Here is a 144,179-nt window from a genome sequence, read left to right on the forward strand (position 1 = left end):
CAAATACAAAAGTAATTTTTTCTGGATTACTACCTAGGGCAATATGGGACAATAGTTCAGTTTTTCGTCCTCAGCAAAACATTGCGAGGCGGGTCATGAACCGAGGCATGTGTGCCTTCATGCTTAGAGCTGGTATGTTCTTCTGTAACAATGAGAATATTGATGCCAGTAATGCTGTTAATTTTAAAGAAGATGGCATTTCTTTATCTTTTACGGGAAATGCCTTTCTATTTTTTTATTGTAAGGGTTGCTTTGGAGAAGGTTATGTGAAGATTTTAGGAGTAAAGTAAGAAAAAAAACCAAGAAAAAAAAATACAAAATAACAGGTGTCTGTCAAGCATCTGTAAAAAAAAAAAAAAAACGCTCTTTTCAGAGCCAACTTCAAAGGGGATATGGGGCACACTATTTAAATTTACATTCACCACGCTCAGATTTTCGATTTGTCCGCGGACATGGCGGTAGTCCGCGGACATGAAAATCACTACGAGGGGGTTAGTATGTTCTATGTTACATATATATGAAGTCAGGGATATTATGGTTAAGTTGTGCTACTAAAAACCTATGAAATGCAGTAAAAAAAACTTTGTTAAAGGGACGTTATGGTTAATTTGCGCTACTAAAAACCTATGAAATTCAGTGAAAAAACTTTGTTAAAGGGAAGTTATGGCTCAAAGTAAAACCGAAAAACCCCTGAAATTCGGCAGTTATGGTAACATAAGCAACCATAACTCGCGCCACCGTGCACTGCTAACACTAACACCCCGGACATCAAAGATGACATCACAAATGTCATTGATGACATCACTGATGACATCACATGGCTGGCTCTCCCTTTTTATCCTTTACTGACATATCAAAGCCACATAGTTTTCTTCTGTAACAGTCAGGAAGTAAAACTTGAAAAGGTACTATATTTGTAGACTTAGGGTCCAGTCACATCATATGAAACATATACATAGCGGAAGATACAGGCTTGAAAGAGAGCAATCCTTTCTGTGCATGAAGATAATCATTATGGTTATGAGCACTTTCCCATAGTTTTATTTTTATTACTCTACCTTCCCTCTATATGCTCATATTTGTATACATTATACTCACTCTCCATAGAGTGAATGGGAAAAAAAATGTGCTCGCGCCTACAGCCCAAACCGCTGGACGGATTTCCACCAAATTTTGACCAGGAGCAGCGGCTTGGTCCAGAAAGCGTGCTTTTGCAAATTTGGTGAAAATACGTCCAGTAGTTTTTTTTTAAATGACCAAAAAGTAGGTACAAAAGAATTAGTGATATCTGTGTTCGGTTCGCGGACACACTTCCCTGTTCGCTCCGCGGACAGTGTCCTGATTGGCCAATCGTCTTGCGTGATGTTCGCGGACATGCAACATGTTCGCTGATTGGACGGCGTGGAGCGTGAAGCGCATCAGATTTTTCGGTAGCGCCCGCCAGCTTGGATTCGCGGACGTCCCTGGACAGCGCGGTGAAACTTTGTTCAAAATGTGTATTTTGTAGAGTGTGTTGGTGTGTAGGAGTGTTTGGGGAGGGTGGGAGTGTATGAGATAGGATGAAAGTTGTGTTTTTTATGTGTTAGACGTTCTTTTTGTGTTCGATTTGTTTGCGGACATCACAGGTGTTCTGAAATGTTCTAAATAAACTGACTAGGGGGTGTTCTAAGAAGTCAATATGTGTCCGTTTTGTTCGCAAGCAAAGTGAAACTGTGTCCGGGGAGTGTTCGTAGGGCGTGTCCTGAGGACGCTGTCCGTATTGTTCTCTGTCAAGTTGAATGTGTTCTAAGAACACCCGTGGTGTCCTGAAATGTTCGCAAATAAACAAAATGGGGGTGTTCTGAAGATGCTTCTAAGAACACTCGCGGTGTCCGGGGAGTGTTCGTGGGGGGTGTCCTGAGGACGCTGTCCGTATTGTACTCTGTCAAGTTGAATGTGTCCTAAGAACACTCACAGTGTACTGAAATGTTCGCAAATAAACAAGATGGTGGTGTTCTGAAGACGATTCTAAGAACACTCCCGGTGTCCTGGAATGTTCGTTGGGGGTGTCCTGAGGACGCTATCCGTATTGTTCTCTGTCAAGTTGAATGTGTCCTAAGAACACTTGCGGTGTCCTGAAATGTTCGCAAATAAACAAGATGGGGGTGTTCTGAAGACGTTTTTGAGAACACTCCCGGTGTCCTGGAATGTTCGTAAGGGGTGTCCTTAGGAAGCTATCTGTATTGTTCGTTGTTAAGTTGAAAGTGTTCTAAGAACTATCGCGTTGTTCTGAAATGTTCGTAGGGGGTGTCCTGAAAACGGTGTCCGTATTGTTCACTGGCAAGTTCAAAGTGTTCTAAGAACACTCACATTGTTCGCGGACATCAAGTTTCCCATAGATCATAGTTGAAATGTTTGACTCTCTGGATGTGATATGCTGCGGTGGTTGTTGCCAGGGCATAGAGTCTTGGGTGCATGGCCTTTTGGCCATGCACTCAAAACTCTATGCCCTGGCAACAACCACCGCAGCATATCACATTCATATTTGCTTATAACTTTGGGTGAAAAACAAATGTATAAGGAACAAAGGTATTAGATACTATGGATGTGATATGCTGCTATGGTTGTCCTTATTATTGTATACTTACTGTTTGGTCTAGTAATGGGAGTCCATGTTTTTCTTCTTCATTTCTGTGATAAAAGAAAATAGCATGTTAGTATTAGTATTTTGTAATGACTTATTACATTGTATAAGCAATATACTTTTATTTTTTTTCGACCCTCATATTTAGTAGAGTACAAATCAGAGTATTGTGCAATTTGCTCAGTTTCTGTATTTGTTGCTAAAATCATTGGGTCTGTGGGAGAAAAATAAATCCATGTTGGATTAAAAAAAAAAACTTTTTCTGTTATGCTACAGTTTATTTGTTTGTTTGTTTTCAATGTTCACTTGTTGTTTCTGGCTAATGCTTTATACTTTGATTTGTTGTATTTTTTTGGAGCAGTAACAGATTCTTCATTTGTTTTGATATTATTAAATTTTGGAGCAGTTAGATACCAATTGGCGTATTCTAACTGTGTATTTTTTGGCCTAATTTAGTGGTATTCATTTATCTGATGCTGTAGAATCTTTGAGCTGTTAGATAGCTTTTGGAGTATTCTAACAGTTTATATTATTTTAACACAGATTTATAATTTTGGGACAGTTAGATACCAATTGGCCGTATTCTAACTGTGTATTTTTTGGTCTAATTTAGTGGTATTCATTTATCTGATTAGTTGTTGTAGAATCTTTGAGCAGTTAGATAGCTTTTGGAGTATTCTAACAGTTTATACTTTTGTAACACAAATTTACTTAAAGGTTTAAATACAGTTTATTTATCAAATTTTGGTTTTAAGAATATCAAATAAGCGTTTGTAAGATTTGCTGGTAATCTCTGCTTTGGAGTAATGGTACTATCATTACATTCAAACCATCCACATTTCTTTTTTATATATGCAGTGTAGTGCCCTGAATTGGTTGTGGCTCCTGTGTGGTAGATTATACCTATTGTTGTGAAGGTTTTCTTACCAAGTGATATTTGACCATGTGTGAATCCAGTCAGCTTGCAGTTGTTTTTGGTACCATCTGCATTGTAACGTAGAAGCATTAGTATTACGTATTTACTATGTGTTTGTATTACTAACGTGGAGCGATTATCTGAATTGCAGGTAGAGCATAATCTACCATGGTTTGCATTTTGTACAAGTTGCTGAAATGGAATGGATTCACAATTTGGTATTGATATATATATGAAGCGTTCATTGGGGATTTCTTCTTGTGTCACATTGTTGCAGAGAGTGCATGTATGTTTACACATGTATGAAATCTGAAAGATTTCATTTATAGGTATGTTTTTGTTTTCCAGTACTTGTAGTAAGTACATTAGAAATTCTTGTGGATCTTCCTGTGAGTTTATAGTGAATTTCACCATTCCAGCACAGTAGTCCAATTGTCGTCTTATTCCAAAAACACTATATGTGTTGTCAGGATTGTTTGCTGCATTTCTGTGAAGTACTAACATTTGCAAACACAATGGGTCTGTACTTTGTAAGTAAATGTTGTCAACAATTGGTGGTAATTGAAATAGAATATTCATTGCTACATTTGCATAGCAACTTACACCAACTATATTTGAGAATTTAAATGGTCCAGGTAGTTCTGTATCTAACTGCTTTTTTGGAGTTTGTCTTCCTTCTTTAAAGAAGTACCTGGTTTACTTTCTCTAATTGATTCTTTTTTGTTTGTGGTACTTGATGAAGTATTAGTTTCTTTTACTCTCTTTGGAGGATTTGCAGTGACGTCCTGTTGCATTTCTGTTTGATTTAGTTTTCTTTTACAACGTTTTAGTTTTGTGTTACAGAATATGTGTTTAGATGGGGAGTGTATAGTGAGCAAAGTCAATTATATTCTAAAATGCAAGGAATATCAGCATTTACTTTACTTGCATCAAAGTTGATTAGAAATAGACCGTCACGTGTACGTAAGCGTGATAGTGCTACGTAGCTCATGCCTTCTTTAAAGACTGTGTTACCAATATCTATCATTGCTTTGTCTAGGGTAAGACCTTGTGATTTATGAATCGTGACTGCGTATGCAAGAGTTAGAGAGAATTGTTCTCTGCGTACATACATATCTTTGAAGAGAAGGAATCTAGCTGTTGAGCGTCCTATCCGTTTTACTTCTGAAAGTTTGTCAAAGAGTATATTGACAAAATGAATTTTGTTGTCACGTGGGTATGTTTGAAAGCCAACAACTGTACCCAGTGCTCCATTAACTAGTCCTTGGTCCACGTCAAGGTTACGTTTAAGCATTACTCTGCAATTTAAGGATAATTTTAACATCTTTTCTAAGCCTGCTGTGTTTGAGATTGATTTTTCTAAATTATTTAGGCTTGTTGTGGCTTGGTCACACATGGGTAGTGTCATAAGTTTTTATTTAACTGAATTTCATAGGTTTCTAGTAGCGCAAATTATCTATAACATCTCTTTAACAAAGTTTGTTTACTGAATATACATTTTCATATTGTAAATTTGATAGATGTGTACTAGGGTTCCCTTACTTTATATAAAATTAGATTAGAACGTATCAAACACCCTGCTAATGATTTTGATGTCCGCGGACGGTCACGGACGACATCAACACTACCCCAACATGCAGGGGGTATCTGAAATTGTTCTATCATACCACATAAACACTACACAAGTTGAAAAAGCAGCACATATACACATTATATATATTAATAAATAAGCAGTGGAACCTACATATTTAACACATCAACCAGCCATTGAAGTATGATATATAATAAAATGGATTATACCATAACAAAAAAGATATACCTCCAACATAATTACCTCACAGAAACTGCAGATCTAGAAGCAATAGTAGACTTACACAACACAATGAATACAACTTACCAGAAACTAGTAAGTAAACTTCATTTTTTGTATATATTGCTCTACTTTTTGTGTGAGGTACAGTATAATTAATATATTTATGTTTTTCACACATAAATGTGCAGTACTTTGGAGTGGCTGGAAGAAAAGTTTCCACATGAGGAAATATCTGAAGACAGTGATAATAATGGTAGACACTTGTTTATACAAGGAAATTAAAAATCATTACCTAATGTGTACTTAACATATATATGTTTATTTTTTACAGACCATACAAAGATTGAAAATGTGTCTCCAAAAGACACAATGGAAAAGACTGTCAAACGCATCGAACAGAAAATAGATATTCTTAAGGAAAATTTCAATAGTTTGAAACAGTTAGTGAAGGACCACATCAAAGAAAAAATTAAGTACCATTGTCCCACCTGTACCTGTGCCCCCTCTCCATGTCCCAGTGAACTATCCCCAAACCGTGAGCAACAAAATAAACGTTTTGATGAGATTTCCATCCCTTCATCCCCTCCCATCCATCCTCTCCAAACCCCTAATTCCCCAATTTTTGTATCAGTTTCTGCTTCCCCCTCTCTTTCATAATTTGTGTATATGTATATAAATAAGAAACTGTTATGTTTCTTGTACTGAAATTCTTTGCATCTTATATATATTTTTTTAAAAGCATATAAAATGTCGGCCGACAGCGCGGCTGTTCGGCCTGTCCGTAATTAACAAAATGTGGATGTCGTAAGGACACTACACCTCTCCGTACCCTTCGCAACCAAGATGGAACTCTTCTTAGAACACACCAGCTCTCCGGGATATCCATAAATCAACACAATGGAAGTGTCCTAAGGACACTATACCTGTCCGTACAGTTTGCAACCAAGGTGGAACTGTCCGTAGAACAGGCGCGGTGTCGGGGATGTCCGTAGTCAAATAAATTGGAGGTGTCCTAAGGAGACTATACCTGGCCATACAGTCTGCAAAACATCTACGCACATTCACACCAGACCCCAAAGTCCTGCGAACATCGCGCCTGTCCCTAACTGTCCGTCTCACTTGTGTCACACTTTTAATTACTTTCAGGACCCGAACACTGTCCGTAGAACACCCGCATGCATGCGCACAACCGCTCCTGCGAATTTGCTGTCCTGCGGAACAAACGTACCAAAAGCATGTGCGGACAAGGTCACCTGTAACCAGTGCAAATTAGTGCTGAGTCGTTGGAGATGTGGTGCATACAGCTTTGGTAAAACATCCATGAAGCAACACCTAACTTCGTTCCACGGTGCGGACATTTGCAAGGTTGTACCTTGTGATGAACGTAGTAGGTTGAGTTCCTCCACAGCATCCTCCGTTTCCACTCCTCTCACCACAAGAGACACTCCTGTGGGAGAGCACATCCCTCCAGCTGACTCACAGGCCATTTGTGATGCTGTTGACCTTTACCTTTTGAAGGTCACAATATTGTGTATGCTCTGTGACGCAGTACTCTGCAGGGGGGAGAGTCTTCAAAGTGCTTTTGATACTACGGTCACAGACCACCAGAAGATCTGCTCCCTACCTAAATAAGGCCCACCCTACATCTTCCTCACTCGCCCTTTCTTATCTCCGTGGTTGGTGTCCCTTCCTTACCTCCATTCCCCTCCTCTCCAAGTATGTTGTGTGTAAAAAAGCCAAAAAAATATAAAACAACAAAAATCCCAACAAAAAAAAAGGCTCTTTTCAGAGCTGCCTTTCTCAGTTTAAAAATAGAACTATCACATAAACAGTGCAGGTCCTTGCGCATGTTTTAAAATTCCGCGGACAGTCTTAGGACAGATAAAATTGTGGGGTTCTGCCCTAGAAAAACCAATGCAATTTCTCTGGGAGTAAGTGGTGACTCTGAAAAGAGCCTTTTGGTGGTGTTTTGTGTGTTTGAAAAACCTTGAATCGTCACCATCTATTGCAAAATAGATAACTATAATTCCAAAAAAGGTCACAATGCATTTTGTACATATCTGAGAAAAATCTGATCGCCAGCATATGTAAGATGGACTCCATCTCTGCAAAAAATCAATGTGCTACGAAACATAATATTTTCATTGTGGAAAGAGGACATGCCAACATCTCTTAGAAAGGCACAAAACAGCCTTATTGACATTGCGCCTCGCTTTCTCCATTTGTGGAACAGATGAAGAAGAACGCAGCCACATTTGTCTTTGCGCAATACGAGAAAGAATTTAGTAACATGTTCATGACCTTCTCATGTCCTTCTTTCATTACAAATTGCAAAGAAATTCCAGACACATGTCCTAAACGGTTCCCTCCACAATGAATTATAATTATGTCAGGATGATGCTCTGTCTGTAAAGTAGCACAGAGCGGTACCAAGTCAGCCACTTCATTCCACGCACTCCATGCCAGTACACTTCCACATGAGGGAATCCAAGATCTGCAGATACACCACAACGTTCTGCATGCATCTCCAACCAATGTATCCATGAGTCTCCCAAAATCCAGATAATCTGTTTTCGAAAACACACAGCCATAGCTATCTGTTCTTCTCTCAGGAAAAAAGACGTTCTCACTAAATCTTTCCTTACACAACACACCCACTAAACTTTACTGACCAATACCTAGCTCTTCTCATTCTCATTTGCATGCCTCTCCACCCCAGAATGCCCGTATGTAATATGTATGTAATACGCACTGTCCGCAGACTACTGTCATTTAAGGTGGGCTCTGAAAAGAGCCGTTTCTTTAATTTTTTTTGTTGCAGATGTCTGACAGACACCCATTAATTTGTTTTTTTTGTTTTTTTTTCTTATTATTTTACAACTAAAATCACATAACCTCTTCCAAAGAAACCCTTACATTCCAAAAAAACATGGCATTTCCCAAAAAAGATAAAGAAACACCATCTGCTTCAAAATAAGCTCGAAACAGTATTCTCGTTGTTACAGAAAAACATATCAGCTCTTAGCATTAAAGCACGCATGATTGATTGCTCACCTAGCAATGTTTTGCTGAGGAAGGAAAAAAAAACAGAACTGTTGTCCCACATTGGTCTAGGTAGTAATCCAGAAAAAATTACTTTCGCATTTGGAAGGATGTTGATTACTGCTTGAACCAACTGTTCCAAATCTGCCAACAAAGTAGTGGAACTCGCGAAGCCCAAATGGAAAGCACCATAGTGCAAAATTACCACATGGGGACTGTTCATCCTATGCATATCTCGACAAACTTGGAGAATGTCTTCTACATTGCAGTCAGTCACAGTGCTCCACACCACCTCCACTCCTCTAACATCGAAATTGTTTGTTACATGACTGCATTGAGAATACTGCTGTAACCATGGACAAACATATCTCCGAGCACCAACACCCTGACTTTCTCCACCTCTGCCATCTTCACTACACACACTCTCTTTCTACACAAATCAACAACGTCAACATCTGATTTGCTCATCCCTACAGTCCCCTTTCCATGCTCGATTTGCTGAAAACCCTGTATGTGGCATGCCCTACCCGCAGACAGCCACGGTGTCTGCACAGCACGTAACTCTTACCCAGCCCTTCTACCCTTTCCACATCACTCTCGGTTCCATTCCCTCATTGGATACAGCGAAGCAGTCACACAACCATCCACCAATCACATCCAAGACCGCTACATCTAACTCCATCATCAGAGTTCCACACTTCAAATGTACTGTTGATCACTCTGAATACAAGTCTCATATCATTGGAAAGCACCTACTATAAAAAAACTACTGTTCAAGTCTTGAAGATTTCTACTTACAGCTCCATGCATATCTACATGCATGATTACAAAGTACAGGTATGCATATGTCATTCAGAGTACATGTACAACTCTTATGATCCCATATAAACAGAGTAATGCCACTGAATCTGCATAGCCAATACATAAATGCCAAAGCTCCCGATTTAAGTGCAAGACTCACGATTTTTCTTTGAAAAATCAGACTATTTTTTACTGTCTCCCGCATAACCTATACATACATGCCAACCCTCCCGATTTACGCGCGAGACTCGATTTTTCATTGAAAAATGTCACCATTTTTTACTGTCTCCGACCTAAATTAATTCTAATCCCAATGCAATCATATGAGAAAAACAATGTTCCCGATTGCTGTGGTGAAATCTCCCTCTCAGGTGCTCCCGATTGTTCGCATGTCTAGTTATAATATGAAATTATTCAAATTTTTTCCATCTACTATAATGAACTATCACTTCCAAACATCTCTGCTATCTACAACACAGCTGTAAAAAAACTAGTGAATTTCATGAACTTAAAATTCTATTCATTTGCGAAGCATGTTGAACTAACATACTGTAAATAAAATATAAATGCTGCACATAGAGAAATGCATGCATGCACTATGTTCAGATATCAAACAAGAATACTACCACAAAAACATACAAATCAAGGTGTACACTAACATCAGTGCTGTAAGCACACAAAATTACTGACTTTGTCCTTTACAATTGCAGTGAAGACCACTCTCCTAAAAATCAGCAGCATCTAAACTACAAACAACACATCCGAAGAAACCTGCTCATTCCACAAAAAAAGTAAGTACAATACTACCTTTATATTCTTGCTGTTCCTCAAAGAAACTGTGTGGTTCATTCATGTAATTTGCACACCAAAAAAAAATCAATTTCTGAACCATTCTGACCACAAATCCCCATTTATTAAACAGAGATTAGCAGGCAGAATGGCACACAAATCCACGTTTTTTTTTGGAACACAAATAACATACTCAATCTTTAGAATGTTAGCACTACAAAACAAAGAACTGTTTTAATTTTATAGCATTACATTTACTATTAATGCTTCTCCTCACCACCAGCTCACTTTCTACTCTCATCTGAACAGCAGTGTAGTAACATACAAACAGAAGAATAGCCTTCCCAACTCATTGTAACTGCCCAATGCACATTCACACACCACCACATACATCTTTCCCATCAAACTCATACACGCATGCACAAAGCACAAATACATTGCAAAACAGACCAACCCATAACTTCTTTTTTTTCAACAGACCCCAAAGAATGCCTACCAAAAAGCAGGTCCGTAGAAAGCAATGCAGAAATACAGAAAATGAAAATAAAAGTGTTTTAAATAAGCATCCATCTCTACCAGAGTTTGTACAAAACTTTCAAACAAAACAGCTACTGCAGTCATTTAGCGAAACAAAAGAAGCTTTTAGTACAGAAACTTTGCCTCCTCCATCAAAATGTAAAACAAAACAGAAAGTGATAAACAAGAATTCAGCGACCACTACTGCTAACACTGCACCTATAAATCTTGATGTAGTGGCAAGTAACCATACCAAACAAAGTATTTTAGCAAAAATGTTCCGCCACAGAGTCCTTCAGAATCTTATAAAAACAGGAGTGAAATCATGCACAACCCTTAAAACCTACCGTAGAAAATGAATCCTAGAAGCTCTCGTAGACAGTGCAATCCTTCTCAAAAGGAAGTTATTTATTTTAGTTTTAAACAGGATGAAACCACTTACAAAACTAAGTACTAAACTACAAAAATACTTCTCAATAAACGCAATGTCAACAAAAATAACTTCTTAAATATCTGTGGAGGTGAATGGAATCACACCACAACCACAGAACCATATATTAATGAAGAAGCATACCAACACAACCAAACAAACACAATTGCCACCCATAGCAGTGGACGAGGTTATGAAAAAAATAATACCATCATGGAACAAGAAACACTGCTTACAAAAATATCCCCAAAAAACTCAGAATTACCTCTCCTGTCGACTGAACCAGAACATCCAGTATACAAATGGCTGTGCATGTCAATGTGTAACATTCCCAACACATCTTTAAAATCTTTACGCCAGTTCCTCAATCAGTACGTGAAAGGTAAAGACAAAATCAAAATGAAAGTGTTGCAAAATATGGATACCTGTCCAGTGCGCAAATACACAGAACTACAAGGACATTCATTAGCCTGCATTCCAGGACCTATTTGCAAATCAACTTCCATGATAGCAAAATGATATCCACACATCATTCAACTGTAAGAAATCTAGTCTATAAACTGTTGTTTAAATTGGCAAGTTCTAAAGTAGGACTTTTAGCATAGTACACTCTTCTAAATGGTACACCCAAAAACCTACAAGAAGAAATCAACTGTATCCAGAGAAAATATTTTGGATGTGAAAGCCACTTACAAAATGCAATAGCTTTAGAACAGACTAGCACCGATTCTGCACATGGCAACCTTCTACTACAGACATACAAAAAAGAAATACTAAAATTTAAAAGTACATCCGCTGACGTACCAGACCATGTGTTTGTGTGTTGCTGCAGAACATTTTACAAAAGTAACACAAAATCTATAGATGTAACATACAAAATAGAAGACAATGATGATTCCAAATGGTTTGAATTATATCTCTACCGTTTAGCAGAAAACAAATACGAAATAAGTGACCCCTTAATACTTTGCAGTTACTGCACTAAAAAACTTGACAACAACCAAACTCCTTCACGTGCTATCACAAATAACCTGAAATTATTCCCACTACCAAAACCCCTGCAACAACTCAATTAATATGAGAGAATCATAATTCAAACAGTACACCCATTTCAAGCAAAAATATGCCTTGAACCAAACACAGCAAAATTACCTCCTTCTGAATTGGTAAAAGGCATTCATGGCAAAGTAGTTTATTTACCATTAGATTTGACAGAAAATGTGCACACTCTAGGAGTGCAACGTCCAATAGAGCAATCTTTAATTTCCTTAGTAAATGGTGTACCAACAAAAGACAAAAACATTTGGCAACAACTCGTGGACTTACATAAAGTTAGACAAACCTTGCAATATCTAAAAGACAATAATGAATACTACAAAGAAATACATATTGAAGAAAACTTAAGGGAAACAACTGAAATAATTTAAGAGTCACTAGAAACTGGTCAATTTGAGCTTCTGGATCTTGCTGCAATATCCAATATTTTAGACCATTATACAATTCATCCATTGCACTCTAATGACAGCATAGATGATGCACTAGAAACGTACCAAATGCGATAAACCAAAGGATCACCAATGAGCATATGGGAAAAAAGTATAGAAGAACGTGTTTTTCCTCTACTATTTCCTACTGGCAAAGGAGGAAGGTACAATGATAGACCCACTCAGATAACAGCATCAGAATGCCGCTCATTATGAATGTATTCTGAAGATCCCAGATTTAGAAAAAATGTGGAATACATATTCCACTTACTCTTTGAAAGTGAACTAGCAAATCTATGTTACAGAGTTGCACACATATTGAAATCGGGAATCCACTTCCAAATATGTCACCTACGCAATTAATACAAAAAGTGCATGAAAAAGATGAGGTTTTACAATCAAGCATTACAAATCTGTTTGCAAACATGCGTGGTACAAAAGAATACTGGTTCCCACATCATGGAGATGTAGGTTGTATGATCAGAAACCTTGTACCACCCACTTGGTTTCTTACATTAAGTTGTGCAGAATATGCATGGGAAGATTTACATGATTTCTTACGCATATCAAACAAAAACAAAACAAACATAGATATACTAACACCTGCAAAACTTTGCTCTCAAGATCCTTGTTTCAAGATATTTTCACCATCGTTTCATTGCTATGCTACGCTTTATTTGTAATAAAACTGTTCCTCCCCTTGGAGAAGTGCAATACTTCTTTTTGATAAAAGAATACCAAGCCAGAGGAGCACCACATATCCACATGCCTTTATGGATTAAAGATGCTCCTAAATTTGGTCAGGACAGTGATGCCACTGTTTTGCAGTTCATCCAAAAATATGTCACTCGTGAAATCCCTTCACAAACAAGACATAGTGACCTTCATGCACACATTTTACAATTTCAAAGACACAAATGTGGCAAATATTGTTGTCGCAAATACAAAAACAAAGGGAAATACTACACCAAATGCCGCTTTGGTTTCCCTAGACCAGTTACAGAAACAGGTGAAGTGAGCAACTTCATGTCTTCCGTTAGACATAGTGTTAAAGGTAAATCACCTAAGAACACGTATTGCATAAAAAAAACAGAAGAATTAAAATATATCAATGATTACAGTGCAATCATTGCCCTCTCATGGAATGCAAACATAGATGTGCAGTACATTGTAGAAAATTCCACTGCATTTGCACAATATGTTACAGCCTACTTAACAAAAGCAAAACAAACAGAGCTTCAAGACCTCTGGAATGACTTATCATCAGACAAAACACTATCTCAGAAAATGTACAGTTTAGGAATAAAAATGCTCTCTCATAGAGAATGTGGCACCTAGGAAACTGCAGATCGTTTAACCGTACTGCTTTGTATGGAAAATCTGAAAATTTAGTATGGCTAAGTCTTGGTCCTGCTAAATATAGAAAAAGAGTTCTCAAATCATATGAGGACATAGAAACAATAGCCACAAATGATCCCAACAGCCAAGATATTTTGAAAAACAATTTACTAGACACATACTACCCGAACAGGAGTACCACTTTGGAAACCATGTGTCTATACCACATAGACCAAAGCGTTGCATACAAAAATAATATAAAACCCGATGAAAACAAAGGTAGATATACAGTGACAGATAGTGAAGGCAGCTTAGTGAAACTTACCAAACAAAGCTTAATTAATCATATCAAATTGTAAATAAAAACTTCTCAACAAAAGAACTATATTACATGTCCCTGCTACAACTTTTTAAACCATGGAGAAAAGAAGAAGAAATACTAGATAACTATGACTGCTATGAAGATGCTTTCAAAGCATATGAAAGCACTATCACTGATTTGAACTATACGCAGTACAAAACAATGTTGCACAATGAACAGCACCACAAAGAAGAACTCCAGGCACAACTAGATAAGGACACTTCCAACAGTAGTCAACCTTCTGTAACAGGAAGTCAAGAACCACTGGGACAGCCACTAATAGCAAATGAGGCAGAATTAGCTATGACAGAAGTAGAAAACACCATGTGTCAGTATGAAGATAAAGAAGACTTAACTGTACTACAATCAAAACTTAACAAAGACCAGCACACCATTTTTGAAGAAGTAACAAAAGAAATTGCACATGGTGTACAACACGAAAATAAAGAATGTACCTTCCAAAATTACAAACCTATACTGCTATACATCAGTTGTGAAGCTGGTTCAGGCAAAACATTCTTAACTAAAATCATCAGCAACTTCCTTCAATAATTGACAAACAACAAACTGTCAGCTGTTGTAACTGCCCCCACAGGTTTAGCTGGCTACAACATAGGCGGTGTCACCTTACACCGATTACTAGTCCTTCCAGTAGAACACCAAAACAAATTAGACTATTACAAACTTTCTACAGAAGCTGCAATGGAACTATGCAGAGTATTAAAACAAATGAAAATGCTACTTATAGATGAAGTGAGCATGGTCTCCAACCTAATGTTGGCTTTGATTCACCACAGATTTCAAGAAGTACTTAAAACAAACTACGAAAAACTCTTTGGAGGAAAACACATAATTGTTTTCGGAGATCTTCAATTGACACCAGTGAAAGGTGAACCTATTTTTAAAACCTTAGGACACAAACTCTGCCGTAAAACTGTTGGCAGCATAGGAAATGTCAACCTTTGGCAACATTTCCAATACAGAGAATTAACAGAAAACATGCACCAATCTGCAGACCTCACCTATGCCAACATTTTGAAAAAGTATTAAAGTTGGTGTACTATCTCAAGAAGCACAAGCAATATCAAAAACACGGCACACCCATGCACTTTATGGCGATAACTCATGTGCTACTGATGTTATGGAACAATTAGCAACAAAAATGTCAATTGTATGGCCTTAATGCCAACTCTTGCAAGCTGTTCCAAATTCAATGAAACAATGTTGAAAAAAGAAATGCAACCAATAATTGAAATTTGCTCCACAGACAAACTGGACATACATGGTATGACACTACCCATGTGTCAAAAAGCACAACAAGACTAAATACCTTAAACTGTAGAGTAATGCTTAAACATAACCTTGACGTGGAGCAAGGACTACTTAATGGAGCACTGGGTACTGTTGTTGGCTTTCAAACATACCCACGTGACAACAACATTCAGTTTGTCAATATTGTCTTCGACAAACTTTCTAGAAGCTCAACAGCTCAATTCCTTCTCTTCAAAGACATGCATGTACACAGAGAACAATTTTCTCTAACTCTTGCATATGCATTCACCGTTCATAAATCCCAAGGTCTTACCCTAGACAAAGCATTGATAGATATTGGTAACACAGTCTTTAAAGAAGGCATGGGCTACGTAGCACTATCACGCTTACGTACACTTGACAGTCTAATTCTAATCAACTTTGATGCAAGTAAAGTAAACGTTGGTTTTCCTTGCATTTTAGAATACAATAGACTAAGTTCACTATACACCCCCACCTAAAATCATATCCTGTTATACAAAAAGGAAAACATTGTAAAAGAAAACCAATTCAAACTGAAATGCAACAGGATCTGACTGCAAATCCTCCAAAGAGAGTAAAATAAGCTAATACTTCATCAATTACCACAACCAAAGAAGAACTTATTAGTCAAAGTAACTCAGGTACTTCTTCAAAGAAGCAACACACACTCCGAAAAAATTACTTGATCACAGAACTATCTGGTCCATTCAAATTTTCAAATGTAACTGGTGTAAGTTGCTACGCAAATATAGCAATTAATATTCTATTTCAATTGCCACCAATTGTTGACAACATTTACTTACACAGTACAGACCAATTGTGTTTGCAAATGTTAGTCCTCATAGAAACGCAACAAACAATCCTGACAACACGTATAGTGTTCACGGTATCAGACAAGAATTGGACTACTGTGCTGGAATGGTGAAATTCACTATAAACTCACAAGAAGATCCACAAGAATTTCTAATGTACTTACTACAAGTACTGGAAAACAAAAACATACCTATAAATGGAATCTTCCAGATTTCATACATGTGGAAACATACATGCACTCTCTGAAACAATGTGAGACAGGAACAAATCCCTAATGAGCGCTTTGTGTATGTATCCATACCTAATTGTGAATCCATTCCATTTCTGGAACTTGTACAAAATGCAAACCATGGCAGATTATGTACTACCTGCAATTCAGATAATCGCTCCACCTTACTAATACAAACACATAGTAACTACGTAATACTAATGCTTCTAGGTTACAATGCAGGTGGTACCAAAAAAAACTGCCAGCTGACTGGATTCACACACGGTGAAGTACCTTCACAACAATAGGTATCATCTACCACGCAGGAGCCACAACCAATGCAGGTCACTACACTGCATATATTAAAAAGAAATGTGGATAGTTCTAATGTAATGATACTACCATTACTCTAAAGCAAATCTTACAAACGCTTATTTAATCTTCTTAAAAAAAAATTAAATAACTAATCTGTACTTCAACATTAACAAAAATTCAATTAAAAAAACTATAAACAGTTAGAATACGCCAACAGGTATCTAACTGGCCCAAGATTCTATAACAACCAAACAGATAAATGAATACCACTAAATTGTAACAAAGAATAGACAGTTAGAATACGCCAACAGGTAACTGCTTCAGAAATCTGCAACAAGCCAACATATAGAAAATTAACCAGAAACAACAAGTGAACACTGAAAGGAAACAAACAAATTAGACTGGAGCATAACAAAAAAAGTTTTTTTTTTAAATCCGACAAATATTTCTTTTTTTCACAGACGCAATGATTTGAAAAACAAACACCGAAAATGAGCAAAATGCACAGTACACTGTAAACCAACTATGAGGGTCCAAAAAAGCTGAAATGTCTATTATGCAATATAATAAGTCTTTATAGAATACATACACTAATATGCTCTTTTCTTTTATCACAGAAATTGAAAAAGAATATTTCCTCCAGGTAACAAACTCATGTAAAAAATATATCGAATCTCAACAAATCAAACAGTAAGTACAATTTCAAACGTGTGATAGATATTTGAATCTATATTTGTGATCTATGGCTGTGATATGGTGCGGTGGTTATGGCCAGGGCATAGAGTCTTGGGTGTATAGCCAACAGCCTACGGCTTGCGGCCATGCACCCAAGACTCTAGATCCTAGCCACAACCACCACAGTATATCACACCCATGGTGGCTTATAACTCATTATCACACCCATAGAATCAAACATTTTAACTGCGCCATATACTCAATCTGCACCCAAGACTCTAGTTCCTTCCCACAACCACCTAATACATATTTGATTCTATGGGTGTGATCTATGGTTGTGATATGCTGTGGTGGTTGTGGCAAGACTCTAGGCCCTGGCCACAACCACCACAGCATATCACAACCATGGTGACTTATAACTCAGTATGACACCCATAGATTGAAAAATTTTAACTGCGGGATATACTCAATTTTAAAGTCAGCTGACACCTCAAGTGTCCTTAGAACAGTTTCAACTTGCTAAAGCACAGCACGGACAGGAGTACTATCCTTAGGACACCCCTCATTTTCAGTAATTACGAACATCCCAGACAGCACAGGCAGGGCTAATACAACAGTAGCACCTGCCACCTAAACAAATACAGTATTTCACCGATCTCTTCCTCCCTAAATCTCCCCAAGCACTCTTGCACACCAAAACACTCCCCAAAACTGCATTTTGCTATTGTTCGCCACCGTGCTGTCGGCAGATCCAAGATGGCGGGCACATCGGAACAATCTGATGCACATCACGCCTCAATCCAGCCAATCGACGGACACGTTGCGTGTCTGCGGACATGACGCGAGCCCATTAGCCAATCTGTGTCCTGCCCGCAGAGCGAACAGGGAAGTGTCTCCGCGAAGCAGACATAGATATCACTAATATTTTGAGACCTACTTTTTGATTGTTTTAAAGATAACTGCTAGACAGATTTTCACCAAATTTAGAAAAGTACGCTTTCGGGACCAAGCCCCTGTTCCTGCCGCAAATTTGGTGAAAATCCGTCCAGCGGTTTCAGCTGTAGGCATGCGCAAAGTTTTTCCCCCATTCAGTCTATGGGGAAAAAAAGAAGTTTTGGGACCCCCCCTATTACTTTTCCCCCCATGGACCAAACCTCACCAAACTTTGCAATTAAATTCAGAGTGGGACATATAATGTTTATTGTTTTACTGTATACAAAGTTTGGTAAGGATTCGTCCAGGGGGAGCGGAGTTATAAGCCACCCAAAAAGTGGGATTAGCAACTTAACCATAACTACACGGCCACTACCGGACTGTGATGTCATCTTTGATGTCCTGGGTGTTAGTCTTAGCAATGCACAGTGATGGCACGAGTTATGGTTCCTTATCTTACCATAACTAACAAATTTCAGGGGTTTTTCGGTTTTACTTTGAACCATAACGTCCCTTTAAAAAGTTCTTTAACTTAATTTCATAGGTTTTTTTGGCCCGCCTCTTTAATTTTTTTTTTTTATGGCTCTAAATTTCTGGCTTAATTTAAATACAAATGGTTTGTCCTGGGCAGGTGATGTTCACGTTTTTTAACTGCAAACATGACCATCACGACTCCAGGAGCAAAGAAAGCAGCAGGCGGCAGCGCCGTGCGGAGCAGATGGCCACTTCAGTTTGCAGAGTGCTTGTGTCGGAGGAAGGTTGTCCACCGCAAGTTGGGACAACCTACGTCCCGCACAGCCACTCTGAAAACCGCGGGATGAAGTCCCTAATTGCGGGACAATCCCGCAAAATCCGGGACACTTGGCCACCCTAATTTCTCCTCTTTGAGAAACATACAAAACGTGGTCACAGGGCGCGTCCATCTTGTACTATTGTTAACCATTGCTGCATCAGCCTACGGTAAACTGGCCTGACATCACTAAATCATATGCCCCGCCCCTGACCGTCACATAACCAACCCTAGTGATAATGAACACCTTTCTCGGTGACGTTCCTATTCAGCATAGACAAATGCCCATAATCACCTACGTGACGTGACGTGACGCAGAACCCAAAAAATCAACACACATCGAAAAACAACATACCACCGGCACAATTCAAATTATTAAACCAGTCTTTAAAAGAAAATAATAACAGTATACAATGTTTAAAGTACTTTTATTTCCCAATGAACTCTCCGAGAACATCCGACTGTTCCCATATTCAATCAAATTGCACATTTTTTTCTTCGCTCGTGATCGAAAATGTTAATCGTGAGGCACACGTTCTTCTTTTTTCATACACAAAGTGTTCGTTTTCGATAAAGGAACTGCTTGGGTCCCACAGTGAATTTCAGGGCGTCTGCATCAACTTGCGCCTACATCACCATAAAAGATGTTATGTTACTCCTAATCGTTAGGGCTGCATACGGACAAATGGGCCCTGGGTGATCGTCCCACAAAACAGTGATGGTGATCCAGCCGTTGACGACAACGTGCACCTGATGGCAATCGCAGTAAGGCAGCATGTAGCTATTTGGAAAACATAACATGTATCAATACCATACCTTTATTACAATATATGTATACTTTTCTTAATTCGGCATAGAGTTTAAACTAACGATTAGAACACACATCAAACAATCTCAAAAAAGACAAAAAGAACCTAGAAACTGATAAACAATTCCATATGGTCATACATGACATTTTAACAAAATATTAGTGTTGAACCTGGGTGAATCTATTTATAGTCGACATACACCTACATCTTGCACTCCCCATAACCACATAAAAAAGACAACCACATAGAAAAATAGTACTTGAGTTACATTACCAAAATTAATCTTCAGATAATAATAAGTTAAAGCTCATTTCGGTATACAGTCATCAAAAACAAACTTACATGATATTAACCGTCTCCATTCTCTTCCCGTTATTCAGTCCGAAATGCTCAATCCTCTCGCATCAAAGAATCTTCATGAAATTAATTTACATGTTCCGTACACACTTTTGGAATGCATAACCTTATCAAAATGTTCATTATTACAAACCTCCTCTCTCTCACTCTTTACAGAAAAATCCCTTTTTTCTCAAGGTCAAAAAACAATTGACCCTTCTACGTTCAGTCCCATGCATGGGCTGCCTTAGATCGCAACCAAAAAATCAAAGCTAATGAGCTTCACTCATAATCTAAATACATTCTCACTTTGCAACAACATGGCTCAAGGCACCCATGAGAACTCGTATTGTCATACACGTGCACGGCCGCTGTTTACATCAAACACTGCAGGTGGCTACCTCAGATGCCAAACTCTAGGGAGCGCCAATTTTGACTTCAATATTATTTTAAATACATTGTAACACAGACACATTACTCCTTCACTGGTATGTGGGATGTTATAACCCACTAGTCTATGCCCTGCAACATAACTGTGCGCTGCTTGCATCGAAACAACAGAATGGCCACCAAAATATCTATGCGCTAAAAATCTCTGAAAGTGTGCAGGAAAACCTGAAAAATCGGCCGCCAATCCATTTTTCCTATGTCATTGGTAACACAGGAGACCACTGCCAAAACCTATCATTGGGCTGCACACAGAGTATAATGAAACTACTTAAAAAAGCAGCACTGCATTGCAAGGGAAACAGAGAACTGCTTTAAAAATCAGTTTTTCCTTGGCTGTGGAAAGTGTAAAAATAATAATTCTCAAACAGCAGAGAAGATCCAACATCCTTGTTGGGTGTTAAGCATCACTTTATTTAAAGAATCCACTTAAGCCCAATGTCAGCAGAAGCACATTTTATCACAAGAAAATCCACATTCAAAGAGGCTTGCTTGGAAAAATATGTCAGAAATGGGTGCAGTACCACTGCTCACCTGTGTCAGAAGCTGACATTTACTTAACCCGTCATTTAAACTTGTAACATTAAAATCAAAGTATGGAAAAGAAGAGACTTCCAATCAAAAGCAATATAGGTTGTACAATTCAATCGCTATGTTTTAGAAAGGCTGGAATTAAGAGATTTGTGGCTATATTTGTTAAACATTTTAAATGTATTTTAGGAAAATACATTGTTTTAAAAGTGAGTTAAAGCCAGCCACACTGAGCTTCAAATACATTCCACAACTTCTCCCAAACAAAGGAATCTTCCCCCCTGCTCTCTGCTGAGGAACTGGCAGGGAGGTGTTAATGGAGGTGGGAGGAGGACTTTGGCCTGTTGCTCTGAAAGGAAACAAAAGACCTTGAATGAAAGGAAATGCAAATTTGGGTGTCAACAGAAACCAGCTGCTGGCAGGAAGTGGCTCAGGTTGCTCGGGCCCAGCCAAAACCTTGGGGGCGTGGCTAGACTGAAATGTGTATCTGGAGCAGTAGAAAATATATTTTTGAGAAAAAATGAAAATGTGGCTCACAGTTTAAAACTACTCTGGAATTTGTGCGATGTTCAGAGACTGCACCACGAAAATGTTGATATTGTAGCAATTGTGATAATGCTAGGAATATGAACATTTACAGGATTGTGACGTTATGCACATGTATGTGGAAAAATCTGTACAGATCTGACACTGGGTAACCAACCAAAATCGCAAAAAAAACTGTCAATTGTGAACCGAAACTCTTAAGAAGATGGGACTTGGACAGATACGTGCCTTATTTAATTTGGGATGTAAATATGTATTGTTAGCAAGTTGATGATATTGTAAATATGCTTTATATGAAAAATAGATTTTCTGTGTAAAAACAAAAGGGAGGTTTTTTCCCTGGATCATAAACACAGCATCATCATGACACATCATGACACTCTGTTTCCTTCTCAAATCAGGAGAGAGGGAATACCTTGACCAATCAGTTTCCTAGTGGGTGGGCATAGTATAATCAGCCTCGCCACCCCCTTGGGAAATATATAAATAGGGACTGTTGAGGTCCTAGAGACACACACACATTCACCCATCAACTGATTTACTGGTGAAGTGCTCTGCAGGAAGAATCCAGATCCAGACTCCAGAACTCTGAAAGCAGAAGGCTCAATTCCAAAGCTGAACCCTTCTCAGTTGTCCTTTAAAATATTGCAACCTGATTTTAACCCCAAACTTCCAAGGGGCACAATAAATTGAACATCCTGGCTATGCTGTTTTTCTGCTTCTTGCCAAGAGTTCTTGCTAGAACCCAGAGATCCAAACCAGTAGAGCAGAGCTGTAACCCAGAACCAACCCATCAGATCCAGTCCAAGAGGCCGTGCAGAGACCAGAGTGCCTTTCTGAGAGCAGAACAAAGCACCTGAATCCTGTCCGGTGGCTAGCAGATTCCAGCCCAAAACCCTTTGACCAGATCCTGACGGGTCTATTCCAAAACCATAGTTGTGAGTATCTATAGCATAGAATTGTCCATAGCCAATCTCTTATCCCTAAGTAATGCCATCCCACCCATTCTAGCGAATCCATACTGCATTGTAGAATATCTTTTGTCTTTCTAAATCCTTCTCTCATCCATATAGTCCTGTGATAATTGTAGTGATAAATCATCTTTGCGCTAATGTAGTTGCTGAAGAAAGGCAAGTGTTGCAGCGGGCAAAGATCAGACAGAGGTCGCCTCTGGACTGGTGGCTGTACCGTTGGTATCTCGCATCTTCATAGCCCCTTAGTGTAAAGCCAATCCTTGTTTGTAATCTTCAAAAGTGCATCTCTCCTTTGAAATCTTGACTCTTTTTGAGAAAAATCGACCTCTACTAAAACCTTCATAACTTCTGAACCGTACATGGAACGAAATTTAAGTGTCAAATTGAAGCTAACATCCGCAGCTTTCAAACGCATCCAAAACCGCTTTCCAGCTCCTTAGAGTTCTGCCGCAGTCGACCTTAACGCGCACGGAAAAGCTTGCCACAATTCTGCATTTGGCTCAATTTCATCCCAAATAAAACAGCTATTCTTGCATTCAACCTCTGAATTCATTTTCTTATCTTTCAGTCATTCAATCATTATTGCTAGTTTATACCTGGAACTATCCAAAGTGACTCCCACTGGTTCTGAATCCTTTTTAGCGAATTAAAGTCATTTTCAGTGTTTTTCCCATTCCTTACAAGCCACATTCAATAGCATCTGACCTGTTTAAAATCAGTCCTGTTTCTCTCTAAGCTTGCTGGGGGAATTGGGATTGAAACTGCATTTGTAGAGTATTTATTCCTGAAACCTGTTTTCTCTTCTTCCATCTCTATATTGCATATTAGGGGGGATTGAGTAGTATCAGGGGGAAAGAGTGATTGCATTGCCTTTGATTGAACACAAAAGTATTATTGCTGTGCTGTATTCATTTCCTATCCTTGCATTTCATTGAACCCACACAAAGATTTATTCTATGCTACATCATTCTTCTCGTCCCTACTCTTATTGATTAAAGAGATTGTTGATTATTGTAATATCACCCAACACTGATCATTGTATAAATATTAATAGTCGGGTATATCTAGATATTGTTGAAATTCATAAAATTGTGATATATATATTGTTCAATTCATAAAATAAATCTTTTAACTTTGCAAAACAACCTACTTCTTGGTTCAGTGAGACCGGGGGGATTCAAAGAGGGGGGCGTGATATAAGGGTACATCATTCAGAAATAAAAGAACTTTAGACATCAAAATATGTAATTCAGGGTTTCAGCTGGGCATCACACACTAGGCATTGACTTATGTGGAGTGCTGGGTTGAAACCACTTACAGATATTTCACGCACAATATATTGAGGAATACCTCCAAATATGGTGGCCAACTTTGTAACATCCTTTTGCGGGACAAAAGGTGTTGATGACATCACAGCGTCATTCACCTGACACAATCAATGCATTGCACCCGAAGCTACTGACATGACTGCCCTGCAAGCCTGTCACGTCAGTAGCTGCGGTTGCAATGCAATGGGACTCTTATTTACAGATTATCTGCCACTTGCCAGCCACTGTTATTCGCATTTGAGGGAAATGTATGTATATGACCCGCTCTCTGCTCTTCCCCAACCCCCAGCATGACTAATTGTGACTCCTGACTTACTCTGTTAGATCACATATTGTGCTCAAACCGAGCAAGATGGGACAACCTGTGCCCCGCAGAGCCACTCGGCAAACTGCGGGACACAAGCGGCAATTGTGGGACAATCCTGCAAATTACGGGACAGTTGCCCACCCTACCTCCAAATATACTGTATTACATTCGTGACAGAAAAACACCACTTTTTTGCTTCTTACTGCCACATCCCCAACCCTCACCTCCCCAGACAGTATTTGATAACTTTAACAAGTGCAATTTTGTGTTTTTTATATGTTTTTGCAGCGGTGTCCGCGGACACCAAAACACGGATTAAATATGGTGGGCATATCAAAACAATCTGACGCACTTCACGCTCTCCACCATCCAATGAGCGAACGTGTCACATGTCCGCGGACATGACGCACCCGATTACACAATCGGTGTCCTGCCTGCAAGCGGACAGGGAAGTGTTCCGCGGAGCAGACATAGATATCACACATTTTTTTAGACCTACTTTTTGATCGTTTAAAAAAAAACTACTGGACGGATTTTCCCCAAATTTACAAAAGCACGCTTTCAGGACCAAACCGCTGCTCCTGCCACAAATTTGGTGAAAATCCATCCAGCGGTTTCCTCTGTAACCGTGCGCAAAGTTTTTCCCCCATTCAGTCTATGGGAAAAAATACGTTTTGGGACCCCCCCTATAACTTTGCCCCCCCAGACCAAACTTCACCAAACTATGCAAACGAATTCAGAGTGTGCCATATACTTTTTATGCAAAGTTTGGTGAGGATTCGTCCATGGGGAGCAGAGTTATAAGCCGCCCAAAAAGTGCTCTTCCTATGGAAGCAGCAACTTAACCATAACTACACTGCCATATATATATATATATATGGTTATATTATTAAAAAGGACATTTGCAATTAGACGTGCAGCTCGATATGTGCTCTAAGGAGTGACAGCTGTTGGACAGGTATGGGGTCACTATCCAATGTATTTCCTTTAAGATGCAGGGCTTATAAATCTATGGCGGGGAAGCATGGGTGAGTGGTCCACTGGTTGTTTTGGCTGTGCTTAGGGAGGTCATAGCTGGAAATAAGCTTGAGTCAATGATTCGGTCAGGCTATAATTGCTTAACTTTCTAGGGAATCTTTTCTGCTAGCCATATGGGGTTTTGCCTTTGTTAACCTTAAGTATGCATTTTAATTCCGCTAACCAATGGGGGTGGTATCATTATTCTGCCTGCCTTGACCATGTCTATATTGTGTGATGAGGTCATTGGTATTTAAACTGCCAATCAATGTCATATTTACAGTGTGCTGCCTGACAGAGAACATTATTACCCCTGTTATCTAGAGGAGGCACCCATACTGCATATGGTATTAATGGTGGCAGTTATTAGGCAGCATGGGCAGTTAAAGGACCCTAATCAGGTACCGTGGGCAGTGTTGTTCACTATGCAGCGCATGTAAAGACCCATTAGGCAACATAGCCATTAAAACCCCTATTGTCCAAGAGATGTAACGCTGTCCCCCCAATTATGCAGTATATGGAGATGGCATTATTCAATATAATATGGCCACTTGGAAGAAATTGGTAAAGATAAGTCGTGTTTGCCACTGTGACACTAAAGGGGGAAGATACCACCTCATATACGAAGCTTGTAAGTCGACTGGCGTAACGGGGGCCTCGGCAACCCACACGGTGCACGGGGCCCCATGCTGCCAAAACCCAACGAGGGAGCCCATTGTGATTTGGGGGGGCATAAGCAAGGCTTTTGGGGGGGGTCCCCATATTTGTATTAACCACTGGTAAGTACCAGTGTTGAAACCAGTGATCGCCTGCCAGGACCTATGCTTGAACATTACTTAAAATCCATTTATTACAGCAAAGTTGGTTAGAAGGCCATCTCCTAATACCCTTCATTTGGTGAGGGCTGAAGAGCTGTTCTTCCTCATGGTCAGTGAAAGACTGTTCCCAAGCTTCGGTCTTGCGCATGGCAACATTCTATCCCTTGGCAGAGGTTTTATTGGTTTTTGCATGGCAGAGCTCATCTATAGCAGAGGATGGGGCATTGAATCTGGGGGCACTTTACTCTGGTCCTTGTCCCATGGGCTTTGTCAGGAAAGCACAGGAACAAGCGCAATGTGGAACCAGTGAAAACATTAGAAAGCAGGGCTGCTGTGGCTTCTGTGCTTGACACCCGTGGACTAATCCCAATGGATGCACTAACCACAACACACAGAGGCCGATTCATGGAATAATTAGCGCGGCGCAAGTGGGCAAAAACGTGCGAATCGCAGTGGAATAGCGAAAATCGCAGTGCAATTGCGAAAATCGCACGAAAAGCAGCGCACGTCGATTCATGGAAGGCCGTGCGCGAGAAAACCAGCGGATGTGCGATAAAAAGTGCGCGGCGCACGTTGGCGCACAGGCCATCTAACAGCGTGCGCCAGGTCACTGCGAAAATCGCACAGGCCACAGCGAAAATCGCACATAGCGCGGCGCACGCAACAAAAGTAGGCGGAACACGGGCGTAACACTCGGAATGGGGAACAACTTGCCAAAACGTGGGCGTCACGGGGGAAGTACAGGGCACAAGTGCGCGGAACGCCCACACGCTCGCCTACAACACGTATTCATGGAATAGAATAGGGGAAAAAAGCGCACGCTCAAACCAGCGCACAGGCACAAACACGACCGCCACAAGAAAGCAGGCGGTAGCGTCTCTGCGGCTGTAAGAAATGTGCGCCAAAAGGTGCGCCAACAAATCGCACCTATATACTGCCATGATGAATGTCCCATACTGTGGCCCTCCAGGAAAAAAGACGTGCAAAGGGGTACCCACAAACACGGACACCCGCTGACAAAAAATATGTGTGCGTGTATACCGGGGTGCGCGGGAAGTCTAACACGCGATTTCAGCAGGGTACGTGCATCACAGGGGTTCGCGTGAAGTTTCACACGCGATCGGGTCTGGGGGAGCGGGCTACGGTGGATAGCCTGGGCGCGTGTATTCCAGGGGTGCGCGGGAAGTTCCACACGCGAATAGCCTGGGCGCGTGTATTTCAGGGGTGCGCGGGAAGTTCCACACGCGAATAGCCTGGGCGCGTGTATTTCAGGGGTGCGCGGGAAGTTCCACACGCGAATAGCCTGGGCGCGTGTATTCCAGGGGTGCGCGGGAAGTTCCACACGCGAATAGCCTGGGCGCGTGTATTTCAGGGGTGCGCGGGAACAGCCTGGGCGCGTGTATTTCAGGGGTGCGCGGGAAGTTCCACACGCGAACAGCCTGGGCGCGTGTATTCCAGGGGTGCGCGGGAAGTTCCACACGCGAACAGCCTGGGCGCGTGTATTTCAGGGGTGCGGGGGAAGTTCCACACGCGAACAGCCTGGGCGCGTGTATTTCAGGGGTGCGCGGGAAGTTCCACACGCGAACAGCCTGGGCGCGTGTATTTCAGGGGTGCGCGGGAAGTTCCACACGCGAACAGCCTGGGCGCGTGTATTCCAGGGGTGCGCGGGAAGTTCCACACGCGAACAGCCTGGGCGCGTGTATTTCAGGGGTGCGCGGGAAGTTCCACACGCGAACAGCCTGGGCGCGTGTATTTCAGGGGTGCGCGGGAAGTTCCACACGCGAACAGCCTGGGCGCGTGTATTCCAGGGGTGCGCGGGAAGTTCCACACGCGAACAGCCTGGGCGCGTGTATTTCAGGGGTGCGCAGGAAGTTCCACATGTGATTTGACAGTGTGGGTCCTCCCAGGTGTACCCTGTACACCCTCCACGGCCCCTGCAGGCAGCCCACACCACAGGGGACTACCCTGCATCCCTGGTCATGTCCCGCAGGCAGCCCACCCACCATGGGCATGCCCCCCAGCAAAGGCACATGTCTCCTTGAACTAATGAACACCAACTCATGTCCCCTTGCACCCCCACCCCCCAGCACTGTGGGGCACCTGCCAGCAGGCCCCCACCCATGTCCAACTCATGTCCCCCACCCCCCCACCCCCCAGCACTGTGGGGCACCTGCCAGCAGGCCCCCACCCATGTCCAACTCATGTCTCCCACCACCCCCACCCCCCAGCCACCAGGGTCACCCTCCACCAGGCCCCCACTCATGTCACCCACCACCCCCACACCCCAGCACTGTGGGGCACCTGCCAGCAGGCCCCCACCCATGTCCAACTCATGTCCCCCACCCCCCCCACCCCCCAGCACTGTGGGGCACCTGCCAGCAGGCCCCCACCCATGTCCAACTCATGTCCCCCACCACCCCCACCCCCCAGCACTGTGGGGCACCTGCCAGCAGGCCCCCACCCATGTCCAACTCATGTCCCCCACCACCCCCACCCCCCAGCACTGTGGGGCACCTGCCAGCAGGCCCCCACCCATGTCCAACTCATGTCTCCCACCACCCCCACCCCCCAGCCACCAGGGTCACCCTCCACCAGGCCCCCACTCATGTCTCCCACCACCCCCACCCCCCAGCCACCAGGGTCACCCTCCACCAGGCCCCCACTCATGTCCCCCACCACCCCCACCCCCCAGCACTGTGGGGCACCTGCCAGCAGGCCCCCACCCATGTCCAACTCATGTCTCCCACCACCCCCACCCCCCAGCCACCAGGGTCACCCTCCACCAGGCCCCCACTCATGTCTCCCACCACCCCCACCCCCCAGCCACCAGGGTCACCCTCCACCAGGCCCCCACTCATGTCACCCACCACCCCCACACCCCAGCAGTGCAGGGTCACCCTCCACCAGGCCCCCACTCATGTCACCCAGCACCCCCACCCCCCAGCAGTGCAGGGTCACCCTCCACCAGGCCCCCACTCATGTCACCCACCACCCCCACCCCCCAGCAGTGCAGGGTCACCCTCCACCAGGCCCCCACTCATGTCTCCCACCACCCCCACCCCCCAGCCACCAGGGTCACCCTCCACCAGGCCCCCACTCATGTCCCCCACCACCCCCACCCCCCAGCACTGTGGGGCACCTGCCAGCAGGCCCCCACCCATGTCCAACTCATGTCTCCCACCACCCCCACCCCCCAGCCACCAGGGTCACCCTCCACCAGGCCCCCACTCATGTCTCCCACCACCCCCACCCCCCAGCCACCAGGGTCACCCTCCACCAGGCCCCCACTCATGTCACCCACCACCCCCACACCCCAGCAGTGCAGGGTCACCCTCCACCAGGCCCCCACTCATGTCACCCACCACCCCCACACCCCAGCAGTGCAGGGTCACCCTCCACCAGGCCCCCACTCATGTCACCCACCACCCCTACACCCCAGCAGTGCAGGGTCACCCTCCACCAGGCCCCCACTCATGTCACCCACCACCCCCACACCCCAGCAGTGCAGGGTCACCCTCCACCAGGCCCCCACTCATGTCACCCACCCCCCCACCCCCCCAGCAGTGCAGGGTCACCCTCCACCAGGCCCCCACTCATGTCTACCACCACCCCCACCCCCCAGCCACCAGGGGCACCCTCCACCAGGCCCCCACTCATGTCACCCACCACCCCCACCCCCCAGCAGTGCAGGGTCACCCTCCACCAGGCCCCCACTCATGTCTCCCACCACCCCCACCCCCCAGCACTGTGGGGCACCTGCCAGCAGGCCCCCACCCATGTCCAACTCATGTCCCCCACCCCCCCCACCCCCCAGCACTGTGGGGCACCTGCCAGCAGGCCCCCACCCATGTCCAACTCATGTCCCCCACCACCCCCACCCCCCAGCACTGTGGGGCACCTGCCAGCAGGCCCCCACCCATGTCCAACTCATGTCCCCCACCACCCCCACCCCACAGCACTGTGGGGCACCTGCCAGCAGGCCCCCACCCATGTCCAACTCATGTCCCCCACCACCCCCACCCCCCAGCACTGTGGGGCACCTGCCAGCAGGCCCCCACCCATGTCCAACTCATGTCTCCCACCACCCCCACCCCCCAGCCACCAGGGTCACCCTCCACCAGACCCCCACTCATGTCTCCCACCACCCCCACCCCCCAGCCACCAGGGTCACCATCCACCAGGCCGCCACTCATGTCCCCCACCACCCCCACCCCCCAGCACTGTGGGGCACCTGCCAGCAGGCCCCCACCCATGTCCAACTCATGTCTCCCACCACCCCCACCCCCCAGCCACCAGGGTCACCCTCCACCAGGCCCCCACTCATGTCTCCCACCACCCCCACCCCCCAGCCACCAGGGTCACCCTCCACCAGGCCCCCACTCATGTCACCCACCCCCCCCACCCCCCCAGCAGTGCAGGGTCACCCTCCACCAGGCCCCCACTCATGTCTACCACCACCCCCACCCCCCAGCCACCAGGGGCACCCTCCACCAGGCCCCCACTCATGTCACCCACCACCCCCACCCCCCAGCAGTGCAGGGTCACCCTCCACCAGGCCCCCACTCATGTCTCCCACCACCCCCACCCCCCAGCACTGTGGGGCACCTGCCAGCAGGCCCCCACCCATGTCCAACTCATGTCCCCCACCCCCCCCACCCCCCAGCACTGTGGGGCACCTGCCAGCAGGCCCCCACCCATGTCCAACTCATGTCCCCCACCACCCCCACCCCCCAGCACTGTGGGGCACCTGCCAGCAGGCCCCCACCCATGTCCAACTCATGTCCCCCACCACCCCCACCCCACAGCACTGTGGGGCACCTGCCAGCAGGCCCCCACCCATGTCCAACTCATGTCCCCCACCACCCCCACCCCCCAGCACTGTGGGGCACCTGCCAGCAGGCCCCCACCCATGTCCAACTCATGTCTCCCACCACCCCCACCCCCCAGCCACCAGGGTCACCCTCCACCAGACCCCCACTCATGTCTCCCACCACCCCCACCCCCCAGCCACCAGGGTCACCATCCACCAGGCCGCCACTCATGTCCCCCACCACCCCCACCCCCCAGCACTGTGGGGCACCTGCCAGCAGGCCCCCACCCATGTCCAACTCATGTCTCCCACCACCCCCACCCCCCAGCCACCAGGGTCACCCTCCACCAGGCCCCCACTCATGTCTCCCACCACCCCCACCCCCCAGCCACCAGGGTCACCCTCCACCAGGCCCCCACTCATGTCACCCACCACCCCCACACCCCAGCAGTGCAGGGTCACCCTCCACCAGGCCCCCACTCATGTCACCCACCACCCCCACACCCCAGCAGTGCAGGGTCACCCTCCACCAGGCCCCCACTCATGTCACCCACCACCCCCACACCCCAGCAGTGCAGGGTCACCCTCCACCAGGCCCCCACTCATGTCACCCACCACCCCCACCCCCCAGCAGTGCAGGGTCACCCTCCACCAGGCCCCCACTCATGTCTCCCACCACCCCCACCCCCCAGCACTGTGGGGCACCTGCCAGCAGGCCCCCACCCATGTCCAACTCATGTCCCCCACCCCCCCCCACCCCCCAGCACTGTGGGGCACCTGCCAGCAGGCCCCCACCCATGTCCAACTCATGTCCCCCACCACCCCCACCCCCCAGCACTGTGGGGCACCTGCCAGCAGGCCCCCACCCATGTCCAACTCATGTCCCCCACCACCCCCACCCCCCAGCACTGTGGGGCACCTGCCAGCAGGCCCCCACCCATGTCCAACTCATGTCCCCCACCACCCCCACCCCCCAGCACTGTGGGGCACCTGCCAGCAGGCCCCCACCCATGTCCAACTCATGTCTCCCACCACCCCCACCCCCCAGCCACCAGGGTCACCCTCCACCAGGCCCCCACTCATGTCTCCCACCACCCCCACCCCCCAGCCACCAGGGTCACCATCCACCAGGCCCCCACTCATGTCCCCCACCACCCCCACCCCCCAGCACTGTGGGGCACCTGCCAGCAGGCCCCCACCCATGTCCAACTCATGTCTCCCACCACCCCCACCCCCCAGCCACCAGGGTCACCCTCCACCAGGCCCCCACTCATGTCTCCCACCACCCCCACCCCCCAGCCACCAGGGTCACCCTCCACCAGGCCCCCACTCATGTCACCCACCACCCCCACACCCCAGCAGTGCAGGGTCACCCTCCACCAGGCCCCCACTCATGTCACCCACCACCTCCACACCCCAGCAGTGCAGGGTCACCCTCCACCAGGCCCCCACTCATGTCACCCACCACCCCCACACCCCAGCAGTGCAGGGTCACCCTCCACCAGGCCCCCACTCATGTCACCCACCACCCCCACCCCCCAGCAGTGCAGGGCCACCCTCCACCAGGCCCCCACTCATGTCTCCCACCACCCCCACCCCCCAGCCACCAGGGTCACCCTCCACCAGGCCCCCACTCATGTCCCCCACCACCCCCACCCCCCAGCACTGTGGGGCACCTGCCAGCAGGCCCCCACCCATGTCCAACTCATGTCTCCCACCACCCCCACCCCCCAGCCACCAGGGTCACCCTCCACCAGGCCCCCACTCATGTCTCCCACCACCCCCACCCCCCAGCCACCAGGGTCACCCTCCACCAGGCCCCCACTCATGTCACCCACCACCCCCACACCCCAGCAGTGCAGGGTCACCCTCCACCAGGCCCCCACTCATGTCACCCACCACCCCCACACCCCAGCAGTGCAGGGTCACCCTCCACCAGGCCCCCACTCATGTCACCCACCACCCCCACACCCCAGCAGTGCAGGGTCACCCTCCACCAGGCCCCCACTCATGTCACCCACCACCCCCACACCCCAGCAGTGCAGGGTCACCCTCCACCAGGCCCCCACTCATGTCACCCACCACCCCCACCCCCCAGCAGTGCAGGGTCACCCTCCACCAGGCCCCCACTCATGTCACCCACCACCCCCACACCCCAGCAGTGCAGGGTCACCCTCCACCAGGCCCCCACTCATGTCACCCACCACCCCCACCCCCCAGCAGTGCAGGGTCACCCTCCACCAGGCCCCCACTCATGTCTCCCACCACCCCCACCCCCCAGCACTGTGTGGGACCTGCCAGCAGGCCCCCACCCATGTCCAATCCATGCCCCCCTGCACCTGGGTCCCAACATTCCCCAATCATGTCCGTAATGCCCATCCTCCCCTGCCAAAAGGCCCAACCAACTATCACACCCACCCACATATCAAAGGCAATTACATGTTACACCCCCAATGTAAATAATGCAATTTAACACATGTCTGTCACACACAATGGCTGCAAGTGAATGACAAAACACCCAACATGACATGCCTGAAAGCAATGAGATGATACGACACATTGAAGATTAAAAAAATAATATGTATTGAACAGCAAATAAGAAAAAACACAAAGCAAATCAAACAAAACAAGATGAATGTCCAAGAAAAAATTCTGAAAAATTAAAATAAGCCAATTAAGAAGATCATCCTGGGTCCATGAGCCCTACCAAATTAAACCTAACTGACTACTAACTAAAAAGTGAACTATATATAAAAAAGTGGTGCATTGTCCAATCGCAACCAAAAAAAAATCAAAAAACAAAGGAAACCTAACCCTAACTATACAACTATATACAAAGGCAGCGGGCTATTCGGACGGCTCACTGGTTGTTGTCATGGGCCAGGGCATCATCGAACTCCTGGTCAATGGCTTGGAGGCGGGCATGTTCCCTGGCCCCGAGGTCCCGCAGGGATAACGCAGTGTCCAGCTCAAACTCCCTGCAAAGACCCTCGAGGCACTCAGCCTGCCTCAGCGCCCTCCGCATGGAGTCCTCCGCCCTGACCATCGTGAGCCGTTCCTCCTCTGCCCGCTGCCGCTCCGCACCTATCCGCTGGCACAACCTCTCCCACACGGAAGCCACTCCCATTTCAGGGTTCTCCTGCCCTCCGGCCGATGCCTGCACCCCTGATGTTGATGGCCCCGAGCCATGATGCCTCCCACTTTGAGCCTGCTGCTGCCTCCGACGCAACTGCCTGTGCCAGCACGACGGCATCCAGGCTGATGGAAACCACCGACGCCGTCGTGCACGTGCCCTGCCCGATGATGCCGTCACATCCTCCATCTGCTGGGGTCCAGTTGGTCTGGTGTCCACCCCTGCTGGATCTCTGGCTCCCGACTGTGGCAGGGATGGGATCCCCACCGAGCTGGCTGCATTGGTCGGGGCAGGTCCACAGGGGGCCCTGGTGGCATCTGGGCTGGAAGACGGCAAGGAGAACGACTGGTGGATAGCCTGCACAGAGGAGGAGAGGGCCGCCACATTGGCCAACACATGCAGGAAACCCCCGAACATGGCCGATCCCAATTGGGCCACGTCGGCACGGTGCACTTCGTGATGACGTGCGTGCTCCTCCCGGGAAGCACGCACGGCATCACGAATCACAGCCGTGCGCATCGCCACCCCAATCAGGACCTTCTCCGCACGGCCAGGGGTTCCCACGTCCGCAGGTGGAGGGGAGTCAGGTGACATGGACATCCCCTCTACCTGCGGACAGGCCTGGGACGGGGCATCCCTGCTGGTGCATGGTGGTGCACTCACAGGGTCAGGGACAGCGACATGCACAGGCCCCTCCACGGTGACCTGTGCTGCCTCCTGCCCCTGGCCCTGGACTGCACCACTTGCACCAGCAGGGATGCCCCCACCAGGCCCCATGTGTGCCCCAGTGGCGGCCTCCTCCTCCTCTGTGCAAACCACCAACCTGGATGGCTCCTCACCGTCTCCCACCGTAGCAGGCCCCTGTGGGGGCTCACCCACCCCTTCCGCTGCAGCCGTGGGGGCATCCCCGCCGCCTTGCTCCACAGCGCCGTCTCCGCCCTCTTCTTCACTAGCCGCTGCGTAGAGGGAGACAAAGAACACAAGCATCAGGGCACTGTACAATGGTCCCCTAGACAGGAAGCAATAGCAGATGAGCACCACTGTCAAAGTACACTTCCATCATGTCCCTCCACAGCACATGGGTCAGTCCAGGCAAAACACACACAGTAACAGGCATGGTGCATGCCATGGACATTTCCATGCATGTCCAATGGACTCTTGAAACATTCAATGATATGTAACTCACATGCATCATGCCTCATGCCCATCACATGCACACACTTCACCTCAGTCACATCCATCTGGCCCCAAACACACCAAACACAGCGGTTACAAGGGTAATTTGGCTGCTTTACTGAATCTGTGCATTGTCACACACATGTGTCATGCATCCATGGCATGCACAAGTCACAGACACGCAGGTCAGGCACACAGACATGGCTACCATATATGTACCTGGCATCAGCACCCATCCCTCACCCCCACCCATGTCCAGGTACAGAGACTGGCATGCTCTCATGTTCAAAATCTAAATAGGGCTCCCCATGCGGCATTTCAACACATGCAACAACCATGTGCATCACACATCACTGGTCGCACATGCATTACCATGATGTCCCTGCACACATACATGCATACATGGCCTATGGCACACATACAGGCAAGTATCATAGAACCAGCACACCGCAACATGCCCTGTCTCACACAGTAATGCATGGACACTTACCGCTCAACTCCAGACGGGCCTCCCTCTCAAGGATCTGGGCGTGGAGCGCTGGGCGTACGCTTTCCAGGACCCTCATCTGGATGGAACTCATGCGGCCCCGGCCCCCCTCCACGAGGCGCCGGGCCTTCACAAGGGTCCTGGACCTCAAGTCCTCCCAGCGCTTCTTGATCTTCAGGACGTCGCGGGTTGCCACCCCCTCCGCGTTGATGGCAACCACACAGTCGGCCCAGATCCTCTGCCGTCCTTCCTTGCTGGCGCGGGACGATCCAAAGAGGGCATCATACTGCCCCAGGACATGCTCCACCAGGACACCAACTTCAGTGACAGTGAAGCTGGTGCCCCTCTGCCCCTCTGGCCTGGGGTTGCCACTGGTGCCAGATGTGGAAGTGCCCGACATGGCAACCCCAGAGGCAGGTGTGGGTGGGCAACTGGGTCCTGGGGCTGGGCTGTGGAGCGATGTAATACCAGTCGGGAGTCTTCAGTTCCAGCAGGGGTGGACACAGCAACTGGACCCCTGCAGATGGCTGATGTGCAGGCACCAAATGGCAGGGCACGGTGGCAGCAGGCAGGCAGGCAGGCAGGCAGCAGCAGATGGCACGTGGGAGGCTGCTCGGGGCACTGGGGGGCAGTAACTCGGCCTTCTGGGCAGGAGCGTGGGCTTCCGTGTGTTTTCGCGTGGCCAGCTTGATACGGAGTGATTTGGCACGTGAAAATCCTGCACGTCAGCGTGAAATCCGAGGAAAGGCCCTTAGCGCGTAAGCGCGTCAGCACGCATACGCGATTCTATTGGACCAGAGTCCCTCAGCGCGTAAGCGCGTCTGTGACGTGACCCGCACGGGTGTTCCCCACTCAGCACGTGATGACGGGGCACACGTGGAGATACTGCACGTCAGAGTGTCATCGCGTGTAATTGGACAAAAGTGCGCGTACACGCGATTGGCCTATGTACGTGTATTTAATGGGTGCGCGGCCACTTACACACGCAAGTACGTCAGCGAACCTGTATCACGTGGTGCGTGTGAATTTCCGCACGCTATTGGACTGGGAACTGGATTCCAGGGGTGCGCGGGTCACACGCTGTATCCCGTGGTGCGTGTGAATTTCCACACGCTATTGGACTGGGAACTGGATTCCAGGGGTGCGCGGGTCACACGCTGTATCCCGTGGTGCGTGTGAATTTCCACACGCTATTGGACTGGGAACTGGATTCCAGGGGTGCGCGGGTCACACGCTGTATCCCGTGGTGCGTGTGAATTTCCACACGCTATTGGACTGGGAACTGGATTCCAGGGGTGCGCGGGTCACACGCTGTATCCCGTGGTGCGTGTGAATTTCCACACGCTATTGGACTGGGAACTGGATTCCAGGGGTGCGCGGGTCACACGCTGTATCCCGTGGTGCGTGTGAATTTCCACACGCTATTGGACTGGGAACTGGATTCCAGGGGTGCGCGGGTCACACGCTGTATCCCGTGGTGCGTGTGAATTTCCACACGCTATTGGACTGGGAACTGGATTCCAGGGGTGCGCGGGTCACACGCTCGCCTAGAACACGCGCTAAGCATAAATTGCGGACTTTAACAATAACAAGCTCAGACGCCAGGATGAACATACCGTTCCTAGCAGCAGTGGCAGTGGGCTACCAAAGGAGGAGGAGGAGGATAGTCAGGGCCAGAATATTTACACCCAGAACCAGCCTTTTCGGGATGCCTGATGACCAGGTGTATGGGAGGTACAGGTTTCCACCACACATCATACTGGACCTGGTGAGTGAGTGGGAGGATGACCTCACATCACCCACCCTGTGCTCCCAAGCACTCAGCCCCCTGGAGAAGGTCCTCAATGTACTGCACTTCTTAGCCACTGGATCATTTCAGCGGACAAGTGCCATAGTGGGTGGGGTGTCACAGGCCACCCAGTCACGCTGCCTACACCAGGTCTTGAACATCATGACTGCACGCCCATCAGTCCGCAGGCACATATACCTGCCCAGAACACCTGCAGAAAGGCATGCTGCCGCCCTGGATTTTTACGCAGTGGCATGATTCCCCAAAGTGCTAGGTGCCATCGACTGCACCCATGTGGCTCTACGTCCCCCCAGGGCATCTGAGCACATCTATAGGAACCGCAAGCACTGGCATTCCATCAACGTGCAGGTAGCATGTAATGCCAAGGGAATCATCACCTCAGTATATGCAAACTATCCCGGCTCCACCCACGACAGCTTCATTTACCGAATGTCCACCCTAAGCCGGGACCTAGAAGCTGGGCGGCATGGCGATACATGGCTGCTTGGTGAGTATGTATGCCACTGCACATGCATGCATGTTGGATACTGAGCAAGGTCACAACCTCACCAATGATACCAATCCCCACCTCCACAGGGGACAGTGCCTACCCTCTCAGCCCCCACATGATGACGCCAATTCGGAACCCCACCACGCCACCACAGGTAAGATTTAACACAGCCCACATTACAACCAGGGGCATAGTGGAGCGCACATTCGGAGTGCTGAAGTCACGCTTTCGCTCCCTTGACCGTTCTGGCGGGCAGCTGTTATACGCTCCCCCAGTAGTGTGCAGGATCATAGTGGCAGCATGTGTCCTGCACAATGTTGCAACACGCCGGGGCCTGGCCGTGGACATGGTGGTGGCCCCACATCCCCAACCACATGCACAGCCGCTGCGCATGGGAGGGGAAAGGGCACGGGGGGAGGCAGCCCGTACACAGCTAGTGGCTAATTACTTCACATAGAAATCACACCCCTGTGGAGTGCACACTGCCCTGGCACATTCCATCTGACAATCAATGATGACTCAACCTGACACTGATCCTGAATGTCTGGAGAATGAACCGTGAATACCATATCAGCCTGAGATTGTTCACCTGGAAGTGTCACAATGTGTGCATCCCTACCCACACAGACACCACCAATGCAGTTTTGTGAAGTTACACATTGAAGCAGCTAAAATGAATACCCACTTGCAAAATGCAACAAGAGGACAGTGCCATGTCAGCCAACCCAACCCCAGCACTGCCACACGACACACCGTGCCATGTCATGCTAATTGCAGGTAAACAAAGTAATCCCCACAACATGACATCACTCTCACTATGTACAGTGGCACTATTAGAAACCTGCAACACCTGAAATGCTCACAGCAATGCCGGACCAACAACATACTTGAGCACGTAGTACCATTAACATGACATCAAAAATGTTACATATTAGTAGTCTCACCACCTGGAAATGCCTGCACTCCCACCACTACCAACTGTGCAGTGTTGGCGCCATGTAGAGTTGTAGGTGCACTGCTGCCAACATGGTCCCCATCGCCAGACTAGAGGTCCTTGTGTGGACTTGAGGAAGGGACCTGCAAATTGGGAGGTAGACACAGAAGAAGAGTTACACATCAATGCAACATGCAGTGTACAACACAACAGCAATATGCACTATGAATGTATACACAGTATTGACTACAGACTGGCCACACAGCTCATGGGAGTCCAACGTCACTGTGTAATTCACTGTCACTTGGGCACACCCTTTGCAAGCCCATGGAAACGGGAAGCAGGAGGGGTGTGTGTGACTCAAACCCAAGCATCTGAACCAAATACATTACAAGCCTGCATGTGCCCAGCCACAATGCAGCGTATGCCCACAGGAACCACGGAAGCCAACACATCGAAGCCAACAGATCGGAGCCAACAGATCGGAGCCAACAGATCGGAGCCAACAGATCGGAGCCAACAGATCGGAGCCAACAGATCGTCCCAAAAAAATTGGGAATAAAAGAAATCAAAATAAAAATATAAAAACGAAACAATCAAAAATGGCCATTGATGGGCCCGGGGGGGTTGGGGAGGCCACCCAGGAGGTCCGAGGACAGGATGCACACCAGAACCCACCTGCGTGGATCCTGGGAAGATAAAACACCTCCATGGGCTCATGGCCCACACGGCTACCCTATTGTGGGAGTATCACTGCTGTCGCTATTATCACCCTGTGCAGCTGCATCCGGAGGTGGTTGCACTATGGGAGGCAGCCCACGCAAGGCCCTAGTCTGCTCCTCCATGGCTGCAAGCATGCGGGTGTGGTAGGTCTGGTTCTGGAGGATGAGTGTGCGGAGGTCCCCATGCAACAACTCACGGGATGCCCGGACCTCCGCCCTCGTTGCCTGCATCTCAGCTGAGAGCGTACGGGTGAGACGCTCCAGCTGCTGTTCTGTCCTTTGGTGTGTTGAAGCCTCAAGCTCAACAAGAGTCGTCCTGAGGTGTAGGAGCTCCTGCCTCAGGGCTTCCCTGTGGCCCTGGGACTCAATGGAGATGGCCTCCTGCAGAGTCGCCAGTGCCGCCCGCCTGTCCCTGTTGGACCCCAACATGTCCTCCCTGTGTGACTGGCAGATGGAGTCGGTTGCCTGCTCTAGTCGCTCCATCAGCCTTTCTGGGGGGACAATGGAAGTGGCCACCCTATCCATGGCCTGAGCCATCATCTCGGATGATGCAGCCTGTTGGGTAGCCATACCGTAAATGGATTGCTCCCATGCGGTATTGCCGGGTGGCGTACGGCCACCACGTCGGCGGGCACCACACCTGTCTGGGGCAAGGCGAACTGCGCCTTGCTGTGCCGGCACTGCCTGAGGCTGCAGGACTGCATTCCCCCTCTGATCTGCTGGCCCAGGAACAGGATCAGATGTCGCGGAGTGTGACCCTGTGTAACCACCGAAGGCGTAGCTGCCAACACTGACATCCCCATGGAGGGTACTGACCCTGGTGCAGGTGGGTGAGACAGAACAGAATCCCTCCCTGGAAAACTCACCAGCGACGGAACGTAGGTCTCATTCGAATCAACACCTGAGTACAGCTCGGGGGAGGTGCAGCCAGAGACACCCCTTGAGAGCACGACCTGCAGCACTTGTGGGTTCTCCCCCACCACCACACCACGTCCCTCACTGGTGGTTGGTCGGCCCTGGGACACCTCCTGGGTCTGCACCATCTCCACAACCCCAGCAGTATCAGGTGCGTCTTCCCCTGCAAAGACATGAAAACAAAGAAATGGAAACAGGCATTAGCACCATGGCACACATTGAGGGCTGAGAAGCAAGAGAACCAGTACTTGATTGACACATGTCCCACATGACTAAAACCCTCCCATGCATGCACCCTCACTGCGTATGAAGTGCAGGCAAATGGCACACACTGATGACACCAAGATGGAAGATGAACACATTTTCTGCATGCTGCCTGGCAGTGGCATCACACATTGGCCTGTGATTGGCAGGTGAAACACACATGCCATCACACAGATGGCATGTACCATTGCTATTGAGTGAAGATGGAGAGGAGGGCAGCACCTATTCATTCAGTCCAGTTCCCGCATGTAATGGCTTTTCTGATTCTAACAGGTCAGATTTTTCACCTGGAGCTGCCAGTCTGAAATGGTCAAATTGCACAGGGACATGTGTGTACAAATGATATCCAGGTAACAAAGTCACTCCACTTTACCATACCCATGTCAGACATGTGACTAGTGGACAGCGACATGCCTAGTGAAAGTGGTGGAATGCAAACAAAATGACTGAATGAACAGTGAAAAATAAGCAAATATGTTGTGTCAAGGTGACACTTCAAGGGCAACTGGCGTGCAGTTGTGCTAGATGTCTACTGTTGGCAGAAGGGATGCTGCTATGGCCAAATGCAGCTGCGCAGGAAGTATTGCATGAAGCACATGGCTGACCCATACGACTGAGGCGCACACACTCTCACCTGGCACCCGAACAGAAGCCCTCACACACACACCATGCACATGGATGACACACACATGCATGTGCACTCACCGGACAATGCCTCGTAATCAGCCAGATCTCCCACGCCTTGGATCTGTTCCTCCGTGACGTAGGTCCCAGCGACTGACTCATGTGGAGTGAGTTCCATGTCTACTACTGGAGACCCACCTCCAGTCACTAGAGTTGCGGCATGACTTGAGGCCAGCTTACTCTTTGCCCTGCGCTTTAGGTCATTCCAGCGCTTATAGCAATCATTGGCTGTGCGCCTCACGATTCCAAGGGCACTTACGATGTCCGCAACGGTCTGCCAGTGTGCCTGGCGTTGTGCAGGTGTGGTCTTGGATCCTGCAACAATGACCATCTCGTTGTCATGTCCGGACACATACTCGACAAGTGCATTCAGTTCGTCATCCATGAAGCTGGGCTTCCTGGACGGGCGGGACTGTGTAGCTGTGTCTGGGGCATCAGCCTGTGCCGGACGAGCACTCTTCCTCTTCCGCTTGGAAGGTGGTGGTGATCCTGAGTGTCCTGCGCCGCTCTGGACACTAGGGGCAGGAGCCCTGGTGGACTCTGTATCAGGAGTGTGGGATTGCCCACTCAGCATGGGAGTTGGTGCAGGCATTGGCTCTAGTGTGATGGTGTCAGGGGGAATGTCAGCAGCATGGACTAGGACCGACACTGTCCTGGCTGGGTGTGTGAGGGCTGGGGTGGATGGAGCCGCAGCTGCCCCTGCAGCCACTCCGCCCTGCCTCCTTGGTGCAGCAGATGACCTTGCTGCCCCAGATCCACGTGGCATGATGGCATCAACGTGCACCAGCGCACGTGTCGTAGCCCTGCTGACCTGGAAGTCAGCCATGGAGTCAGCCAGGTCTGGTGCCACAATGGGCTGGTCCAACAAGGGCTGAGCATGGATGGTGTCAGCCACTTCAGCCTCAACGGGAGGGGGGGAGGGGGGGAGGGGGGGGGATGATGGGTGCCCTTGACTGGTCCTCCACACATGGGGGGACAGGCTCACCCTGCAAGTTACGACCACGTCCCCTACCGGATCCACCACGGCCACCACTTGTGGCTCTTCCACCTTTGCCACCCTTACGGAATCCTCGCCTCCCAGCCATGGCACTGATATTAATGTGCGTATGGGAGTGGCTGTAGACAATTGTCCTGGGCAATTGGGGGTCAAAGGGGTTGGGTACCAGATGGTAATTGTACCCTAGTGCTCTAGCACGGCTGATTGTAACCCCTGGGGAAAGATGACGGGTCACGCAACGCACAGGAGGCCCAAAAAAGGGAGATGACGTGCACGCAACCCCTCCTAGACCACGTGTGCAGAAAGAAAAACCTGCACTACGCTGTGGCACCCAGTAACACAAGAATGAACGTATGCGTGTCACACGCAGCCTAGAATGACCTCTGAAGGGGTAGGCTACACACGGGGCAAGCACAGAAGTTGGATACGTGCGTGACTCACCGTCTGCCAGGTAAAAGAGCGTGAAGAATGAGCGCGTTTGGCTGGCTAAACCCCCGCCAAAAGAAGATGTGTACGCTGTCTGAGAAGACAGGACAACAGTAGAAGGGGACACTGTTTGAGGGAACAGGCCCAGGTAAACCAGTAAAAGAGAAAAAAGAGAAAAAGCTGTCAGAGGTAACAGGGAATACGAACTGGAAACGCCGTGAAGTAAATTGCGTGTGAAACGACAAGAAGTACAGAATTCACCCACTCGCTCTCCACGAAAAGCACGTACAAGGAAATGGTGTTCTACATGTACCTTATATACAGGCCCACACGTACAGCGTCACTTACGCGGCGTGTACGTTCACCAATCACACGCTTTGTCACTCCTGCGTGTAGATCCATTTTCACCAATCACACGCTTTGTCACTTCTGCGTGTAGATCCATTTTCACCATTCACACGCTTTGTCACTTCTGCGTGTAGATCCATTTTCACCAATCACACGCTTTGTCACTTCTACGTGTACATCCATTTTCACCAATCACACGCTTTGACACTGGGACGTGTCACGCAACAATTTCCTGCACGTGCAGGTGACTATAGGCGCGCATATGCTGTTGACGGGTTTACGCGCTAAGGGCCTTTGCTGACGTGTGGGATTTCACTCCCTATCAGGCTGTCCACGCGTTCACACACGAGAGACCACGCTCCTGGCCAGGAGGCCAAATTACTGCCCCCCAGAGCCCTGAGCACGCTCCCACCTGCCATCTGCTGCTGCCTGACTGCCTGCTGGCCACGTGCCCCACAGTGCTGGTGGGTGGGGGTGTTGGGAGACATGGGTGGGGGCCTGGTGGAGGGTGCCCCTGCACTGGTGGGGGTGGTGGGAGACATGGGTGGGGGCTTGGTGGAGAGTGCCCCTGGTGGCGGGGGGGTTGGGGGTGGTGGGAGACATGGGTGGGGGCCTGGTGGAGGCTGCCCCTGGTGGCGGGAGGGTGGGGGTGGTGGGAGACATGGGTGGGGGCCTGGTGGAGGCTGCCCCTGGTGGCGGGAGGGTGGGGGTGGTGGGAGACATGAGTGGGGGCCTGGTGGAGGCTGCCCCTGCACTGCTGGGGGGTGGGGGTGCAGGGGGACATGAGCAGGTGTGCAGGGTAGTCCCCTGTTTTGTAGGCTGCCTGCAGGGGCCGTGGAGGGTGTACAGGGAACACCTGTGAGGACCCACCCAGCCTAATCGCGTGTGATGATTCCCACGCACCCCTGTAATACACGTACCCTGGCCAATCGCGTGTTGAACTTCCCGCGTACCCCTGTAATACACGTACCCTGGCTAATCGCGTGTATAACTTCACGCGTACCCCTGTAATACACGTACCCTGGCCAATCGCGTGTTGAACTTCCCGCAAACCCCTGTAATACACGTACCCTGGCCAATCGCGTGTTAAACTTCCCGCGTACCCCTGTAATACACGTACCCTGGCTAATCGCGTGTTAAACTTCCCGCGTACCCCTGTAATACACTTACCCTGGCTAATCGCGTGTTAAACTTCCCGCGTACCCCTGTAATACACGTACCCTGGCCAATCGCGTGTTAAACTTCCCGCGTACCCCTGTAATACACGTACCCTGGCTAATCGCGTGTTAAACTTCCCGCGTACCCCTGTAATACACTTACCCTGGCTAATCGCGTGTTAAACTTCCCGCGTACCCCTGTAATACACGTACCCTGGCCAATCGCGTGTTAAACTTCCCGCGTACCCCTGTAATACACGTACCCTGCCTAATCGCGTGTTAAACTTCCCGCGTACCCCTGTAATACACTTACCCTGGCTAATCGCGTGTTAAACTTCCCGCGTACCCCTGTAATACACGTACCCTGCCTAATCGCGTGTTAAACTTCCCGCGTACCCCTGTAATACACGTACCCTGGCCAATCGCGTGTTAAACTTCCCGCGTACCCCTGTAATACACGTACCCTGGCTAATCGCGTGTATAACTTCCCGCGTACCCCTGTAATACAGGTACACTGGCCAATCGCGTGTTAAACTTCCCGCGTACCCCTGTAATACACGTACCCTGGCTAATCGCGTGTTAAACTTCCCGCATACCCCTGTAATACACTTACCCTGGCTAATCGCGTGTTAAACTTCCCGCGTACCCCTGTAATACACGTACCCTGGCCAATCGCGTGTTGAACTTCCCGCTTACCCCTGTAATACACGTACCCTGGCTAATCGCGTGTATGACTTCACGCGTACCCCTGATATGCACGTTACCCGCTTTGCGTTCCTTGTTTGGCAGCCCTGTAAACTGGTCCAGGGTTAGCGCAGCCCTTTGCGATGATTTAGCGATTTTGATGGCTTTTCCTTGCGCGAGGGCGTTCTTGGGGGCGTTACTGGCGCTGCTGCAGGGTCGCTGCGATACTCTGCGCCACGGCTGGTTTGGGAGCATGAAATCCATGAATACGCTGTGCGCGGAAATCGGTTTTAGCGCACGTGCCTGGCGCAGTCAATCGCACGCGGACACTCTGCGCCAGCCGCTTGCGACACTTTTCAGCGAAATTCTATGAATTACCCTGTCAGTATTGTGCTACAAAAGACGCCATCCCAAATGCTGACTACCCATACCCTGCACAGCGCTCTGCTTCTCTCGAGCTAGGTCCACGCTTTAAACAATAAGTACATAAATAACTGGGCATTCTCACTGCCTTGTTTTTGAGTGAACCAAGTTGAGAAATCACTTTCATAAATCATTACAGTGTTGCCTAGGGACAAAGTAGTGGAAGGCAGCACTAGAGCCGTTCCCTGCTGTCCCATCCCAGCACTCTGTCCCACTTGCTTTCTGCCTGTGTCCCCATAGTAGTGGACAAAGTAGACTGGTGTGCGGTTGGTTTGGAAACATGATAGCAGCATTCAGGAGCTTCAAGACCCCCGACAAGTATTGTCCATCTCCTGCACTCACATATATCCCATTTCCTATCGCGTGCTCTCAGGTACAGTGTCACAATGAACGTTTACAGCAGGGACTCAGGCAGCGTGGTGACAGATGATGGCTATTAAGACATTGGCTGGGGGAAGAGGTGGTGTGCTCCCTCTGCTTCCTGCACCACCCTAAAGAGTTGCTTATTCTAGGGCAACCAGATTTCCAAAACGAAAAACCGGGACGGACAACAACATGAAAGAGGGCCTACCCACTGCAGCCCACCAATTACCACCACTCCCACAACACTATTTCCAGCACTTCTCCTTTTTTTAAATAAATTATATATGATCTAAATTGTGCAGTTTTGTCTGTGAATCTTGGCATGTTAATTAAAAAACAAGCTTTTGCTTTAATTGATATTACATGGCTTGCACAATCATTTCCAAAGCACTGTCTGTGGCACAGTCAGTAAGTGTTGTGACATGTACCCGGAAGTTTAGGGGTCTGAGCCAATCCTCCAACTTCAAACTTCTGAAAGTGCTGTGAAAATAATTACAGTTATAATTGTTGTCACTCACCATTTGTGCAAAACGGACACAGGGTTTTCAAAATTAAAAAAGTAACTCTCGTGTCAGAGGGATGGAGTGCCCAATTCTGGGACCGTCCCAGCAAAACCTTGGCGTCTGGTCACCCTATTATTGGCACTATCACGAGGGGGATATCTACATTGAGTCTATGTTAAAATAAAAACGACAACAGTGTGACTTTTGCAGTACGAGTGATGGAACATGAGCCCATTCCTTCCACAATTTAAACTGAATTTTGCCAGGCCTTGTTTACATACACACAATATTGGCAGCCATCCCTGATCATAACAGCGGTGGTGTGAGAAAATCGACTCCATTCACCGCTGTCAACAAAGAAATAAGGATGTTTCCAAGTTTGGCATTATCCCTGCCTTATTCCCAATGAGATGCCACCGATCATTATCACTGCATTATTCCCAATGAGATGCCGCCGATCATTATCCCTGCTTTATTCCCAATGAGATGCCGCCGATCATTATCACTGCATTATTCCCAATGAGATGCCGCCGATCATTATCACTGCATTATTCCCAATGAGATGCCGCCGATCATTATCACTGCATTATTCCCAATGAGATGCCGCCGATCATTATCCCTGCATTATTCCCAATGAGATGCCGCCGATCATTATCCCTGCTTTATTCCCAATGAGATGCCGCCGATCATTATCCCTGCTTTATTCCCCATGAGATGCCGCCAATCATTATCACTGCATTATTCCCAATGAGATGCTTTATTCCCAATGAGATGCCACCGATCATTATCACTGCATTATTTCCAATGAGATGCCGCCGATCATTATCCCTGCATTATTCCCAATGAGATGCCGCTGATCATTATCACTGCATTATTTCCAATGAGATGCCGCTGATCATTATCACTGCATTATTCCCAATGAGATGCCGCCGATCATTCTCCCTGCATTATTCCCAATGAGATGCCGCCGATCATTATCACTGCATTATTCCCAATGAGATGCTTTATTCCCAATGAGATGCCACCGATCATTATCACTGCATTATTCCCAATGAGATGCCGCCGATCATTATCACTGCATTATTCCCAATGAGATGCTTTATTCCCAATGGGATGCCACCGATCATTATCACTGCATTATTCCCAATGGGATGCCACTGATCATTATCCCTGCATTATTCCCAATGGGATGCCGCTGATCATTATCCCTGATGAGATGCCACCGATCATTATCCCTGCATTATTCCCAATGAGATGCCACTGATCATTATCCCTGCATTATTCCCAATGGGATGCCGCCGATCATTATCCCTGCATTATTCCCAATGGGATGCCGCCGATCATTATCCCTGCATTATTCCCAATGGGATGCCACCGATCATTATCACTGCATTAATCCCAATGAGATGCCACTGATCATTATCACTGCATTATTCCCAATGAGATGCCACCGATCATTATCACTGCATTATTCCCAATGAGATGCATTATTCCCAATGAGATGCCACCGATCATTATCCCTGCATTATTCCCAATGGGATGCCACCGATCATTATCACTGCATTATTCCCAATGAGATGCCACCGATCATTATCCCTGCATTATTCCCAATGAGATGCCGCCGATCATTATCCCTGCATTATTCCCAATGGGATGCCACCGATCATTATCACTGCATTATTCCCAATGAGATGCCACCGATCATTATCCCTGCATTATTCCCAATGAGATGCCACTGATCATTATTGCTGTATTATTCCCAGCCATTGTTCCTGCCACTTGGTCTAGTGGATTAACCAGTGGTTCATGAGTGGCGGCATGGCAGATTTAATCCTCATTTTGTAAATCCGTAGGACTCTATTGTGGATTCTGCAGACTGACCGCGGGGCATACATCTGCCAGTGGCGATTGCACTGCTTGTTTTTATCGAAGTGGAATCAAAGGTGGAATTCCGCCTTGTGGTGAATCTGGTGGCAATTCCATTACTGCCCAAAAAAGGGTTGGTAACGGAATTACCACAAAAAAGATACCAGGCCACAGACCTCATCATCAGACCGAATCGGGACACAATTAAAGCTCGGTCCAGTCTGACATAAATTGTAACCAAGACAAAGCTGTGTGAGCGTGCCTCGTAGCACTATACATGTCCCAATGTTCAGCTCTGACTTGCAAGGATAAGATTACATAAATCCCCACTAAGAGCAACAGTCTGTTGATTTGTTTGCTTCATCCTTTACCACTAATACAAATATAATGTAACCAATATAACATTACAAACAGATGAAAAGAAAGCTATGATGGATATTTCCTTCAAATAACAAAACAACTACATCTTTTTAGAGCCATAGGTTGATATTATTTAACACATTTCTCACCAGATGTCTCACAACAAGGCAGTGGACAAGACAGCAGAGCTTAATGCAGATTTGTATTGACTTTTATTTGTAAAAACATTGACAGAACAATGTCAGTGTCAGTCGTGTATCCACTAACCCTTCCCTTTGTACCAGGGCATCTGGAACTCTTTCTCAGCTTGAACTTAAGAGGGCATAAAAAAGAGGACATGCATAGTTTCCGCAAGTGCCCCACCTACGAGAGGCTGTCAGATATATCCCTTACTGACTGCTACTGCCAAGGGAGCTGAGCTGCTAGATCCATTGCCAATGACTTTTACAACATCTCCTCCTACATGTCAGCATGGGGAATAAGCCACAATTTGGGCCAACAACGAGGAGTCTTCACAGCAATTTCCATTGTAATGGTCCTGAAGAAGACCCAGTCGAAACACCCAACTAACCTCAGTGAAAGTGTTATCCCAATCGTATTTAGTGGGTTACAACCCCAAATATCAGCTCCCCAGCATGTGTCCATGACACTCTTCCCTTGGTGGATATGAAGAGTGTCTTGACACCATGTTCTTCAAACTGTTTACTATAACACAGCGTTTAAGGATCATCGTTAGGTAGGATTAAGAATTGTCACCTCCAAAATCCTTATTTTCAGAAGTGGATAAGGTCATGGGAGAAGGGGAAAGTGAGTTTTTCTGTATCTGCTGCTTCTCCTTTTTGTGTTTTGTGGTTCTTTTCCATGCACTGAAAATACTAGACCCTTCAGTGTAGGTTCCTTTGGTGCCGAAGAGAAGCAACTTCCTAACATGTGACATGTTTTCTGTGCCAGCTGGAATCGGACCGCTCGATAGCATGGGAGAGGCAAAGGCAGAGTTGTTGAACGAGTATTGGCCAATTGCAATACGTGTTAAGCTACTGCATAACTATGGACATAAGAGACCCTTCTTGATGTGCTGCATAGATGCAGTGACCCTTTGGCATAAGCTTGTTCCCTGTGGGCGCACTGAAATAGAATCTCCAAGAATGAGACCACTGTGGAATGAAATTGTTGAGCTGTTGCCCAAGGATTATACAACACTGGGGGGATGTAAGGGTTTCACTAAGTAATTATTGTCTTGCCTGTAATATCTAAAACAATGTAATTTGTTTATAACTTTCATCCTGTATATCCACTCAAGTAGCCTTGTTCTCTCATGTACCAAGACAACGTATATTTCCTACTCCAACTCTCATAATAAATTGGCATGGTGGTGGTGATTTATAACTTGTTGCCATATGTTTGCACTATTTGTGCTGGTCCATACAATCACCATACCACACGTTCGCATCCAAAGCTTATGTGCAGTGAGCTTATGTTTTACTTTGCATGTATGAATTGCGCGCCCTGAGGCCTTTGCATTAGTGGTGCAATAAAAGAACTTAGATAGATAGATAGATAGAGTAGTGTGTATGTTGTATGGATATGCATGTTAATGAGAAGCATGGTATGCTGTATGGATGGGACGGGGAATGTGTATGACAGAGTGGGCATGTGGGCCAGGGATCCAGCCTATGATGTGCTGGTGGGGGTAGGGGCTACATCATGGCATCCAATATGGTAATGTATTCTCACAGTGGTTTAGCACTTCTGCTGGCATTATAGGCAAAGCCAGCATGGTGAGTATACTGACAAGAGAGTGGGGGATGGGACTACATTGGTGCAGCCAGCATTGATGTGTTTTATTACAAAGGGCATAAAGTGTGTACTGGCATCATGGGCTAAGGCAGCATGATTATGTGGGCCTACTGCCTCCATTTATGCAGCCAACATGGATATATCATATAACAGTGCATTCGATTTGTACTGGCATAATGGACAAATCCATCATGAGGAGTGCTTTTACGTGGCATACTCACCAACACTGGTGCAACCACAATTACCATGTTTTCTTAAATTGTCATAGCATATATTTTGGCATCTTAGAAAAGCCAACATTGTGAGTGGTTTTACATGGGAACACTGGACAACACAATTCCAGTCATCATGGACATGGTTTCTTACAGTTGCATGGCATTTTGTCCCTGGTGCTATGGTCAAAGCAAATAGGAGTATGTTTGTATGGCTTTTTTAATGTTCCAAATCACCACTCTAGTAGTTTCAGAGCTCCTAGTCTGTTGATTGGTGTACTGGGCCAGCAGATGTATCCAGACTTTATTCCAATGGAGGAAAGAGCATGAGCAAGGGATGATAACAGGATGAGAAATTAGGGAATAAATACTATAAACAAAAGGATAGAAAGAAGCTTGTTGAAGAACCCACTATCTGAGGTCGTCCGGTGAAACATTGGAATTTAAAAAAAGTTTACTTAGCACCTCATGCTTCTGAGGTCGATAAGATTAACACCAATGTAACCTTGGTGCATGTGCAGTTTTTCAAAGTGCCATGTCATGAAGAGATGAGTGTTCACAAAGTCAATGCAAACATCACATGGGGCCACAGTCAGGCTATGTGGTTCTATAAAGGATTACAGCGTTAGATGACCCGCCTACACCACATTTCAACTGAGCGAAAGGTGATTCTCCAGACATGGGCTAGAGACAGAGAATGGGTAAGGGGACAGTCTGCTGCATTTTCCAACGTGTGTTTTGTTTTTAATTTCTTTTTTTTTAAGTCGATGCAAAGCTAAATGTTGGCAAATAATTTAGACACACGAAATATGCGAAACAGCAACTTGCAACCTGCAACTTTGAGAGCGCATCCTAAACACTAAACACTGCATTTTAAAAAGAGAACTCTGTGCAAATGATTCATCTAAACAAGAAGGGTTTATGGGACGGGATTTGCAGCTTCCCCAAGGTTGTTATCCTACTATGCATTTGAAAAATACAAGATTGCCTAATTGATTATTCCTAGCATGCTTGGTTTCAGTGAACATTTTTCAAGGCAAAATATGTCTATTATACGTGCACTTTTCTAAACCAACTCAGCAAAAGAGCTAGTTATTTTAGCGACGTTTAGAGGAGTTGCTGAATTACTTAACACACTTAGCAAACTCAAGGTATCCAGCTGTAGTCTTAAGAGCAGAAACTTGTATGTGCCAGTCGAATATACTGTATCTGGGCTACTAATGTCATGCTTCCATGTATATTTTAATTATTTATTTATGCATTTGTTCCAGCGCACAAAACGCTCAGGTATCTCAGTGCTAATTTCATTGGGGTTCATTATATGTGCTTTGTCCCATAAATATCCTATGCAGTCCCAATTCATTATTAGCTGGTATTTTGAAAATGGGTGGAATATAAAATACCTTGGAGGAGGCGCTGGCCAAATAGGAGGCTCGGAATGCGGCCTGCACTGAGGTGAAATGCTGCACGGAGGCACGCCCACCCTGTGGGTAGCAGCCTGCCGCCCAAGTGAAGTGCACGAGCGAAGCGAGGGTCCCTTAATGAGAGTGGCGATCCATTACCCGGAAGGTGGGCCCAGCCACCGAGGGTCATATCGCCATTAGCGATATGACCCTTTGGTGCTAATGGGTTTTAGAAAAAGGAAAGTATTTTTTTCCGTGCATGGGACACCTCATGGTGTTCCGTTCATAGAGAGACAATACTCTACTAACATGGCCGCCATGGATTAGGAACTTGGGGCTCTTTCATACATGATGTTTTAAAAGTAAACATTACACTTTCAATTGTTGTGCAGCCCGCACAGTGCTTGCTATCAGCAACGTCAATGTTCAATGTTGATGACGTCATAGTCATCAACATGGAAAACAGACTTCACTGACAGCAGTACTGCGCTGCGCCATCGCACATTTTTTTATTTATTTATTTTTTTTTTTTTTAAGGCCCCGTGTAGGAAACTATAAGTATGCTGAGTAGTGAAGATATTGTAGTAGGAAAGTGAGGTTCAGTTGGTTGTTAAATAGCAGTAAACTGGAGCTGGGTGGTGTTTTCTACGATAAGCATATTAAGCTGCCACTGTTTCTGCTGCCCAAATACGAGCTTTCGACAAACGAGTTGGACAATTCTCAATTTCTCCCGTTTTTACCAAACATGCTCTATAGCGCAGATACACTGAGCTGTGCCCCGGAATGGGCAAAGATGGATCCCTTAATTTGAAGGCAAACGTTAGCTTTAACTCAGTATGTGCCTGTGGCCGGAATTAGCAATGCATTAGGCTTGATTTCCCTCCCGGGTGCATAGAACTGGGAGTCTTATGCTCATGTTTAGTAAAGTGCTTGATTCATCTGCTACGTGTCTATTCTGTGAGTTACAAAAAGAGATTACGTATAACAAATGCCACGCGAGGTAGGCATGGAGGGGCAAATGTGACTCCATATTGTCCGATAACTCTTCGTGTCGTCTCATCCTCAGAGTTCAAAGGAGAAATTCACAGAGATAGCCTGGAACGCGAATAGAGATATGATCATGAACTCTCATCTGTGCTATCATCTAAGAATGCAAAACAGCACAGTTAATACTTAAAAAAAGCCCTAGGAACTTCAGGAGCAATAGGCTGCAATAGAAACTGAATTGGATGTGTTTTTTAACACCTGGGCTGTCAGTCACTAGCAACTCTGCTCCGAGAGAAGAACGCACCTGTCGCTATTGTGCACCTGAGGTTGAGATGCTTCAATATTTACTAACAGGAAGTAGGTCCTTGATCCCTTTGCGTAAAAAGTATTTGTGTACATGTGTTGAGCATGAGGCTGTTTTCTGTCAGAGGATTTTGCATTTGCATTTTGAATGGGTACGACATTTTAATGAGCTTTGCTGTTATTGTGTTTTTTAAAAAAAAGCTTTTAACCATTGTAAAACACACTGAGGATGATGTGTTTAACTATGTTTTTAACTACTTTAATATATTTGTGTATAACCTTTATTATAATGTACTTTTGCTTTTAATTGTTTATTTATTAAATGTATTGTTCTTGGTGTGAAACGTTGATTACCAACAGTAACACACATTAGCAGCCGGGCGGGGGGATCAAGCCAATCAGTTGTCTAGGAATGCAGGCTTGAACCGTCGGTGTAAACCAGCGTTCCAAACGGCCTGACAGCCAGCTCTCCGTGCTACCATCACCCCTGCACACCCTCCGTCCCCTTTTTTAAATTTGTAATCCCCCCTGACCCCAACTTACATTATTGCGAATGTGGCAGCTTTCGCCGCTGCCCCTTCCTCTCTTCGCAGAATGGCTGCCATGGAAAGGGAAGAGGTGTTCCGTACAGTGCCCCAACTATCCTTTCAATAGGAGGCCATGTTGGTAAAGGATTTTCTGTCGTACAACGGGATACCACCATGTGCCGTTGTAGGAAGGAAAGTCCTTTCTTTATTTAGCACCCGGGATGCTTCTTTGGTAACCTGGGGTGCTAATGTCCTTAAAACCCGATCCGGTGGGTCGAATAGGGTGTTTATTTATTTATGTATATTTATTTTTACATTTATAAAGCACACAGGTATCCAAGGGCTTTGTGGAGCTGTTACAGGAGATCACAGCTTAGTTACACATTACTAGGCCTTTTTCCCTCAGGACTGTTAAACATAGGTGTGTTTTTCTCCTGTCTATAAAATTGCACTGTGAAAGTATTTAAAATTGCATTTGAAACCTAGGCCTTTTTTCCTCCATTCAGGACTGTCATACTTAAGTGTGCTTTCTCCTGCCTCTAAAATTGAACTGTTAAAGTAGTTCCGTTCTCTGGCTTTGCCTCCTGCAAGGCACTCATCTCGCAGATCTTTCTACCACTATTTTTTTTTTGTTTTTTTTTTTTTTTTTTTTTTTTTTTGCAATTTCTAGTTTCTTACAAACTTTTATTACAACTTTCTTCCACAATCACTTCGCCCTGCAATTGCGTTGACATCTGGAATTTGCCAGCTCCTTGGTTCATGACTTCAAAATTTGTTCAGAATTTGGTCCAGAAAGTTTATGACTGCACAGGTCAAGTGAACTGAGGTCCCGCTTAAAATTTTCAACCACAGTTCTTCCATGCAATCGGTTTGAGGGGCGAACTTAAGTAAATGCAGAGACCTTGTGTCCTTCAGTGAGTGACAATCAGTCAGAAGATGTTTTAGTGATTCTGAGTGATTTCCACAAAACCTACATGAGGGGTCTTTTACGTTGTCAATGTGTCGTAAAAAGCACATTTGTCTGGTTTTGTGGAGGTTTGTTCTTAGGCGTAGAAAGCCATCTCTGTGATGGCGAGACGGGAATGTACTCAGATATTTTGGTAAGCAGTCTAATTTGTTCGGAATCATGCTTAGGTCTATTGCAGTCTTTAATTAATTGAGTTTTTCCAAGTTGTCAATCCAGAGATAACGTCTCAGTTTTTTTTTTGCATTTTGGGGTCGTTCTATCAACATCTCCATGTTGATGTGAGCAACTTGCATAATTGTTTTTACTTTTTCGGCCCATACTTCTTGTAGGGTGTTTGAATTTAAGTTTGTTTGTGAGTTGAACAGTTTATATGCTGGCTCAACCTTCTCCAACGACATCTTTCGTAGTAAGGTCATTGATTTCCAAATGACAGCTCCGTACATTGGTTCGAGTCCCAATTCATGGCGAATTACTGATACTGACAGGTATTTGGGTAGTCTTAACACGCGGCGCCAGAATAAGCCTTCAAGTTTAGGCCAGATTCTGAAGTCGATATTCCAGCCTGTCTCTGCACCGAATGTCAAGGATGGTATCACCTTTTGTTGGTAGAAGGTTCGTACTGGAATCAGAGAGAATTTTCCAAATTGTGAATGTATCTTTGCTCCTTGTAGAGATAAGATTTTTGTTCTTTTTTCAAGTTCGGACACCCAGCTCCATTCTCTTATGGACATAGAAAATGGAATACCCAAGTATCGAATTGAGGTCACTTCCTCAATCGGGACGTTGTTTAGAAACCATTTGTATTTCTTGTTTTTCTGGGTCTCGCCATGACCTAATTTCAGAATTTTTGTTTTATCCACATTAATTTTTAGGTCGTGATCCATCATGTAGCTGTTCAATGCATTTAGTAGCCTCTGTAGCCCTATTTGCGTTTTGTCGACTAGGACAAAGTCATCGGCGTAAATCAGGTAGCTTACAGGAAATCCGTTGAGTTTGGGAGGAAAGCAGTGGGTATTTGTTAATGTGTCTGATACATCTGCAATGTATAATTTAAAGAGTTCCGCTGCTAAAGGGCAGCCTTGTTTCACTCCCTTTTTCGTTGGAATAGCTTCAGAAAGAACACCATCTTTGTTCAACCTTATTTTAACTGATGTAGATTCATGTAGGGCTTTTATGGGATTTAATATATTTGGAGGACAGTTCCATTTGTTCAGTTTTCCCCAAAGGTTTTCTCGGTTGATTCCGTCGAAAGCTTGTTGCAGGTCTATAAATGCAAAAAACAGGATTCCCTTGCGTCTCAGGGCTTCCAACTTTAGTAGATTAAGTATAGCAAGGTTGTTTTCAGTGCCCACTCCTTTTGTAAAGCCAGTTTGACGTACATCGTTAGTCCGCAGCAGCGTGCCCAGGCTGAGATCTTTTCTTGTAGGAACGAGGCAAAGACTTTCCCGATAGTATCCAATAGCGCGATAGGGCGATAATTGGCAGGTACATCTCTGTTGCCCTTTTTGTAAATCGGGACAATGATGGCCTCCAACCAGGATGACGGAATTGTCCTGGAGGAGGCTATAGTCAAGCACTATCTTAGTGCATGTTGTCTTGTCCAATTGTCAATTTGTCTCATCTCTATTTTTTTTCTCGTCGGCTTGCTCCGTGCTCTGTGTCCTTCCCTAGTGTTCTCTCCTAGCCCCTCCTACTCTAACTCCCTTCCTCTTTTCTCCTCACCCAACCTACTCTATGGTGCTCTTTGTCTCTCCTATCTTTTCTTACTGCTCTATTGACTATCCTGCCCTCCTCAATAAATCTGGTAGGAAGAAGGTTAAAAAGGACATCCTGTTCTCCAACCCAGGCCTCCCTATCGCTGACACCTATACCAGTGCCTTCTCCATGGCAAACTTTCACCAACATCCTCTTTGTCGTTCCCTTGCCAGACCTATGCACTCTAAATATTGTCTCTGTGTTCTCTCCCTTCTCTTCCTCTCTCATTAATGGCAGCACCCGGTGGGAGGCCCACCTGGCCTCCTTCCACTCCTCTAAGGTCATCATCAATGTTTACCTGATGGTACTGTCTTTGTCCAAAGCCCCCAAGCCAACCTTCTCCTCTTTGATAGACGCTTCCTCTGTCTCATCAATTTCCTCTCTTCTCCTGCTGTCCCCTATCTCCTCTCCATGGCTTCCTCGCCTCCCCCTGCTGTCTCCTCTTTGGCTATCTCACCCTCTCCTGTGCCCTGTCTCCTGTCCTTCCTCTTCTGTCCCCCACACCCTTTGGGCTTCTTCTACACCTACGCAGGGCTTACCTCTGATTTGTACTTCTCCTTGGAAGTCTTCAAGGATGGCAACCTTCTCCATGCTGCCATTCTAAACTCTCTCTCAGTCATCAAACACTCCTCTGACATCTGCCACCTCCTGGAGGAACTTGACCTCGGTCTCACCAAGACATGGTTCACGGCCAGTTCTGTCACGGGTTTTGACACTCTAGTCCCTGATGGTTACAAGATCCTCTCCATGCCTAGATCAAATCATTCCAGAGGGGGTGTAGCCCTGATCTTCCCTGTGTAGTTTCCTGCCTATGTCATTCCTATGCAGACATACTCCTCTTTTGAATGCCTTGTCTGCAGTCTCTCTCTCTCCTAGCCATTCACTTACTGGGGCTATCATCTAATGGCCACCTGGTCAGATTTCCTCCTTCCTCCCTGACTGGGCAGACTTCTCCTCTTCCCTCCTGGTCTCAACCACTCAACTCCTCCTTCTTGGAGACTTCACTAGCCACCTGGATGCCTCCTGTCCTTCCACTGGACTGTTCCGTGACATCTAGGACTCTCTCTCACTCTCTATTCACCCCTCTGGCCTGACTCACTCCGCAGGGCACACTCGGGATGCTCTGATCTCCTCAGACCTTCCCCTATCACTCTCACCACTCCTCTCTCCTGGAGTGATCACTTTCTCCTTTCCTCCCACCTCACGCTCTCTACCCCTCAGGCCAAGCCAACTCCAGCACTGTCACCTACCTTCTCTGTTATCCGACCCATGAAGCGTTTGTCAGTTGATGCTTTCACTGCCACTTCCTAACCACCCCTACATCCTTGGCTGACTCACACCATGACTCAGTCCTTTCCATGCTGCACTGTGCTATATCTGTCACTCTCAATGTTCTTGCCCCTGTCATGATGATCCACTTAAAGCCCATAGCCAAGTGTAACTCTTTGTACGACTCAGACCTTGGCCCGCTTAGACGCAAGTGCAGGGTGGCTGAGAGGAAATGGCATGCTTCTGGTACATCCCCTGACAAACTGGCCTGCGGCCTACTCCAAAGGCAGTAGTGGCTCTCTGTCTGCACCAATAAGAGAGCCCACATCCGAGCCTGTGTCTCTGCCGCATCTAACAACTGGGCCAAACTCTTTAAAATCTGCAAGGAGCTGGCCAATCCTGCTGCAGTCTCCACCTCTCCTGTCCCCTCCCAAGTCCTCTGCACGGCCCTGACTTCTCATGTCATATAAAAAATGCAAGACATCATGTCCTCTCTCTCTTCCTCTACCCCTCCTCCCTCTAGTCCCTGCATTTCCTCTGGCACTTCTCCCTCCACCTCTCCTCCCTCCTTCTCTGCCTTTCGCCTGTTCTCCACAGACAAGCGTGCTAGACAAATCCGATCTATGAAAGTCTTTACAAAAACAGGTTCACCCCTGTTCCTCCAAAACCATCAAGGACCACATTGACACCCTGGCTCCTGCTCTGGCTGACTTCTGCAACCAATCCTTCACCTCTGGAGTCTTCCACTCCCCCCTGAAGCACTCCCTTGTGCACCCTCTTCTTAAGAAGCCCTCTGCCGACCCTCCCTGCCCTGCTAACTATTTTCCAATCTCCTTCACTCCTTTCCTTGGCAAACTCCTGGAAAAGCAGGCTATCTCCCAGCTTAATCTTCACTCTGAATCTGTTGGCTGTCTCCATGACCATCAGTCTCACTTCAGAGGTGCCAGAAGCATCGAAACTGCTCTCCTGAACATCTGTGAAGACCTGCTCTCCAACTGTCTTTCTGGGGCCTGGGACCCCAATACCTCCAACTCTCTCTTGCTAAATATCTTCCTTCTCAAGCTCTCCGCTCATCTGCTCCCAACTCCTCAGAGTTAGTCCTTTCTCCAAGTAGTGAGTTGGTGATAGATCTCTTTCTTCTGCTGGGACCTCCTTCTGAAACAGCCTCCCTGCCTCTTTGAAACTTGAGGAGAACTATCTCCGGTTCCGGAAGCACCTCAAGACCTTCCACTTTGCTTCTGCTTTCTGCCCCCTCACCTGCTGATCTCCTGGCTGAATCTGCACTGGTTACCTAGCTTCCCTCTGATCTCAGGCCCAGGTCTGCACCCCACCAGTTGCACACCTGCACTGACCCCCTGCCAACCTTTGCAATCGGGGACTGTTTCTGTATCCCTACAGCCCCTACTAGCACCTGACACCTGACATCTGCACCTACCCTTGCCCTGCCACTAGCTGGCCACACTTTTATTTATTGTCCTTAGTTATTATCTTTATTTATTTATTGTCTTTATTTATTTCACTGTTATCCTATGTACTGCACTGCCCCTCCCCTTTCCCTTGCACATTTCCCCTTTGCCCCTCCTCTGCACTTGTGTGATCTTGATGTCACATGGCCTAGTAGGATTGCTGTCTCCATCTCCCCTCCTTTCCCCCTCCCTTGACTCGTTGCGCCTTGAAACACTTGTGTATAGGCGCATTACAAATGCCATATCATATCATATCATATCGTATAACATATATTGTAAGGATCGCAGATTTAACATAGAGTTCTTGGTTTAAAGAAACAACCATGTTTTGCGGGCTTTACGAAATGCAAGGTGTGAAGGTTCAGCTCTAAGGGTCCAAGGTAGGGAGTTCCATTCCCTGACAGAGAAGAATGGAAAGCTTGCCCCCACTGGGCTTCCACATTTGACTCTGGGCACAGCGAGTTGGTGGGAGTAGGGCGTTCTTCTAGGTCTGGAGGTGCATGATCTGTTCACTCTCTGGGAGAGATAGGGTGGGGCTACATGATGGATGCACTTGTGCGTGTTATCAGCCTGGACCCCGAGCTAAAGGCCCGAGCAGAGCGAGGGCATTTAAAGAGTGTTAACGCTACAATAACTAACTTGGAAATTGGAAAGGTAAGTGTTAACACCACAATAATTAACTTGGAATTTGGAAAGGTAACTTTCCTTTTTATTTTTTTGTAAAAAAAAATAAACAGCATTAGCACCCATGTAGAGAACTACACGAGTGCTAATGGCAATATTAACCTCTGAGTGGGACTGGCCCTGTAGGTAATGCACTGCCACACTGGTTAAGGGACCCTTGCTTCGGTCGGCCCGTTAATAAGGACGGCAGGGTGTTACTGACAGCGTCACTCCATACCCAGAGGTTAATATCACCTCAGTACAATCCTACTCCTAATGAACCCCTGTAATTCTAGGAATATCTGAAACGTTGAAAAGTGATAACATTGACAGGGTTTGGGCCTTCACTTTGCTTAAATTCAGCAGTGCAGGTCAGTGATATGGATGGATTCAACTAAGCTCAAGTGTCTGCCACCCTCTCCCAATAGCCCTGTTGTAGAGATATCGCGAGAGCCCCCACTCTCGCGAGATCTCGCCGCGAACGTTAGCTCCACCCCCGCGCGATCCGCGCGCGGATTACGGGAAGAGCCAAGGATGCGATAAGGTGCGTCCTGCCGGCTCCTCCGAGAACGGGGGCCGCGGCCCACACCCAAGGACACGGACATTACGGCTGCAGCCTCCCAGCCACGTTAGGCCCGTTGGCCTTTTTTATTGAGGCACGCACTTGGCGTGCAGTGTTGCATGAAACCTGTGAGAGAATAAACACAGTGAGACAAGCCCCGCGACTCCTGTCTTCATTATAAGCAGTTTACAACATAAATTGGCGACGAGGATCAACACCAGAACTCACGGAGGATCATGCAAGGGGCAACGCCACCGCCACCCTTTCTACAAACTCCAGGTAGGCCTGTCATCCCATGGCCACAATGGCAACCCCTATTCACAATATATGTTGAGGCTCTAGGAGGAGCAGGTTTCTCAGCGGCAAGGCGCCGGGCCATGCTACTCAATGCCTTGGGAGTAGAAGGACAAAGAGTATTCGAGAGTCGCACCCCGATACCGGTGGCTGGCGACAATGACGATGTTTTCAAGGAGGCGGTCAGGAGAATCATAAAAAGATTTGCCAGTAAAGAGAACATAGTGCTCCACAGGATACGGTTTTACACTCGAAGGCAAGAAATGTCTGAACCAGTTGACGATTACGTCACCAAACTAAGGGAACTAGCGGCGCTGTGTAGTTTTGGCAACAATGCAGAGAGCCTCATATGTGATATGTTGGTCGTTCACACCAACAGTCGGAAAGTCCAAGATAAGTTCATTGTTGAAAAGGAACTGCAGTTGGAGAAAGCAATTGAGATCGCCAGAGCAGTCGAAGAAACGGCGGGAAGACGAAAGGAGCTTACAGGGGCCCAGAGTTCCGCTGAAATACAATCAGTGGGCTTCCATGCAAAAAAAGAAAGGCCGGCAACCGACACGAGAGAAGGGAGAGGGAGCAGGAAAGAACCCCTCAAGTGTCACAGGTGCACCAGCACGAAACACCTAGCGTTCGACAGGGAGTGCCCAGCCCGAGACACCGAGTGCTCCATATGTAAACGTATTGGCCACTTCTCAATCGTGTGTCGGTGGAGAAACAAGAAGGTCTCCAGTCTCAATGCAGATCGCAACATGGAGAAAGAATCTTCAAAATTGATGGCATGGAAACAAGGGTCATGGCAGACTCAGGTTCGGATCTAACGATCATTCCCCTTCGGACGTATAAAGACATGGTGGGAAAAGAAAAGGTGCAAGTGTTAATGACGAGGCATAAACCCACGGTGTTTGGAGGGGCGTCAGTCGAACTGTTAGGATACATCAAGGGCAAAGTAGAATTCAAAGGAAGGGAAACCACAACCAGAATCTACTTCAGTCACGAAGGTCCAGCAGTGCTAGGTTGGGATGACCAAGACAACCTGAAAATCAGACTAGATCCCAGCACCGAAGATCAGGTCCTGTCGGTTAGGGTGACGAGCGGACCCGTCGTCAAAAGCGACTACCCAACACTTTTCTCGGAGGAGCCGGGGCACATTAAGGGTTTTCTGCACAAAATAGTGCTCAAAAGAAATGCAGTCCCCGTAAAGCACCGTGTGAGGCCAGTACCAGCCACGGCAAGGGACATCCTTAGAAGTCAGTTGGAAAAGATGAAAACGGAGGGGGTCATTGAAGAAATCGAAGCATCTGAATGGCTGAGCCCCATCGTGCTTATAAAGAAACCCCAATCACAGGAACTCAGAGTGTGCATAGACCTGCGCAGTTTAAACTTGGAAGTCATCACAGATAATTACCCCCTTCCAAGCATAAATGAACTCATTCTGTTAATGAAAGAAGCCAAAATATTTTCGAAACTGGACATGAGGAATGCGTACCACCAAATACAGCTACATGAAGAGTCGAAACCCCTCACGGCATTCATCACTCCATTTGGCACATACCAATTCACCAAAATGCCATTCGGGTTGTCATCAGCAGCATCGGCTTTCCAACGTATGATGGATGTCTTGCTGCGGAAAGTTAAAAATGTGGTGTACTTCCAGGATGACATCCTCGTGTATGCGGAGGATGAGCAAACGCACGATGCCACGTTGAGAACTGTCCTAAGCAAGCTACAAGAAGCAGGTGTGCGTTTACGTCATGAAAAATGTTTGTTTAGGGTGAAAGAAGTTGAATACTTAGGGCATAAGATTTCAGAAAAAGGAATCAGTCCCAAACAGAATCTCATGCAAGCAATCATTAAAGCACCGGAACCCACCAGCAAAGAGGAAGTGAGGTCATTTCTTGGACTGGCTGAGTACTATGCGAAGTTCATACCGAAGTTTTCCGAGACCACGGCACCCCTCCGCGACGTACTCAAAAAGGGCTCGGAATTCATATGGCAAGAACCCCAAAAGACAGCGATGGAGAAAATAAAGCAACATATCATAGATGCACCATGCCTTCGACCATTTAATCCGGTGTGGGAAACAGTCGTCACTACAGACGCCAGTGCATATGGACTAGGAGCAGTGCTAACACAAAAGAAAGGTGACACGGAACATGTTGTGGCCTTTGCTTCGAAGGCATTATCGGAGGCGGAACAGAACTATTCCACCATAGAAAAAGAAATGTTGGTCTGCGCATGGGCAGTGGAACATTTCAGGACATACGGATGGGGCACAAAATTCAAGTTAGTGACTGATCATAAGCCCCTCACCCATATGCTCAGCCCGGATTAGCACGCATTGCAGCCAAACTGCAAGAGTACACGTTTGAAGTCCAGCACATCTCAGGCTGGAAAAATTCGCAAGCTGACTGCATGTCGAGACTGCCGGAGGGTAGGGATAAAGCCACCACGTTCCTTCATGGAGAATGCATAGTTGCATCCATCACGGACTTGAGAGCACCAGATTACCTAGAACTCAGTGAGAGACACTGGGAAGAGGAAGATGGGAAAGACCCCACCATGGCCATGATTCGCAAAAGGATCAAGGAAGGTTGGCCAAGTGAAAAAATGCTGCCCGAGGGCATGAGACCCTATTGGAAGGTGTCAGACGAGCTATCTGAAACAGAGGGGATAATTATGAAAACCGACCAGATTATTCCCCCCACGGGAATGAGAAATACTATTCTATATAGAGCCCACGCCGGCCACTTGGGAAACACGATGACACGTCGCAGAGTGAGAGAGGCCTACTGGTGGCCATCCATGGACCAGGAAATTCGATCCATGATAGAACGTTGCCATGAATGCCTCAATAGCGACAAGAGACTGAAGGTCCGCCAAGCACCCCTAATACCCACGGAAATACCAGAAGCCGTGTGGTCAAAGGTTGGCATCGACTTCATAGGGCCTTTGGAAGCAATGGCACCTGAACATCGGTACGGCTAGTACTGGTTGACTACCTATCAAAGTGGGTGGAGGCGGAGTTTGTCCCAAACATAACTACAGCAACAGTTACAGAAATTTTTCAGAGGAAAGGCCTCCCCAAGGAAGTGGTTACAGACAACGGGGTGCAACTAGTCTCTAAGGACATGGAGGAATTCTTAAAAAGAAATCACATTAAACAAAAGAAAGCGGCCCTATATCACCCCCAGGCCAATGGGCTTGTAGAGAGGGCAAACAGGTTCATAAAGGGCGCCATCCAATTGGCAACGGCTTCGGGTATGGACCCGCTCAAAACCACCAAGGAGGCCATAGCGGCCCACAGACTCACTCCAAATGGAATCACGCAAATATCCCCGTTCAAAATGTTGAGAGGGAGGAGTGCGGCTTCCACGCTGATTCCACCATGGTTGTCGAAAATACGAGAAGACGAAGCGGTGGACATGGCAGAAGTAGTCTGGAGAATCGAAAGCAGCAAGACACGTATGAAATCATGGAGTGATCGGAGAAGAAGAACCAAGCAAGCTTCCGACATAGGAAAAGGAGACTTGGTTAAAATCAGACTACCGCGTCACAGGGTCTCGGTTTAGCCGACCCATCAAAGTGATTCACAAAGGAGCAAATCATGTTCGCACGGAAGACGGGCGAGCGTGGAACCTCGAAAGAGTGGCACTATACCAGAAGACTCGAGGAAGAGCGAGGACTCCGGAGAGATCACGAACGGAAACCGAAAGAGGCTACGGAACAGGCGAAGAACGAGAACCAGAAGGAGGCGACAGAGAGAGGGTGGAAACCGAGGTCGAGCCGGAAGCACTGAGTGCAGATCCCGAACAGGAGCAACAGGAAGATTGCGCCGGAACTGATGATCGGCCCAGAAGAGAACACAGAAGACCGGTGAGATACAATGACTATGTTTTACAGTGATGTTGCTGTCCATTAAAAAAGGGAGATGTGTAGAGATATCGCGAGAGCCCCCACTCTCGCGAGATCTCGCCGCGAACGTTAGCTCCGCCCCCGCGTGCTCCGCGCGCGGATTACGGGACGAGCCAAGGACGCGATACGGTGCGTCCTGCCGGCTCCTCCGAGAACGGGGCCCGCGGCCCACACCCAAGGACACGGACATTACGGCTGCAGCCTCCCAGCCACGTTAGGCCCGTTGGCCTTTGTTATTGAGGCACGCACTTGGCGTGCAGTGTTGCATGAAACCTGTGAGAGAATAAACACAGTGAGACAAGCCCCGCGACTCCTGTCTTCATTATAAGCAGTTTACAACACCTGTATATATTCGATCCTCCAACGTTTATTTTTTTATATATGATACGCGCTTAATACCCAGAGGTTTCTAAGCACGGACTCAGGGATCAAACCGGTGTTCTCCATGTCGTCTCTTTCCAAGACGAGCATGTTGCTGCTGAACTATCCTCTCGAGCTGTTTATGTTTACTCATTCCCCTCTTTTTTCTTCTCCCTCCCTCTCTACTTCTCTTCCTCCCTCCCTCCCTCCCTCCCTCCCTCCCTCCCTCTCTCCCTCCCTTCCTCCCTCCCTCCCTCCCTCCCTCCCTTCCTTTCTCCCTTCCTTCCTTCCTTCCTTCCTTCCTTCCTTCCTTCCTTCCTTCCTTCCTTCCTTCCTTCCTTCCTTCCTTCCTTCCTTCCTTCCTTCCTTCCTTCCTTCCTTCCTTCCTTCCTTCCTTCCTTCCTTCCTTCCTTCCTTCCTTCCTTCCTTCCTTCCTTCCTTCCTTTCTTCCTCCCTCCCTCCCTCCTCTTCCTCTCTCCCCTCTCTACCTCGTTCTTCATTCTTTCTTTCTAGCCCCAACCCCACATTTTCTTTCTTCTCTCCTCATTGGACTGTTGCCCTCCCCGCCCATAATTTAACAGAAGCGTGTCTCAATTCCGTTTTTTACAGGATTATGTCATTTGTCCTGAACACAACAGACGGCCAATGTCAAAAGTACAACCTGGAAATGTAATTAACTTTTAATACACTCTAGTCACTGTGCCAAATGCAGTGCGCTCCCTGCCATGGCCCTACTCCAATCCAGACTGGGAGACACTAAGGGCACATGGTCAAATACACGAGGTGTTTGCAATTTTCCCACCATTCAGCCATAGTCTGAACAAGGTGTTTTATGAATATTTTGTAAATTAGTGAAGCTCTGCAGCCAAAGTCATGAAATAGAGGAAAGGTGTTCAGAAAAATGCAGCAAGCCTGGACTGAAAAAAAAGCCATTTGTAACAAAGGTTAAGGGCTTTTTAGAAAAGTGCAACCTGTGTGGAATAGTTGCTAACAGCAGACTCTGATATTATTCAAGGTAAAAAGACAGCTGTATTTTAGATCTAGATCCCTGCATTACTAGTAGGAAGCCACATTCTCATTGGGTATGACATGCCTGTAGGATGATTAAATATGGACTTGGAAATGGCTTTTGGTTATTCGCTAGAACTGCTATTTATTTATTTTTTTATATTTATTTGTAAAGTGCATGAGCACAGGCTCATAGGCATACTAGCACAGACAGAACACCAAGATACATTCATAAGCGAAAAAGCAGACCCCGGTCAAGGGGAGTCAGAAGTCAATCATACAAATAAAAGTGTTGTCAGGGTTCATTTGAACTTGGGGAGTGAATGGCATAGCCTCAGTTTTGGTGGAAGGACATTCCAGTTTTTATGAGCCATATAACACAAAGACCCCACCCCCTACACCCCCTTAAGCCATCATTTCTAGCTTAGCTCTAGGAATCTGCAGGAGGCCCACATTGTGGGATCTTAGTGACCTGCGTGCTGGTGACTAAGTCAGATGATTACATAGGTATCCTGGACCAGTGCCGTATAGGCATTTATGCGTGATGCATAGCATGCAGAAGGAGATCCTGCTTGCTATTGTGAGCCAATGCAAAGCTCGCCTCGCCACTGAGATGTGATCTCTCTTTTGCAGGCTTTCCACTACTGCTCTAGCGGCATTGTGCTGAAAAATCTGCAGTCGCCTTGTTGCTCCCTTGTTAGCTCCCTGCAGCAAGCTAGAGCGGTAATCCAATTTGGCTCCCACCACTGCCCTGGCGATCGTCGCACAGTTCTCTTCTGACAGAAACGGTCTCAACTGTACCGGGGTCATCAAATAGTATATGCTATCCCTACTCATAGGACACACAAAATATCCCATTGCAATAGTTTATGTTTCCAATCGCTGAAATGTCATAACAGTGGACATAATGCACATCTACACTCATCCATGGTGTGGCAATGACAATCTCACACTATGCATGTCACCCTGGCTACCCTTGTGGGCTTGTTCTTCCTTGCTAGCGTGATGCACCTTTGACAAGATGGAGGAAGGTTGTACTGCATCCAACTGGCCTCAGTCTCATTCAGAAGGCACAGAAGGAACTCTTTCATGGGGACCACTAGTGCTTTGGTCTTTCCCTGCACCTTCTGCTGCTTCTACCACACTGCGCATGGACTCTGTGTGCTCTTAACATAGTGGTTTCTTCATCATGCCTTGTCGATACATGGTGTGTTCCCGCTTTCTGTCGTTACCGATAGTGGCAAAAGGTAAGAGCTTCAACAATATTTAATAGGGACGCTGGACTCGTGAGATATAAAAATACTAATCAAAGAAGTAGAATAAAATCTAGGCATGGATGCTGTTGCCCTTTGCTCTATCAACTTACATCAAAATTGCCATCTTTCTGAGTTGCCCATTCTCCTCTTACGCTACGCTCTTCATCGACGCCTTGAAGTAGTTCTGCTGCAGTAGCATGCTGTTCACAGTGGGAATGCGATATAAATCATGTATCTTGTGTGTCTGATAACGTCTGTTGGCTCGATGCAGTTGTGTTTTTCCTTTTATATTGTATTTGCACTGTCCAACTATATCACAGCTCAGCCCGTGCCATGTAATAAGCTTTCCCCTGTAACAAAATCTCCAGCAGGAGAAGTCTCCCCAGGAAAATGTATTCTGAAATGGAAACTCCCCCCGTGAGAATATTTCCTCCCACATGACAAGAAATTAATTTTCCACCATTCTAAATACCCCACAATCTGGAGTTATACACGTCTTGTGGGGGTGTTGGAAAGGTCTAGTCAGAAAAGGTATCTGTGTTCAAATAATGTTGAGCCTCTCCCTTGAAGGGGAGACTCTGTATCAGAATACACTTCTCACCCTTGACAGGGGAGCCTAAACTCTCTCCCTCGAAGGGAGTGATTGTTTATGAGAATAAACCCCCCCCCCTTGATGTGGAAACTCTGTATCAGAATAACATCTCTCTGTTGATGCGAGGGACTCTGTATATGAATACAAGTTCCCATTTGATAGGGTAGAGTGTAGAGAATGCAATCTTTCCTTTGAAGTGGGAGATTCTGTATCCGAATAAACTCCCTTGATAGGGAAGATTTTGTATCACATTAAACCCACCCACCCCCCTTGAAGGGAGGACTCGGTATCACAATAAACTCTACCACCTTGATGGGGGGACTCTGTACAGAATAAAATCTCCCCCTTGATAGGGGAGATTCAGTATTAGAATAAACTCTCTCTTTTGATGTGAGAGACTCTATTTCAGAATAAACTCTCCCCCTTTATAGGGCAGACTGTATCAGAATAAACCCTCTCCTTTGAAGTGGGAGATCATATATCAGAATACACTCCCCACTGGATAGAATAGATTCTGTGTCAGGAAAAAAGAAAATTCTCCCCCTTGGTAGGGGAAACTCTGTATCAGAATGAACTCACCACCTTGATAGTGGAGCTTCGGTATCAGAATACACTTTCTCTTGATGGAGGATATTCTGTATCAGGATAAACTCCCCCCCTGGAAGGAGAGATTCTGCATTAGAATAAGGTCCCTGCTTGAATGGGAGATTCTATATCAGAATAAACTCTTCCCCTTCATAGGGGAAACTCTGTATCAGAAAAAAAGATCACTCCATTGATAGGGGAGACTGCATCAGAATAAAATCTCACTCTTGATTGGAGAGACTGTATCAGAATACACTAAGCCCACTGATATGGGGGATTCTGTATCAGAAAAAAACTATCTCGCTTGATAGGGGAGACTCTGTATGAAAATAATATCAGCCCATTACAGCGGGATTCTGTATCAGAATAAACTCTCCTCCTTGAAAGTGGTGACACTGTATCAGAATAAAGTCCATCCCTTGATAGGGGAGTCTCTGTATCAGAATAAACTGAGCCCAGTGATAGGGAGATTCTGTATCAGAATAAACTCACTCGCTTGATAGGGGAAACTCTGTATGAAAATAATATCAACCCATTGACAGGGGGATTCTGTATCAGAATAAACTCTCCTCCTTGAAAGTGGAGACACTGTATTAGAATAAAATCCATCCCTTCATAGGGGAGATTCTGTATCAGAATAAACTCACTCTCTTCATTGGGGAGATTCTGTATCAGGATAAACTTCCCCTTGAAGGGGATAATCTGTAAACTCTCCTCCTTGATGGTGGAGAGTCTTTTGACAGTCCACAATGTTGTCTTTGGATAGGTTTGGGCAACTCTTTATATAGTGCTATGTTTTTCTCTCTTTCAGCTATCTTGTTGTTTGTTTCACTTTAGCAAATGTCTTTACTAGTACATGTCTCACACACCTGTTACCTTTCTTTTCATCATGTCGACTTTGTGTCTTCTTTACTAAGGGCCTGATTCATGAAAGATTGCGCATTTATCCTGCAAAGGACACACATCGAGAAAGATACTGCACAAGACTGCGTGCAGAATGTATTCTGCATGTTCTGCGTACTTACCAACACACAGACAACATGTGTACGATCTGTCGTAACTTGTGTAAAATTCAGAAAAGCTGTGTGCGCACCCCTGTACTCTGTTCCTACACAGTGCTACACTGCATATGTGTACTCCTAAGTCGGATCCGAACCCAGGCTACATACACGCACCCCTTAATCTGACACTGGATCTTCCCTCTGAGCTGTGAATCCTATGTGCAAGTGTCTGCATGCCTGCGTTCGGGTGGTGCATAGTATGAGGGCTTTGCGTGGCCATTTCTCCACCAAGAGCCGAGAGGTTGCACGCTTGGAACCATGAATACATATTTTTCCACGCAATAGTGGGCATGCGATGGACTGCATGCAGGCCGTCCCTCGTAATGCCCATATTTTCCCTTGTTATTTATTTTCTGTGTTCCACCCCCTAAGCTGCCCCTTTGAGCAAGCCACGCTCACGCTCTTCGTGATGTATTGCACAAAGCACTCGGCCTCTCCCAGTAACACATTGACAAACAGGATTTTGCGCACAATTTGATGTTCAAAGTCCCTATTTTCCAGGCAGATATTTCCATGACTCAGGCCCTATGTTTATGTTATCGACCCATACCACTGAATAAGGAACATGTAGGGACAACAGCTTGAAACCACAAGATTGGGATTTCTAGATTTGTTTTACATTTGTATTTCTGTTCTCTTCTGTCATCACTCCCATGTGAATGCAGACTAGTGGCCCCAGTGTTGTCACCTATAGTTGCCTTAGGATGTGACACTCCTAATTACACAGCACTGATGCCTAACCTCAGCCTCAGATTAGAGAGACTCAGACCCCGCACCATCCCTATCCACCACCATGCCACCCCTACACGCACCCCACACAGAAACTGCAGACTTAGCTCACGCAGCCCCAAAGTGCACACACCCCACCACCGTGACAATACCTTGATCTGCCACAGACCCAAACCCACGCTTACCGCACCTTGCAGGAACTCCTACTCTCAATGTACCACTGTACCCAATGCAAACACCCACACCATACCCATAGAAAACTCCTCCCCAACACTACACAAATGCGCCTTAATCAATGTACGATCACTCAATGCCCACGCATTAGAAGTAAATGACCTAATAACTACACAAAATCTAGACGTACTCGCTATCAGCAAAACCTGGCTCAGCGAAGCTTCTGGCCCAGCCATCACACTAGCCCTACCACAAGGGTATGCCATCCTCAGACAAGACAGGATAGCCAGAACAGGAGGGGGGTAGCCATTATTCACAAAAATACACTATCTATCAGAATCTTACCCCACCAAGAGGAAGAAAATATTGATATCCTATCAGTCAAATTAGCACTTTCTCCAAATAGCACAATAAATATTCATACCTTATACCGTCCACCCGGCCCAACCGCCAACTTCATAGATAAAGTCAATCACCTCCTGGGAAACAACCTTAAAAAATCCACAAAGTCACTACTTATAGGTGACCTTAACTTAGGATTCAACGACCCCAAAGGCAAAACTGCTATCTCTCTAGCCAAAAACCTCCAAGACCTAGGCTTCTCTCAAAAGATCACTTCACCCACTCACACAAAAGGACGCATCCTAGACTGGATTATAGACCATAACTGTAATGCAGCCATCACTTCCAATACCAGCCTCCCATGTACAGACCGCAACTTTCTCCTATTTGACATCCCTGCCTCATTAAGCTCTAAACTGCCTACCAAAGCACCAGCGACACTAGCCAGAAGTTCTAAAAAACTCACTGCTGACAACGTCAGTGCACTCCACAATCTGCCATGCCTAGCGCCCCTGTTCTCCTCAGACCCCAACATCCTTGCAGAAATATTCAAAGACACCATTACTATGGCTGTCAACACCGTTGCCCCACTGGAAAACAAAAAAGAAAAAAAATCCTTCCACTCCAATTCCTGGTTCATAGAGGAACTTCAGACTCTGCGCAAAGACAAACGCATAGCGCTCAAAAATTGGCAGTCTAACCCCTGCGACACCACAAAAGCTAACTTCAAATCCATAGCAAAAAAATACAAAGACACAATCTTCCTTGCTAAATCTGAAGCCTACAACCTCCACATCTCCACTGCCAACTTCCACTCTAAAGAACTTTTCAATATATTCAAAGAACTAACCGTACCACCTACATGCCCTGATGAGATCGGTAAAGACGAGGCATGGTGTGCAGGCATTCAGTCGGCCATGCTTGCAAAAATAAACCACTTCCAAAGTAAAATATTCCACCACTTCAATACTTTACCTAAGCAAAGCGTGCATGCACAGATAAAACCTAAGATAAAAGTAGGAAACAGGCCCAAATTTGCTTTTACCGAAATCTCTGAAGCCGAGGTCATTGACATCCTCAGGCACCTCAAACCTTCACAATGAAAGGGTGATGTATGCTCCCCTCAAATCATCAAAGACTGCGCAGAACCACTGGCTCCTCTTCTCACAGCATTCATTAATGCATCCTTCACAGTGGGCAACGTCCCAGACAGCCTTACAGAGGCCTGGGTACGCCCTCTCTTAAGAAAACCGATGCTAGACCCTGCCAACCCCAACAACTACCGACCCATAACCACAGTCCCATTCCTCCTGAAATTACTTGACAAGGCCGCCCACAAACAGATTCAACTATACCTCGAATCGAACGCAATCTTAGGAAAAAGACAATCCGGGTTCCGCAAGGGACATGGAACTGAAATCGCCCTTCTAGACCTAAAAAATGAAATCACCAACATCCTAGACAAAGGCAAGCCCGCTCTCCTCCTTCTCCTTGACCTTTCAGCTGCGTTTGATTTGGTAGACCACACTACAACTCCAATGACGCAGCATCCTGGGTAACATCATTCCTAGAGGGTAGAGCTATGAAAGTGTTCTTTAACACAGCACATGCAGCACCCTCCATCATCCACTGTGGTGTCCCACAAGGTCCCTGTACTGCCCCCACGCTCTATAATCTTTTTTACCAAGCCCCTCTTTGATAAACTAGACGTACTAGGGATCACCTACACAAATTACGCCGGCGACACACAGGTTCTCCTCGCACTGACAGGGAATTATCACCAAGATGCCACTACCCTACAGCAAATCTACTCTACTATACAAGCATGGATGGCTACTAACGGCCTCTACCTGAACGGGGACAAGACCGAAATCCTCATACTAGGACAGAAATCCGCCCTCTCCAACCTCAACCCACTGTACATCAATTTCAACATAGACACTTGTATCATCCCAGTCCTATCATCAGTCAAAACACTGGGGGTTCACATAGACGCCACGCTATCTATGGACAAACAAGTCAGCGCCATAGTCTCCGCCTCAGCACTGAGTACCAAACTCATTAATGCAATAAAACCATTTCTAACCAAAGATAACTGCCTCTCCATTGCCCGAGCAACCGTAGGACCCAAACTAGACTATTGTAATGCTCTCCTTGCCGGCACCTCCAAGAAAAACCTATCTAGGCTCCAAACAACCCAAAATAACGCACTCAGAGCAGCACTTAGCATACCTAAAAGAGAGCACATCACACAAGCCAGAAAGACAGCTCATTGGCTCCCAGTCAAAGACTGTATCTCCTTCAAAATTCTCACAACCACCCATAAATGCATCAACCTCTCAACTCCCTCTTGCCTATCTGACACAATAGTTAGATCTCAATCCACGAGACCGAGAAGATCACAATACACCAATCAACTAGCAATACCTCGCATCAACAGAACCAAGGAAGGAGGCATAGGCTTCCCCTTCCTCGCACCTAAACTCTGGAACTCTCTGCCTACTGACCTCAGAGCTGATACATCACTATTCTCCTTCCGAAAAAAAACTCAAAACTGTCTTATTCCATTAACCCCTTCTTGTGTTCTCCTGCGGATCAACGCATATCTGAAAAAAGTAGATATCGTCCAATGTAACCGTACAGACATCAATTGTATGTAACTAAGTATAAACAACTCTATAACTATGTAACTAAGTATAAGCAACACTGTAACTAGCGCCACAATGCCTTCGGTCTGCTGTGCTCTCAACAAATGCGAAAAAATAAAAGAAAAACAAAAATATGCCTGGGTCAGACATCGTGTTGGATCTTTCCCATTGTAAGAAACTCACTGAAGATGTCCCCATGAACTAAATACAAGGTTGTTAATCAATTAATTAGTTCTTCAACAAGAACTCCCTTTGTGCTCTGACCAAAATAAAACGTTTCTTAAAAACACAAGTATATTTGCTGATCTTAAGACATATCTGCTTCAATGCTGGTGCATTAAGTCAGACATATTTTAAAGAGATGTTAAACATAATGCAGCTGGCAATGACGTAATTGCTGAATATGTTGATGTGGCCTTTAAAAAGGAGACTACAAGGGCCTCATTACGAGTTTGGTGGTGCAGTAAAAAAAGTGGTGGAAATTCTGTTACTGCCACTTTTTGGCAATTGTAGGATTACTGCATTTTCGCGGCACCACTGGATCCTGAGTCTGGAGGAAAAGTTTAGGATTTGCATCCACCAAAAAGCTGGAGGTAAATCCTCCATGTTTCCTACAAAAACTGTGGGATGTATTGTGGCGGAATTAGCGCCTGCATTACATCTGCCAAAATGGGGGATAAGACCACCCTACCACCATTTGCAATCACTTTGTAAGCCCACAGGACCAAGTGTTGTTGTAGCAATAGGTATGATGCTCCAACCCGTAGGTATCTGATCACTCAACTAATCCGATGGGAGTGGTAGATTATCCTTAGAATAGTAGAGTCTTCATTGTTTTGCAAAAAGACAGAATGTGCATCATTACTAGTCAGACGATAATCCTGCTGCTGCAACTGGTGGGTTGCCGTCAGTATTACAACCCTGGTGTTCCCGGAAGTCAGGCACCGGTAAATTGTTAATCCCCATTCCTATTGGGAATGGGGACCACAGAAAGCACTGACACCGTTAATAACGTCTGACCCTGGCGGGCGGTACGGCACCCGCCCGCAGAGTTGTACTGTGTCGGCCTGGTAATAATGGTGCCGGTTGGCTTACCAGCAAATGTTGTTACTGGACCGGCACAGTCAGAATGATGCTGCATGTCTTGGATATCCCGAACTTCAGGAGATAACAGATTCCAACATGTGATTGCCTTTATCCTGGAGCCTCTCCCTGTGCCATGGGCCCCTTTAAAACGTGGTATATGAAAGAAAAGAGAGGCACACTGTCTTAGGTTGTGAAAAAGATTGCACTTATTTTGACGGTAGTGTTGTTAACAGTAAATGATTTGGGTGGTAATTCGTCAGATTTAATGCAGAATTACTGGCAAGCTCGTAATGAGGCAGTACATGTTAACTGGAAATGACTCAACGTGTTTTGTGCAATTTTCAAAATGTTTTAGTGTGTCAAAGAAGTTTACTTCATGTGATGCATATTGTATTAATATTTTGTTTTTCATGTGTATACATTACAATGGGCCTCATTACGACCCAGGCGGTAAGTTACCGCCTGGGTCGTACCTTTACCACCATGGCGTAAACTACGTTTACGCCATGGTGGTTGGCGGACTTACCGCCCCATTCCGAGGTTGGCGGGGCGGTAAGTCCCCAATCCCCATTTACCCTTCCCCATTCCCATTTTTGCCCCATAGGGCATAATGGGAGTGGGGAAGGCGTTAATTACGCCACCGTAAATTACGGTGGCGTAATTAACAACAAGGTCCCTTAGCGCCATGGATTTTAACACCTGCTAAAAGCAGGTGTTAAGTCCTCCATGGCGCTAAGGGACCTCGGAATCAGGCGGTAAGGGTCGGCGCTGTTTACGCCGCCGTAAACCCCTTACCGCCTGGGACCTAATGAGGCCCAATGACATGTTTGGTTGTTAATGGAGAAAAGAGAATAACTGTATCACTACTTTATCACTACACAGTACCTGAACAGGGTACTGATGTATGCTGTGCTCTCCATAAACTTTCTCCCAGTTTACTGGCATCTCAATCTATCTACTTGCTTAATTTCTACACACAGCTTGTAATCATACATTAGAAGTGAGAGAAAAGTGGTCTGCATCATATAAACAAGAAGCCTGGAAGACACATTGCCTTCTGCCTTCTTTTTTTCTATGATTGCGATGAGCAGTATAAATCTAGTGTGTGCACTGTCAGGGGTGACTGCAATAGATTGCAGCACATTGTAATTTAAATACACTTCAATTGAGCCAACACTGCTCTCTTACCCCCAGTAACCCCAGTGACCACACTCTGAGATTGCATCTCTGCACATTCTCAGAAAAATCCCTTTGACATAATTGTCTTTTCATGTATTAGCATCGGGCGTGAGATCATCCTCAATTTCAGTCCTTACACAAGTCCCTAACCCCTTATTCCAGCAATGGGATGTCACTCTCTGATTCAAACTCCTCTTTGACATAAAACACATCTAATTTGACACTCTACCATGTCTCTATATCGAGCAGGGCAATGCCCTGATCCACTAACCTGGGTGGATCTCGCACACGTTATGTGTGTGCACATAATATGGGGCTGGTCTGTCCTTGTCAAGTTGAAATTTCACAGCAGTGTCGACTCATTAACACTGCTCCTCAAAGACAAGGTTGGTAGAAGATAACCCCATGATCTCTAAGCAGGGTTTAGGAATCTCTCCATGGAATATAATTCCTATGACTTGATAGCTAAAGCCATACTTGGTACCTAGAAAGATAAACTGCATTTTAAAATATTATCTTGCAGTACACATACAATATCAAGCCACAATCCTTGATACAGTAATACACATTCATCAGATATGCCATGCACAGCATGAGCGACACGATCATGCAACTTTGAAATAATTCAGATCAGATTTGTGCGTACAAATCAGATTTTTACCTACAAGCACAGGTAAACCTTTAGCTCCTGTGAGTCTCACAAACACCTACATCATTGCTTTTTAAATAAGGCTTAATAATATTGGAAATGTTGTAATTTTGAAAGACTGAAATGTATGAAAAAAACGCTTTTGACAAATTTCAACATTTCTAGTTAGATGTAAAACATTTAATGCCACAAAAGATTACAATTCAATGAGAGGAGACAAATGAACATGTGATAATTCCCACAAGTATATGGAAAGTGAGAAGAGTAGTGTGCCTCATGTTAAAGTTGCTATGATCAGATAAAATTGAGGCTTTTTTGAGGGTGTAGAGAATATTCCCCCAAGTAACCGATTGCATTATCAACTAACACAAGTCTTAATTTTAAGATATTTCTGAAAGATTAATCATTCCAAGTCAGAGAAAACCTTTGTCCAGACAGTTGGCATGCTTTTAAGCCTGTGTTTAGAGGAAGTAAAGAGAGAAAAAATGAAATGAGCACAGAAAGTAAACAGGAAGATGAGGACGTTGAATCTAAAGGCACTAATCAACACCAACAAGCCCTCCTGAAAGCCACCATGAGGGGGGGGGGATCCTATATACCTCAGTTATTGCTTTGCCTATCTGAACCAAGGCACTGAGGCACAACAGAGGTTTATCATGCACGTGGGGGCAGGGACCGGGAGGAAAGGCACTGCTCTTGGAATCAAGACCATGCAGAGCAACAGAGGTACACATCCCGGATCTGCACTTAGAAACTGGAATCAGGTACGGTATTAGGCCTGTTATAAAAACAATTAAATAATTAAATACATAAATAAATAAATACAAGAATAGAGGGAATTAGATCTTTAAAAAGGGACCCCTACAAACTCATCAGTCTAAGTGGTTGCCTGCAGTCCTGTTTTTAACTACGGTCTTTATGTCTTTAAGTAAAAAGTAAAATAATAGGTCGCTGATGTTATAACTTTGTTAAATCCAGTTAGAACTCAATTGACAGCGGAGGATAATTTCCTCTGCAAGAAATATATGAACAACTGAATATCTGAATCCCCAGTTGATTTCTGGAGCATGGTATGTGTATATCCAAGACCTCTTTCTGCCTTTGAAAGGTGAGATAAATGCTTTATTATAATCTGGTCACTCCTGCAATCACTGAGCCTCACAGTGGCCCTAATAATTAGATGTTCCTTTATGTTCTATAGAGCGCATTGATTGAAATCTTAAATATAAAGACTGAATCCCACTATCATATGGTTCTCAGTAAAGGTTACACCCACGTTGCTATTTGAAATTCAACACCATTGTACTTTTTATCAGCACTTTGATTGTCCTGTAACTCAGACATAATAGGACATATGTCTTTTAGTTGACAACACATACATTCCAATGGCTTATTATTTCCATACATTGTTAATAATGTTAATGTTAAAGTATATTTGTACTGTGCACTATCACCACCGGAGTGGTCCCCTGCTGCTCTGGCGCATCTGAAAGAAAAGGGGGGTAGGTTAGGGCGCGTTAGTAGGGTAAAGTTTGGAGAGGAGCAGAGGAGCTCTGGTGTACTGTTGGCAGCATTAGTTTGATAAACACTGTTCTCTGAGCTTTTAGGAGTGGTATATGGTCTGGGTTTGTCATGTTATGTTGTGTTAGGGTCTGTGTGGTGTGTTCGTTGTTGCTTTGTACATCAAATTTTTTTAATGCATGTGATTTCAGTTATTTGCCTAGGTCAAATTCTCACTATGTGTCTATTTGCAAGTGCATTAAATCAGAACACAAATATAATGCCTTTGAAAAAAGTTGCAAACCAATAAATTCCATTAAGACAAAAACATTATCAATAACCACCATTCATATCTATTTTGGATTCATTCCCGTTGTGTGTTGATTGCTCATTCTAGGCAGTGATATGTAAATAGGCAGTCAGTATTTCATTTTAATGTGTCAATATTCAAATCCCATGTTTGTAAACAGGGACTTCTTTTACTCAGTCATATGTGGATTGGACTATAGACTCTATATACTCTGAGCTTTTTAACCCTGAAATAAGAACATTGATACAAAGCAGTGTGCTTGTGTCTGAGTGTCTCAGTTGAAATGCTGTATTTTGGATCCATCAACTTCGGTTTGAATTGGAGGAAGACATTCACAAAACAGAAGTGGGCCATTAAAAGGTAAAAAGTGGCAGAATCCAGAAGGTGGGAAGAAAGGAAACAGTGTTGGGAGGAAGAGAGAGAGAGCCCATTTAAATCTCAAGCTATGGCGGGGGGTAACTAAATTAGAGGAGAAGGGGGTCAGAATAAAGGCCAGAGATAAGGAACAGAGGTCCTAGTCTAAATTGTGAAAATATTCTAAGAAAACCAAACCAGAGGGGAAAGTCAGAGGTACCCTGGTGTATAACTAGTTATTCAGTGGTTACGTAAATGAGCTTTCCAACTACAGGCCGATCTCTAACATCCCCTACCCAGCAAAACTTCCAGAAACCTACGTATATAAACTAACCCAAGAACACGTAGAAAAACACCACTTGCTGGACCAAGCTCAAATCGGTTTCAGACCAGCGAGAGGAACAGAAACAGCTCTACTATCCATCTGGGATGACCTCAAAACTAACGCAGACTCAAACACTACTTCAGCCCTTATTCTGCTTGACCTTTCTGCAGCCTTTGACACAGTTAGCCACGACACCCTGACCAAAAGACTAGAAAACATAGGCATAACAGACACAGCACTACGCTGGACCAAATCATTCCTAACAGACAGAACAGAAACCGTATGGATAAAACCTTTCAAATCCACTCCACGAGTTAACGATTGTGAAGTACCACAAGGATCCTCACTATCTCCACTATATTTCAACATCTACCAGACTCCAGTCACCAGAATCTTCAAAAAATACAAAATTACATGTTATAACTACACAGATGACACTCAGATCATCTACAAAATCAAAGACACCGATGCCGACCATTCAACCCTCACCAACTGTCTAAAAGAAGTCTTCGACTGGATGGATGCCAACAACCTGCAAATGAACCCAGGAAAGACAGAAATCATGATCGTATCTAAAGACCAAGAGAAAGAAACCACCATCCCATGGCCTACAGAAATGGGAAACGCACCAACACCATCGAAGGTGGTAAAAAGTCTGGGAGTCCTAATGGACAACAACCTAACCTTGGAGCCACAAATAAATACAACAGTGAAGAAATGCTTTTTCCTCTTCCAGACGGCAAGAAGAATTCTACCTTTCCTCTCCTTCATGCACAAAACACTATCGTCACCCTAATCATGTCTAAAATAGACTATGCAAATAGCCTCTAGCTCAGAATACCTGAATACCTGCTGAAGAAACTGCAACTGATCTAAAATGCAGCAGCAAGACTACTCCTCAAACTATCCAGAAGAGATCGCATCACTCCAGCCCTAAAAACCCTACACTGGCTCCCAGTTAAACATCGCATCACCTTCAAAACAATGTGCATAACGCACAGGGCAATCAGCGGACAAGGAGCAGAATATCTACAAAAGAAAATAACAGTCAACAAACCAACGAGACCCCTCCGATCGAGCAACGAAATCCGCCTGGAACTCAAACCATACCTCAAGAAAAAACTTGGAGGCACCTCCTTCTACCACTTAGCCGCAAAAACCTGGAACAACATCCCAAAGGAAATAAGAAACACTGAAGATCACCTAAAATTCAGGAAATCACTAAAAACCTGGCTCTACAACACCACAGACTAAACCTGAAAAACGAAACTGGTAAAAAGGATAACTAAACCGAAAAGACACGGACATCCCTGACCAGGGAGAGTAAAGCCCACGGCAGCTGAACGGGTGACATCGGATAGACAGGAACACAGGCGGCACGCACAGAGACTGAGTCAACTAACCCAGACAATCCCACCAACACTTTCGCCCACCCCTTGATTTAATTACCGCCAGGTACCACATTGGTGTGGAATTATCGAGACATTGACAATCTCCCCACTACCTGAGTGGTTGTCTTTGGCAGATTAACTGGCCACTAGAGTCTAAATGGAGGATAAGGGGAGCTATGAGAGAGCATGTTAGAGGTGGGGACTAGAGGAGTATGGAACCTGTATGCCAGTCAGACCCAGATCAGGACAGAGCCGCAACAGGGGAGACTACGCAAGCCGAGCACTTCAATTCAGGATAGAGACACAAACTAACCAACCCTACTAACAATTTCCCTTTCTGCATACACCTCTCAAACTCCAAACCAAACACAACCAAAGCCTACAGCACAACAAACCACACACACTTCACTACATTGCAACAACAATACAAAAACACACATAGCCTTGCACAACAGTACACGACGACTACCGGCCGCAAACACCCCAGGACCAGCCAACGGACCCACCGGGCTGAGGCTGCCAACAGTACATCACTGCTCTCTTGCACTTTTCCTGCTTCCTCCCACTAACTCAACCTCCCCTCCACTTTCAGAGCCGCCAGAGCGCCAAGGGACCACTACGGTGGTGATAGTGCGTGGTACAAATGTCCTTTAACATTAACATTAACATTAACACCTGACCCCCAACAGAAAACATATTGTAGATGGGGGTACCAAGTAGTTGAACTGCATATGAACAATAAGTGAACGTGAACATGTCTACAGTGTGAAAAAAGGCAATGAACAAAGACAAAAAGTGTTATGGTCATTATAAAATCCCAGACACTGTGATTAGCTGTTTCATCAGCCCAGTTGCAGACCTGATGTAGTGGCGAGAGGTAAGAGTCTGAGGGCTACAGCCCAGAAGCTTAGCAATATAATAGCATATGCATATAATGATACAGGAAGGTGATGATTAGGGGTTCTGGGACGTAATGAAGTGAATGGTATTGCCATTCCATGAGTACACATGGAAAAATGCATGTGTATACATGTATTCAATGTACAAAATATACACACATCTTCAGTTTCTATGTCGGGGTTAGGTGGCCCAATAAATACATAAATACATTCAGAGCTGGTTGTTCTGCTAAAGGAAGCCCAGGTGTTCCTTAGAGGCACTGTAGGAACCTGTTAATAACAATCTTAAATCCTGCATTGGTTGTGAAGGAGTAGAACTCAGAGGGTAATGCGTTCTGATAAAGGGTGTCCAAAGTAAGTGAAAGCTAAAATCAGTGAGAAAGAGCAGGGAGACTGGGAATGCCTTCTCCGATTGCCTCCTCTAAGAAATCCATCCACATGCTCTCTCTACCATCAACTCTGCCAAGTCATTCTATTACACCATAGTCATCCATCATCCCTTCTCACAACCCTGCAAGCTATCCAGGAGCCTTTAGTCAATGTTTGCCCCACCCATTTCCTCTCCATCCTTTTATTCCTTTCTCTGATAATGACTTTAGGCCTCATTACCTGTTTGGTGGTATTCCGGAGGTAAATCCCCAAAATACCACCAAACACCATTATTGTTACTACCGCTTTATCCCATAGAGTTATAACAGGATTACTATTGGTGGTAATTCCCAATTTTGGAGAACTTAGGTCGCAATGGTGATTGTTGATGGATTTACGAAATGGCATGCAAAGTTTGCCAAAGGCTGAATTATGGAGGTAAAGAAAATGTGTGGAATTACTGCAATATAATTCTGCCAGCAGAAAATCCACCAAAATGTATAATTTGTCAGTGTGGGACAAACTTGTAATGAGAACCTGACTGCTGGTTTTCCTTTGAAATCTGGCAACCTCACAATTGTCAACTCACTTTATCACCCTTGCTCCTTCTTGCCTTCCTCCCCTCCTATCTCACGTCTTCTGTTCTCTCAGATTATAGCCCACTACCACTGCGGCTGAACTGACACCTATTGTCAGGTCTGCCACCCACGTGTGCACTACTGCAGGCCATTAGACACTCCAGACAATTCAATAACTGGCATCCCTTACCGGCCCTTATCTCTCCCCTCTTCCACTTCTTACTTTCTTCAGCACTCTTCTTAGCCTGCTATAATGGAATGACCATTTAAACTGTCTTATAGAAACGTATGCCTGCACCTATAATCCTAGAGTGGTTGGCGTACAACTACGTCAGCAACTACTTATACATGTATTCAGTGATTTCCCCCATTATTGGGTTCACCAGCTATCACTCCAAGGATACAGTGCTCACCCCTGTCTCTTACTTCCTCACCACTTCTTATCAGACCCACCTTTCCATGGCCTTGTTGACTGTGGTCTATCTCCTGCCTGCAATACTCATCTCAATGCATAACTGTCATTCTCACCTTTGCTGCTAGGGCACTGCACGTTCCTAGATTGCCTCCTCCCAAGCCTTTTGCTATTTTTTACCACCAGCTTCTGAAGTCTAACCCCTCCTCCCTATATCTGTCCAAACATCTCCAAGGAATTTCGGATCTAAGTGAAAAAAAACAAGAAAAAAATAACGAGGTTGATAGGTTTTTTTGTGGTCGAATTACAAAAATGTTTTGGGGAGGTTTGCAATTTTAAAAAAAAGAATGGGGGAGACCCCCACGCTCCCTCATTTCCCCCAACCTAGTTATACACTTATTACACTTATCCCGCCCCCCATCACATTTTTATAAAAATGTTGCAAATCACACAAAAATTAGACTAAAAAACTATATTGTTTTATCCTTGTTATTTTCATGTTTGTTTTATTTGGGCATTACTGGCATTTCAACCTCCAGAATGTCTTTGACATTGACCTGAAAATGTAAACATGTATTGTGTCCTTCTCCCGAGTGGCTGTTAAGTTTAACCTATTGATCATCCATAAATCTGAACTGTCCGCCCCATCTCAACTTTAAGTAATCTAAGGCTTGCATCTCCACCCAGTCCTCAGCAGGTTAGCTTACTGCTCTAGCCTCCTCACGGAACAACCTCCCTGTAAGCTCCTTCACCCAAGGGCCTCGTTACGAGTTTGGTGGTGCTGGAAAAAAAGTGGAGGTAATTCAGCTACCTTAATTTATTCTGCACCTCCAAATTACATGTTTTGGCAGAATTGCCACCAGTGGAATCACCTAGTGGCAATTCTGCCAATTCTAGGTGATAAAGTGGAGAATGTGCCTCCAGCATGAGTGGGTTTCGGTAAGTAACCCGGACGCTGGCTCAGTGATCTTATTGTTGACTCTGTAATTTAGATTGTGCTCTTAAGAATAAATGAGAAATCTAGTTGTAGAGGACCAGCTGGTTGCTTTCACACTAGTTTCTGCCCTCTCACCGCTGTCATATTGGAATAGTAGAAGAAGAGCAGTAAATGGGACCCCCTGTAATGTTCCTATACCACATTGAGTGTATGAGCGATGTTATGCACTCAGTAGGCCATACAGAATGTAGCCTTGCGTTGAACGTGTGGAAGGATGCTGCATGGAAAAATGTCAACACGCACCTTTGGATGTCGTGGAACATTAAAGTGAAACCTGATGAGGGCAGAATGATGTCATGATGAAGATATATGGCAAACGGAGAGATGAGTGGGCACCACAAAATTCAAAAATTACTCTAAATATTAAAGTCAATGTAGAAAAGGAGAAAAGTCAAATGTTCAGAAAAGTAGTTCTGAAGGAACTGGCTGTGATGAGTCTAGAGAAACCCTGACTCAAAAAATCCAACAAAAGCTAAAGACCAAGTAGCAATACCAGGTCACACAGCCACTCTCTTTTGGCCCAATCTGGGTACATAGTTATTCAAAGTTCAAAGCAATATAAACAGGTATCAAACATGTATAATGCTTAATCAAAAAAATAGATGAGTCTGATTCATGGTTGAGTATCCAAAACGATTATTTATCCAAAGGAAATTCAAAACAAAAAATGTCACTAATGAATTCTTAGTGAGGGAGGAATTGCCACAATCCATACATAATTCAGACTGAAATATGCCAATGCATTTCGGAAATCATTTCCTTCTTCAGGGCAAGTCTAGTAATCAGAGTGGATATGTACAAACACATTAACATCATAATAAGCACATATGTTGTAAAAAATAAAAGAAAATGTAACATGCCGATCAGCAGTGTTTTCAATAGTTGGTGGATGGAAAAGACAAAATAAGAATACCCTATAAGTGATATGAAATCTAAATCAATAGCAACATAAGGCAATGAAGTTTAGTTTTACATTGCTGGTGTGGCAAATGGTGTAGAACAAAGCATAAGTGCCCACAGAGAGATGGGCCAACAGCAATGTCGTGGATAGCAGGGGTAAATATAAAATCCAATTATGTTCGTAACAAATCGAATCTGGTAATCAAAAAAGAGGATCAGATTGGATGCCTCGTCATTACTGGCATACGCTTGTATTTAATAAGGTAAAAGTGATGAAATATACCTTTAAGCACGTGGAGCGTGCAGATCCTCCTGTGTGTGGCTTCACTGCAGTAACTCGGACTGCCATGTTAAGCCGTTGCCGAGAAAACAGTACTTTTGTAGCACACATGGCAAATTGAATCTAGTAGTAAAAAAGAGAGGATCAAATCAGATGCCTCATTATTTACTGGCATACGGGTGTGTTTAATGAGATAGGAGCGGTGAGTTGAGCATGAATCAAATACCTTTAAGCACACGGAGCGTGCAAATCCTCCTGTGTGTGGCTTCACTGCAGTAACTCAGACTGCCGCGTTAAGCCATTGCTAAAACAATGGTTCTTTTGTAGCACACGTGACCGCTTCACAACAGCGAGTGGTCACGAATTAAGTTATGTAGCAGGTGCTAGCCTGCGGAAATGAAGACATTAAATATTTATAATGAATGCCCTATTTATGTCCACACTTGTGATAGCATAAAAATAGGAAAGAACAAAAATCATAAAAATGGAAGAAATACTTCATGGTTGAAGCGCAAGTAAAGGCAGCAGAAAGGGATATTCCTAAACTCCATGAGAACACCAGTATGTGACCAACTGGATCAATAAATGCATGTCATATGAGCAAGTAAACAAATACAAACATAAATATAAACAACAGGCAAGTAATGAAATCAACCTCATATGCTAAAGATGATCAAGATCCAGCCTTGTCGCGGAAGGTGACACCCGTGGGTGGCACCTTGGATCCCAGATGATGTCCGGGACATGAGGCAAGGCTGATTTAGGTGACACAAAGTGAAGTTTCAAACCGAAAATAGTACAAATTCTCAGAACATGTAGTCAAATACACAATAGGAAGCACACTGGAAGCACAAACAGTAATGTATCTCAAACATAACAGTGATAGTTGATTTCTTCATTCAAACCATTTGGAACCAGATTGCAAAGTTTGTCGATCCAAAATGTCTCCCTGAGATTAAGACGCAGGCCCAAATCCTCATGGGGATTGTTCTTGGTCAGAACTTCTAGGATCAAAAACTTGATTTGTGAGAGGTTATGATTGTTCGAGGCCCAATGGCGGGCCACAGCTGAATTAGGGTTGGAGTTGCGGGTACAAGACCGGTTTTCGTTCCACCGTGTCTTCGCCACTCTGATTGACTGGCCCACGTAGTATTTCCCACATGGGCATTTGATGCTGTATATGATGTTCATACTGTCACGTGTACCGAATGTCTTGAGGAGAATCTTCTTACCTGTTTGTGGATGAAAAATAACATTGCCTTTAATAACTGAGTTGCAATTGATGGAGTGTAAACAGGGAAATATACCGGTACGCTGTGTGATCAATTTCTTCAAGGGTGGTCTTGTATGTACCAGTTCATCCCTGAGGTTCCCACTTCTTTGATAGGCGAAAACAGGTGGCTCATTGAATAGATTTTGTACTTTCGTATCATTCTTAAAAATGCTCCAGTATTTCTTGATGGTTTTCTTAATTTTATTACTCTGAATGGAGAATCTAGATACATGTGCTGGTGACTTAAGCTCCCTTGTTGGTTTCTTCGAGCAGATAGTAGATCTTTGCGTTCAAGGGAACTGACCCTTTCAACTGCAGAATCTAATTCTTCTTGGTGGTATCCTCGTTTCAAAAATGTCTCCTTCATAGTCAATTGCTGTGAGATACAGTCATCAGGATCACTAACAATCTTTTTAACTCGCAGGAGTTGGCTAAATGGAAGGTTCCTCAATAGACTTGGCTGATGAAAATTAAGGTGGTGTAGCAAATTGTTTCGATCAGTTGGCTTCCGGAAAGAGTTGTACTGTAACAATTGTCATTCCGTATTACCTGTACATCAAGAAAACTAATCTTGTCACGTGATATCTCCCTGGTAAATTGAACCCGTTGGTTAATGTTATTGAGGTGCTCGAAGAAGGCATCAAATGCTGTCTCTGTGCCTGTCCAAACACCAAAAATGTCATCTATGTATCGAGTCCACATATGAATATCTTTCTTCCATCTTGTTTACTCAAAATTTATACATAAAACAATTGGCGTACGTCGGCGCCATGGTGGTGCCCATTGAGGCACCTGAGATTTGCAAGAAAAACTGGTTTCCATATTGAAAATAAGAATTTTCAGCAATAAATTGCAGTAGAGATAGTATAAATTCCTTTTGTGCTTGAACATCTGGTGATTGGAGTAACAGCCATTCCACTGCTTCGATTCCAAGGTCATGTGGTATGGAAGTGTATAGACTCTTTACGTCTATAGTAAACATCAGCTGATTTTGTTGGAAAGAGGAAGAATGCAGTCTTTGTAGAAAGTGAGTTGTGTTTTGGGTATAAGTGGGAGTTTTATGTATTAGTGGTTGCAGAAAGAAATCAATGCGTATGTTCATTTATCCAGTCCAATTCTAATGCCTTGTCCAGCAAAATGTTTAATGGAGATGGTTGGATCGTGGTCTAGTGTAGCATAAGTTGTTTGGTCTTGCAGTTGTCTCAAACATTCAAAGTCATAATCCGCGGTATTCAGGATGACAAGGGCACCTCCTTTGTCTGCGGGGCAAATTGTTATTTTAGTATCACTGTATAAATCTCTGATAAGTCTCATTTCATGGGGTTTTAGGTTCTTATGGGGTGGACTTCTGTAATTGATCCGTTCAAGATCTCGAGTGACCAATTTCTGGAAGATGTCAATCGAAGGTACATTAATAGGTGGTACAAATCCACTCTTGGCCCTAAATTCTTGGAAATCAGGCTTATTGGTGGGTTTCTCATAAATTTCCAATTCCTCAAAGAATACTTTCAGTTTGAGCTTCCTTACGAATGTATACAATTCGATCTTACTGTTAAAAAATGTTGTGCCGTAGGTAGGGACAAAACTCAATCCTTTTTGAAGTGTATCTTCCTCCTGTTTGCTGAGTATTCTGTCTGAAATGTTCATGACTAGGTTTTCATTAATTGTAGACGTGTTTGAGGTTTGGCTCTTGGGTGCCCTCCTCCCCCTGCGGGTTCATTTGGACGTGCGCCTAAAAAAGCTGAGGTGGAGGGTGCTTGTGCTGAAGAGCTCACTGCCTGGTTAGAGTTGTCAATTGTTTGTTCAGTGGATGTAGCTGACTCCCTTGGTGCCTCTGAATCTGAGCTAGAAGTGTTGTCGGATGGATGTTTGTCAGATGGCTATTTAAAAAGCTTTCTTGGTGCTACCGGGCCATATTTCTCCATCGACGTGTACACTTTGTCGTTAATATAATCATATGTGTCACGCTTAAATTTCTTGACTTTCTTTTGTTCAAGTTCAGTTTTATATCCTTCCAATTTCGTGTTTATATCTAAAAGAATTGAGTCGTATTCCTCTTTACACAATGAATCTACTAGTTCCCTTTCGATCTCCTAGATTTCTGTGCTCAGACTCACCACATTTTTAGAGAGATCCTGGATGGTGAGTAGGATCAGGTCTAGGGAGCATTTGTTTAGGATGGCCTCCCACCTACGAACAAACTCCTTGCTCTCTTTACACAGGGTTGGATGCAATTGTATTTAAAGCCCCCCTTCGGATTTGTTGGTTCTCGAAGTACCGTCCCATAGTGATTGCATGTAGCTTTGTATTTATTTCCTTTCGTACCAAATATTCTAATTGTCTGATCCGCTTCGCTGGGCCATTTGGTGTGGTCTCTCAGGTACCTCAATGGGTGCCACCATGGCTCCGACGTACACCAATCGTTTTATGTATAAATTCGAGCTGGATCACATTTCGAGTAAACAAGAATGGAACAAAGACATTCATATGTGGACTTGATACATAGATGACATTTTTGGTGTTTGGACAGGCACAGAGACAGCATTTGATGCCTTCTTCGAGCACCTCAATAACATTGACCAACGGGTTCAATTTACCAGGGAGATTTCACGTGACAAGATTACTTTTCTTGATGTACAGGTAATAAGGAATGACAATTGTTACAGTACAACTCTTTTCCGGAACCCAACTGATTGAAACAATTTGCTACACCGCCTTAGTTTTCATCAGCCAAGTCTATTGAGGAACCTTCCATTTAGCCAACTTCTGCGAGTGAAAAAGATTGTTAGTGATCCTGATGACTGTATCTCACAGCAATTGACTATGAAGGAGACATTTTTGAAACGAGGATACCAACAAGAAGAATTACATTCTGCATTTGAAAGGGTCAGTTCCCTTGAACGCAAAGATCTATTATCTGCTCGAAGAAACCAACAAGGGAGCTTAAGTCACCAGTATATGTATCTAAATTCTCCATTCAGAGTGATAAAATTAAGAAAACCATCAAGAAACACTGGAGCATTTTTAAGAATGATACAAGAGTACAAAATCTATTCAATGAGCCACCTGTTTTCGCCTATCAAAGAAGTAGAAACCTCAGGGATGAACTGGTACATACAAGACCACCCTTGAAGAAATTGATCACACAGCGTGCCGGTACATTTCCCTGTTTACACTGCATCAATTGCAACTCAGTTATCAAAGGCAATGTTATTTTTCATCCACGAACAGGTAAGAAGATTCTCCTCAAGACAATCGGTACATGTGACAGTATAAACATCATATACGGCATCAAATGCCCACGTGGGAAATACTACGTGGGCTAGTCAACCAGAGCGGCGAAGACACGGTGGAACGAACACCGGTCTTGTATCCACAACTCCAACCCTAATTCAGCTGTGGCCCGCCATTGGGCCTCGAACAATCATAACCTCGCACAAATCAAGTTTTTGATCCTAGAAGTTCTGACCAAAAACAATCCCCATGAGGATATCGGCCTGTGCCTTAATCGCAGGGAGACATTTTGGATCGACAAACTTTGCAGTCTGGTTCCGAATGGTTTGAATGAAGAAATCAACTATCACTGTTATGTTTGAGATACATTATTGTTTGTACATCCAGTGTGCTTCCTATTGTGTATTTCACTACATGTTCCGAGAATTCATACTATTTCCAGTTTGAAACTTCGCTTTGTGGCACATAAATCAGCCTTGCCGCATGTCCCGGATGTCGTCTGGGAACCAAGGTGCTACCCGCGGGTGTCACCTTCCGCGACGAGGCTGGATCTTGATCATCTTTAGCATATGAGGTTGATTTCATTACTTGCCTGTTGTTTATATTTATGTTTGTATTTGTTTACTTGCTCATATGACATGCATTTATTGATCCAGTTGGTCACATACTGGTGTTCTCATGGAGGTTAGGAATATCCCTTTCTGCTGCCTTTACTTGCGCTTCAACCATGAAGTATTTCTTCGATTTTTATGATTTTTGTTCTTTCCTATTTTTATGCTATCACAAGTGTGGACATAAATAGGGCATTCATTATAAATATTTAATGACTTCATTTCCGCAGGCTAGCACCTGCTACATAACTTAATTCGTGACCACTCGCTGTTGCGAAGCGGTCACGTGTGCTACAAAAGAACCGCTGTTTTAGCAACGGCTTAACGTGGCAGTCTGAGTTACTGCAGTGAAGCCACACACAGGAGGATTTGCACGCTCTGTGTGCTTAAAGGTATTTGATTCATGTTCAACACACCGCTCCTATCTCATTACACACACCCGTATGCCAGCAAATAATGAGGCATCTGATTTGATCCTCTCTTTTTGACTACTAGATTCGATTTTCCACGTGTGCTACAAAAGGACCGTTGTCTCGGCAACAGCTTAACACGGCAGTCCGGCTTACTGCAGTGAAGCCACACACAGGAGGATCTGCACGCTCCACGTGCTTAAAGGTATATTTCATCGCTTTTACCTTATTAAATACAAGTATATACAAGTAATGACGAGGCATCCGATCTGATCCTCTTTTTTGATTACTAGATTCGATTTGTCACAAGCATAATTGGATTTTATATTTACCCCTGCTATCCACGACATTGCTGTTGGCTCATCTCTCTGTGGGCACGTACACTTTGTTCTACACCATTTGCCACACCAATAAGGTAAAACTAAACTTCACTGCCTTATGTTGCTATTGATTTACATTTCATATCACTTATAGGGTATTCTTATTTTGTCTTTTCTATCCACCAACTATTGAAAACACCGCTGATCGGTATGTTACATTTTCTTTTCATTTTCACAACAAATGTGCTTATTATGATGTTAATGTGTTTGTACATATCCACTCGGATGACTAGACTTGCCCTGAAGAAGGAAATGATTTCCGAAATGCATTGGCATTTTTCAGTCTGAATTATGTATGGATTGTGGCAATTGCTCCCTCACTAAAAATTCATTAGTGACATTTTTTGTTTGGAATTTCCTTTGGATAAATAATCGTTTTGGATACTCAACCTTGAAACAGAATCATCTATTTGTTTTGATTAAGCATTATTCATTTTTGATACCTGTTTATATTGCTTTGAACTTTGAATACCTACGTACCCAGATTGGGCCCAAAAGAGAGTGGCTGTGTGACCTAGTATTGCTACTTGACCTTTAGCTTTAGCATGATGAAGATATATAAAACTATGCTGAAACGATATAAAACAGTTAAGAATGACAATGTAACTGAAGCACCAAGAGAAACATGTAACTAAGGCTAAAGTAATCATTAATACAAAGAAGATGAAGTAACTTACTGGTCAATAATTAAAATGCAGTCATGCGAGGCAGAAAGGAAACATACAGAGGCTTGCTATAGAGCAATATAAAACGTGGCAAGGATGGCCATAATAGGAAAATAGAAGCTGGCTCTGGTCGACTTCAACGAAGCTGCCTCATAAACAGACTGAGGGTGCAGAATCAGGAGACGCAGAGGAACAGCTCTGTGTGAAAAAGAACAGAAAGGCTATGTTGGCCCAGTATCAAGGATGCCATTTTAACAATATTTGCAAGGCACAAGGAGAGTTAACCAGGATAAGCTATGAACGAAGGATACATTCCTCTTAGATTAAAGAAGAAGAAAACATCTGCAATGGTCAAAGTATTTGACAATCAAAAGTGCATAAAGTCTATGCAAGGTGGTGTGTCAGTCTATAGAGGCCAAGAGGAGCAACATCACCCTGAAACATGTAATCAAATAGCAGTAAATAATAGGCTGAAATTAACAAATTGGTGGTCTCTTCAGATGTGATTCAGAAGCTGAAGTCAAGGGCTATTCATTAGAGCCTCAGATGAAGATAGTGGTGTGCTCACATGCCCTTGAATGTTCCGGGGCAGTGAGCAGGCTGCAAGGGCATCTACAGACAGAAGACTTTGGCGTATGGCCGACCGATGAGAGATGATGGACTAATTGAGAAATTGGAAAGTAGTTTGATGGGATTCAAACAGCTAAGTTTTGTTTCACATACATGCTGCTAAAGAGCCGAAAGTCCAAGTTTGGGATAGCATTTCAACCAATCTGTGGGTTTGAGAGTCAACCTGACATACAATGTTGCACAGACCAATTCATTTCCATTTTGTCAGCTATAATCAATACTATAGTACTATACGTATTTAAGGGTAGTTAAAGGTGTGCACTACAGATAAGGGGTAGCCAATGATGTACTAATTCTTATATGCTCTATATGTAGATATGTTCCCTTAACAAATCAGTCCGATGCCTGTCAGTTCTCTCTGCTTTATTGAATTAGAATGAAGTAGTACTTTGCCATACATATTTCTTGAGTCTGTCTTATTATTTGGTGGGAGATCATTATTTTTAATTCCATCTAGCACACAAGACGCTTCAAGGTGCTAGAGCACATTTTGGTAGTGGTGCGGATGGTTACGGTCTAGCCGACCTGGGCGAAATCCAGACCCCCGGACGCTTGGCTGCTCCCACCATTAGCCAGAAGACCGCAGAGCTTCCTGTGGAGATCAGAATGCAAAGTCACATGCAAGAAAATTCGGTTTGCATGCCCAATTGATGAAATTGCTGTCTGGTCCCTGTAGTTGCCCCATGGATGGATGACAAACTGGACAGTTGAGGGGTATTCGAAGCTGAGGGACTCGAGCTGAGTCTCTGACGTAAGTAGGACAACAAAGGTAGCAAAAATAGGGGGAGGGATTGTGTTGTTAATAATACATATAAAAAGTAACAGGATTTTTTTAGGGAGATTATAAAGGGAAGAAGTATATACCTCGATTACTGGTTTAAAGGGGACAGAAGGGTATGCACTAATACAAAAAAAAAATCCAATTTGGGCTGCTAAGAATTCTTGAGGCAAAGCCCACAGAAGAGTGCATATCAAACTCCAAAACGAAGTGAAATAGAGAAGGGATATATTTACTAAAATAGTAAAGGAAGATGTATGCAGTAAAATTGAAAAAATGCACATTCGTGGGGTTATTAAAATGTCAATATAACACTTTAGTAAACAATTAAAGAGATTGGTGAACATTTGGACCAAGAGATTGACGTCAATCAGGAAGGTAGAAATTAAAAGAAGTTAATATATAAATAAAGAAGAGGCTCTTAAAATACTAATATTTCCCAGAGGAAGAAGTATGGCTATGTAGGATATGGGACCCGAGAGACAGAACCCTCACTAAATCTCAGAAGAGAAACTTTATGGGCTTGCTGATTAGTGTGTGGTTAGAAATAGCCCAAAAATGGAAGCAGAAACACCCGCCAATGGCACTGGGCTGGATAATAAGAGTATGGTCCCAAATCACATCATGATAGAGCACATAACCTACAATCTCCAAGGGAACCACCAAAAACTCAGAGACGATTGGGCAGTAACTTTGGGAAAATTTACAAAGTGACTATATGGAACAGTGGTGTCCACATAAAATAAAGATACTGGACATGTTCAGCTGAACACAAGCAGAGACACTTCGGCACATGGCATGTGGTCTAACCCGGTGGGGGAGGGTGATTGGAGAAGGGGGAAGTTTACAAGTTCTTTGTTGTAAAATCAATAAAAATACTTAAAAAAAAACTAATAATAAAAGAACAATATAACACAACTCGATAGAAAGTGTAAATGAAGGAGCAAACAGTATACCAATGCATACATTTCTAAATGAAAAAGTAAGCTGTTGAAATATTTCCTTTTGGGATTATAAAGAGTGATTGATGGTGCCTGCACCAACTGATCGGTGTGGGATAGTGTATAAAATAAAGAATCAAATAAAAGGACGGGTAAGTATTGACGGTCAAAACCGACTCGTCATCATGGGGGATACTCCTCTTTTTCATTTGTGTAGGACATTACCGAGATACACAGCGAAGATAAGCAAATATCATTTGTAATGGGTTTGAGGCATGATTAATAAAACGCTCATGCCATGGCCTCAAAAGGGTTCACTGTCGAAAACCATACTGCAGCATATGACAACTTATTTGCATGCCACATGTAAGGACAACACATTTAGAAAAGGCTGGCCATTTTTGAAATATGGCAGATGTATCAGAGGGAGAAAGAAGATCCAGCCAAGAGGGAACAGATGTTTCATCATCCTGAAGGCGAGAATAAAACACCTTCGGCTCCCTCTCCCCTCCTGAAGATAAGATCATAGATACAGGGAAGGGATTTTACCCTTTAAAGGAATAAAAAGCAGCAGCAGAATATGTAAACAGCGTGAGGAGCGAAAGGACAGGCAGTATATACACACAGAGATAGAGAAAGAAAGAAAGAAAGAAAGAAAGAAAGAAAGAAAGAAAGAAAGAAAGAAAGAAAGAAAGAAAGAAAGAAAGAAAGAAAGAAAGAGAGAAAGAAAGAGAGAAAGAAAGAAAGAAAGAGAGAAAGAAAGAAAGAAAGAAAGAAAGAAAGAAAGAAAGAAAGAAAGAAAGAAAGAAAGAAAGAAAGAAAGAAAGAAAGAAAGAAAGAAAGAAAGAAAGAAAGAAAGGAAGAAAGAAAGAAGCAGAAAAACATAGAGGGTAAAGTTAAGGGACTAACAATAGCACAGAATGAATGGATGGGAGGACAAATATTAATCAAGCTAGAGGATAAGGGCATTGATGAGGTTCAAGAAAGAGAGGAAAGAGAAGAGCGGGAAAAGATAGAGAAGGAAGAGGAAAGAGCATAAAAAGAAGAGAGGGATAAAGAATGTAAGTGAAGTGAAGAACGAAGATGAAATGAGGCAAGGAAAGCGATGGAGAGAATAGAAGAGATTAGAAGAGAATAAAAAAGAGTAGCTACAAGCCCAAAGAATGAAAGCACGTAGGTATGAAAGAAGGCAAGAGGAAGAAGAATTGAGGGAGACGAGAAGAGAAGAAGAAATTAACATTAATAGGGGATTAAAAAATCACGAGAATATTTATGCCATAGAGAAAAGTGCAGATTGATGCATGAGAACAATTGGAGGAAGAGAGAGGGTCAGAATAGCCCCATAGGGAGCTGTACGGAATGCCAAAATCAACATGGGCTGATGGGCAGAGCACAGAAGGTATAGCGCATAGACTTGGGAATTTGTACGCACAAATTAGGGATACAGACAGGCATAAAACCCAAGAGAACACAGAATGTAATCTCATGTAATCAGCAACCATACACTTGTACCATCTGTTTGTTTGTGATTTTGTCCTGAACCTAAGCAGCGCACAGATGTCTCCCGGCTTGAAGCGCTCTACAAATGCAAATAAATGAATAAATACATAAATAAATGATGCGCAGATGGATAACAGCGATACAAGTTGAGGCATAATGATGTTAGATTAAGAAAGGAAGGAGAACGAGAGAGCGTAAAGAGAGGGCGCATGCAGGTTTTTAAGAGAATCAAGTGTAGAAAACGGGGTAAAATGGTCAGATCTTAGGACCCTAAAGAAGAACACCAGAACCGACACCATATATTGAGCAACCACAAGCACAATTGAGCAGTACAGAGGTTCTATCCCCACGGTATGTAAACATATTAAGATTATCCATCTCCATTTTGGGAGTCACTACCCAACATTACCCCTTTGCTGTCTAGAGATTAGGAGGTGGTCTCCTGACCAGATAACAAATAACAAGTCTGTTTACCTTGATTTTAAGATTAGTGCATGCTTCAATTACACCATAGCTCCAACCTCTCCCTAGTTAAGCATTGAGACCTAATTAGTTTATCCCTATTGCTTTTAGGACAAACCTTGATGAAATATCCTGCCCTGAAGATGGATGGATTAGTACAATCCAAAACGCTTTGGCACCCACTACCACATAGGAGTGTTTCATATGTTGATGACTGTTTGAGCAGAATGTACTGTATTGCTCAAAACAAAACAAGAGTTATGTGAAATGACAGTATTGTTTCGTGGTTATTATATATTCCTTTAGGATTATTTGAGCACACTTTCAGCGCAGCTGTATGATTGTTTTTTTTAAATGCCTCATTGTATGTTCTTTTCTGAATTTGTATTACACACTGTGCACCAAACAGTGTGGAGTAAATTGATTGTGTGACATATAACCACTATTTTTACCTGTTTTTACCTGCCTTGGTTCAGCTTGGTTTGGTGTTACCTGACTGTATTCAAGCGGGTGGACAGGAAGATGTGAGCATAGACATGCTTTATTAAGAATAATCTTGTGATAAAATGAAAAAAGTTTGAAGATTTGTGTCTGAAAATAATCAAACATCACCTATTACTTGGGTCAACTGGCTCCTTCCTGGAGTTTGTGAGTCACGCCAGTGTGTGAAATTACGTTTGGGATTTTTTCCTATTGGGAGTGCACCATAGGGCTACTGGTCGGCAACGTCCCGTGTATGTTTTTTCTTTCATATTAAGATTATTACCAGGAAGGAGACACACGGGTGAGGTTAACCCTGCTTGGAAGATCAGCAAGTATGAATATGGACCGGGATATTCACAATTCATATTTCTTGAAGAAGGGGCTGGACAACCACAATATAAACTGTGGCCACAAATATATAAAGCAATTTAAAAAGTAAATGGCTGAGTTTGACTTTTGGTGCGAGAAAATGGATTTATGAGTTAGATAGAATGACATCAGGAATGACTCTAGCTGTAGATAATGTTAAAGGCATGCTAGCAGCCATTCTAGTGGAGAGAGCTGACAACATTTGGTTACGAGAAGGAAACACAGGTGTGACTGCGCAAAACACGACACACAATGGAACACAATTTAATAATTGCAAAGAAGACGTATGCAGGTCGCTCAGAGTGCAATACCCTGATACATCAGACATGGGTGCGATTATGACTTGGAAAATGCTTACATTCAAGATATTCAAGGTAGGTGGTGTCAGGAGACTAGTAACCCTGGGATAAAACGGTACAATTATTTTACCACATTTTGTGTAAGGGGCTGCCCGAGCCAACGGCAATTATCCATGGCCAGATACACAATTGACAATTGTGCATCACTGCCAATTAATTCAGGAAAAGAATAAAAGGAAAGCTGAGAATAGAGATCAGGAGGAAGTGAAGTTAGTCCAGAAGAAGTTGTCAAAGATAGCCATAGTGGGAGCAGTATTGAAGAGTATTGAAGGAGGAGTGACACAGGAGATGCAATCAGGGAAGCAAAATAATGCCGGATATCCCACAGATACAACGGTTGGCCAAGGGGAAGGGAAGAGGGAATGGTCCTAGAGGAGTAGGACGAAGTGGATTTCAAAACCCTCAGGGAAGAGGAGGATTTCATGGTGGACAACCACAACAATGCTTGAATTGCAGAATAATGGGATACATAGCTAGGACATGCAGAAGCAGAGGAGGCATGCAACAGAATTGGCAAACTCCAAGAGGGGGGAGTGGGTTATGAAGCACAATATAATATAGAAAGATACACACATTATGCCCAAGATCACACATAGGTTCAAACGTATGCACTGCAACCACACCAAATGCAGCCAATACCACTGCAAATGCAAGTACACATTGAAGGCACAACAGGTAAAACCGCAGCAAGCACAGGCACAGCAGGCTATGGTACCACAATGGAATATGCCCCAGGAGCCCTACTAGCACCCGCACCAAAATTAGGGAGTGTGACTGTGATAGGAGGAAATCCTTTCACTTGTACAGGGATGAAGTTATGCCCACAGTAGGATAGCCCAAAAGCAACCTGATGTGTTCAGTAGTATCAGTAACACCAGACCCCAAAGAAGAGCCAAGGGCCAGGGCAACAATAAGAGGAAAGACATTTACATTTCTTGGAGACACTTGAGTGACTCGTTCCTGTGTCCATGAGCGAAAATACCCAGTGTCAGGTACTGCCATGAATGCTCAGGGATTCTCTGGGTTCATGAGTTTAGTTCCCTTTGTAGCCGAATTGCCAATCTCTATAGGAGAACACAATATTCAATAATATTATTATATTCTAGGCAGACACCAGTTAACATATTGGGAAGCGATCTGATGACAATGCTTAACATGATGATATCTTTTACTGACAAATGAATAGCATGTTCAACTCCATGGATACATTATATGAATGTGGGAGAGTTTATATTAGCTTTTACAGGCCAGAAGGCATTTCAAGGAGTTCCTTTAGATCCAGAGGTATTTCTTTATGGAGTGACTATATATCAGACTTTACAGGCACCCATGGTCAAACATTTCATTGCTAATGGCCTTTCACACGAAGATTTGAGGTGGGTGATCCTTAAACAGGTCAATGGACCCAGCAAAGAAGTTATAGATCAGAGACTAGTCACCTTAGAACAAAAACTCAACTTTAAAACCCGCAGCCATTTGGTTGGATTAAATGAAGATGCCGAGTGGCATAATGTTAGGGCTATGTAATGATGAGGGCCCATGCTTCTGGGTGCCCTAGTCCTCCATGTGCAGCTTGCCGTGCTTTTCTTATCATGCGAGTTATAATGGACATTATTGGCTGTATCCATTGTACACATCTGTCATGCTCTGTTGTTTCTCATGTCAATGACTGTATATTTATATACAGTTCTTTGCCTTATACTAACCTGGGTTAAGATGATTAATTATGTTGTTCCCTGTTTCATGCCTGTTTGGGGCTCTAGTCTTACTGTTCTTATTGGTGTAGAGATGGCAAGGAGTTGTCTTTCTGAATTACTCAGACAAAAAATCATTTTTTGATTACTCCCCCCACCCCTGTTTTTTTAGACTAAGTGTCGTATTTCTCCATGCCCTTTGTTGTGGGAGATTGCCTTGACAGAGTATTTTCCATTAGTGGTTGTTTTCTTCCTTGTCCAAGTTATTTTCTTTTTTAGTCAGTTTGTAAGCTGGCATGAATTTTAAAAATGTAGAAGTATTAAGTGCCTGTTTCACAGTTCGTTTTCTACTTCATGAGTCCCTTTTTAGTGTTGTTTTACCTTCGCCATTTGCATTATGGGTACAAGCTACTTGTAGACAGTTCTTCCTGGCGATGAGTCCCTTTTTAGTGCTGTTTTACTTTGCCATATGCATTATGGGTAAAAGCTACTTGTAGACAGTTTTTCCTGGTGTTTTTTGTGTGTTTACAACAATGGCGTTGAGAGGATTGTATGGTGGCACCTGAACCACGGCAATCAGCGGTTGAAAAAGAACTTTGGGCTTTTGTTGGCTCATTACGGGTAAGTTCACCGTTATGAGGAGTTGTAACTTGTGCTTTGTTTTGGGGATGCATGCAGTAGTTCTTAGGTAATGTGGTTACATGCATGCAAGCTCGTTTTTGAAACTGAGTAGAAACTGGACAGTGGATGCAGCACTGATTTTAAGAATTCTTTCGATGCAGTATGGAGATGAGTCTTTGAGTTAAACAGTTTTCAGAGGCTCACGAGTGTGGAGCATAATGTGCATGTGTTGTTTTCAAACAGAGTGATATTACACTTTGGAGGCGGCACGAAGTTTAACAACATTTGACAGGCGGCATGTAAACCCTTTTTTTGGGATAAACACTATACGGAGGCTCAGCAGTGTGTAGCATTTTATTATGCCAGGCTAAATGGAGATGTGTTTTTGTTGGGCTAAATAACATATTGAGCTCGGGCTTAGGATGTGTATATTGAGGCTCACTATTGGCGTATATGCCTTTATTTGGGGACGCACTTTGTAGATCATTTATGTGCCTTTTTTCGTGGCCTTGGAACTGCAGAAAAATTGTTTGTTTAAATAATACCCTAGTGAACACTAGTGAACACAGCCGTTGATTACTTCTTATTGTGTTTAATCTCCACAGATTGTGTTTGGAGAGTTAGAACTTGACACAGTAGCCGTTTCACGTTAAAGACTAATTATTCTCCTCAAAGGTTTATTCTCTTTTGGGAACACATTTGTTTACCGCATTTTGCAAGGTATGTGCAAGCATGTTCCTTAGGGGGTGTTTTGACTTTTTATACCCCGGTATGATTATAGTGTGACACAGTGTGTCGTTATGTTTTCTTCTCTAGTGTGTTCTTACTCAAATCCATTGAAAAGGATTACTAATATAAACGGCTGATATCCGGCTGGATGTGACTGTATTATTGGCGACATTGGATCCTTGGAATACACAGATCCCAAGGTATATATGTTTACAGCAGATTTTTGGTGCTAAGAGTTCCTAAATGGGCACTAGGTACGGGTGGCTTTATTAATTCAGGCTTCCGTGTTTGTGTAATGTTGACATATGACATTAAAAGTAGGTAAATCTTGGGAAATATTGGTGCACACACAATTTTTTAATATGGTTGTATGTTTTTATAGATTGCATTAAGGATCAAGTTCAGATCCATGCCCACCAGGACTGGAGGGGACGATCACTGTAGAATTTTAAGAAGAGCTACCCCTGATGAATGTCAGACATCTAAGAGTCAACAGACAGAAACATGTTGGGTTATATACAGATTGCAACAAATTAATTTTTCACTGATATTTGTATGGTAAATGTTGTTTTTTTAGTTAATGTGGTATGGTTGTTTTTTTTTATTTTTACATTGATGTTTTTTATGTAATCGTCTTGTTTTTTTGATAACCTGGTTTTAGGGTTGTTCCTTAATCTGTGTATTATTTAACACAGTTTTAATGAGAATTATGTCTTTTTTCTATAATAAAAATATTTTTCTTAATGATATAGCTTTTGTGTGTTACACCTTTCCTTCCCATTAAAATGTAAATTTGAACTGTTTTCTTCTATACAATAAAATATTGTCTTGGGGTCAAAAACAGTAGGACCTTGCTGTGGGGATTGTTTTTGTTTTGATTTGACCTCATTTGTACTGCTGTGACTATTCGATTATCATGGTTACCCAGATTATTAGGTAAAATATTGAGAATAATTGATGCATTCTTGTTTAGACAAAAGATTCCCATGGACGATGAGGAAGGGCAGATTATCCCTTTTTAGTTAGACACAGCAGTGATTAGAGAAGAAAGGGTGATGCTTCATGGGACAGACGATGAAGGAAGAGGATGGAGAACAGGAATAGCCCTTAGTGAAGGATATAAACTGACAGATTTGACAGACGAAGAACTATTTAGAATTGACTACTCTCTTGATGAACTAGTGTTTGTTTATAAGTCTCACTTATTGGATTAAAGTAGAAAATATAGAAATACCACAGAGAATGGCATTGGTAAAAAGAAGACCGTAATTCTTCCAGGAAGACTTAGAGAAAGTGCCTAAATATTTCACAGTTACAGATTTAAAAAACACATTCTTCTTGATTCCCCTCCATGAAGACTCCCAATATTTGACTTCCTTTCCTATAGAACAATCTCCCTGAAACACATTTGTTTGCCCAAGTGTAGTGTGAGTCCCCCTCAATCTTTAACATAGTCCCTTCAGATGGACCAGGGCAATTTCCATCTCAAAGGTACAATAATTCAATATGTGGATGACATTTCTGTGTGAATTGAGACACAAGAAAGATGACTATACTCTGAGAGAAAGGATACAAGTCAAATAAAGAGAGTTTACAATATTGTCAGGAAGAGGTCTTGTATATAGGACTGTAGTTGACCTTGCTCAAGGGAGAAAAGTGGCACCTCAAACAGCAGAATCAATCATGAAAACTGTAGCGCCTAAAACTGTGATGGACATGCGACAGTTTATAGGCTTATATAACTACTGCTGGGCATGGGTTTTCCATTACAGTACAACTATTTGATCACTTTTAAAAGGACTTAAAGAAGCACAAAGAAGCACAGGTGGACAACAGCCCAATAAAATGGACAGATGAGATCACTGAAGAATTTGAAAAATTCAAAAAGGCAATCAGTACAACGCCTGTGTTGGGGATACCAGATTATAATGAAGAACATTATCTATTTTCCATTTTGAATAGAGAAGTCATGACCACAGTCCTCACACATAAGACAATATTAGGACATGGACACAAACCATTGGCATATTATAGTAGGATTTTAGTTACAGTCATGAAGGGACATTATCCCTGTGAGTAATATTTAGCTGGTGCTGCATTCGCAATTGAAAAGTCTTCAAGCATAATAATGGGATGCCCAATATCGTTATCTGTAGAGCATGCATTATTTGCGATGTTGTACAAACCCAAAAGTACATTGACCACAAAAAGAACATCTGGGTATAAGGTAATTATTTCCAACCCAATGATAACATTTGTTAGAGGTAACGCGTTAAATCCAGCAATGTTTATAGGAGAAATAATAGGAGAGGATGACTTTGTACATGATTGCATAACGTATACTGAAAGTTATAATGATATTCCCCAGGCTAGAGAAAATGACCTTGTGATGGAGGAAGTTGTTTGTATTGATGGTGCCTCAATAATTGACCAAATGACAGATGAAAGGCATACTGGATCAGCAGTAATTAAGCTTAATTTGAGGTAGTGATGAGTATGATACTCTCTTAGAATTATTTAGCACAAACTGCAAAGTTAGTGGCGCTCATTGAAGTGCTGCAGGGATTTGAGGATGAGGAAGTGACAGTGTACTCTGACTTTGCCTATGTGACATCAACTCTACACGCAGGTTTGTCATGTTGCAAAAGGAGGGGCTTTCTCTGAAGAAAAAACATCTTATCCACCCATATCTAGTCTCGAAGAAAAAAATGTTAAACAAATGACAGGACAATGCATGTTGGTAAACGAGGGCTTTAACATGATGTGTCTATTGTCCAGTTAATTGAGATACAATGTAGAGGCCCACAGGAAAAAACAGAAATGTGAAGAAAGTGGGGGTGTTCTTTATCCCCCACTGAGGCAATCTGCAGACAAGATAGCACTGGAAAGCCAATTATGCCTCTAGCATTATTGACAGTATCACTGGAGCAGCATCACTACCCAGCACACACTCCTCAATAGAGCCTTGCTGTTACAAATGCAGATGAGTGTTTCTCGTCCAATCTATTAGAGCTTGTGGCACAGTTAATTGTAAATGGCATTGTGTGCAAGAAATGTACTGCAAGGCACACTTTGCAAACTGTAAGAGGAGTAATTCTTAGACCCAATGGCCCATTTCAGCATGCACATATTAATTATGTGGATATGTTACATACATGCAATGGCCACAGATATATGCTGGTCATAGTAAGTCCTTTTTCTAGATGGATCAAGGCAGGTCCATGCACGCACCCTGATGCCTCGTGTACCACTAAGTTCCTAGTACGCACAGTATTCCCCAGGTGGGAGGTGTGTGAGGTTTTGCGCTTTGACAAAGGTCAACATTTTATAAATGAGCTGTTTGAACAGATAGTTCTCCTATTGGGTATTAAATCTGCATTTTCTTCAGCATATCACCCAGAGGTGTTTGGCCCCTGTTAGAGATTAAATGGATTATTAAAGGAAAGAATAGCGAAGCTCAAAATAACCTCACAGAAGGGAAGGTTACATTACCTGCCCCCTGCCCTATATGCCCAGCGAAATCAGCCAGGTGTTAGTGACTGGATGCAGTATGAAAATCCGACGTGCTCCTCCAACTAGGGTACGAACTGAGACCCATAATGTAGCTGAGGAATTAGGTGATGAGATGCATGATTGCATAACAACAATGACTTCAAGTATTTATTTAATGTCTCAACAGATCAAGAACACAAGGGAGGTGTCATAAAGAAGTGTCAAAGACAATCAACCCCTTGAAACAGAAGAATTGCTAAAGCCCACACGTTCGTATCCAGCGACCAAGTGCTGGTGCGCAAATGTATACGCACCTGGAATACACCTTGTTTTGAGGTGTACCACATAAAGTAGATGAAGTTAGCCCCATTACTGTGAAATTAAAGGGATGGAGAGTGTGGCTGCATCTACACAACATCAAATCATATAAAGGTGAAACAATGATCCCGCCTGCATCTGCCCACAGTGAAGCAAGAGAAGTAGTTCCACACATGCAGACTCGTTTGATGGCAGAAGCATGGATCAAAAGAATGTTGAGCACATCCGTCCTTTAGATTATTAGGGATTAACGTTTCCCAAAAAAGCAATTAGGAGCAAATAGACTTGCAGCTATCTTGGAACTTGTTTAGACAGGACAAAAGAGACACCATGGCCCTCATTACAACCCTGGCGTTACGGGGTTAACGGCGCCGTAAAAGGTGGCGGCGCCGTTAACCCCTTAACGCCTGATTACGAGGTCCCTTTGCAGGTTGGCGATTTTAACGCCTGCTTTTTGCAGGCGTTAAAATACAACCCGCAAAGGGACCTTGGTGCTAAGTACGGTGCCGCAATTTGCGGCACCGTACTTAGCGCCTTCCCCATTTCCATTGAGCCCTATGGGAAAAAAATGGGAATGGGGAAGGGCCATGGCGGAATGGGGAATTACAGCCCCGCCAACCTCGGAATGGGGCGGTAATTCCCCATTCCACCATGGTAGAGTCGGTAAGTTACCGGCATGGACCATGGTGCTATTAGCACCATGGTCCAACGCCAGGGTCTTAATGAGGGCCCATGAGATGAATCTGGAGTTTGAAGAGAAAAAAAAAAAAACAAGAGTACGGTTCATCATGTATGCTGCCAATCAAAGTGACAATACACACACTCTTGTATGCTATTTTTTCCTACATATTACAGTCTTATCCAGCCCTGATCTGAAGAGTAGTGAACATAAAAACGTTTAAGATAAGGAGATAACAAATGTGCATATCAAAGTAAACACAAAATGGTGAGGCTTCAAAATGCCAGACATTTACTATCATCAGGAATGTTGATAGGTGTTCATGGAATATTGATGGTGATATCATTTGGTGTTATGGTTTGTGTTTTTCTTCTTATTATTATTGTGGCATGTCAACATGTTATAAACAGTGATCCAGATATGGAGGATATCAATGAAACATCTATTATTGTCCCCACTAGAGGTACAGACAGCCTGTTTTACAATATAATTAAGGGCCTATTTCAATTTCAAAGGGATGTTGAGGAGAACCCTGAAGATATAAATACATATCCTAAACATTAGGTACATTTAAAGAATGCTTTATGCTACCAACATATGAAAAAGGTAGGAGAAAGAACTTCAGACAAAAGCTGTTAAGTTTGTTCCCTAATAGAGTATGAAATGATCAATGCCAGATCTTTTCCAACACACGCAACGGAAATCCATGACATAATCACAAACCTCGACCTCGACATCCTAGCGGTCACTGAGACCATGGTCCATGAAGCCGCAGGTCCTGCCCTCTCACTAGCCCTCCCACAAGGACACACTATCTATAGGCAAGATAGACACAAAGCCAAAGGTGGGGGAGTAGCCCTCATAGTCAAAGACTGCCTAGCGGTAAGGCACACCTCCATGACATAATCACAAACCTCCACCTCGCCAAACACCACCATCACCATCCACTTAGTCTACCGACCTCCAGGTCCTACAGCAGATTTCCATGACAACCTTTTCCATCTCCTAGGTGATAACATAAACAACTTTACCAAAACAGTTCTCCTAGGTGACCACAATCTAGGACTTAATGACCAGAAGGACAAATCCTCTAAAGCTATGGCCCAAGTGCTACAGGAGCTGGGTTTCATACACAAAATCTTCACTCCTACTCACTGCAAAGGGTGCACCCTTGACTGGGTAGTTGACCACAATTGCAATATAGACGTGAGCTCCAACACTCCAACCATTGGTCTGACCATCACCTCATACACGTCTTCTTACCAATGGGTGCCAATGCACCCAGAAATCCCACCCCATCCCACCAGCTCCACCTAGAAGTGCTAGGAACCTTACCACAGAAAGGATCCTCCCCCATTTAGACCACCTAACTCTCAACATCCCAAACTCATCCGACCCAGCATTGCTGGCGGACATCTATAACACAACAATGACCTCAGCGGTCGACACCATAGCGCGCCTACAAAACAAAAAAGCCAAAAAAATAAAACACTCCAACACCTGGTTCTCTGCAGAAATTAAAGTACTCCGCACCCAAAAACGCAAAGCCTTAAGCAAATGGCTAGCATCCCCACAGGAATCCACACTATCATCCTACAAAACTCTGGCCACTCAATAAAAGAAGGCCATAAGTAATGACGAATCTGCAGCCCATAATGAAAGAATCACCAACGCCACATCCAAATCCAAAGAACTCTTTGCCATCTTCAAAGAGCTATCCACCCCAGCAACTAAACCCCAAGAGATCACCAAAGACGAAGCCTGGTGTAATAGTGTACACACAGCCTTACTAAACAAAATTGAGCTACTACAAAAGAAAATCCATGAACATCACAAAAACCTCTCTAATCACATCAACTTAGCTGCACCATCAGAAAATAAATGCACCACAGACAACATAAAACCCTTCTCCTTCAGGGAAGTGAGAGAATCTGAAGTCCTAGATACCATCAAAAAAATCAGGCCATCAAACTGTAAAGGTGATGCATGCCCAGCTAAACTAGTCAAAGACTGCACTGAATCCCTATCACCCTTTATAAAAACCATCATTAACACCGCTTTCAAAACCAACACAGTGTCCGACAAACTAAAAGAAGCATGTGTTCGCCCACTTCGAAAAAAACTCATGAGAGTCTTCTCAGATACTGCCTGTGCTTCTCCCACCACGATAAATTGTGGAGTCCCACAGGGCTCATGGACCACTTCTACCCTGTATGACATTTTAACCTTCTCTTCTACAAATACCTTGATCGCCGTGACATAGCCTGCACAAACTATGCCGACAACACACAAGTCCTACTATCCGGTATCTATGAACATGACGCTGCAGCCATAACCAGAATCTACACAACCTTCCAAACTTGGATGGCTGCCAATGGCCTCTGTCTGAATGGAGACAAAACAGAGATCCTTGTGGTAGGCACCAAAGGAACTCTCAATAAGCTCTCCCGCCAATATAGCACCTTCAACATCGACAATACCACCATTACTGTATCTTCAGCAGTAAAAACTCTTAGAGTGTATCTTGACACCTGCCTGTCCATGACACGTCAGGTTAGTGCTATAGCCTCATCCGCTGCACTCTCCACTAAGATCATCAATGCTGTTAAGCCTTTCCTCTCAATCAAAAACCACCTGTCTATTGCTAGAGCCACAGTAGGCTCCAAGCTTGACTACTGCAATTCCCTCTTCCTGGGCACTTCTGCCGAAAACATGAAAAAGCTCCAAGTTACCCAAAATAATGCCCTCAGAGCAGCTCTGAATATTCCTAAAAGGGAACATATCTCACAGGCAAGGAACGATACACACTGGCTGCCAATCAGAGCACGTATTCTCTTTAAAGCCATGGCCATTACACACAAATGTCTGTCTCTCAATGCCCCTCCCAACCTTTCTGACAGAATCACCACCCACACCTCCACCAGACCCATCAGAGCACATCTCCCTAATCTAATCCATGTACCCACATTCAGAAGAACAAAAACAGGAGGCTCCAGCTTTCAACACCCAGCCCCCAAAAATTGGAACGCCCTCCACACGGCACTCAGAAAAGAAAAATCTTACCACATCTTCCGCAAAATGCTGAAAACCAAACTGTTCAATTAAGTGTAAGTGTGTCCTATCGCCACCTGTTTCTCTCCCCTGCTTGTTATGCTGCACTTTTGTAACCATATCTCTCTCTGCCACCATTTTTGTATGTAATGTTGCTGTAACCACTTTAACCTGTATAAGTAATCTTTTCTGTAACAGCGCCACGATGTCCCAGGGCCGATGTGCGCTATATAAATTTAAATAAATAAAATAAATAAAATAAATAAAATAACTAAATACAGCAAGAACATTTATTGCACCATCCTGCACACCATATTGCATATCACGTTTTGTGCCCTGTTTTTGACTTTGAAACTCAGGTGTGTGTTGTAACATTCTAAACCCCATATTGTGCATTGCATGTTGTACCCTGTTTCTGATTTTAAACTTAGGCTTGTGTTTTAACATCCTGCACCCCATATTTTGCATTGAATTTTGTGTCCCTCCTGTAAACACTTGGATGCCTTCATAGTTGGTCAGAAAAGCGCAGTGCAACTCTCCCCTTTCATTCATCTATACTCTGCCACACTGATGGCACTCACCTTATCTCTTGTCTTCTCCAACTGATACACTATCACATACCACCCTTCCCTTAGAAATTCTGGAGGAATAAAGCACAAAAAAGACATACTTAGCACCAACCCTGGCCTATCAATTGCAGACAACTATGTCAACGCAACTTCCAAACAGGTCTTCACCGACATCCTTTTCTCTGTCCCCGCCCCTGATGTATGGACTCTTCATCTCATCTCTATACTCTCGCCTTACACATCCTCTCCCATTAATGGTGCCACCAAGTGAGAAGACCTCTTGGCCGGCTTCTCATCATCACGCTGCAGCATTAATGCCTACCACACAGGTACTATCTTGGTTCAGGTTCCACAATCCAACCTCCTCCTCTTTGACCGGCACCTGCCATTCCTCATTAACTTCCTTCCTTCACCTGCCTCGCCCCCTAACATTCTATCTATCCCTACCCCTCTCACTGGAGTACCATGCCCATGTACTCCACTGCAGAAAATATTCAAAGGCTGAGACCTCCTTCACCTGGCTACTTTTAATGCCTGTTCTGCAAACAAACACTCGGCCGACAGCTGCCTCCTTTGTGAAGACACTGACTTTGACATTCTAGCTCTTTCCGAGACTTGGTTCAATTCCAGTTCTGTCACTGCTTTTGACTCCATTTTCCAAGATGGATTGAAGATAATTTCCAAGCCATGACCCCATCATGCTGGGTGGGATCCCTCCTCCATCATACCCACCCTGCACTGCCCTACTCTTCCTTTGAGAGCCTGGTCTGCAAATAGGTCATCTCCCCCTCCTCTTCTCTGACCATTGCCACTATCTACAGGCCTCATGGCACTACCACATGCTCCTTTCTGAATGGGCTGATTTATGTTCTACTCGCCTCTAAACCACCTCCAAGCTCCTCCTTTTGGGAGATTTCAACATCCAATTGGACTCCACTGTTACAGCATCCACTCTCTTCCTTGACCTCTGCACTTCTCTCGGGAGGATAGCTCAGGGGCAACGCACTCACCTTGGAAGCAAGACGATGCAGAGCAATACAGGTTCGATCCTGGGTCCATGCTTAGAAACCCCTGGGTATTAAGCGCGTTATAAATAACCAATTAAATTAAATAAATACATATCCCTCTCCATTCTCCCGCTGGTCCAACCCACTTGGCTGTACACACTATGGACGTCCTCATCCACTCTGACCTCTCACTATCCCCCCCACTGGTCAGGCCGCACTCTCCTCTCCTCTCACCTTGGTCCCCTCCAGTGGTCGAAGTGAGCGGGAGCGGTCGGGAGCGGTGCTCCTCTACTTTTTTAAATTACGTTTTACAGCTCCTATACTTTTATTTTAAAAAGAAATTGTTCCGGAATGGTTTCGTTTTAAAATAAAAGTGTAGGAAGAAGTTGCAGCTTGTACTTTCAGTGCACTGCACTCAACGGTCCCTTAAACAGCAGGTTCAAGTGTTTGAGGGTTTGTATTGTGTGTGGGAGGGGGTGTGGTGATGGGGTTCGTGGGGAGTGGGTGCAGGCCAGCAGGGAACATAGTTCCACTACTTCTTTTCATGCACTTCGACCACTGGTCCCCTCAGCCCTCTGACCCCACCTCAAGAAGCCCTGCCAACCTCGTTCACGAAGATCTATCTGATGAAACAAGTGTCAGATGCTGCCTTTGCATCCCCTTTAATCCCCCATATCCCCTGCCCCATATTCCCCCACCGCAGACTCTACCACTGACTCTGCTGTCAGCAAGCTCCATTATGCCATTACCAACACCCTTGACATTCTTGCCCCAGTCATGAGGATCCACCTGAAACCTGCCTCCAAGCATAACACCTGGTATGATTCTGAACTTGCAACCCTTGAACGCAAGTGCGGAGCTGCGGAACAGAAGTGGCAAACCTCAGGCTCACCCTCTGACAAACTGGCTTGCCGCCTGCTCCAAAGGGAATACATACTCTCCATTCATGCCATGAAAAGGGCCCACATCCAGGAATGGGTATCTGGTGCATCCAATAACATGGTGCAACTCTTGAAAATCTGCAGGGAACTAGACAACCCTTCCGCAGTCTCCTCCTCCCCGCTTCCATTCCATGCCCTCTGCAATGCACTGGCCGCACACTCCACCACTAAAACTCTGTACATTCTTAGCTCCCTTTCCACCCTTTCTCTCAAACCCTCCCTCACTCCCATGCCTACTGTGGCACTCCACCCTCCTCCTTTATCTCTCTGCTCCTTCTCCCCTGTCACACCTGATGAAGTAACCAGGGTTCTCCGTTCTATGGAGGTCTCTTCCAAAGAGGTTTCCCCCTACTCCTGCCGAACCATCAAGGACAACATTGGCTCTCTTTCTCCTGCACTTGCTGATTTCCGCAACTAGTCTTTTGCAACTGGTTCTTTCCCCTCCTCTCACAAGTGCTCCCTTGTGCACACCCTCCTGAAAAAATCTTCAGCAGACCCAACTTGTCCAACCAACTACCACCCTATTTCTATCACCCCTTCCTCGGGAAACTGCTGGAGAAGCTGGCCTTTCCCTACTTTACCACACACACTGAACTTGTTGGCGGTCTCCATGGCCCTCAATCTGGATTCAGAGTATCCTGAAGCACGTAAACTGCTCTTCTAAACAACCGTGAAAAACAGCTTGCATCGCTGGATGCTAACTCTCCAGCTGTCCTCATTCTACTCAATCTCTTCTCTTCCTTTGACACAGTCAGCCATTCTCTACTCATAAAATGGCTGCATGATACCCTTGGTATCTTGGAGCGGGCACTGGACTGGCTGACTTCCTTCCTAACTGACTGCTCATCCCAGGTCATTCTGGGCACCTTTGCCTCACCTACCTCCTTCTCCACCTGTGGTATCCCACAGGGCTAAAACCTCTCGCACTGGCTTTTTAACAGTTACCATAATCAGCTGGCATCCCTCATGTCCTCTTTCTCCCCCAACTTCCAGTGTTACGCAGATGACACACAACTCTTTTTCAAACGCCCTGCTGACCCTCTTGCTCTTTCTTCATTTCGGACTGCCAATCTGCCATCCAGTCCCGGTTCACTTCCAACTATCTCTGCCTCAATGCCAGCAAGACTGAGATCCTTCCTATTGGGACATCTGCCCCCTGTTTCTTCTCCTAACCCTGGCCTCCTCTATGGGCTCTCACCCTTCTCCTTCGATTGAAGCCAGAGACCATGGAATCATCTTTGACTCCTTTCTCTCCTTACTCCCTCACACACAGGATGTTGCCAAGAAGTCCCACTTTCAACTCTTCCTCCTCAAAGAAATTCTCCCTTTTCTCACTTTCCCCCAGAAGCCCAATGTTACCTGAGCCCTGGTTCTCTCTAGGCTTCACTACTGCAATAGCCTTCTTCTGGATCTATCCTCTTCCACACTACAACCCATCGAGCTAATCAAGAATTGGGCAGCAAGACTTATCCTTGGCCTCATGCCCAGGGACCACATCTCCCCTGATTTAAAAACACTTCATTGTCTCCTTATTGCTGCACGGATTAAATTCAAATCCCTCTGCATGATCCACAATGCTTGCCGGGGGGTTGGGAACCACGCTATAAGCAACTTTCTCTTACCAAATACTCTTCCTCTAGACCTCTACGTTCCTCTGGCACCAACTCTCTGTGAGTAATGTGTTTCGCTAAACAGAGTGCCAGAGGCCGATCTCTTTCTTCTGCTGGCTCCCTCTTATGGAACAGCCTCTCCCTTCCTCTTTGTCTTGAGTAGGACCTCCTCAAATTCCAGAAGCTCCTCAAGACTCCCCTCTTCACCTCTTTTTTCCCTTCTTCCCTCCTCTGGTAATCTCACAGTCACTGTGATTGTTGACCAGGGCACTTATGTGTTCTTTGAGGCCCTGGCCTTCCACACCCAATTGGTTCAGTGTCTGCCTACTCACACCACATTCCTTGGCACCCATCTGCCTTCATCCTGTAGGCTTACACTCACGTAATGTGGCTCTATACCTCATAGCACTTACTTCACTAAGCGCTTACATCTGATGATCACCCATGAGCACCAACACTCCAGCACTTACCACCACTTCCCTTCTCCCTGCACTTCTGGAAACTCACAAGGCACAGTAGGTCCGTCTTTATCATCCACTATATTTATTGTTTAATTTCCATGTTCCCTCCATGTTGCCCTGTGGGCGCTTTGAAACAGAATTGACTTGCTGTATAAGCATCTAACAAATGAACAAAATATAAATAAAAAGAGAAATGTCTACACATGATGCAACATGTCTCAGTCATTTAGCGGCCTACACAACCAGAGTACAATTTGAAGGAAAATGTGATATGTTATGATGGCGATCATAATTAGCAATCACATATGAAGATACCCATGTGAAAAGGAGAAGGATGGAAAATGGACTAGAATGGAATAGCAAGAAAGGTATGTATCCATTCCAGAATGAAGAACGAATAACAGTTGTCCAACTGAAGAAGCTAAATTGCTCAGACATCACTGAAAAACCAGGAGAGCCACGATGCGGGGAGAGACCTCACCTAGTGATATATGGACATTTTTTCACCAGTAACGGATGGGAAGAAGGACTATAGGCTTGAGCTGCATGTTTATTGAAGAAAGAATCAGCAACTAGTACTGGAATCATGGGCTAAATACTCAAAGTTACTTACATGCGTCGACAACGAAGCAGGACCAGTATCCAGAATACCACTAATGAATGCTAAGGAATGCAACAACATGCTTCAAGAATGATGGTTTGGTTGGATAGAACAAAGGATGTGGACAAATAATTTAATCCCAGGAACAAATGGAGCAATTGCAGTGTTAATGGATCAATATTGGGCCTGTGGATCCAGAGATTACATACAGTTGCCTAAGAATTGGGGAGGAATATGTTCTATAGTAACGATGCATGTTCCAGCATTGCTGATTCCCCAAAGTGACCTCCATATTGATACATTTCCAACAATGAATGAGAACCATAGGAAAAAGAGATCACCAATCTTTGCCGGCTGAAGAGAATTATTTTTCATCAAAATCTATGGAGACCTATGACAATATTCGAGATGAGCATAAACTTATCAGCAAAATGGCAATGATAATAACAGCTATATTTTCGCAAGGACTCCAAGCTGCAGTAAACACCAAGTGGCTGCAGAATACAAGATGGGAGCTACTGCAAATGATCAAAGCAACAAGAAAAGGATTTTATGCCATGAGAGAAGAATTGAGACCCACCAGGTTGATGACCTTCCAGAACAGATATGTCCAAGACCTGATTACAGCAATGGAAGGATGCATGTGTGCCAAGATCAGGCCTTATTACTGTACGTTCATACCATCTCATGATGGAGGAAATGGAAGCCTGACAGAGGCAATAACTATGTTGAAAACCCTGCATACAAAAATGGAGGATGAAGCCGATGTGACAGAAGGAGATGATTGGCTTTCATCTTTACCGTTGTCGATTCCAAACTGTTTGGCGAATGTTTTCAAAATACTAATGCTAATGTTGGTGTTGCTAGGATTCTGTCTCATAAGCAACATCTTGGGACAATGCCAGAAAACTGGCAAAAAAGTTATCGTGATGAAGATCATGATATATATAGACTCTGGAAAGGGTGAGCAGATGCAAAAATGAAGGAAGTAACTAGGACAATATAAAGAAAAGTGCTTTTTCAACTCCGGGAACAAAGTTCTATTACCCCAAGGATCATATAAAACATGTAGGATGTTGGATGTTCTGTTCCCCATCTGGAGAGTGCTGTCATATGACCTAGAGTATGGATAAGCATATAAAGAATACAGATCACTTGAAGGGGGTGACAAAGATATGGATTCCAGAGAAACTATTGCATGAAAAAATGATGAAAGAGAATGAAAAACAGTATGACGAAAAGATGAACTATGATGTTCCTCAAGCAAAGCGCCCAGATAACCTTGGGTTTGGTGCACTATATAAGCAAATAAAACAACAAACAGCCATGGTGAAGAGAAGATGAAGATAATGGAAGAAAAGTATATGGTCGAAAATTCACCCAGAGGGGTGAATGTAGAGGACCAGGTAGTTGCTTTCACACTAGCTTCCACCCACTCACCGCCATCATATTGGAATAGTAGAAGAAGAGCAGTAAATGGGAGCCCCTGTATTGTTCCTATAAAGCATCAAGTGTATGAGAGAAGTTATTCAATCAGACAGCCATACAGAATGTGCCATCACACTGAAATTGTCGAAGGATGCTTCATGGAAGAATGTCAGCACACAGCTATGGACATCATGGAATGTTAAAGTGAAACCTGATGAGGGCAGAGTGATGTCATGAAGAATATTTATAAACTATGCTGAAACAATATGAAAATACTTAAGAGTTGCAATATAACTGAAGCACTTGGAAAGAAATGTGTCTAACACTAAAATAATCATGAAAACAAAGAAGATGAAGCAATTTACTGGTCAATAACTATACATATGCAGTAACACAAAGTAGTTAGAAAACATATAGAGGCTTGATATTAAGGAATACATAATGTGGCATGGATTGCCTTGATAGGAAAATGGAGGCTGGCTCATGTCAAATTCATCTAAGCTACCTCAGAAACAGAGGGTGCAGAATCAGCAGATGCAGGAGAACATCTCTGTGTGCAGGACAATAGAAAGGCTATGTTGGCCCAGGATCAAGGATGCTATTTTAAGAAATTATTGCAAGGTACAAGGGGAGCTGACCAGGATAAGCTATGAACAAAGAGTCATTCCATTTAGATGAAAAAGAAGAAAATGCAATGGGATCTTTGGTACCTCTGTGTCTATGACATTGTTGATGTTATGTCACCCATCCGATACCACTGAGGATAGGTCTGCCCTCTGGGATTAGCATAAATTCCTTTTGTACTTTAGTGAAGTTGTAGATAGTTGGCATGTTTGGGTGGTCAGTTCTTAGGAATGTGTTTTTGCCATCCGTCAAAAGGCCTCGTTTGTGCCATTTGGTGGTGCACTGCACCAACTCTGACTGCTCCCTGGAATCCCCCTTGACAACTCCTGACAGTGCTCTCTGAGCATCCATGTCCTGACGTTCCGCCACAGGCCCGCCTGTTGCCCTTCCAGCACACGTTCATACAGCACCACATCTTACCCCAATAGCTCCTTTGCACACCCACAATCAAATATTCACCTCACAGAGAACAGCATCCATGTTTGACAGCCTGGGACCTAATGGCCTAACACCTACATAAGTTATCTGTACTTTTCCCCACAGGTTAGCCAGCCAGAGCACCACACTGAACATACCCACACCACACACCACTCCATTGGCTGAACCTGGCTGGGTCCTCCTACCTCACTTTAACCTCTTTTCTTCCTTCCTCCTTTTACTTGGTGCAATCCTCATTTGACCTGTGCATTTTTGCTCCCAATCTATAATAATTTATTCAATTTTGCCAACATCGATTATACTGTAGCCACTTGTACTTGTATGCATTGGCACTCATTAGGACTACGGCGAAAAACCATGGTGCTATTAGCACCATGGTCGATGCCGGAGTCCTCCATGGTGGAATGGGGAATTACCACCCCATTCCAAGGTTGGCGGGGCGGTACTTCCCCATGCCACCATAGACCTTCCCCATTCCCATTTTTGCCCCATAGGGCATAATGGGAATGGGGAAGGCGGTAAGTACGGTACCGCAAATTGCGGTACCGTACTTACCTCGAGAGTCCCTTTGCGGGCCCCTACTTTAATGGCTGGTCTAGACCAGCCATTAAGGTCGGGTCACGCAAAGGGACCTCGTAGTAAGGCGTTAAGGGTTTAACGGCGCCGACACCTTTTACAGCGTTGTTAACCCCTTAACACCAGGGTCCTAATGAGGGCCATTGTCTCATCCATCTCATCTGAAGTACATTTTCTTCACTTATTGTCACCACAATCACAACCACCAATGCAATGCAATCAACATGCCTAAACATGCCCCATGCATCAAAATGGTGTACCTATATTCAAATGTCATACTATCACCAACCCTAACAACCTGAATACTTTTCTCCTCCATCCAAATCACATTGGTCCCCCTACTCGGATGTTTGGTTTTTAATACAAATGTACACTTGACCTTGCATTCTCACCAAAGCCTTGAAAAGATCCATGTTTGGTCGAAACACATGTCAGATTAAGTGTGTTCATAAATCACCCTAAACATGAAGCAATGAGATTTCTAATTTATTCTGAAGAGTCCAATCTAAATTGCACAGACAACAATAAGATATCTAAGACAGCACCCAGGTGAATTGGCTCTTACCCAAACCCACTGTTAGGCGGAAACCTGTGCAGTACCCTCTGGGACCACTGCAAAAGATTTAGGACTACAGGTGTTTGGCGGTGAACCCACGTGGTAGCAGTCTGTACCACACAGATTCACTTGGTAGTTGTGGCTGAGCAGTCAGACTTCCCTCAGGAAGGGTTGAGCAGTATGTGGAGTATACAAGATAGGGTAATTCTTCCCAGCAAGACAAGCAAACACGCAACGAGGCTTAGTGTAAAGATATTAAGGCATTTATTTATAACGAAACATTTATGAAAAACACTATGGCACTTTCACGGCAAACCAATCAAACACAATTACTCTACGAAGAAGAAACGATCAATCCCCCTAACAATATCTTGACAAGTCTAGGTTCTACCGGCACCACTTATTTACAGACAGAGGTGTATACCTCAACCTAGATGGCACTCGAATATTAGTTAGGACGGGAGAGAAAAAGATAGGCAGGTTACAAAATCAACACAGTTCAATACTTCACGGGTAAAATGCACGGCAAGAAGGCAAGAATCACAATAGATCATAAAGTTCAGAGGCCAGGCCCACTCGGAGAGAGGCAAGGCGCTATGTCCCAAAAAGTCTCTAGTGGAGATGCATTCAAGTCTTTGTAGCAAATTGTTATAGGCAGATTGAACCAGTTCAGAACAATGAATGAGAAAAGCTTGGAGGCGACCCAATGGAAAGGAGAGGATTAAGACACCTCACTCGAACCGATCGAAAGGGAGGCCAGGCGGACACGGTACCTTGTTGTGGAGGGCAGCTCCGGCGGGGGCAGTTGTTCCTGGTGGTGGATGCACTACGGGTCTTTGCCAAGAGTAGAGAGGTTCTCGTCGTCGAAGAAAAGTGAAGTCCGGTGCAGCACCAGGGAAGAGACCAGCCGCGGAGTGCTCCGTCACAAGGCACCACCTTTTGGTCACGGTACAGGGGTAGTGGCTATCCGGCTGCCGAGGTGCTCTGCACAGGCAATTCGACCACTGCGTCCTGAGGCAAAGAAAAAGCAAAGGGGACTGGTTGTTCCCACCAGTCAGGGGAAGAGACTCTCCGGCAGGGAGATCTCCTCTGTCGTCGGGAAGTGGTGAATCGGCTCAGCAGGGCTCCACCGGAGGTGTCGTCGTTGCAGGTCGGCTCAGCGTTACCCTCATCGGATTCTTAGGTCCTGTGGCGACTTCTGAAGATCCAGTCCCAAAAGCCCTCCTTTTATGCAGAAAACCCCCATTCATTCAGCCTAGCTGTCAATCAACAAATGCTCAGTGGTGAGCGGGAAGGCTCACCACTTGGGCCCATCACTCCAGAGTGCGACCGGAGTTGGCAAGGCAACTCGGTCCAGGGTGCCAAAACTCCCTCCCACACCCCTGTGGTAACCCAGACAGAATGGCACCACTTTGGAGGGTCTCTGTACAGAGCCCGCCAAAAGTGGAACAAAGGGCTCAACCTTTGGTTTAGGAGTCACAGAGACGAACACAGACGCCATTTTTCAAACCGAGTTCTGGCAGAAAATACCATCCGATAAACCTATTTAAGATAAGTGGATCGGTGGTACGTTAGAGATTAACGAGTATCAATCTCCAACAATGGGACGAATCCCATAGGGTTAGGTTCGGGGTCGAACATAACAAGTAGTTTCCACTGCCACCAGCCAAAACTCGACGAGGGGGGACGGGACAGTGCCCCCTCGAGTAACAGATCCAGGAGTAATCGAATTACCCCTACTAGTACGTCCACAATAAGATGGTTTGTACTAGTCCTGTTAGTAAATTTAGGTCTAGCAAAGCCAATGGTGACTTTACATGCCCGGGGAGACAGTAGTCAGTCCCCGGGTATGGAGTCTATGGTGGGGGTCTGCTAGGACTCCCCAGTGCTACGGCACATAGGGTGCGGTGTAACACACATAGAAAAACATATGAGACCCTATGGAGTAAAAGACCCCATAGCCCATAGAACACATTGACATTCAAAGGAATTACACACATACATGTCCAAGAGTGGGAGGAAAAGAGTCTCACTCTTGGCAGGATGGAAAAAAACAAACTCCTGAAATCCAGCAAAGCTGCTGGGGGACTCACTAAGTTAGGAAATTCAGCCTAAACAATGAATTCTCCCTAACACCCACTCCAAACCTTGCCAAGATGCAAGAGCACAGTCTCACAGGTAGCAGGACCTACTATCTTATTACAATGATCAGTGCAGTGATCTGCACATTTTAGTGCTCTACCCAACTCAGACCTCCAGCATGATGCTGAATGTGAATCCTCCACTTTTCCTCCACTAGGTAATTCCTCTGGTGGTAATTCCACCACAAATCCCCAATGGAGTCTTATGGACTCCAGAAAAGGGGCATTATCACCACCTACCACCACTTGTAATCCTGTGGAAATTCCATGGGATCAAGTGGTGGTAACCGTAAATCCATTTGGTGTTATCTTGCAGGATTTATCTCCGAAATACCACCAAACTTGTAACGAGGCCAAAAGTTCTTAATTTTGCTATGCATATTTGTTTCAATCTCAGAACTACGCTCATCTTTGCACACCTTCTTGTTTAGTGCCAGCCAATGCTCAGTCGCTTCCTTTTTAAATCCCTACTTCTGGTCTACAACACCATGCATGTGCACGACTCTTATCCAGCATGGCTACATCTTTCAGTACTTCAGTACTACATTACCCCCCCCGCCAATTGTCTCCATGTCTCCCTCTTCCCCTGCCAATTGTCCCCATGTCTCCCCTTTTCCCCGCCAGTGTCTCCATGTATCCCCCACCCCCGCCAGTGTCTCCATGTCTCCCCCACCCCCACAAGTGTCTCCATGTCTCCCCCTCCCCTGCCATTGTCACCCTGTCTCCCCACTCACCGCCAGTGTCACCATGTCTCCCCCACCCCCGCCAGTGTCACCATGTCTCCCCCGCCAGTGTCTCCTTGTCTCCCCTGCCAGTGTCTCCATGTATCCCCTTGCCCCGCCAGTGTCTCCATGTCTCCCCCACCCCCGCCAGTGTCTCAATGTCTCCCCACACCCGCCAATTGTCTCCATGTCTCCCCCTTCCCCATGCCAATTGTCTCCATGTCTCCTCCTTCCCCCCACCAGTGTCTCCATGTCTCCCTCACCCCCACCAGTGTCTCCATGTCCTCCCTCCCCCGTCATTATCACCATGTCTCCACCACCCCCCGCCAGTGTCACCATGTCTCCCCCACCCCCCACCAGGGTCTCCATGTCTCCCCTGCCCCCCGCCAGTGTCTCCATGTCTCCCCGCCAGTGTCTCCTGTCTACCCTGCTTCCCCCTTTTTTACCATCCCCCCTTTCTTCTTCACCTTCTCCCCTTCCTGCCCTTACACCTTAGCCCCCTTCTCCCTTCTCTCTCCTATCTGTCCCGCTCCACCAACTTTCCCTCCCACCCTGCCCTCCGTCTGCTTTTTCGGGCACTACCCCAATTGCCGTCAGTCATAGTAAGTTGTAGCCACCTGTCTTGTAGACGTCTCCCCCTCTCCCGCATTCTCTTCACCCCCCTTCACCTCTAAATTTATGCACTTACTTTTCTCATCTGTCCCTCGACCACTGATAACTGCTGTCTGTCCCCCTTTCCCCTGTTTTTCTCCTCCCCCTCGCTCCCCAGCACTATCTTGAATAGTCGTCAACCTTCTACTGATAGTCACTTGTTTTATTCCCTCTACTCTCCTTCCCTCACCCCTCCTTCTGCCCCCTCCTCTCGCCACTCTTGCACTGCAACAATTGCCATCAGGCATAGTAATGTTACTGCTTCTTTAGTTTTCCCTCCTTCCTCTCTCGACTCTCCCTTATTGTTACATGCACTTGTACAATCTATTATGATTTGATAGTTAGTTTTCACATTCTGTACTGTTTCAAGGACTTGCATGAATGTACTGTTATTCTCCCATGTTCCCTCCCTCCTTGAAGCGCTTTGAAACACGTTTGGGCCTCATTACGACCCTGGCGCTGACGGAATGAAGTCAGGGCCGATTACAAGGTTCCCTTTACTTTACGGGAACAGGATCAGACGTCTGGTAAAACCGCAAGGGGAAGAGGGGAAGAGGGATGTAACAACGGACACTTGTAATGTGCCTGTTGTTACCTCCCTATGGGGGCTCAAATGGGGAATGGTTCCTGCAAGGAGGATTTACAGGGTCCTCCTATGTCGGAATGACCCGGTAAATCCCCATTGCAGGAACCCGGTAATAGAGCCCGGTTTGGAGGCAGCCATGGAGCTAATAGCCTCCAAACTCGTAATGAGGCCCCTTGTGTATAGGCGCTATATGAATAAACAATCAATCCATCAATCAGTAATCACTCTCTTGCACTTTGAGGTTATCAAATGATATTGTATCTACCCTATTGCATGTTCAATCATTCAAATACTGCATTAGATAATCACACCTCATATGTGAAAACCCCAATGCTAATAATGTCTTTGTTAATCTGTGATCATTGAATGTCAGTCCCATCCCATGCTGCTGCCCTAATGCCTCCACATTGCTCCTGGTTACTATATTTCCCCTGGCACTTCATTTACCAATGTCAGGCCCACACACTTGGGATTGCTCAGGCAGTCTATTTTCTTATTTACAGGTCAACTTTCCAAAATGATTTGCTGTGTCAACATGAATACAAAAATGCAAATAGAGACAAACACCCCCCGCGCTCTCTCACACACACACACACACACACACACACACACACACACACACACTGAAATACAAACACACAAATATGCATACACGTCAACACATACACAGAGACACACAACACTTACATAATCAGAAACAAGCATACACATATAGAGCAATTAAAATAGAGACAGACACCCACACACTCAACCAGCCATACACACATATACACACATATACACACCAAGCCCACACAAATAATCAAACACACACATATGTGTACACACTCATACACACATTCACACACAGCATGCATACATAAACAAACACAAAGACACAAGTGCATGCACATACACACACGTATACACAAACACACATGTTCACACACAACACACATGCATAAGTAGTCACACATGCACATATACATACATAAGCACACACACGCACACACATAAACAGACAAAATCCACACACATGCACACTTATGGACACGCACACATATTCACCCATACAATAGCTGACTTCCCCCATCACTCTGCTCCCTCACTGCAGTGTCCACATCATTTTGCCTCCAGTTCTGCCATGATGCAGAGGGCTGGGTTCCCTTGGATGGAACATGGTGGAAGGTGTGTGAGCAGTTTCAATAGCAATAGACTCTCGACGCCCCTGGATTGATCGCACTTCTACAAATGTAAAATAAATAAGTAAATACATAAATAAATAAATGCCAAGCAACTGATGTACCGTCCCTTTCAACTCAGCTCAGACACATGAGGTGCAGTACAACTCTGAACAAATTGTGCCAGCTTTTCACGAGCTTCACCACATCATCCGGCCACATGCGGCCATGTTCTGACAGAGCGCAGCCTGCTTTGTTCACCTGCATATATGAGCATGTGGGGAAATAGCGCCTCTTTCAAAATTCACCAACCGGCCGGTGAAGCAGGTGATGCAACCGGTCAGATTAGTGGCGGAGACCAGGCCTGAAGATGAACATTTAGAGATGTCTTCCAGGCACAATAAACAGTTCAGAAATCTAACCAGAAATCCTGCCGATTTCTGCAGGGAACATTAGTCCAACAGATGCAAAAGTAAAACATGTTATCTTATGCAAGGGATTTCAGCCATTCCACTGTTAACAGTCATCCATCATTTTCCGGGCCACAGAACTTGAGAGTAACTTCTCACACAGTTCAGATGCAGTACCTGCGTACATTGTTATACTCTGCACTACTGTTTCCCTCCTATTGGCCTAGTTGGTTTAAAGGCTCAACGACACGTGAGCTCTCGTTCCTACTGATGGTTGCACCCCCGGGATAAAACAAGGTTCTGAAATAATAGGTGGCAATATATGTGTTTTTCTTTCCCTTCTAAACGGCTGCCTGGATGACATGCTTGTATGATAAACAAGCTCGCTCGCGCCCCTGCCTCGGGCGCCTGCCAGGCCTGAATTCCCATTGGCTCCTTGGCTATCATTCGTTCTATTTATTCCTTGCATATTTCCTTAGATGCCTTGGACAGAGGATGAGGAATAATACAGCGCCATAAAAATTCATGACTGCCTCTTTTGGAAAATATCATCAAAAAACAGGAAGAGCATAATTCATTCTTTCCGACCGCAATCCTGAGACAAGACCAGGCCCTAACAGCGCTGCATTAAAATCAGAACTCGACAGACCTCCCCAGCCTGTCTATCTGGCTCACCATTGTCAGAATAGAATACATCTTCCTGCCCTAGTTTATGTAAACAACCAACCGGGTTGGAGCAAGTTGTGCAGAAACTGTTAGCAGCTATCCTGCAAATAGAACGGACATTGACATGTGTCTCCTTGTTTCAGGTGTAGTGTGAAGGGCGGAGCACAGCGAGGTTTCTGATTTTCTGTTTGAGTTTAGGTTGTGTTCAATGTTCACTAATCAACAGTTGTTTTTTCAATGGGTTGATTGCCGATTTTTTTCCCCTAAAAAAAATGCATTGAATTGTATATTTTTTTTTATTTTTGGGGGGTTCCCCCAACTTCCCTCTTATTAGATTTACTGTATTCCCTACCCCCATCTCTTGCCCTTACCTGCCGCCCATATCTTTTTTGGTGGTTTATCTCGAGAGAACACATTCAGCAAAAGAACCATCGGAAAAACATCTGTCGATGAAAGATCATAGGTTGGTTTGTGATTAAAGGTTAAGTAATAAGGCAGGGGCGACCAGAAGACATCTAACAGTTTGACAGCAACCAGTAAATAGCAATACATCCTACGTCATTGAATACCATGTGGCTGGCAAAAAGCAGCAGCTTATATATAAAAATTAGAAAGAGGCGTGAGATCCCAATCTACAAATTACTAAGTAAAGTACTAGGTAAGAAGGAAACTGGGCTTCAAATGACTTCATTATGAAATGTATACCATTTTTCAAGGCCATTGATTGGATTCCGAAATGAGAGGAAGATGTTAAATCTTAGTGTAATTAACTGGGGGTGAAGGGCGTAGGATTTTTTTGGTAGACATTTGGAATCTCAGAAGAGCAACAAACTCACTCAAGACCTAATCGATAGAACATGCATCCTGGATAAGATGCAGCCATATGTCATGAAATTCCCGAGCCCTAAAATCAGATCGGAATTTATGCTACTGAGGTTCAATCGACTCCTGTTCTTAGTGGTGACGGAATCACTTGCCACCTATGAAGATAGACGAGCAAGGAACGGCAAGACATCTTCTAACTCAGTGCCTTCGTACAAAATTTAAGAGAGGGCTAATATTGGTCAAGTTGGGTCTTCCCTCAGAACAACTGAAGACGGACATGTTTTGTGGCAGATGATTATTGGGCAATCAGCAGTCAAGGATCATAGCCATGGTTGCCCTCTGGAAAGAGAGCGTAGTAATGTTAGATAAGGCATCAAACTGGTCTGCCGGGTGCAACCATGGCACGTATCCTACAAGGATCTCTCTGAATGTGGTAATTAGTCTTGTGGATTCTTAGGCATCAAATTGTGATTAACCTCATGAAAACTATGAAGCCCTCCAACTGTAAGGGTGACTCCTGTCCGGCCACAATTATCAAGGACTGTGCTGACACTCTTGCTCCTTTCCTAACAGCCTTTGTAAATGCTAATTTTGCCACAGGGAAAGTTCCCTCCTGCCTCAAGGAAGCCTGGCGCCGACCCATCCTAAAAAAATAACACACTTAACCCCACCTCACCCAATCACTACAGGCCCATCTCCACCGTCCCCTTCCTGCTTAAGATATTGGATGAAGCAGCGTACCTGCAAGTGCAACACTTCATAGAAGAGAACAAACTCCTAGGGCTACGAAATGTGGCTTTTGCCCCAGGCACGGAACAGAGACCGCCCTACTTGATCTCAAAAACCAGATGGACGTTGCGAGAGACCAAGGTAAACCAGTCTAATTCCTACTTCTTGACCTCTCCGCGGCATTCGACCTCATAGACCATGATGTCCTATGCCAGCACAGAACATAGATCAAGTTCCCAAATATGGGAACTCCCGTCCTATGGACTCTATGGGTGGCTCGATGTTGAGTCCTATTATTAGTTTTTCAATTAAATAGATGGTTAAGTAATGTGTTCAGTTGAGATTTACAAACAAATGAGCAACAATAATTGTTCAATTACATATGTATATATATACACAGTGACACAATATACATTAGTTTAAATCCAGTGATTTATTTAGAAGCCCAACGCGTTTCGTGAAATGATTCACTTCTTCAGGGGCAATTTCCATTTTCATAATGTTCAAACAAATTTTTCAAGAATATCTGAAAAACATAACATTCAAATTAATCCATATTAGAACCAATCATCTCAAAACAGAGTATATGTAATACCATTTCAGAGGTAATCATTATTCTTATCCTACATGCTGTGGACCTTGATCATAATAGATTTTCCCTTATTGTGCTCATTTCACTTCTTAATGCATTCCTTACTGATGGTTATAGGTCAACTATCTCCTGTGAGAACCGAAGATCCATGAAAAGTTGAATCACCTAAGATATCTATTCGGTATGTTATGTTAACCCCAATATTAAATTTAGTCACATTTGTCAGAATACCAAAAAGGACAATTACCTATGACTTTGATTTCATCAGTCGTCAGAAGATAGTTTTTCATCACAAAGATGATGGGCGGTAGATCTCTTATCTACACGAGTCAACTTGTAATGAAGTCCTAATCATGAGAAGTATACAAGAAAAAGTAATGTAATTGATGGATAAGGTAAAAAAGAAGAGATAGAAAATGCTGTAGCACTGCTGTATCTTACCAACAAGGTCTGAAAACAGCTTTCAAGTAGATACTGTAGAGGGAGTTCTATCTTGTAGTATGTTCAGACATTTTGGTTAAGTAGCGGTTGAGTCAGGGAAACCCTTGATCTAGAAATCCAAGTAGAGAGGATTCAGTGGCCCAAGTAAGCTTAGTAGTGAAAAAAGCGTCAAGAATCTAGGTCTACTCACGTTAAATGAAAAAGAACTCGAAACAAGAAAAAGATCACTGTCTTCTGGGGAAGCTGTCTCCTAGCAGGATCCGCTGCATAAGATGTACCAAGATGCGGTCTATAAATACTCGAGAATATGGCGGTTCGAGTCGGCGTACTGTGTCCAAAGAACATGTGACATCACGTTGTAAACACCGTGACGTCATGACGCGCATGTGCAGTTAGAGTAAATATCAAAGTTGGTACGAAAAAAGGAAGTAAGTAGAAAATGTTACTGAAGAGGATCCGCTTAAAAAAGCTGATCCTATATGTCTGCAGAAATAGATTACTTATGACGTTGAGTGAACATAGCGCATCGCTTTTCTGTGTAGACACAGAAACCTTGATGCGCGCATGCGTGTTTTGGAAGAAGTTCAGTTTGTTTTCCGAGGCAAAGAGTCTCGGGGAACACGGGGAACTTAGAAAAGAAGCTGTTAATGGATGCAGGAGAAATACTAGACTGGCAATAAAACCAGTATGATGTAAAAGGGTAAAAGTACCAATAAAGATAGATAATGGGGATCAAAGGATAGTAAAAATTGATAAAAAAGATAATAAGCAAATAGTAAATATAGTAGACATAGTAAGAGCAGTCCAAATGTGTGGATAAAAAGTGTGAATAAAAAGACGGTAAAAATAGATAATAATAAGAAAAGCATAAATACTGTAAAAAATAGCAGTCCTAATGTATGGAATACATATCTGAAAATAAATGATCGTCATAGTTTGAATTCACACGGCCAATATACTAAATCTCCCTAATCTAAGGTAATAGTTAGAATCAAGAAAGCACAGTATAATCTGAACCATTTAATATGGTAAGGTATTCACAGTTGTTCCCAGAGAAATAGAATTGAAAGGACCATCGGTCACAAAAAGGCTGTCTTGATGTGAGCTCACAATCAAACAATGAGAAAGACATCATGAGTTACAATATCATAAGTTACAATAGGGCTGTTTTAACCAGAGCTTACAATCTGAACAGATGGAACAAGAACCATAAACTTGGGGAATTGTGACAGAGGGTCAGCCTTAAGAAATATGAATGTAAGCAATATTAAGTGGGGATAGACTGATCATAGCCTTGATCGGCCTTATTTATGATAGAATTTATAAAAAAGGACCCATGTAGAAGTCTTCGTTTAGACCTATTGGCGTTAATGCATCAAGTTTATGGATCCAATATAATTCTCTCTGTGCAAGTCTTTTTGCATGGTCACCTCCTCTGGGTAAATGTTTCATAATTTCCGGGACTACCCATCGGTTCTGTGAGATGGTGTGTCGGTTCTCATTGAAATGCCTAAATATTGTGACTTTTGATTGCTGGTTCTTATATTTGATTTGTGCTCAGTGAGTTTTTCCTTTATTTTTCTTGTGGTTTTACCTACATAGTATTTGCCACAAGGGCATTTAAAGGGCATTTCAAGGCGTAAATTAGATTTTTACTGTCACAGGTTGCAAAATCTTTTAGAGGAATTTTCTTACCACTATTGGGTTGTCGGATGTGGTCTCCTTTTAGAATATTGCAACAATGTTGACCGTTAAGACAAGCAAATGTGCCATGTTTAGGTTTCGCCAGGAAAGTTTGTTGTTGGCTTTTTTGTTTTTCAGCTCTGATCAATGAGTCTCTGAAATTCTTGCCCCTTTTGAAGGACAACATTGGAGGTTCCGGAAAAAGTTTGTTTAGATTGGAATCAGACTTTATAATGTCCCAATTTTTTAGAATCATCTTTTTGATCCGAAAAGTCTGGCTCGAACATTTGAGTGTTTGTATCAATCTCATATTTTAATTTCTTGGCTTTTCTTTCAACAGTTCTTTTCTATCCAAGGTTGTGGTACGTTCAACAGCCTTAATGATAGTATGCTCTAGAAATCCTCTTGTCTTAAATCTTGTTCTCATTTTTTCGAATTCCTGTGTCAATTGAGTTGCTATAGGATATGTTCTGTTTTAAATGTGATGGCTGAAAACTTGAGAAATGCAGAGTGCTATTGGCGTCAGTAGGCTTTCTGTAGATTTTTGTGATAAATATATTATCTAGTCTGGTGATGTCAACGTCCAGAAAATGGATTTGTGGATTTCCTATTTCCAATGTGACTGTATCTTTTTGTGACACCCATTATGGTAGGCAAAAAACTGTTGTAATTCATCCTGTGTTCCATTCCAGATGCCAAAAATGTCATCTATGAATCGCTTCCAGAAAATCAAGTTCTTGTTCCAAAGCTCTTTATTCAGAATAAATCTTTTTTCAAAATGGTACATAAAGATGTTTGCATATGCAGGGGCTACTGAGGAGCCCATTGATGTGCCAGAAATCTGGAGGTAGAATTTGTTGTTGAAGCGAAAGTAATTGTTGTAGAGGATGATATTGATAATTTCAATAGCAAATTCTTTATGTATCAATACGTCATCATGTTGTAACAAGAACCATTCTAATGAGGCTATACCTTCTGCATGCAGAATTGACGTATAAAGGCTGGTAACGTCTAGTGTAAACAAAAGGACTTGGGGTTCATTTAAATGTAGTTCATCCAACAAGTTCAAGAAATGTGAGGTGTCTTTTAAATAGGTTTCCGTGTTCTGTACCAAGGGTTGGAGTGCCTTACCCAAATATATAGCCAGTGGGTGAAATATGCTTTCCGTGCCCGCTACAATGGGTCTAAACGGTGTATCCTGCATATTCTTATGAATTTTAGGTAATATGTATAGTAATGGGATAACCGGGAATGTCTTGAACAGGAACTCCCCAGTGCGATCTGAGATCCTGTCATATTCAATAGCTTTGTCAATGGTCTTCTTGATCACCTCTTTGATTGCTGTAGTAGGGTCATTATCCAACAACATATGTGTTTCTTCATCTCTAAGTCATGTCATACATCCTTCTTTGTACATTGTAGTGTCCATCATAACCAAAGATCCGCCTTTATCGGCTGGCTTAAGTGTGATAGTACCGTCCTATGCAAGTTCTTTGATTAGTTTCAGTTGATGTTTCCTTATGTTAATTTTACTGATGGGGCCATATTTGAGGCGTTTGAGATCTTTAGTGGTTTTGTGTTTGAATTAATTGATTGCTGCGTGGTTTAGTTGAGGGTGAAATGTACTTTTGATCTTCATTTCAAGGAACTCGTGTTGATTACGTCGAGTAGGAGTTTCAGGTATTGAGTCGAAGAAAACTTTAAGTTCCATTTTACGAATTAGCTTAAAGAGATTAACTTCTTCTTCAAAAAGTGTTGTGTAAGTTGTGGGAATGAAGGAAATGCCCAAGTTAAGCGAGTCTTCTTGTGCTTTGGTGAGTTGTTGCGAAGAAATGTTGAAGATGATAGACTCCTTTATTTGTTTTTCTGTCTTTGTTTTCTTTTGCCCTCTGTGGGTCTTTCGCCTCCTTCTCAAAAAGGAGGTGGGTCATTAATAGGTACTGTTGGTGTAATTATGTTGGGTGATTGAACTTCGCTGGATGGTGTCTGATTTTCACTTGTACTAGTACTTGGATTCTCGCACTCTCAGCTGGTCATATCTGAACTGTCAGTGTTATCCTGTTGGTTTGGATGTCTTGGTGGTCTTGTTGGAGGTTTTTGAGGTCTTCAATTATTATAATACTCCTGCCAAGAGTATTCAATATCTCTAGCATAGTCCAAAGTATCCCTTCTGAATTTACGTATCTTTCTCTGCTCAATTTACTGTTTGTATGACGTAAGTTTTTGATTTGTATCCTCAATGCAGGAATGATTAAGAAGTGAAATTAGCACAGTATGGGAAAATCTATTATGATCAAGGTCCACAGCATATAGGATAAGCTTAATATGATTACCTCTGAAATGGTATTATATATACATTGTTTTGAGATGATTGGTTCTAATATGGATTCATTTGAATGTTATGTTTTTCAGATATTCTTGAAAAATGTGTTTGAAAATTATGAAAATGAAAATTGCCCCTGAAGTAGTGAATCATTTCACGAAACGCGTTGGGCTTCTAAATAAATAATTGGATTTGAAACTAATGTATATTGTGTCACATATGCAATTGAACAATTATTGTTGATCATTTGTTTGTAAATCTCAACTGAACACATTACTTAACCATCTATTTAATTGAAAAACTAATAATAGGACTCAACATCGAGCCACCCATAGAGTGCAGAGGACGGGAGTTCCCATATTTGGGAACTTGATCTATATTTTATGTCTTTGCAGCCCATATGCCAGGGCTGTCATTTTTCTCCTCTGCACCTTAAAATTGATTATTTCCCTGTATAAAATTCACAAATTAAACCTACACAAAAATAAGGTGTGCTGATTGATCCACTTATATTGTTTGTCCTATGCCACCACATCACCTCCACAGCCACATTCTCCCCTGACGCCACTGCATGGATCACCTCCTTCTTACAAGGTAGGACCATGCAAGTTTTCTCTGACCTAGGCTCGGCCTCACCCACCCTCATGCTCTGCAGAGTGCCCCAAGGCTTCTGCCTCTCCCCTACTCTCTACAACATCTTCACACACCCCTTATTTACACCAACTATGCTAACGATACAAAGATCCTCCTCACACTCACATGCGACTATGACACAGACTCCATGACCCTTAACAACATCTACAACACCATCCAAATGTGGATGGCTGTCAACAGACTCTGCCTCAACTCTGACAAGACAGAACTCCTGCTGGTAGGACCCTCTGACACTCTCAAAAATCTTAGCACCCAGTTCAGACACTTCACTATTGACTCCATCAAAATCCCAGTATCTGACACAGTGACAACCCTTGGAGTCTACCTGGATTCTAACCTATCCATGACGAGACAAGTCAATGCAATTGCCTCTTCTGCAGCCTACCATGCAAAACTCATTACCGTTGCCAGGCCATTTCTCTCCAAAGAGAACTGCAGCAACATAGCCAGAGCTATCACCAGCTCTAGGCTGGATTACTGCAATTTACTCTTCCTACGGACCTCCACTGAAAATCTAGAAAAACTGTAATCCAGAACAGTGCTCTGTGTGCAGCCCAAGGTATCTCTAAAAGAGAACACATCTCGGCTGCAAGAAAATCAGCCCACTGGCTCCCAATAAAGGAGAGGGTTATATTCAAAACCCTGACTCTTACCCATAAATGCATCCACCTCTCTGCACCAGCTTACCTGTCACAAAGAATCCACCCCGCCACATCTACAAGGGCAACCAGATCACCCTATGCAAATATGCAAATATGCTCACTGTGCCCAGGGTAAAGGAAGCCAGGGCAGAAGGCGCTAGTTTCCCCTACCTTTACTACCTACACTGGAACACCCGTCCTATGACGCTTCGTGCCAAAGCCTCTCTCATTGCCTTTCCACAAAGCCATGAAAACCACACTGTTCGCCTGATCAACATGACAGTCCCTATAGGACTTCTCGCCACATCTCCTGATAAACCTGCAAATGTACCTGTAACTAGCTTACTGCATTAACGTGCTGTTAATGTAAAATATGTGAAATGTAAATTTGTATTGTGTACCTACCTGTAACTAAGTTCCCTGCCAATAACAGCACCCAATGCTCATGGGCTGTTTGAGTGCTATACAAATGTAATACATAAATAAACAAATACATGTAAAGCATTTTATTGAGATGAATATGTATTGTATGTCTACCTTGATGTTGATTTTATATGTTATAAGAACAGTGTTAAAAGTTTTCTTTTTCTTCACAATACCACACTTAAGGATAAATACAAATAAAAGTAAATGTATAAGATAACGCAGTAGCAGTACGTAATTGTGCAGATCAAGCTAACAGTATGGCACGTCCTCAGTGATAGTGTAATGGGCCGATAGATTCTGCCACAACCTGTTTGCCGTGACCTTTTTCCGTGGTGAGTGGTGGCAGGTGATTTTCAGAAGGGGAGTGAATTGCACATGACATGGGTGGGAGCGCCAGTGGCTGTGCTCTGTGGATGGATAGCGGTAGTTGGGCACATGGTGGCATGCATGGGTGCATGAAGTGGCGGTGGGACTGTTGAAGGATTAGACTATTGGGTGCATGGCAAAAGGCTGTAGGCCGTAGTGCATGCACTCAAGAGCCTAGGGCTTCAGCACACCCACCGCAGCAATGCATATCTGACTCTGCATCCGGTAGAGGGTGGTGCCTGCATAGTGGTGTATGCACATTGGTTGGAGTAGGGCCAATGTTGCGAACAGTAAGTGGGTAGGTTGGCAGTGACACAATACTTTGTGAATGGAAGTGGGTACGGCCGTACCATGTGAATGAAAGTGCACAGTGGTGCCAGAGACTGTGTTTTATTTGTACATTATGGTAACTGTTGCAATTGATTCCTGCATAGCTCCATGGCGGTGCACAAGTTGGGTAGGAGTGCTGGTGTCAGTGCTGTGTATATGGATTGTTGTAGTTGGTGATATGGTGGCATTACATTGCGGTGGGTGTGTGCAAGGCCTAGGCTATTGGGTGCATGGCCGAAGGCCATAGGCCATGCACTCAAGAGCCTAGTGCTTGAGCACACCGACGGCAGTAATGCATTTTTGACTCTGCATCAGTTAGAGGGTGGTGACTTGTACAGAATGGGTGTGGAGCATACTCTAGACACAATACAGCAGCAGAAGTGAGCTGCCATGCGTGTATGTTTGGTTTTGCAGGTCAGGTGACTGTTAGAACATGTTAATGTTGTTCAAGTGTGGTTGGAGATGGTTCAGTGAAGAGGCATGAAGTGTGAGCACTGGGTGCAGTGAAGGCCGTAGGCCGTAGGCCATGCACTCAAGAGCCTAGGGCTTCAGCTCTCCCACTGCAGCAATGCATGTCTGATTCTGAATCCAGTAGAGGGGGGAGCGTGCATAGTGTGGTGTGTGGAGATTGGTTGGAGTAGAGCCAATGGTGCAAACAGTATGTAGGTTGGTTGGCAGTAACACAATACTTTTTGAATGGAAGTGGGTACGGCCGCAGTATGTGAATGAAAGTGAAATGGGATGCAAAGAAACAGTATTTATTTGTACATTATAGTAACTGTTGCAATGTATTCCTGCATAGCACCATGGCGGTGCACAGGTTGGGTAGGAGTACTGGTGGCAGTGCTGTGTATGTGGATGGTCGTAGTTGGTGACATGTTGGCATGCATGGTGGCATTACATTGCGGTGGGTGTGTGCAAGGCATAGACTATTGTGTGCATGGCCAAAGGCCGTAGGCCATGCACTCAAGAGCCTAGGGATTGAGCACATCCACAGCAGTAATGCATTTTTCACTTTTCATCAGTTAGAGGGTGGTGACTTGCACGGAATGGGTGTGGAGCATACTTTAGATGAAATAGAGCAGCATAAGTGAGCTGCCATGCATGTATGTTTGGTTTCGCAGGTCAGGTGACTGGTAGAACATGGTAATGTGTTTCATGTGTGGTTGGAGATGGTAATGTTATAAGGCATGCAGTGTGGGCACCGGGTAAAATGAAAGCCGTAACTGTAGACCATGCACTCAAGAGCCCAGGGCTTCAGCTCACACACCACAGCAATGCACGTCCGACTCTGCATCCGGTAGAGGGGGGTGTGTGCATAGTGTGGTGTGTGCAGATTGGTTGGCGTATGGCCAATGTTGCCAACAGTATGTGGGTAGGTTGGCAGTGACACAATACTTTGTTAATGGAAATGGGGATGGCCATAGTATGTGAATGAAAGTGAACAGGGATGCAGGAGACAGTGTTTTATTTGTACATTATGGTAACTGTTGCAATTCTTTCCTGCATAGCTCCAAGGAGGTGCAGGTTGGGTAGGAGTGCTGGTGGCAGTGCTGTGTATGTGGATTGTCATGCATGGTGCCATTACATTGCAGTGTGTGTGTGCGAGGCTTAGACTATTGGGTGCATGGCCAAATCCATAGGCCATGCTCTCAAGAGCCTAGGGCTTGAGCTCACCCACGGCATTAATGCAATTTTGACTCTGCATCAGTTAGAGGGTGGTGACTTGTACAGCATGGGTGTGGAGCATATTTCAAATGTAATAGAGCAGCAAAAGTGAGCTGCCATGCGTGTATATTTGGTTTAGCTGGTCAGGTGACTGTTAGAACATGGTAAAGCTTTTCATGTGTGGTTGGAGATGGTGTTTGCATACTGTTTGTATGGTAGCGGGTATGGGTCCAGGGCAGCTTATATATGCTTGGATAGTGTGCTGTGTGCAGATTGCTTGGAGAATGGGCAATAAAATGAACATTTTGTGGTAGGTTTGGCAGTGACACAATACTTTCTGAGTGGAAGTGGGTAAAACAATAGCATGTGAATGAAAGAACGTAGGGGTGTCAGAGATAGTGTAATGTTTGTACATTATGGTAACTGTTGCATTTAATGCTGTGCATATCCATTGCGGTATGGAGGTTGTGTAGGAGTGCTGGTGCCTGTGGTGCGTTGGTGACATGCTGACATGCATGGTTGCATTACGGTGCAGGGAATGTGTGCAAGGAGCACACCCACTGCAGTGATGCAGGTTTGATAATGCATCAGACACTGGGTGGTGATCTTTGGAGAATGCGTGTGGAGAATATTATAGATGTGCCACAGCAGCACAAGTGAGTAGCAAAGCATGTATTGTGCGTTCCATGGTTGTGGTGATAGTTGCAACATGCTACAGTATTTGGTGTACTGCAGTAGATGGTGCAGTGAGAATTTGTTTAGTGTGGCCACAGGGTGCAGTGTTTATGTAATGTGAATATGGAAGAGGGTATGTTTGAAGTGCAGCTTATATGTGCTTGGTTACTCTGCTGTGCGCAGATGTATTGAAGTAGGCCCAATGTTGTGAGTTTTTTATACATAGTTTGCCAGTGACACAATACTTTGTGAATGGCAGTGGGTAGGGGTGGTGCAGGCAGTGGTATGTTTGTGGATGCTGCTAAATGTGACATGTTTTCCTGAATGGGTGTTTTATGGTGTGGGGGAGTTGGGCAGAAGTGCCACTATGTATGTTACGTTTGTGCATAATGTTAGGTGCCCACATGGTGTCATGCATGGATCCATAGAGTTGTGGTGGGTGCAGAAAGTGCTGCACTGTTGTGTGCATGGCCAAAGTTGTGCTGGGTGCGCCTCTGGATCTTTGTGGATGCTGCAATTGTGCATTCTTTAGCAGAGGTTTCTGGTGGAGGGGCTTTGGAATCAAATGGAACGTGAACTGAGAGTGTTTGATGATAAATATGGAGTGGTTTACAGAAATGATAGTGTGCAATGCAAAGGTTTTGTATGTGATTGCTGCATGCATGTTTGAAAATTTGATAACAGCCAATGAGGGAGTGCTAAAAAAAAAAAAAAACATACAAAGGGATGACGTATTTTGACGTATTGTAGGTGCTTTACTGGGCCTCATGTAGATGGGAAAGCGCACGTGCCATATTCTGCCATTATGAGCATGGTTGACATGGAAATGGAATTGTAGGAAATAGGCGATTAGCTGTTTAGGGCATGGTTGGCAGGAAGGGGCGGTCCCAATACTGTGTTGTGAGGTTGGTTGAGATGGAGAGACGCACAGTGCTTATCGTCGGTTATACCTTTATGCACCATATGCACAGGTGTTGTGTGCAAAGAGGCGTTGCTGGTAATTTCGAGATGGAAAGAGTGGACACTCTCTGGGGCTGTCAGGGTGACTGCTGTTTCGGCGGGATGGTTCGCCTTTGCAGATATGCGGCGTCCGTCACAAATGTTGACTTTGTCGCGGTGCACTATGGAAGTCTACCTTTGGGTTACATGTCATGTGGACCTTTAATCCGTCACTTGAAGAGGTTGCAGTGATGCAGAATTTTCCTACTGCAAAGGTTGTTTTCTCATGCATAACACCAAGAGAAGTAGGGGCCCATGACGGTGTAATTTGTCCCCAGCCAGAGGTCGGAAGGTGTGTTTCAAACAGAATTATGCGTGAATGTATGCAGACTGCTGGCATGTTCTCCACCCACTATGAGATCATGAGGTCGCAAAATACTCAGTGGTTCCATAGAAATGGCATTTGTTTGAGTGCCATTGGCAATACCGTTTTCTTTTACACTGTGCAAGACACATTGACCAGATGTGGTAAAAATGTGAGGAGAGGCAAACAGAAACGCATAAGCACGTACAAAAAAAAACCTTTATACATGTACGATGGAAGAGCCAATCCCCTACACAGCTTCTTATTGCTTACCCCGCCACCCCCGCCCCTACATCCCCCCTCCTCACAATCACAAAAAGGTAGCGGATTCTGCAATACTTTCAGTATTACACGTGCCACATCCTGGGTGGCCAAGCAGATGTATGCGGATGGAGAAATTGTGCATACTCTTACTCGACTTTGTAGTGGAGGTGCTTTGGAATGCCACAACACATGTACTGTCAATGTGTAATGGTTCATTTGAAGTGTTGTATAGGAGTGACAGTGTTGGATGATGGCGGCTTTGATGCGATTGGTGGATGTGTGTGTGCCTATTTACGTGTAACCCAATGAGATAGTGCTGCACAGAAGATAGTGAAAGGGAAGAAGGACTGCTTCCACTTTACAGGGGTGCGGCCCGCGCGGTACTTTGGGAGGCACACGTGCCAGAATCTGCCCTTCGCACCATGTTGCCTAATTGACATGTCACTGTGGGGATTACCCAATCAGGTACTGTGGGTGTGGTTAACAGGAAGGGGCAGTGAAAGTGCTGTACATTATACTTTGCATGCTGAGGGTGGCTGACATGGCGAAACGCATTGAGTTGACTGTAGGTAATCCCTTTGTCATAGATCTGCACAACTATGCCCTGGAAAGACACTTTGACAGCAATTTTGGTTTGGAAGGAGTGGACGCATGGTCGTAATTGTAGGAGGGGGTGGGAGTGTTTGTCCCCCCAACTTTCATGGCACACCATTTTGTCCCCATTAATTTGGCTGGGGCATCTTTTCTTTAGATGTCATGTCATCACCAACATTTTTAGCAAAGTTACTCCACTGAGGGGACGCATTGTAGATCGTTGTGTATGAGTGCAATTTTGCCGATATGCAAGCACTTTGTGAAGACCTAGCCACTTTTGCAGCTGTAGATGCTATTGTAACCCACTTCAGCAGCATGCATATGGGTTACCTGGCTTGCTTAGATGTGTTCCGTAGACTGGGGACATGGATGTCGTGAAGACGCTTTTTCCCACCGCCAAGGTGCTTTTCTCATCCATAATACCATAAAGAGTAGGGGCCACTGCTCATGGATGTTGTTCCGAGCCAGACACAGGAAGGTGTCTCATCAACAGAAGCATATATACTTTTTTGTCCACTCGTGCAAAGTTCTTCTGCAACAATGACCTTATTAGTTGTGGAAATGCAGAGTTGTTCCTAAAAAGATGCATTTTGTTGTCACCCATTGGCAATGCAGTTGTGTTGCCCATCTACAGGATGCAGTGAAGAGTTTACTGTACTAATGTGAGCCGCCCCTTACCACAATCTCCCTCTACCCTGGTTGCAAGTTATTCCCCCACACCCGTACACAGCAAGAAAGCCACATCCAGGGATTTTGCGGGTGGCGGTCATGGAAAATAGGGCTGTGGGGATTGTCCAATCAGGTGCTTAGTGTGTGCAGCAATAGGAAGAAGAAGGACTCCTGCTTCACTCGGGCCCAGCCCTCGACGTACTTGGGGAGCCGCACATGCCACATTCAGCGCTTCTCACCATGCTGGCCTATGGAAATGGGACTGAAGGGATTGTCCTATTAGGCGCTCAGGGTGTGCGTCACAGGAAAGCGCACCATGGGAAGAAGAACTCCCCCTGCTTTACTGGAGCGCGGCCCTCGCGGTACTTGGGGAAAGGCACATGCCACATTCTGGCCATCTCACAAGGGTGGCCAGTGGAAATGGGACTATAGCCTTTGGCCAATCAGGTGCTCAGGGTGTACGTCACAGGAACGAGCACCAGTGGGGAGAAGGACTCCTCCTGCTTCACTGGCGTGCAGCCCTCACACTAATTGGGGAAAGGCACGTGCCACGTTCTACGCTTCTCACAATGGTGGCCAATGGAAATGGGAGTATGGCCTTTGGCCAAACACGTGCTCAGGATGTACTTCACAGGGAAGGGCAGCAATCATTTCTTCCATTACTTTGTGTAGTGCGGCTGGCAGGACTCACAATTTACGTTGTGGGTGATGCCTTCGTGGAAGACCTGGTCGTGTATGTCCTCCAAGAAGGCTTTTTGGCAATTTCGGTTTGGAGGGAGAGGAGGCTTTGTGGTGCAGTGTAGAAGTGTGCAGGTTCGGTAGAATGCTTGTAGAATGTCAACGCATGGCCACTTCCGGACCCGTACATGTTGTGGTCATGCACTTTGGAGCGTTCTTTTTTTGGGTTCCATGCCTTGTTCCCATGTGTACCATCAATTGAAGAAGATGATGAAAGCAGTGCAGCGCATTTTTCCCACTGGCAAGGTGCTTTTCTCATGTGTACCCCCGAGAATAGTGTGGAGCTATTCCAATGATTTCTATCACCGGCGAGAGGCCGGAAGGGGTCTCAGCAACAGAAGCATGTGTGACTTCTTGGGTGCTGTTGGGATGTTCTCTTGTGATAATGACAGCATTTGTTCTCAATATATTCACCTTTTCAAACGAAATGGCATGTCTTTGTCAACCAGTGGCAATTACATTTTCTATCACAATCTACAGGCTGCAGTGAAGACCCTATTGTAAGAATGTGAGCTGATGTTGAAAACACAGAAATACTTATAAAAACCACAAAAAAGGTGTTTCTATGGAAACACCTTAAAATAAAACAAAACAAACAAATACTCTATTAAGAGCCGCCACAACTAACAACGTCCACTACCATGGTTGAAAGTTATTCCCCACTCCCATGGCACGTCTTAGATACGCCCCTTTTGCAGATGAAGGCCCATAGAAATTAGACTGCAGAGGCTACAGGATTGGTCAATAAGGTTTGTGGGTGGTGTGTGTACGCACAGACTGTGGTATACAGTGTATTTGTTGACAGAAATGCAGAGGGTGCGATTATGGCTGTGTGTTTCACGCGCCACAGCATGTAGGGGACTTCGAAATATATCCAAGGAATCAGTAACAAACCATTGTTAACGGGACGTTATGGCTCTGTTGCAGTACCAAACAGCTATAATCTTTACAGAAAACACTATGCTAAAGCAACGTTCTGGTTACAGTTGCCCACTAAAAGCCTATGAAATTCACTAACAAAACATTGTTAAAGGGACGTTATGGTTAAGTTGCACTAGCAAAAACCTATGAAATTCAGTGGAAAAACATTGTTACAGGGACATTATGGTTACAGGTAAAACCGGAAAAAAAGCAAAATTCACCAGTTATGATAAGCTAAGCAACCATAACCCGCGCCACCAGTTTGCACTGCAAGGACTAAGGCCCATGACATCAAATATACCATCACAAATCTCATTGATGACATCACTAATGACATTGCATGTGTGGCTTCGCCTTTTTTTGTTCACTGACATAAGTAGGCCAGGTGATTTTCTTCACTACCAGTCAGAAAGTAACAATTGAAAAGGTTCTATCCCTTTAACAATGTTTTTGTTAGTGAATATATATATATATATATATATTCAGTAAAAAAACTTTGTTAAAGGGACGTTATGGTTCAAAGAAAAAACGAAAAACCCCTGAAATTCAGCAGTTATGGTAAGATAAGCAACCACAACTCGCGCCACTGTGCACTGCTAACACTAACAGCCAGGCATCACAAAGATGACATCACAAATGTCATTGATGACATCACTGATGACTTCACATGTGCATTTACTTTTCATGAAAACTCTGTAGGAGGGATTCTTATAATGTTGACCAAAAAGTGTCAAGGATCATTTGAATAAATATCATGAGCTAATTAGTGCATTAAGCAATGCATTGATATAAATAGCATTTTATTATGAAGTTCTATCCAGTATAGTAAGCAACTCATGCAGAAACCTAGGCAGTGTGTGCAGTATACATGATGAAGGTGCAATATTCATAATCTTGCCATGTAAAATAATGACATGATAACTGCTTTCTTATTAGAGTTTTGCATACTGTGAAACATGTAATAAGTAGCTAATAAAACCCACTTAATACATAATTACACTTAATACAGACAAAACACAAAGAGACAACAACACATACAAATATGAGTATATACAGGGACAGAGAAGTAAGCAAAAAAGCAGAAGTAGTAGCAGAAAGAGTTCATAACCTAACTGATTATCTTTATGCAGAGAAATGATTGCTCTGTTTCAAAGCTGCTACTTACTGTATGTATGTGTATCAAATGATGTCCCTGCACCCAAAGGAAAGGAGTGTGAGTACAATGTATACAAATATGAGCATATACAGGGAAGGTATAGTAATAAAAAGAAAACTATGAGAAAATGCTGATAACTCTAATGATTATCTTCATGCACAGAAAGGATTGCTCTCTTTCAAGCCTGTGTCTTCTGATATATACATATGTTTCATATGATATGACTTGACCCTAAGTCTACAGATATAGTACCTTTTCAATTTTTACTTCCTGACTGTTACTGAAGAAAACGATGTGGCTTAGATATGTCAGTAAAGGAAAAAAGGGGGAGCCAGCCATGTGATGTCATCAGTGATGTCATCAATGGCATTTGTGATGTCATCTTTGATGTCATGGGTGTTAGTGTTAGCAGTGCACGGTGGCGCGAGTTATGGTTGCTTATCTTACCATAACTGCCGAATTTCAGGGGTTTTTCGGTTTTACCTTGAACCATAACGTCCTTTTAACAAAGTTTTTTTACTGAATTTGATAGGTTTTTAGTAGCGCAACTTAACCATAACGTCCCTTTAACAAAGATTTTTTACTGAATTTCATATGTTATTAGTAGCACAACTTAACCATAATATCTCTGACTTTATATACATGTAACATAGAACATACTGAACCCCTAGCTAGTGATTTTGATGTTCACGGACCACCGCCATGTCCGCGGACATATCGAAAATCTGAGCGTGGTGAATGTACATTTAAATAGTGTTCCCCATTTCCCCTTTAAGGTTGGCTCTGAAAAGAGCCGTTTTTTTGGGTTTTTTTGCAGATGCTTGACAGACACCTGTTATTTTGTATTTTTTTTCTTACTTTACTCCTAAAATCTTCACATAACCTTCTCCAAAGCAACCCTTACATTCCAAAACAGAATAGCATTTCCCATAAAAGATAAGGAAATGCCATCTTCTTTAAAATAAACAGCATTACTGGAATCAATATTCTCATTATTACAGAAGAACATACCAGCTCTAGGCATGAAGGCACAAATGCATCGGTTGATTACACACCTAGCATTGTTTTGCTGAGGAAAAAAAAACGGAACTATTGTCCCATATTGCCCTAGGTACTAATTTGGCATTTGGAAGTTCATTACTGCTTGAACCAAGTGTTCCAAATCTGCCAACAAAGTAGGGGCACTGACATAGCCCAAATGGAAAGCACCATAGTGCAAAACTACCACATGGGGACTGTTGATCCTGCCCATATCTTCACAAACTTGTACAATTCCCTGTACATTGCAATCAGGCACAGTGCTCCACACACCTCCACTCCTTTAACATCAAAATTCTTTGCAACATGCCTGCATTGAGCATACTGTTGTAAACCATGCACAAACATATCTCCAAGCACCAACACCCTAACCTTCTCTACTTCTGCCATCTTCACTACACACACAGGGTAATTCATAGAATTTCGCAGAAAAGTGTCGCAAGCGGCTGGCGCAGAGTGTCCGCGTGCGATTGACTGCGCCAGGCACGTGCGCTAAAACCGATTTCCGCGCACAGCGTATTCATGGATTTTAGGCTCCCAAACCAGCCGTGGCGCAGAGTATCGCAGCGACCCTGCAGCAGCGCCAGTAACGCCCCCAAGAACGCCCTCGCGCAAGGAAAAGCCATCAAAATCGCTAAATCATCGCAAAGGGCTGCGCTAACCCTGGACCAGTTTACAGGGCTGCCAAACAAGGAACGCAAAGCGGGTAACGTGCATATCAGGGGTACGCGTGAAGTTATACACACGATTAGCCAGGGTACGTGTATTACAGGGGTACGCGGGAAGTTTAACACGCGATTGGCCAGGGTACGTGTATTACAGGGGTATGCGGGAAGTTTAACATGCGATTATCCAGGGTACGTGTATTACAGGGGTACGCGGGAAGTTCAACACGCGATTGGCCAGGGTACGTGTATTACAGGGGTATGCGGGAAGTTTAACATGCGATTAGCCAGGGTACGTGTATTACAGGGGTACGCGGGAAGTTTAACACGCGATTGGCCAGGGTACGTGTATTACAGGGGTATGCGGGAAGTTTTACATGCGATTAGCCAGGGTACGTGTATTACAGGGGTACGCGGGAAGTTGAACACGAGATTGCCCAGGGTACGTGTATTACAGGGGTAGGCGGGAAGTTTCACACGCGATTAGCCAGGGCACGTGTATCACAGGGGTACGCTGGAATTATCACATGCGATTTGGCTGTGTACGTGTATTACAGGGCTACACGGGAAGTTTTACACGCGATTCGGCTGGGTACGTGTATTACAGGGATGCGATTTGGCCAGGTACGTGTATTACAGGGGTGCGCAGGAATTATCACACGCGATTTGTCTGGGTACGTGTATTACAGGGGTGCGTGGGAATCATCACACGCGATTTGGCTGGGTACGTGTATTACAGGGTTGCGTGGGAAGTCACACGCGATTAGGCTGGGTGGGTCCTCACAGGTGTTCCCTGTACACCCTCCACGGCCCCTGCAGGCAGCCTACAAAACAGGGGACTACCCTGCACACCTGCTCATGTCCCCCTGCACCCCCACGCCCCAGCAGTGCAGGGGCAGCCTCCACCAGGCCCCCACCCATGCCTCCCACCACCCCCAACCCCCAGCAGTGCAGGGGCAGCCTCCACCAGGCCCCCACCCATGTCTCCCACCACCCCCACCCCCCCGCCACCAGGGGCACCCTCCACCAGGCCCCCACCCATGCCTCCCACCACCCCCACCCCCCCGCCACCAGGGGCAGCCTCCACCAGGCCCCCACTCATGTCTCCCACCACCCCCACCCTCCCGCCACCAGGGGCAGCCTCCACCAGGCCCCCACCCATGTCTCCCACCACCCCCACCCCCCCGCCACCAGGGGCAGCCTCCACCAGGCCCCCACCCATGCCTCCCACCACCCCCAACCCCCAGCAGTGCAGGGGCAGCCTCCACCAGGCCCCCACCCATGCCTCCCACCACCCCCACCCTCCCGCAGTGCAGGGGCAGCCTCCACCAGGCCCCCACCCATGTCTCCCACCACCCCCACCCTCCCGCCACCAGGGGCAGCCTCCACCAGGCCCCCACCCATGTCTCCCACCACCCCCACCCCCCCGCCACCAGGGGCAGCCTCCACCAGGCCCCCACCCATGCCTCCCACCACCCCCAACCCCCAGCAGTGCAGGGGCAGCCTCCACCAGGCCCCCACCCATGCCTCCCACCACCCCCACCCCCCAGCAGTGCAGGGGCAGCCTCCACCAGGCCCCCACCCATGCCTCCCACCACCCCCACCCTCCCGCCACCAGGGGCAGCCTCCACCAGGCCCCCACCCATGTCTTCCACCACCCCCACCACCCCCCGCCACCAGGGGCAGCCTCCACCAGGCCCCCACCCATGCCTCCCACCACCCCCAACCCCCAGCAGTGCAGGGGCAGCCTCCACCAGGCCCCCACCCATGTCTCCCACCACCCCCACCCTCCCGCCACCAGGGGCAGCCTCCACCAGGCCCCCACCCATGCCTCCCACCACCCCCAACCCCCAGCAGTGCAGGGGCAGCCTCCACCAGGCCCCCACCCATGCCTCCCACCACCCCCAACCCCCAGCAGTGCAGGGGCAGCCTCCACCAGGCACCCACCCATGCCTCCCACCACCCCCACCCCCCAGCAGTGCAGGGGCAGCCTCCACCAGGCCCCCACCCATGTCTCCCACCACCCCCACCCTCCCGCCACCAGGGGCAGCCTCCACAAGGCCCCCACCCATGTCTCCCACCACCCCCACCCCCCCGCCACCAGGGGCAGCCTCCACCAGGCCCCCACCCATGCCTCCCACCACCCCCAACCCCCAGCAGTGCAGGGGCAGCCTCCACCAGGCCCCCACCCATGCCTCCCACCACCCCCACCCCCCAGCAGTGCAGGGGCAGCCTCCACCAGGCCCCCACCCATGTCTCCCACCACCCCCACCCTCCCGCCACCAGGGGCAGCCTCCACCAGGCCCCCACCCATGTCTCCCACCACCCCCACCCCCCCCGCCACCAGGGGCAGCCTCTACCAGGCCCCCACCCATGCCTCCCACCACCCCCAACCCCCAGCAGTGCAGGGGCAGCCTCCACCAGGCCCCCACCCATGCCTCCCACCACCCCCAACCCCCAGCAGTGCAGGGGCAGCCTCCACCAGGCACCCACCCATGCCTCCCACCACCCCCACCCCCCAGCAGTGCAGGGGCAGCCTCCACCAGGCCCCCACCCATGTCTCCCACCACCCCCACCCCCACCCCCGCCACCAGGGGCAGCCTCCACCAGGCCCCCACCCATGCCTCCCACCACCCCCAACCCCCAGCAGTGCAGGGGCAGCGTCCACCAGGCCCCCACCCATGCCTCCCACCACCCCCACCCCCCAGCAGTGCAGGGGCAGCCTCCACCAGGCCCCCACCCATGC

This window comes from Ambystoma mexicanum, chromosome 5p (genome assembly GCF_040938575.1).
Source record: "Ambystoma mexicanum isolate Mex_15411 chromosome 5p, UKY_AmexF1_1, whole genome shotgun sequence".
NCBI lineage: Eukaryota > Metazoa > Chordata > Amphibia > Caudata > Ambystomatidae > Ambystoma > Ambystoma mexicanum.